The sequence below is a fragment of the Mesoplodon mirus genome, assembly GCF_964341445.2.
Source record: "Mesoplodon mirus genome assembly, chromosome: 7".
In the NCBI taxonomy this organism is placed as follows: Eukaryota; Metazoa; Chordata; class Mammalia; order Artiodactyla; family Ziphiidae; genus Mesoplodon; species Mesoplodon mirus.
Window position 1 is genome coordinate 127,878,510 of NC_138983.1, and position 141,270 is coordinate 128,019,779.

General features: G+C 55.1%; 1 protein-coding gene across 1 annotated transcript; it reads right to left on the reverse strand.

The window, feature by feature from the left end:
* Nucleotides 1-40,611: 40,611 nt before the first annotated feature.
* NECTIN1 (nectin cell adhesion molecule 1) lies at nucleotides 40,612-109,444 on the reverse strand. Its single transcript, XM_082628732.1, has 6 exons — nucleotides 108,640-109,444; nucleotides 57,512-57,862; nucleotides 56,672-56,974; nucleotides 56,129-56,246; nucleotides 54,487-54,638; nucleotides 40,612-44,934 (listed from the first exon to the last, which is right to left on the reverse strand). The coding sequence occupies exons 1-6, from the start codon at nucleotides 108,716-108,718 to the stop codon at nucleotides 44,387-44,389; spliced, it is 1,551 nt and encodes a 516-aa protein (XP_082484858.1). The 5' UTR covers nucleotides 108,719-109,444; the 3' UTR covers nucleotides 40,612-44,386.
* Nucleotides 109,445-141,270: the final 31,826 nt, after the last annotated feature.

The window sequence follows — 141,270 nt, forward strand, 5'->3', positions numbered from 1 at the left end:
CCCAGTCTCCCTGGTGGGGATGCACAGCTGCTGGTCACAGTCTCTAGGCAAGGGACGGTCTTACCACATTTGGAAATGTCTATTGTTGTTTTTATCGTTGGCTACTATTATTTTTGATAACACTGTTCTTCATCCTCTGTGTTCCCAGAGCATTTACTGTCTGTCGCCATCCTCTGTCGCTGAGTACTAATCTTAGCTGACTATTTTTCTCTTTAGATATAAGAAACCTGGCTGGTTTTCACGTGTGGTGTATGAAAATAGAATGATTATTTTTTGGTTCCACAGTGTATTCTGTCTCCTGCCTCCAATTATACTGCAAGCTCTTTGAGTCAGAAATCGAAGGGACAGTTTTCCTTTGGTTCCTTTTGTCTTACACACAAGAGTGGCTCCACAGGTGTGTTGCTACTGTGGGTGTTAATTCCCTCCCTGGCTGGGCCCTGAGAGCCCGCACCTGGGCGGAAGGCTGGGATCAGCCCCTGTTCTGTTTTTGTCTGTTTCTTTACTCCAGTCTCTTGAGATATTCTGAGGTGCCCAGATGTGGTCATGGAGAGAAGGAGACAAAGAAGGGGGTCTTTGAGAGAGAAGAGTGAGCAGTGTGAAGTGAGGGACACCCCTAGGGCGTGGAGCTTGTCTTCAGTCACAAAGTCTACTTCATGAGATCTCAACCAGAGACATGGTCCTTGGTTGAGGAAGTGTGTACACTTGTGAGCCATGTATAGTTATTGAATTATAGAAGACTGACATCTTCTAGGCTGGAAAGGACCTCAAGGTCATCACATCCAACTCCGACCCACTACCAGAACCTCCTCTTATATCTCTGGCATGTTTTATTCAGTCTTGAGCATCTCTAATGATAGAAAGTTCACTGCCATCAGAGCAGGAACTTTTTGGTTACCTCTTCTCTCTGTCACCCCATTTCCCTTCCCAAATGAATGATTTTGACAAGGGCATGGGTACATGACATAATTCTAGCTAATGAGGTGGAGGAGAAGCCTGCTAGGGGCTTCTGGTAAAGATTTCCTCCCTTTTTAAAAAGACACAAGAAGAGCTGGTCTCTTCTTCTAGTAGAAATTTGAGCCTAGATGTGATGCCTGGAACTGTGGCCGCTATTCTGTGACCATGAGGGAAGCTATGTTGAAGGCAAGGTGGAAAGACTGAGGCTCACAGAGCAAAAACATGTAAAAATAAAACAAATAAACAAGCAAGCAAGTGAACAAACAAACAATGGTGGAATTGGTGTAGTCATTGAACAGCTATGTTAAACAGCACTGGGTTGTATCTACCAATTTAAGCAAACCTCAAAAGCTGCTGACTCATTTTAAACATGTAGTCAATGAAATTTACATGAACTACAAATAAACCAGGACTCTCTCAACCTAAATGTATGCGACTGAATTCTGAACCTAAATAAAGGACTTTACATTTGTCTCTGTTAAAATTTTTTTTCATTTCTGTTAAATTTTATTTTTTGGTTTCAATCTAATTGATCTAAGCTCTTATCTTTTACAGACCTTTTCAATGACCAATTTCATGATACAGAATATTCCTAATTCCTTTCAACTCTACCTCTTTTACCCATAAGGTTTCAATAAGCACACTTTCTTCACCCAAAGAAATGATGAGAGCTGAAGCAAAGCAAAAGAGAGTCTGTAAAACTACACTGGAACCTCCGGGCACCAATGTACAGACATTTTGAACCTACCTTGCTGTCCCAGGTAGCCCATATTTCTCTATCTTGTCCACATTTGGAAAAATGCCTTGCTGAAATCAGGATGTAGTGACTATGATATACTGATTCACCCCGCTTTATAGAAATGGAACTCAAATTAGCAGACCTACGCTGGGTCAGTGTGCTCCCGGGGTTATGACCTTCTCTGTACAAGTTTGTATGTGGTGGGGGGATGGTAGGTCCTCTCTGCAAACATAGCTGGGTCCACAGTCCTAGTTTGGGGATGAGGACTGAGGTCAGGGTGGGTGGGGGGAAGGCGGGCAGGGCTAGAGGCTGGGCAGCTGGCTGGAAATGTAGAATGATAGCCTAAGTTTTTTCTTGTCAAAGGCCAGAAAGGTTATCTCAGGCCTCTCAGACAAGCTACACACACTTCGGCTGCCTTCTGCTGGACCTTTCTCCTCTTGAGCTTCCTGACCCTCTGCCAGGGTAGGGCTCAATCTGATTGATCCCAGAAATAGATCCCCAGGGGGCTCTTGAGAAGGGAAGACTTGGTGGGGGAGATGGAGGCCCCCTGAAGCCTCTTCAGCCCATGGGGGGCCTAGATGAAACTGGGAATTCTGGGAGAAAAGATTTATCCTATCCAGGAGATAGGGACATTCCTGAGCTGCCTTGGCAGTGACCCGCTCTTGCTCTCCACCCATGATTGTATACAAGAGCCAGCCTGGTCCCCTCCTTGCATTCTTTGGCCCAGGAGCAAGAAGAAGGTTGACTCTGAGATGACCACATACCGGCCCAGTGATCTGGGGACTGGGACAGCCAGGCCCCGCTGCCCCCTCCCGGCTCTCCAGGGCCTGCTAGCTTGTGGGCAGATGTGAGTAGGAGGGACAGATGGCACCTTTATAATGTCCAGCCCAGATACCCCCAGGGCCTTCTCAATCAATGGCACTTGACACTCTGGAGATGCACTCTGCTCCAGGCCCGAGGGTTGGAGGTTGCTGGAAGATGGGAGTCTCTCCATGGCCTCCTGGGTTGGCTCTTTCCCAGTCAGAGGAGAGCCCGGTTGGAACAGAAGCTGTGTAGCTCCTGCAGGAGGAGGATCTCATAATTTGGGAGCCCCCAGGTTTCCTGGATCTCTTCCCCTGATGGTGAACAAGGGGACTTGGCCCGATAGATATCCCAAGCTCTGAGCGGCCAGCAGAGTGCGTGGCTTGACCTTTTTTGGTGACCTGCCTACAATGCCTGAGCTGGTGGGTAGTGGGAAGAAGGAACTTGCTATTTGAGTTTGGGGGTGATTTGTGGGGTGCTGGAGACCTGGGGGAGCCGCCTCATGGGGTCAGCTCTATTGTCCTCTTCCTGTGACCCTAACTCATGGGTCAGCTCCCCAGCAGGAGAGGAGAGGAAGCAGTCTTGGCCCTAGCTTCAGGGAGGTGGGAGGTGGAGAGTAGTCAGGGCTGGGGTTCTGTCTGGAAGCATCAGAGAGAGGGTGGGGAGTGTGTGGTGGGGGGGAGAGGTACACACTCGGGCAGCCTGCTCACTCTCAGCCAGATTCCATGCATTCAACCAACGGTTGACTCACAAAAAAGTCCCGTGTGTGCCGGACGGAAGTGGAGCCTGAGGGTTTGTAGGTCTGGGTGGAGGGGACTGGCGTACAGGATGAGGCTTCTGTCCTGGGCTGGCCCAGAGCAGCAGCTGGGGGCTGGGATGAGTATGGGAGAGGGGACAGTGTCCTCTACATGGAAGGCCATTAGAGGCAGGTACAGAGCCTAGGGAGGTCAGTGAAAAGAGGCTTGGGGAAGTGGTCAGGTAGGTGGCCAGCTCCAGGTAGCAGTCTTCCCAGAGGAAAGGGTAGCTCTGGAGGGCTAGGGGCCCAGCAGGTCTCATCCTGGAGCTCCAGGGAAAGACAGGAGGGGAAGAGGGAGGGCAGGGAAAAGAACTGGTGATAACGGGGTCTGCCGCCCACTGGGCACCTCCCAGTCCATCCTCTCCTCCCTGCAAGGTGGGAGGGGGTCGTTATTCTCCCTGTTCACCCATGGCCACACGCAAGTAAGTGGCAGAGCGGGGCCTGAACTCAGGTCTGTCCAGGGCTGACCTCCCCATGCTGCAGAGGAGGGTTTAGAGGAATGGAGGGGGGTAAGGAGGAGAAGGGGGTTCTCTCTGGGGCGAGAAGTGAGTAGCAGTGGGGTGACTGGGATCCTGAACTGATCTTCACTTGGCTCCCCGTGACCCTGAGCCCTGGCCAGTATGTCTCGGGGTCCCCAGTCACTCCATCCTGTTCCCACTCCCACCTGAAGTCCTCCAGTGGCTTCCCTGGGGGAGCTCACCTTGGGGCTGAGGACTCCCTGGCTGCAGTGGCCTGGGGGCAGGGGCACGCTTCCAGGGCTGCCCAGCAGGGGGAGCTCTGCCCCACCAGCCCACTTTCCTAGGGTCTGACGGCTGGAGGGGCCCAGGCAGCAGCTTCCATTCCGCCCTCTGAAGACAGCTGAGGCCAATGAGTGGAGGAGCCTGGCCGGCTCTGGGGGAGGCTCCCCGGCCCTCTTCTCCCTGGCCTGCCCGGCCTGCACAACTCCTGGCCTCCCAAGAGGTTGGACATAAGACTTGGGTCGGGCTTCCCTGGTGGCACGGTGGTTGAGTCCACCTGCCAATGCAGGGGACACGGGTTCGAGCCCTGGTCCAGGAAGATCCCACATGCCACGGAGCAACTAAGCCCGTGCGCCACAACTACTGAGCCTGCGCTCTAGAGCCCGCGATCCACAACTACTGAGCCCACGTGCCACAACTACTGAAGCCCGCGTGCCTAGAGCCCGTGCTCCGCAACAAGAGAAGCCACCGCAGTGAGAAGCCCGCGCACCGCAACGAAGAGTGGCCCCCGCTCGCTGCCACTTGAGAAAGCCCGTGCTCAGCAACAAAGACCCAACGCAGCCAAAAATAAATAAATAAATTTATATTAAAAAAAAAAAAGACTTTGGCCATTCGGCTCCCAAGCCCCTTCCAGGGGTGAGCCTGGGCCTCCCACCTCCTCCAGGCCTAGAGGGGCGGAAGAACATGTGAGATTGCGAGGGGTCCTGGGAGGGAAGGCCGTCCTCAGGAAGGGGTGGAAAGAGCAACCAGGGCCTGGGAGGTTGCTCAGGCTGCACACCCCCTGCAGGGATTTGCGGGGGTGGGGTGTGTCTGGGGGTGGCGGGTAAGGTGGTCATTTCCCCTCCGGGCATCACTCCACCTTCCACCTCCCACCGTGCCCCGTGCCTGGCCGCATCTGGGCCATGGCCACTCAGGGCTCAACCGAGGAGGCTGGTCTGGTGTGGGGAGCCTGGGGGCAGGAACTTCCCTTGTCCACCTCGTCACTGCAAACATTCCACAGACACACTTCAAAAGTCTCCACTGCCGAATGCGCCTGCGGAGGAGAGGGGCAGAGGCCAGGCATTTTGGTGGCACCTCTATCTGTGCCGTCCAGTATGGCAGACCCTAGCCGTGTGTGTCAGTTTAAATTAAAATGAAAAATAAGATTACACTGACATCCAAGTCCGAGGCTGGTGGCTGTGTACCGGAGAGCTTAGATACAGAGCTGATGGAGGCATCAGCGCGGACAGTCCTATGGGGGCCCTGGGGTGTGTGGGGGGCACTGAGCCAGGAAGCAGGTAGGAGCAGGTTGCTTTCCTCACAGTGTGTTCGGGGGGGGCAGGTGATCTGGAGGGTGGGGTGCTGCCATTTGAAGCCCTGGGACTAGGGAGTCAGGGATGGGCTTTGTTGGATGGGGGGCGGACAGCCAAGGGAGGGTCCAGTGGGTCCCAGCGGGTGGGGCAGGCCAGCAACGTTGAGCCCGGCCTGTGTACCTAGGCTCTGAGCCCCCATGTGCGCATTTACAACCTGAGAAGAATAATTCCCATCAGATGGTGTGGGGATGGGGGCCTGAGAGAGGCCAGGGCTGGCTGTGTGGCCTGGGGGCAGGTCCCGTCACCTCCGGAGCCTCAGTCACTCCCTGGAAAAGCAGGACCAGTGGAGGCTCCGGTGAGCTGAGAGCTCAGGGCTGTTGGCTGTGGGAAGCGGTGCAGACTGAAGATCTGTGCCGTGTCTCCCGTCCGGAGGGGGCCTCAGAGGGCCTTGAGTTCTACTTCCTCGGTTCGTTAAAATTATAATGCATGCAGCGCCTGCTGCCAAAGGAGGATTTGAGGCCGCTAACCCCTTATTTTACAAATGAGAAAACAAGCTTCGGGAGGTTTAGGGACTTACTCAAGTCACGTCTTCCTGAAGTTTGATGTTTGGAGCCAAGAAAAGTTTCATAAATGCAGCCTCGGCCTTCCAGCTCCACCTCCCACCCCATGTAGACGCCATCATCCCCTTGAGGGATGTGGGGCCGGGCCGAAGCTGAGGGTGAGGACTTGGGCCAGAGGCTTGGCGAGAAGCGGCCGCCAGGGCAGGAGAGCCCAGTCTGGAGATAGAGCTGAGTGTCTGGTGGGGGTGATGGGAGGGGGCTTTCAAGTGGCCACTGCATCCTGGTGAGGACGAGGCCCAGAGGTCTGGGTTCAGGTGGAGCCTGTGTGCCGAGTGACCCCTTGGGGGTGTTAGGACTCCTGTCCTACAGGGCAGCAGTAGGCCTTACTCCCTGGACACCTCTGCCCTGGTCTCTACACACTTCCAGCCCTGGGAGTACTATGTAGTAGCAGTAGTATTAAGAGCATCAACTGGGCTTCCCTGGTGGCGCAGAGGTTGAGAGTCCGCCTGCCAATGCAGGGGACGCGGGTTCGTGCCCCGGTCCAGGAAGATCCCACATGCCGCGGAGCGGCTGGGCCCGTGAGCCATGGCCGCTGAGACTGCGCATCCGGAGCCTGTGCTCCGCAACGGGAGAGGCCACAGCAGTGAGAGGCCCACGTACCGCAAAAAAAAAAAAAAAAAAAAAAAAGAGCATCCATTTACTGACCACCAGCTGTAAGACAGGCATCGTACTAGATATTTCACCTGCATTCTCTCCTTTAATCCACTCAACAATCCTATAAAGTAGATTATAGTCCCGTTTAACATGTAATGTGGCTATGTGTCAGAGAGGTTCAGTGACTCGCCCAAGGTCACACAGCCAGTAAGCGGTTGGCTGTTATAGTTTTCCAGCTTGTTGTTTGAATCCCAAGTGCTGGGAGCTTTCCATCAAACACAATGGCCTTTCCAGAACCAGGCTCTGGCTGAGAATGTGCTTCCCGGGGTGCTGGGATGCAGGACTTTGGCCTGTCAGGGAGAGTTACAGTCTATTGGCGGGGGGGTGCGGTCCTGGAGAGTCTGGTCTTTGATGGGGGAGCCCAGCTTTGATCTTCTTCTGAAGTTACGGCCTCTGGAACTGGCAACTTCAGTGGGGAGGGCCCAGGGAAGGGCGAGATGAAAGGGCAGAGGCAGCCGGGGTGGGAGAGAGGAGGGAGGGCGTGGGGGCCGTGGAGAGACATGAGAGAGAAACAGATGTGAACCGAGAAAGGGGGTGAGGCAGCTGGTGAAAGGGAGAGTGAGAGGCCGGTGGGGAAGAGGGACTGGGGGACAGGAAATGCTGCGGGCAGACAGAGGGACTGGCCAGTCCCGGGGCGGAGAAAGGAGACAGGGCCGAGTGGGATGTGTGGGGCAGGAAGGAGGCGTGGGAGAGGGTGGCCTGGGGCCAGAGGCGGATCCCAGGGCCCCAGCTTCCAGCCTCTTCTGCCCGGGGAATCTGGGCTATGGGGTGAGCCTGTGCCACGGGTCCCTCACCTGCCATCCTCCGTCTCCTTCCAGGGGAGGCACCTCTCTCTCAGACTAGTTCGCCAGTTGTTGGTGTCTAATGGTCTGGAGGTTTCAAGAAGTTTCTGGCCAAGGCCTCATCGATGGCATCAGATGGCCCAAGGGATGGGGTGAGGGGGAGGGGAGGAGCTCCCATCCTGGATCTCCCTGGGCTTTATGGCTCAGGCCTGCGCCCAGGCAAGGGGGTGGGGAGAGACCGGCGGGGGGGGCGCTTCTGCCCGCGGCCCGTGCACCTGTTCCTGTCTGACATCTTCCTTCCTCCAGCCGGGAGGGGAAGTGAGAACACATGGTAGGAGGGGGCCGGGGCGGGGGGCCAGCTAATTCCCGGCTGGCAGCCTCCTTCCGCTCCACCAAGCCACCAGCTCGGAGCCCCCTGCCCGCCCCGACCCTGGCCCTAGCTCTGTGCTCCTGCCCCGCCACACTGCCCAGCCTCCCTGGAAGCTGTCAATTCGTCACAGCTTCTCCCCTGTCCTGGGCACGCTGGTCTAGCACCTTTCAGATCCTGGACCCAAACAGAGGGCCTCCCCGAGGCCCAGGATGTGGCACCCGTAGCTCTGCTGACGGTGGGAATGTGGGTGAGGTGGGGTGGGCAGTGGGGGAGGGGAAAGGCAGCAGAACCCGTCCCTTTCCTGGGTTTCCGCCAGCCGCGCCCAGGATTACACCCACCCCAACTCCCTGTACTTCAGAGGGGCCGGGAGGGCTTCCAAATTAGGATTTATGGGATTAATGGCTTTTTTCTGCCTCCCCCTGCCTGTCTCCCTCACTGCAAACCTCATGCCCTCCTCCCGGGCGGTGGTGGGGGCCCTCCCAGGGGCCCAGACCTCACAAGAAGGCTCTGCAATAGCTGAGCTGCTTCCCTTGGTTAGTGAGGGCGGGGTGGGGGGGAGGCCAGAAACCCCGCCTGGCTCCCAGCCCCTTCCTCACGCCAGCCCGCAGCACCCTTTCCTTGGCGACAGGGAGGACCTTTCAGAGTAGGGAGATAGCCGATCCCAGGGGCAGGTTCTCCAACGGTGGCTGTGCAGGGGCCTGGGTGAGGTCCCTGCATCCCTTTGGGTCTTCACTCCTCCATACCCACTGTGGGGGGGTTTGAGGCTCAAGGAAATTGACCTGCAGAGGCGGCTGGGGGATGAGGTGTTGCAGGAACACAGAGCTTGAGAGGCAGCGGGGTGGAGATGGGTGGCATGGGGTAGGAGCAGAGTCCTGGCCCTTCCTGGGTCCCAGGACCCAACTGGCTCCTAGTCCGTGGGGAACGGTCTGCAGGGGCCGCCAGCAACTTCCTCCTGGGTCCTCCCCCCATGCCAGCTCTCGCAGGTCTTGTGGGACTTTTCTCACACTCAGCACTGCCATGTCTCTCCTGGCTGATCCTTCCCTTCTCCATCCTGCCCCTCTCTTTATCCTCTTCCACCCTGCTCATCCCCCAACCATCTCAAGTACAGGGCCCTGAGGTCAGCTTTCCTCATCTGTAGCTGGGGTGTGTGTGTGGACCCTCTGACCCAAGTCTCCAGCCCTATGATTCTACTTTCTCAGTTTGAGGGGCCTTCAGCTTACTTTAATCCCTCAAGAAGGCTCACATGTTTGCTGAAACGCCTCTGACCTCACCATCTCCCCAGGTCAATATCTGAGTTCTCAACCCTGTGGCCTCTAAGTGACTCAGGATCCATGCTGCAGAGAGAGGCCTGCTCACCACACCCTGCAGAGCCCAGCTGGTCCCTTTTCAGCTCAGGGGCCCTGGGTGGTCACTTTGCTGGGAGCCCCTCAGGGGATAGGCACTTTGCCTCAAACCGTTCAGCTAAGCCGAGAGGTCAAGGTCAGGAGGAAATGTGGGTGTGCAGCCTTGAGCCATGGTAAGAAAATAAAATGTGGCACCCAGGTGCCCATGACGGCTAAGGGGCGTCAGTGTTGCAGGGAATGAGGCCACTTCTGGGAGAGGTGTGTGCCCATTGGACCCATAGAAGGATAAATGGGGGCCGCTGGAGCAGGAAGGAGCCCTAGAGATTATTTCCAACCTCTCTGTTTCACAGGTGGAGAAACTGAGGTTCCAAAAGGGGAAATGAAGGTAACACAGTACATTGGCGGCAGAAGGGGACTACATTCCAGACCTCTGGGCTCCTGGTCCACGTTCCTTCTCCTGCACCTGTCTGGCTCCCCCCGCACTCCCCTTTATCCATTGCTGGAGCCCCCAGCTCTGCATCACTCCAGGCCTCTGTGCAGCTGGGCATTTGCACTGCTGGGAAGTGTAGTGGGCAGAGTGTACCTGTGGTCCAGAGGCAGGGTGGGCCGCTAGGGGTCATGTGCTAGGGTGGGTTCAGCTGGATGGTGGCATATTCCACAACCTCTTCAGACCTTAGCATGGTGCTCCGTGGCCCTGGCATGAGTTCCAGGGCGGATGTGTCCAGCTCTGCATAGTGGATGTCAGTGTTCTTTGGACCAGAGCCCTAGGAATGAGGCAGAAGGGAGAGATGGCAGGAGGGGTGGGGGAGGGGAGTAAGGACCAGATGAAGCGCCCCAGAGCCAGGAGTTGGGATGAGATGGGGAGGTACGGGAGTGAGGTGGGTGCGTGAGGAGAAAAGGGAACCAGGAAGGATTGTACAGTATGGAGGGAAGGAGAGAGAACCAGAGAAAATCAATCACCACAAGCATTTGTATGCTCCACTACGCTGTGTCCCCTTGGACTGATGTGGGGATGGGCAGAGGAGGGTGGGTCCCGCTCCTGGCCCCACTGCACTTGCCTCCCAGAGACTATTTGGGCCACCCTTCTCATTGTCCAGAGGGAAGAGAGCAAGGCCAAGAGAGGGGAAGTGATGTGACCTTCCAAGGTCACATGGAAGTAGCTGGCAGAGCAGTGGTGGCATAAAGTCAAACTTGGAGTCAGAAGACCTGGTTTTGAATTGTAGCGGGACCACTTGCTGTGGCTGGTCAGATTATTCAACCCACCTGAGCCTAGTTTTTCATCTGTAAAACGGGGGAATAAAATAATTCATTACATGAATCACTGTTGTTAGAACCCAGAGCTCCAACTTCCACCCTGAGCTCTTCGGTGGCTGTGTACTACTTGACTCTTAACTTGATTTGGAAATTACTAGATAAGAGGGCTTGGAGGGCAGGGGCTGCCATGAAGTTGAAAGGGCAGAGACACTCCCGGCCTCACATGGGCATTAGCTCTACTGACGGCCCCTGCTATGGCTGTGCCTGTCCCCTCTCCCTCACAGGGCCTCGGTTTCCCCTTTGGCAAAATGATCCATGATCTCTGAGGAGCTTCCAGCTCTCAGCCCTGGACCGTTCCTCACAAGCTTCTCCTCAGCTCACTGCCGACGTTTAGGCAGGCAGACGGAGGGACCTGTCCGCAGAGCAGGGGCCGAGGGAGAGAGGGCTGTCCCCAGGTTGGAGGGCAGGGAGGAGGGCTCCACGTCACGCGAGGCAGGCTCCTGTGACCCAGGCTGGTGCCCACTCTCTGCCTCTTGGCGGGGCTGCCTGCATGGCAGGAAGGTCAAGTGTCCTGATTTCAGCAGCGCCCGTCTGGTGCCCATCAGTGACTGCAGTCGGGAACACGTGGCTGGGCTAAGATTAGAGCAATCAGCTCCTGACTCCTCAGAACTGAACGTCACGCCCTGATGCCTTTCCTTCCTCAGCCCCCTGTGCTTCCAGAGCCTGCCTGGAGGTGAGGGTGGAGGAAACACCTCTTTTCCAGGAGGAAGGGGTCTGGGGGAGGAGGTTGGAGGTACAAGAGGCCAGAGGTAGAAGGAAGGGGAAGGGGGCTGAACAGATGGGAGGTCTGGCTCCCAAGCCATGAATTGGAGCGCCGGCGAGGGTGGCCCAGGGCTGGGAACGTGGGCTCAAGGCAAGCAGGGCGGCATGTGAGTAGGAGCTGCTGAGGGCGAAAGCCCCCGACTCCCTTTGTCCCCGCGGGGCCCTGGAGGCAGGCGGAGCGTGGACACCAGAAGTCAGCACTCCCCTAAGGTGGGTGGGAGGGTGGCTGGCACTCTGGGATGGTGTGAAGACCATCCTGCGGAGGCTGGGGACGGATGCACTAACCCTGTTCTCGTTCCACACACCCAAGGTGTGGCAGGATGAACGGACCCCACCTCTCGACCTTCCCATCATCATGAGGATGCCTGTGGACAGGTGCTTCAGGGGGATGTGAGGCCGGGGGTGTCCTGGGGCTGCCAGACTCAGGCAGGGACCCCTCAGTGGGATTCCCACTGAGGCTGTCTGCTGAGAGACCACCAGCAGTGGGCCCAGTAACTTCTCTACGTGGGTCCTTCCCAACTGAGGGCCATCTGTATGGAGCAGACTTGGCTCTGATCCCCACAGAGGCCTGGGAGATTATGGGGTGATGGCAAAGGTGGTTTGGGACCATCTCATGCAGATGGGTGGAGGGGAGTTCTCCAGGGCAGGTGGGGCTGCCCTGGAAGCCCTGGCACTTTGCCTTCTGTCTTAACAGAATCCATCTCAAAGAGGCAAGGGAGGAGTGCCCTGAGACTCCTGCTTGGACTGGGGGAAACTTCGGCGACAGGTCAGGGAGTCAGCACCCTGTAGGCCAGGCGTGTCCCTTTCTCAGGCTCTGCCCTCATCTCACCCCAGAAGGTACACACCTCTTGGTATAAGTCTGGGGAACTGGTAGAAGTCTCACCCTGAGTTGGCCCCTGGCAAACTCAACCATCAATTCCATCCCAAGGTCATTCCTGCCCTGGAGTTCCCATACTCCCTGCTTTGTCGTTGAGCAGCCATGGAAACGCAACGGTCATATCTGCCGTGGGGAGCGTGGCTGAACAACAACCCAGCTGCCGCCCGGCTGGATCCACCATGGCATTTGCAGAGGCCACATGTCCCCTGGCTTCTCCCTCCAGTGACTGATCATGGCTGGTCCTAGTGGAGACCCATTCCTGAGGGGCAGGCCTCCTCTGAAGCTCACCTGAGGACTCCCCTTTGGCCCGGGGCAAGCTTCCCAGAGCTGAGCTGAAGTCTGAGGCCCCTCCTTCCTTCCCCTCTCCTTTCTGAGGGCCCGACCTGTGTGGAGGTCAGAAGCCTGCCCCGCCTCCTCCTGTCCCCGCCCCATTATCTGTCACAGGTGTTTCCCCCAATGAAGCTCTTGTTCATCAAATCTTGTCTCGCTGTCTCTTCTTGGAGGCCTCGGATGATCAAAAGTGGTACCCGGAGTGGTCTGAGAAAATAGATGCAAAAGGGAAAGTGGAGGTTTGGGCCTGGCTCACTCACTGCCTGGCAGCAAGGAGGCCCCACCTTGAGTGCAAAGTAGGGCCCAGAGAGTCCCTGGCACAGTGTGGCAGCCCAGTGGTGAAGCTTACACCAGCGGGGGCCTGGGAGGACATCACAGTGGAGGGGAACGCTCTCTCAGGCACCGTGAATCAGGCTTTGAGATGCCCGGGATGTGACGCCGGAGGGGCAGCAGAATCGGCTGGTTATTATTTAGTGACGTTGGCACTTACAGAGGGTTCATGAGAAACTGAGGGCCATTGACCGTTAAAGGCTCAATGTGAGAGCTAGAGACCCTCTCAGGTAGCTTGCACAGAGGCCCCATCTCCTCCTGCCGTGGAGCAGTGGACACAGCGGAGGAGCAGATGTAGCATTTGAGAGTGGGAATCACAGGGCTCCAGAGATGCTCAGGCACGCCAGCTTTGTTATGCTAAGTGCGAGTTCAGGCTGGAAAAATCTGCAACTCTGAAACTGTGTTGATGATACATGGATAGAAGCCCCCCACCCTGCCGGAGGATGTGTCCCTCAGAGCACATGGAGGTGCCCAGCCTTCCCCTATAAGAGCTAACACCATTCCAGGCTTGCCCTGCAAGGCGAGAAGTGTCCCCGTTGAGAGCTGCCTCTACCTGTGTTCCTGGCTGCCAGGCTAATAACTAAGCTGGGGACAGCGGGACCTGATGAGGGAGGAGAGATTACACCCAGGGAGCAAGGAGTGGCACACACTTCTAGCACGTTCCAGCAGAAGCCAGGCGAGCATTCCTGGGTGGGATGTGGGGGGATAAGCAAGACTGCACTGACCTGCAGGGGACTTTCTCAGGACATGGGATTCAACAGCCTGGCAAGGACCGCGGAGAACAGGGCAAATTCACTGCTAGGGGATGTGGCATTCCCCAGTGCAGAACTGGAATTGACATGCTGACACCACAATAAGCCCATGGTCTGCGGGACAAGGGCCAAGTGGAGACTTCTGAGACTGCTCCCTGCAGCCAAGAGAGTAGATCAAAAGTGATATTGTACCCGAGGTCAGGGAGAGCTCGGTGTCGTCGTAGAGCCCTAAAGGACGCAGGGATGGGGGTCCCTGTCTCATCCCCATTTACTTCCTCAGTCTGGCCGCACAGGATGCTAGGGGATCACTGTCGACCACCACAGGCTCCATCAAGCGGCAACCCCACTGTAGCTCCCAATGCCAGCTGAAATGCAAGCTCGCTGGCAATACTCTGAAAGGCCTCTACATGGCGCTGTGGCCCGAACAGGAAGAATACAAGGGATGAAAACAGGTGTGACCCCACTCACCATCACTCCCAGTGACCCAGTGTGGGGACTGTGTGCTTCCCATCCTTGCCCCTCTGGGTTCTGCTGGGCACACTTGGACTCCTCGTGTTCCAGGCCAGCAGGCAAGGAGTCACACCTTGGCAGGTGTAACTGGCCCTGACCGGCAGGAGGAGGTCAGGCTGCTGTTACACGTGAGGCGGGGAGGGGGCTATGTGACAGGCACGGGTGACAACTCGGGCCTCTTCTGCTTTAGCCGTGAACGGACACGTGCAACAGCCCTGGCCTGCGAAGGGTGTCATTATCAAGGGCTCAGACGCCTCAGGAATGAAGGCAGGTGACAGCTGAGCGAGGGGAATTTAGAACGGTTTGGGGAAGGAGAGGCTGTGCACAGTTGTGGCCCTGAGATCTACTGGATCGATAGGGGCTACACCCTCAGGAAGAGAGGCCCCCGAATCATGGAGGTGGAGATCCCTGGGGTGCCAGGGTGACCTGTGGCAGCCGTGGACACACACGACTTAGATTTCTGCTGTGGGTAGCGAGCTGCCACCCCTCTGGATCCACCTCAGCGTTTATGCTGCACCCACACTTCCCCAGGCTGCTCCCACCAATGACCGAATGTGGTGGGGACCTTGTGGGGCTCATCCCTGCGGGACGTGGGGCTCCTCTAATGGCAGCGGTGGCTCGAGGGCTCTCTGTGGCCTGCCCAGAGCTTTTGTAGAGTGTGTGGCCATTCGAGATTCTTCCTACTCAACCTTCCTTCCTTTCCCCTCTCCCCGTCTACTTCTCCTCCCTCCTTGATCCTTCACCGGTGTCCTCCGCCAATGACTCTGTGTGTCTGATTCCATCATGGCGTCTCCTTCTTGGGGGACCTGAACCAACACAAAAGCTCCAGAACTCCATTCCTCCAAGTGTCGTTGCATCCAGTCTTCTGCTTCTAGCCTGGGCTGTCCATCCTCACAAGACTGAGGAGATGGAAGCCCCTCTCCTTAAAGTTGAGGCAGTGCTTCTTCCTCCCACCTCTTCGAGACATCTACTTTGGAGCCTCTGGAAGTCCTCCCTGGGATCTAGTCCTGAGCCAGCCAGCTCTTCAAATGGTACCTGCCACCAGAGTGGACTCTTAGCCCAGAAACCTCGACAGAAATTGAGGGGAGGGTCACGCCTTGCTTAGTGCCCTGGAGTGTGTAGGAAGCATGGGGCCTGGGCCACCCAGGCTGTGGCCACTGGGTTTGGACGAGCCTCTAGTTGCTGGCCCCGCAGACCCCTGCAGCCTCCCCTCTGGAGCCCTGACTCGGTGAATGGTGCTTGCTCTCTGCCTGCCTCCCTCTCTCTACTTGTTGGGAAGGAGAATTGATGACAACGTCAATGATGTGACTTGTATACAAGCTGCACTGCCAACAAAGCCGAGTGCTGGGGATAAATCCTCTCCTGGCCCAGTAATTGCTCTGTAAGCCCAAAGGAATTACACTTCTCTAGGCACAACACCAGCGCCTCGCCAGGATGCTGGAGTTGACCTCCGTACCCCACCCCACAGGCCATTCTCACAAGCGTTCATCCACCTTGATGCCCTAATCCCGTGGCCTCCGGGTTCAGGACACAGAGCGTGCCCATCACCTAGCCCCTCCTGCCCGTGGCGAGGTGGGTGGACACTAGCTCACTCTGCTCTTCGTCCCAAGTAGTCATCTTGTGTCTTGAATGTCTTCAACTCGTTTGGGGTTTCTGTCAATCCAATATGGCAGAACCTGGGGAGGCAAGGCTATCGGGGAAGGGACACGGTCAGAGCCATGTGCTGGGTCTGGGGCTTGTATGAAAGAGAAGAGGGGGAGGAGGGGTCATGGTGGTGGTGGGTGGGGGCTGTCCTGGAGCTGGAGCTGCCAGGCTTGGCCTGGTTCCTGCCGTGCCCCCGGGGAGGGCTGTGCATGCCAGGCTGAGAGGGCAGCAGTCAGACAGCAGGGCCGAGAAGTCGTTAGAGGGGATTAGGGCCAGCTGCAGCTGTCCCATTACATCACAGCGATTTTTATGCCGAGCCGGGGCCCACTCCTCAGGAGATCCCGCTGGAGTCTTCCATGACTTTCCAAATCACTCCCTTCCATCATCTTCCCTCTCCCCCAGGCCTCAGGCCCCCTGCCTGCCCTTTCCTGTTTTTTTCTCCTCTCCCCGGCTTTCTCCTTTCACCCAGGGCTCTGACAAGGTTACTGACTCCTAACTCGGGGCTGAGCTGAGCAAGGGGAAGGCTGGTTTGGAGAATCCTGAGGGGGAATGGCTTTCTCTTTTCTGGAAACATTGGGGTCTCCGCACTCCCTCCTACCTTACCCACTTTCAGGCCTGGGGATAATGTGCTTTCTCACTGTCCTGAGGCAGGGGTGGGTCAGATGAGGCTCTCCAGGTGGGAGATCCCACCCTGCCAGGTGCTGGTTGTGTGGCCCAAAGTGACACCCGATCTCCCACTCAGGACTCTAAACCCAACCTCTCAGGGCTGCCTTGAGGCTCTCAAGGCCCCTAGAGCTGAGGGGCAGCCAGGCAGCAGAGCTGGGCGTTCTGCTGTGCGCAGGAAGCCTGGGGCCTTGCAGGGCTCTGCACGAGATGGCGCCCGCTCTGAGGCTCTTCAAGCCTCTCCAGGTAAACTCCCCACAGGTCTGGCCATCACCCTGACTGCTGTGTGGTAGGGCCTGGACTTGGGAGCCAGAGGACTAGGGGTTTGAATGATGCTTTCCACAATTACTTGCTGGATGATCTTGGGCAAACCTCTTCATTTCACTGAGCCTCAGTTTCCTCATCCATAAAATGGGGGCAATAATAGGCTTTATCACACTGATTGCTGTGAGGGCTAAACAGAGTCATGTTTGAAAAGTCTCAGCAAAGTGTCTGGCACGCAGTCCGTGCTCAGAACTGTCACTAGACTCCCTTTGCTGGAACTGGCAGGGCCAGGCAGTACAACCGGGGACACGGGGGTGTGGGCTCCCTCACAGGGGAAGGGGTTGTCCAGCCGCTGTCTGAGGAATGGACTTTGTGTCCACTGTGAGTTCTAACTCACTTCCCAGCCTCGAGGTTGACTGAGGAATTACAAACGGCTGGTAGTCTTCTTACCACCTGCATAGAATCATAACGGGGGCGGGGGTGTTGGGTTGGTCCTCTGGGCTTGGCACCCTGGGATAGGAATGCTACCTCCCTGGGGGCAGGATTTGGCATCTCAAGACGGGCTCACTTTGGCACCTCCAACCGAGAGGGAGGATGGCTAAGCTGTGGAGACCATGACCTGGCTCTCCCCCTGGTGCCAGGAGAGAAGTGTTATCTTTGGGCCCAGGCGGTCTGGCCTGGGTCTCTGGGCTGGCACTGTATGGGTACTGCCCTGGCCCCAAGTCTGCTGAAAGGAGTGGGCTCTGGGCAGAGGTGGCAGCCATTCAAGTGGACGCTGGCCCTCTGAACGGCTGGGAGTGGGACCGTGAGGAGGGGCTGGGGCTGGCTTTCTGGTGGTCGTTGGCAGGTCCAGGGACTGAGGGGCAGGGTACCGAGCCAGGGGGCGGGGCTGGGGGAGGGAGAGCTGCGCATCAGGTTGGGGCTCTGCCCTCGCTGGAAACCCCACCCTCCTGCCCTGGTCGTCACGGTGCCTGCGGTGGTGCCCTCCTGGGGGGGCTGTCCTGTGCCCTCCCTGCCCAGTCTCCTCAGCCTCCTCTGTCCCCTTCTCTCTCAGGCAGCTGGGCTTGTGGCCAGGGTGGGTGGAGCTGGGTTGGGGACAGCATCCTCAAGGTTCAGCGGTCCTTACCAAGGGGCAGTAGAGAGGGGAGGCCCCCAGATCATAGTAGGGGGGCTGGGCGGGGAGCTTCTGCAGTTCTTCCTCTTCCTGCTGTGGATGCTGCTTCCCAGGCTCCAGGCGAAGGATCTGGAAGAGAAGGGGCTGAGCAGCTGCACGGACTCTTGCACGGGCCTGCTCCAGACGGCCCTCCTGGAGGGACGTGGATTCCCCTCCTAGGTTCCCAGGCGCCCCCATCCTGCATTCACCGCTTTGGCGGCATCTGGGAGGCACAGGGCAGCCTGAGCCGTTGGCTTTGCAGGCTCTCTCTGACCAGCCTGGGGCCACGCATCAATGGTTATTTTTAAATGAATGATCTGAGAGGTGGAGAAAGAGGTTCCCCTCGGTGGGGGGCGGGGCCTGGGTAGGAAGGGTCCTAGTTTGTCATTTCTCAGGGTAGAGGAGGGGAAAGCCCCGACCACGGTCTCTAGTCTGGAGCTGGCCTTGTTGGAACTGTCCAGGGCTAGTGGTGTGCTGGAGACTGTCTAGGATTTCATGGAGCTGCGAGGGCTCTGCCTTCAGGTTGGGCCCCCGCCCTGAGCCCATCTCCCATTTTTTTGACCCCCTCCCTCACTCGAGCGACCCAGGCCCACCTGGATGTCCTCAGGTGCAAGGTGGCTCTGCCTGTTGGGAGAAGGCTCCAGCTTCTGGGCGAAGGGCAGGGTAGTCCTGGGGGAACAGAATGAGGCTCACATGGGGGTCTCTGCCCCAGTCAGGCCACCTGACAGTTACTGGTTCCGGAGGCCCCCTCGCAAGGATGGGCCCGGGCTCAGGAGGCCCAGGTGGCCTCCTGAGTGGCCAGAGCTTGGGAGCATAGTGGGATAGAGGCTAAGAGAGCCTCTTCCATCTTCCCCGCCTGTCCCTCCCTCCAGCCTGGGCCCAGGAGCCAAGTAAGTCAGGTGTCCTAGCTTGAAGGACAGTGGGAAATCCACATGGGCCCTCAGCAGGGCCAGGACCAAGGCGCGGGGACTGAGGCCTCAGGTGCAAAGCCTATGGGGGCGCTGTAAGTCTCAACCATGGCAATAAAGAATGTTTTAATGCAATATTTAACAAACAAAAATGAATGCAAAAATCCATGATGAACAAAATATCAACATTTTAAGTAAAGACAAGGTAAGTAATAGGGCCATGCCAAGCCATATCAGAGCCTGAGGCAAAAAGAAAAATCAATATTACTGATCCTGTCTTTATTTAAAGTGTTGATATTTTGTTCATTGTGTATTTTGGGTATTCATTTGGATTTTTTAAAAATATTGCATTAGAGTATTATTTCTCACGATGATGGAGGTTTTTTGTGCCTCACTGAACTTGGTGTCAGAGGCGAGTGTGCCACTCAGCTCACCCTGGTCCAGCTGGGAGAAGGTGAGCTTGTGTGAGGCATTTCACCTCTATGCCTCAGTTTCCTCACCATAAACCGTGGATTATAATCGCACACGTACTTCTCAGGGTTGCTGAGAGGATAAAATGCATCTTCGGAAGCCAGCGTAAACTTTGGGAGGTGCCTGCGCGCAGTGAACTCTCTGAAGGCTTCAGCTCTACTGCAGGAGGGTTAGGGTCCCCCTCCCATCTCTCAGGTGGCAGGAGGAGGAGACAGGGCCTTGTGGGGCGGGGTAGCCCTGAGCCCCTTACAAGTCCGGCTGCTTCAGCAGGAGCCCATGGAGGTGGGCAGCGGGTGGGGTGGGGTAAGTTTGGGGGGACAGAGGATGGGCTGGTTCGCACTCACCCGCCCCCGTCTACCTCCAGCCTGCTCTTCTGCTGCCGGTGATACAGAAAGAAGACGGTAAGAACCACACCGAGGATGAGGACCACGGCCACGGTGCACCCCAGGAACCTGGCCATACTTCCTGGGCCCTCCTGGGGGAGGGGCTTTTCTGGAACCAAGAGACCAAGGCAGAGAATGAGAGAGAAGGACAGAGGGAGACATAGAGAGAAGAGAGGGAGAGAAGGAAACTTCTGGAGTCAGAGATGCAGGCAAAAAGTAAGAATCAGAGGCTGAGGCGGTGTCCTGCCCTAAGCCCTTCACCTGCAGCTCCCCTCTCCCATCATGCTCCAGTTCTGGGGTGGCTGTCCCAGTTAGGGCAGGACAGACCTCATATGCTGGCTCCCCAGGGCCCTGTAATCCCAGCCTCTGCTCTGATCTTGGGATCTGGGGCATGGAGGTGGGAATGGGGGCTGGGGAACACAGGCCAGGCTCAGGGGTGCTCAGGGGTGGGGGTCCCCACGCCCTCATTCCATCTCTGGCCCTGCAGGGAAGATCTCTATTGAGGGGTTTGATTTCCTTTCCCTTCCTACCCAATTAAACAGGCAAATGAACTAATTGGTGCTTTGCCCTCCCAGCTCTGGGGAAAGTGTGAGGATCTGGAGAGGGGAAGATGGGAGCTTGAGGATGAATGCGGATCCTTGGGGGGAAACCTAGTCCGTCCAGTGCCCGAGAAGCTGAAAAACCCATAGGGCCGGAGTCTAAGGGGAGGGGACTAAGCCTCCCGCCCGCTGTCTGGACCCGCCCGGCCGTTGCCCCGGGAGCCCTGGCTCCATGGGTGGGAAGTGGGGCTGGGGTAGGTGGCAGCCCCTCTCAGCTTGCTCTCTGATGACCTGGGCAAGTCACCCAGTCTCTCTGGGCCTTGGAAAGAAAAGGGCCTGGGAAGTTGTGAAGTTTTGTCGAATGATTTCTCAGCCTGAGGGGTGGCCACTGGGGGAGGTCCCTGAAGACAAGAACACCAGAGCTGTTGGAACTGAATCTGTGGCCAGGGGCACGTGCTGCTTTTGGGCCAGCCCTGCCGGCCCAGGCTTGGAATGGGAAGCCATGGATGGCGCCAGGCCTTTCCCTTCCTCCCTCTGCTGGGCTCCATTTCTCACCTCTGACCTTCCCAACACCCAGGGAGGAAGGGACTGAGGAGAAAATCATATGCACTCCCTTCCCTCCTTCCTCCCCACAGGGTATTATACGTAATTAAATAGGAGAGCGCCTGAATAGAGATGTTAAATTGCAGTTTGCAATAAATATCATGGAGTCAATTTCCTAAAGCGGGGTTGACAAGCACCTGCCTCTCTCTCTGTCTCTCTGCTCCATTCTAATGCCCTGAGGAAGGGGGTGTCTGGCAGAGTCCTCCGTAACAGATTGGCTCCCTTTGAATCTGCAACCCCTCTGGCCGGGCTCCTGACCATGGCTGGAAGGAGGACTCTGCAAAGGCTCTGGGCCCAGCATCTATCCATCCACAGCAGGTGGGCTATGGTCCCGCTGGGAGGGCAGTGTCTGCGTGTGTGTATCACAGGGACTTAGGAACCTCAGACTCCTCCATGGACCCTTAGCCTCCCCCATCTCTCCTCTCCTTTCACAGACCTCTTGGGCTGGGATACTGCAATCAATTAAACAAACTTCGTCCTCTTTTCTCTAAACCTTAGCTTCTTAGCACCCACCATCATCTCCTTCCTGGTCCCTCTTTTTTTTTTTTTTTTTTGCTGTACGCGGGCCTCTCACTGTTGTGGCCTCTCCCGTTGCGGAGCACAGGCTCTGGACGCACAGGCTCAGCGGCCATGGCTTACGGGCCCAGCCGCTCTGCGGCATATGGGATCTTCCCGGACCGGGGCATGAACCCGTGTCCCCTGCATCGGCAGGCGGACTCTCAACGACTGCGCCACCAGGGAAGCCCCTGGTCCCTCTTCTTTATCCTCAAGCCTTCCTGCTTCCACTCCTGCAGCCTCTGACTCTGCCTTTCCTTTCGTTTAGCAAGCATTTATTGAGGACCTACTGTATTCCAAGGCACTAGTCTGACCCTGAGCAGCAGAGATGCATAAGTGCACATACCCTGCCTAGCTCATGAAGTTCACGTTTCTCTCCTGCCATAGCCAGCTCAGCTGGGTGAGCCAGCCCTGTGTGGGATCCAGGAAGGGGGGAGAGACAGCTTCACGTCAGCCCTGGCCCTCAGCTCCCTGCTTCCAGGTGCCCTCTGCCACGCTCTCTCACACATCACCCCCTCAGTGACTCTGGGGCCACTTCAGCAAGACAGGGAAGCAGCCGTCCTTCTAAGGGGCCCTATAGCATGCTTACGGTGCAAACAATAATATACGCAAATGAGTTTGTAAAGGCACTAACGTGGTCATTAAAGAAATCAAGGGCCAAAAAGGGTGGGATGCTGCGGGCAGGGCCTCAAAGGTGCCAGGGCCAGAGTGGATAACTCCGATTTTGTTCCCTCAAATTGTCCTCTCTCCATGTCCCTCTCAAATTATAAGAGCAAATTCCCTTGGAGGCCCTGGGCCCTACCTTCTCCACACGGAGGGCCCCACCCTGGTGGAAGAAATACTAGTGGAGGGAAAATGAGAGATGGGGAAGAGAAAAGGGGAAGGCAAAGAGGAGAATCAGTCTGAAGTCTCCAACATGTCAGGCACTACCCGGCGCCTTGGCTGATTTGGGGTTGGATCCTCACATCAAGCCTGCAAAATTAGATAATGCTTTTCCCAGTGAGCAAAATGAGGTTCGGAGAGGTTAAGCGCTTCGCCCAAGGTCACCCAGCTTGTCAGTGGCTGAGCGGCCCTGGAACCTGCATCTGCGTAACATTCCCCAATCAGGCCATGGGGTCTTCTTAGCAGTCCTGGTCCCTCACGTGCATGGAACTGCCACCCCCTCTCCCTTACCAGACACAGCCCTGCCTATCCCCTCACTCCCAGTTGCTTTGTCTCCGGGCCTCCTCCCCTTGACAGCTGTGAGGTGGGGGCCTGGCACTGACCCCAGCTGGAGCCCTGGAACTGAGCCCCCAGACACTCTCTGGTTACACCGGGACAAATCCGTTCCCCTAGCCCCAGATCCACAGGCTTTAGGGCAGGACCAGTCACCTGCAGGCAGCCAGGGCTGGCCAGGGCTGGAGCATAGGGCCTGGGAGAGCTGGGAATCAGGGTGTGAGGGAGAGGTGGGCAAGGGGCCTCCTGGGAGCATCTCCTGTGAGCCAGGCTGGGTGCTGGGCTGAGGTTGGTCACATTGACTTTATTCTACTAAAAAGGCTCAGAGAGGTTAAGTTAGTTGTCTGGAGTCCCACAGCCAGGAACTTCACAGCTGAAGTCCCTTTTTTCCCTACTCTGTCAGCAGGGGCTGGTCGCTTTGCATCCCAGATGCAGAGTCTGCATCTGTCCTGGCTCAGGCTTCAAGGATGGCCCCCAACCAACTCCTTCTTACCTGTCTCTGGGGTCACACCGGTGATATCCCCTATGCCTCAGTGCTCTCACCTGTCACTTGGGGACAGCCTGCCTGGTTTTTGTGCCCCTCAGACTGAGAAACTGAAATCCCCAGTTGGGAAGTAAACACAGACCTGGGTTTTGTCAAGGGGGCTGCAGGCCAGTGACAGTCAGGAGCTTCTTGGCTCTTCCTGGAACCAGACAAGCCTGCTGCCCTGAGACCCCATGGTGGGGTGGGAGGAGCTTTAGGTCCCACACAAGGGTCCAACAGTCTCAGTCTGCTTCTCCCTACCACCCGCCTTCTCAGCCATACCTCGTTGGTCCTGAGTGCCAGCCTTTGTTCAGTGATGGAAAGCGGACCCAGACATCCTGCTTCACAGCCTGTTCACTTGCCTACCTACCTGTTGCCCCCCCTCTCAGTTCCATAAACACATCCCAGCACCTTCCATTTGCCGCGCACTGTGCCAGCTGCTGGGGGTTCTACCCCCTGGCGAATGGGGAAATCTGACATGTATACAAATAAACACTCTATTTTATGATTCCTACCTCAAGAGAAGTCTGTCCAAGGTCCAGGACAGGTGTAGAGAAGAGAGTGATTAGTTTTGGGAGTTCTTGGCTTCATAGATGAGGGGCCTTCTGAACAGGGTTTTGAAAGCATAATAAGAGTTCTCCAGGAGAATAAATGGAGAACATTGTAGGCAAGATAAGGAGTGTTGCAGGGACATGTGTGTGAGATGTGGGGTGTATAAGGGAAATTCCAGGCATTGGCTATGTCTAGGAAATTGGTTTCAAAAGAGGATAGACAGGGCATGAATCTGGGGAGAGGTATGTAGGGAGTGGACCCGGCTCAGAGGTTAGGTTTTATCCATAGGTAATGTAACCCCTCTCTCCTGCTGTCCCTGCCTGGGGACAGAGATGCTGCTTTCTCAGGAGCTGGACTGACCCAGGCTCTCCTGTGGGCTGAACTTCCAGGGCTCCTTGGGGAGCACTTGGCCCACGAAGCTGTCCTGGGTCGGTCCGCCATCTGCTCACCTTCTGTGGCACAGGCCAAAGAGGTGTTTCTGGGGAACCAGGAGCTCAGAGGAAGCTGGGTGTCTGGACTTGGCGCGGATGCTGGTAGGTAGGATTGGCTGGGGGTGGGGCTGACTTCACTGCCAAGGGCCCGCCCACCCACCGGGTCAGAGCCCCTCTGGCCGTTTCTCCAGCCCAGGGGTGCGGGAGTGGCTCCTTCCTGCTGGCCAGAGGTGGGCAGCCAGGACTCGAGTCCTTGTGTTCAGCTTGCTCCAGCTCCCTGTCTCCCTGTCTCTTTCTCATTTCAATGCTTTCTTACCATGACTCCAAGTGGGGCGGCTGCTGCACCATCACACTGGGGGATTGTAGGAATATCCTCTCTCCTTGCCCAGGAGGGGATACATCCCTCTCCTCCCCTGCTCAGTCCATACAGAAGAGCACCCTTTCATGTGCTTTCTTGTGACCCACGTGGTGAGGGAGCCCACTCAGAGGCCTGGAACTGAGTGAGTCACAGAGCGCTTTCCTCATCCCGATGCAACCAGCACGACTACCTGGCCAGCACGACTCAGACTCAGCCAGGCCTCTGCCTTCTCCTTGCCCTGGGCTACGTAGGCCGAAGGGGCTGACCTTAGGAGCTGCTGGGAGACCCTGCCTCCTTCTTGCCTGAGGTGGGCTCCTGCTCATTCCCCCTGCCCTGGGCTGGGTTGCCCTTCGGCTTTGCATCTGCCCTGGTGGGTTAGTATTAGTGCAGAAAGCCTTTGGCCGCAGAATTTTCTCTGGTTCTGCACTCAGGTGGAGGTCAGTTTGCAATCACCTTCTCCGGCCCCTCCGGATGGAGACTGGGGGCTCTGGGCTCCGCAGCCCCACCCTCGTTTCTCCCTCACCTCTGACTTCCATGTCATCTGTCTGGAGCACACGTGAATTATGGAGAGTGTTTACCACTGTGCCTGGCACATAGTCACTATGTAATACATGGCTGCTACTTGATGTTACTGGTGATGATGTTGGGGATGATGATGTTGATGGTGGTGATGTTGCTGGTGATGATGTTGGTGATGATGATGTTGATGGTGGTGATGTTGCTGGTGATGATGCTGGGGATGATGATGTTGATGGTGGTGATGTTGCTGGTGATGATGTTGGGGATGATGATGTTGATGGTGGTGATGTTGCTGGTGATGATGTTGGGGATGATGAGGATGGGGGTGGTGATGTTGCTGGTGATGATGTTGGGGATGATGATGTTGATGGTGGTGATGTTGAGGATGATGATGTTGATGGTGGTGATGTTGCTGGTGATGATGTTGGGGATGATGAGGATGGTGGTGATGTTGCTGGTGATGATGTTGGGGATGATGATGTTGATGGTGGTGATGTTGCTGGTGATGATGTTGGGGATGATGATGTTGATGGTGGTGATGTTGCTGGTGATGATGTTGGGGATGATGATGTTGATGGTGGTGATGTTGCTGGTGATGATGTTGGGGATGATGATGTTGATGGTGGTGATGTTGCTGGTGATGATGTTGGGGATGATGATGTTGATGGTGGTGATGTTGCTGGTGATGATGTTGGGGATGATGATGTTGATGGTGGTGATGTTGCTGGTGATGATGTTGGGGATGATGAGGAGGGTGGTGGTGATGTTGCTGGTGATGATGTTGGGGATGATGATGTTGATGGTGGTGATGTTGCTGGTGATGATGTTGGGGATGATGATGTTGATGGTGGTGATGTTGCTGGTGATGATGTTGGGGATGATGATGTTGATGGTGGTGATGTTGCTGGTGATGATGTTGGTGATGATGAGGATGGTGGTGGTGATGTTGGTGCTTCTCCCCTCCCTGGAGTCCTGGCTTCTTCCCTAAGCTAGCATGCTGGGCCAGATTACACCTGTGGCCACCTTAGCTTACTATCATATATATGATACCATACATGTATTCCATGTGCTTTTACTTAAATTACCTCATTTGATGCCCCCACCCCATTGCCTCTGTTGACAGATGGCTAACTGAAGGCTCAGAAAAATTTAATAAAATGCTCAAGGTCACACATCTCACTGATGATGGAAGTGAGATAGGAACCCAGGTGTCCGGGTCCTCAGTGCAGAGCTCCGAGCGGCCTTGATGAGGATCTTCTCCCTGTTCATCTGCGGGGGAAGACAGGCCAGCTCCTTCTTGAGTTTGCCACTTACTTAGCTGTAGAATCTTGGGCAAGTCACTCAAATTCTCTGAGCCTCAGTATCCTCACCTGTAAACTGGGAATCACAACAGGGTTGTTGTCAGCTGTAAATGAGGTTGTGCATGTTGGAGCCCTCAGCACAGTGCCTGTGCCACTCAGTGCTTGATAAGCATTGGTTCAAGGAGGGCAGGGGACGTGTCTGCTCCTTGGGCAACTCCCAGGCAGCTCGGGCTGGGACCCCTCCTCTAATCTTGCCTGTGGCCCGCTCTCATCCCTGCCCTCAGCTTTCCCTAGTCCCTTGCTGTCACAATCTGCAAAGCCAACTTGTCTAGGCCTGTGCGGGCCTTACGACATCCAAGTGTGTGTGAGTGTATGTGTGTGTGAATCTATGTGTGTATGGGTGTATGTGTGTATATGTGTATGGGTGTATACGTGTGTATGTGGGTGTATGTGTATATGTACATGTGCGTGTGTGTGACAGAGAGAGACTGTGACACTCCTTGGGGAGGGCTGAGGGCAGTCACTTCCCGCTCTGCACACAGCATTCCCGCCATCTGGAATGCTCTCCCCAGTGTCACCAGGGTCCCAGCCCCTCCCACCCAGCCCTTCACACCTTGAGTTGTCCTTAGGGGGAAAAAGAACACGAGGGAGGCTAACTTTCCCAGAAGCCCGCCCCCCACCACAGGGTTTGCTCCCAGAGCCCTCTGCAAAGTTGGGGCCAGCTGGAGAGAGTTATTGGGATTTCACGCACATTCCTGGGGGGAGAGGGACTATCTCCCCATTGGGGACCCTGCCAGGCAGGACCCTGAGCCCCAGCCCTCTCAGAGGGAGGAAGATGAGCGAGCCTATTGCCCAGCGATCTGGGGAGGGTGAGGGGGCACAGGGAAGCCATTTGTCTGTCATGCACCCTGTGGGCTGGGCACTCCCTCCCGCCCCCCTGGGTGCCCTCTCCCCTCACCTGTCAGCTCCTAACTCCTTCCTCCCTCTCCCACAAAGGGCTGCTTTGAAGGGGGAAGGAGGACCAAGTCTGAGAAGACACACAGAGCAGCGGGGAAAATAATGGCCTGGATGCTCCAGTGTTTCTAGTGCTGTGACCTTAGCTGCTCTGAGCCTCAGTTTTCTCCTCTGTGAAGTAGAGAAATGGCAGAAATAAGTGAGGTAGCGCACACGGAGCTCCTGGGGTAGAACGGCCTCTATGAACTGTAGCAGCAGCGATGGTAGTCTTCTAGCAGCGGTGGTGTTCTCGGCGGTTCCGACTTTGAAGCACAGTGTTGGTTCCCTCCTTTGCCTGGATTGCGGGGGAGGAACTGACCACCTCTGGTGAGCTCCAGATTCTTCCAGCCCCAGCAGGTGTTCCTTCATTAGCCCTCACTGCTGCCCTGGGGAGCCACGGTCCAGCACCCAGCTGCAGGAAGCCTGGGCAGAGCAAGGGGCCCCGGGCTCTGTCCTCACAGAAACCAGACCTCACTGGGCTGGGGTCGGTGTCACCTGACGTCTCAGGCAGGCTCCCCAGCCCCCTTCCCACTCTCAGCTGCTGGGCACTGCACAGCGACTTCCTGCACTGTTGGAGCCTCCACTGTCCCTTGCGGAGGGGGAGCGACCAGGGGGCCAGGGTGGCCCTGCGGGAGCCTCCTCTCTCTTCTAGTCCGGTTGGAGCTCTTACAGCCGTGGCCTGCCTCCCTGGGGTTGGGATGAGACGTCGTGAGTGGCAGCATTAAAGCAGTCACGTCTGACCCTGCCCCACTGTGGCGTGATGGTATCAGCTCTGTGCGCGGAGCAGAAAGATGTGAGGTCCAGGGCAGCTGAGACGATTCCTAGGCGTGGTCTGGGGGTTGGACTGAAGGCTACGATAGCCGGTGGATTCCAGAGCAGGCTCAGCCACAGGGCACGGTCTGGAGCTGGTTCAGGGTGCCAGTGGTGGGTGGGAGGAGGGGACAGTAGACTGACTGCCCCTCCCCCACCCCGACATGCACGCTGCCCGGGGTCTCGGAGACAGCCTATCGTCCAAGCCCCTGCTCCCTGTTTTGGGCACCCATCACTCGTCCCAGTCTTGGTGAGTGCCCAGGGGGACCCTCACCACCCACAAAGCCCAGGACGTCCCCTGCACGGTTTGAGGGATGGCCGGGGAAAGGGCTGCATCTCCAGCTCTTTCAGGCTCTTCCCCCGCTGCTCCCCCTCTGAACAGGCTCTGGCTTTTGGGGAGGGGTCCCATGGGTCTCATTATGGACCCATAATGGTCCCCACACCCCCCCTCACCCACTGCCTGAACTTCCTGCTACAACAGTCACTGCCTATGAGGATAAACTTCTTCCATTTTATTTTATCTGGGACAAGATGAGCCATTTCCAAAAGGAGTGTTACTAGGAAAATAAGAAGAATAGGAAATAAAAACATACAGGGGTGGCCAAGTTCATGGAGGACCTACTTCTTCTCCTAAGGTAATTTACCATCTAGCCACAGACCCACTAGAAATCTCTGAAGGTCAGTGCTGCTGGCAGAAGGCTTGGGCAGAAAGCCCTGGGAGGAAGTGAGGTCTGTCACTGGAGGTGTTCTAGCAGGGCCTTGATGCTTCCTTGGTGGGGAATGACCTTGACAGCTCACTACGTAATGATGGTCCTTCACTTCCGCATAGAACTTCACGGTTTACAAAAGGGCTTTCACTGGGGTTCTCTTACAAAAGGGCTTTCACTGGGGTTCTCGAGCCTTTGGTGTAATCCTAGGAATTAGGCAGAGCAAGGATTAACACCACTGTTTTGCAGATGAGAAAACTGAGGGACAAGAGAGAGGTGGCTTTTCCCAAAGTCACAGGGAGGTGGTGGCCACACTTTCTGGGATCCACATGTTGAGCCACCAGGGCAAAGCTGCTCCGCCCTCAGGGCGCCCGTGGTTCTTTCCTGACTCAGTCTCTCGTGGACGCCCATCCCACCTACCTGCCCCTTGCTCCAGGGTTGGACCACATTTGCAGGGTACTTAGGAGGTGGCTGGAGGTGATTCTGGAGTTAATGGGGCCTCAGCAGGGAGAGTGGAAACATCTCTACAGGGACACATGAGCCAGATAAACTGGGGGCTCTTGAGGCTTCTGGGAGGGGCTGGGTGGGGAAGGGGACCTGAAAAGGCTAGGATTCTGGAAGTAAAGAGCCAGAAGCTGAGGGGCTATATCTGTCTCCCTGCGAGTCATGGGTGTTGATGTTTGAGCTGTCTGTCCATCCTGGGCAGGGGTCCTCTGCAGCACCCCTCTCCTTGTAACCTCTCCGTGTGGCAAATCTCCCAAATCTAGTGTATATTGAGAGTAGTACTCGAAATGAGGAGATTTAGATATGGAAATTCTATGTTAAAATGCTGTGAAATTCAATGATGCTTCTCTGGGCCTTGCCAAGGTGGGGAATGTACCGCTCACAGGACGAGCTCTGGTTCTTAGAGGGGGTGCGTTGGGCTTGGTGGGGGATGAGCTCCAATGCCCTGGAGTCTCTGGGGGCCAGGGGTTCGGAAGACGCAGGAAATCTGGAGGACTTCAGGGTCTGGACACTTCTGGGGAGGTGAGGAGGAAAGGAGCAGCTTAGTTCTGGCAAGTTCTCTGAGTGGCACCATGGCAAGCCCGAGAGATTTGATTAAATTTGTTCACCCCTCTCAAGCTGAGGGGAAAACAATCTCAAGAAAAGAAACAGGGGACACCTGGACTCTGGGTCCTTCTTGGGAAAAACACTGGAAGAGGTCAGACTTGGATTGGGGGTGGGGGTCTGGGTAGGGGAGGTGTGGGATGGTATTGACTGTTCACAGGCCACATGCATCCTAACACCTGCCCCTCACTGCAGCCCGTGAAGCAGGCCTTATTGTCTCTATTTTACCCCACTTGCCCCAAATCATCAAGCTAATAAGAGACAGATCTGGTGACTGAACATAGGTCTGTATGACTCCCAAACTGGGCCTGCCCACCTATGTTTGCATGCGCCTAGGCTGTGCTTCGGGATTCTGGAGTACTACCTCAAAGGGGCCTGTGTGTGTTCCACACATTTCATAAGTTATAAGCTGGTGTAAAACTGTGACCATGGTGGCATTTTATTTCTTTTCAGTGGGAGGAGGTTCAGTAGGGGGCAAAGAGCACTTGGCTTGGAGTCAGAAGGCCTGGGTCCAAGTTACGAGTCTACCACCCACCACCTGTGTGCCTTTGGGCCAGACCCTTAACATCCCTGAGCCCCGGGTTAATCATCAGCTAAATGAGGTTCCTTGCTGACTTCCTCAGCTGGCTGTGAGGATCCTGGGGTGCCGAGTGCCCTCCGGCTCCCCAAAGCGCCTGGTCTAGTCTAGTTGATTCCTGATGCAAACATGTACCTGGAGGTCCTCCCCGCGCTGGGTATTCTACATCGTCTCCAGATCCCTTTCGTTTTCCAAGGTCATCTCTGATACCATCTCTTCCAGGAAGCTTTTCCTATGAGCCCCACCTGCCCCTGATGATTCCATCTGATACAAAATGTGGTTCCCACAGGCTCAGTCTATCCCCGCCTGGGATACTTGCTGCGTTGTGTACTGAAACTTGTGTCAGGCCCAGGATCCCCCCAGGAGTTAGGTTCGTGTGGCCCCCTCTCCTGGCTCTTCTCCCACTCTGTTGTCAGGACATGACTCTGCCCTTTAAGAGGGCTGCAGTCAGTGGGCAGGGTGGTACAATGGTTAGAGCATGGCCTCTGAGGCCAGACTGCCTGGGTTCGAAGCCCAGCTCCCCACCAGCAAACTCTGTGACTTTGGACAGCTCTCTTCATTTCTCTGGTAATGATGGTAATAGTAATTCTAAGTCTGAGGTAAGGATTTAATATCATAGAGTAATTTGAACAGTGCCTGACACTTAGTGAGTGATATTCTAAGTCTTAGCTATTAGTAAAAGCTCTTGATTCACTGTGTAATTTCCAAATGTTATATAAATGTAAGGAATTCTTACTGTTGTTAGCCTTCTGGGACTCGATTTCCCCATTTGTGGGTTGGGGCAAATGATCTTTGACCCCCAAAGTCCAAAGATAACCACCACGACTGAGCCCCTCTGTGTTCCATACCATCACCACGAGGTCAGCTGTGTTGGCCATGCCACAGAGTAAGAGACAGTACACCAGGTTCAGGGAAGACATGCAGATAGTCTCCCACCCCTCCACCCCCATTGCCTGCTGGTCCCATCAGTTCCTGGAAACAGCATGTATTCCCTGGCCCTCAGAATGGGAGGGAGCTGGTAATGGGTTTTTTTCAGGAACAGCTGGAGTAATGGGATTTTTTTTTAAAGACTTTTGTTTTCTTAGAGCTGTTTTAGGTTTACAGCAAAATTGAAAGACACAGAGATTCCCATATACCCCCCTGCCCCCAAATATTCACAGCCAGAATTACAGAGTCTGTAATTCTAAAATACGTAGGAAATACGTAGATAGATGTCTACGTAAAATACGTAGATAGATGTCTACGTAAAATACGTAGATAGATGTCTACGTAAAATACGTAGATAGATGTCTACGTAAAATACGCAGATAGATGTCTACGTAAAATACGTAGATAGATGTCTACGTAAAATACGTAGATAGATGTCTCGCTTGGGACCTGCACGTGTTGTGCCGTAGGGGCAAAAGGATAGGGCAAAGGGCGGGGCACCCCAGGACCCAGGCTCAGGAAGGGAGAGGATGATCGCGGGGAGCTGATGGCAGAAAACACCCAGAAGGAGGCAGCAGGTGTTGGAGGGTGAGTCTTCCCAATCAGGGGGGTCCTGTGTGCTGTTTTCACCCAGAGCCTGCGGGAAGGCCAGTACCAACCAGCTTTGGGCCCCAGTTCCCTTGTGAGCCTGTGATGTCTCCTGAAAGAGCTGCATGTAAGGGACCTACACTTTTCATTGATCGAAACCCCAAGTCTTTCTAAGGTGAACTCCGGAGGAAAACCCTGGAGACACATAGCAGCTGGCACCCCCTAAGTAAGCTGTCAGAGGAGACATGGGGAGCCCACTCCCACTGTGGTTTTCCCAGTGGGGACCGCTTCTCTGCTCAGCCCTTGTAAAGGCTTGGATCTCTGCGCTAGCAGAGCAGATCCGTCACTTCTCTGCAGAGGAGGGTGGCGTGGGGTGTTCTCACCAGCGAGGGGGCTGCTGCCCACCCTCCCCTATACCCCCCCCACCCCCCGGTGCAGCAAGCCAGACTCCTCAGCTCACTGTCACCCCAGACACCTGGCCTCAGGATAACTACAGTAGATAGAGGCAATGGAATGGGGCGTGGTGATTCATCACTGTCAGGGCTGCGGGGGACCTGTCACCCCAGCCCTGCTTTGTCTCCAGGGGTAGCCCAGAAGAGGCCACCAAGCTCCCATCTCCCCGGTTCTTTGTTCCACACGTAGAAAGTCATGAAATCAGAGAGGCGAAGGGTTTTGCTCAGTCACTGGGTGAGACGTGGCAGAGAGGAAGCAGAGCTCAGCCTCCTGATTCCCAGTCCAGGCATCTTTCCAGCACATTACCTTGCCTCCTGCCTTCGGTCCAGCCCTGACCACTTGCACTTCCCTGCCAACCCATTATCATCATCAGCGAAAAGCCCATCTGGGTGTAGCTCACCATCCCCTGCCCTTTTTTTGGTGAAACTCCAGGAAAACTGCATTGCTTAGGAATCGATCGTGGGGAGCAGATGAAGGTTTCCCAGCTAATTCCACCCAGTGTCATCATCGTGACCCTTCGACAGCTCATTTCAGCCATAGGGCATTGCTTTGTGTCTTGTGTCAGAATTCCGGATTGCCGATGGCTGGCCCTTCCTTCCTGCTACTCTGGGACTCTTCCAGAGCACACACCATCCTCCCTCCTCCTCTGGCGCTACCTGTCCTGTCCCCGCCTCCCCAGGGCCTCCTAGGTACCTAGAACAGGGACCTGTCCCCAGAAGACCACAGAGTGGCTAGCTGGACACTAACCCATCCTCCAGGGAATGCATGACAATGGATTTTCAAAAAAACATTTTGTTAAGTCTAGGACCCTTTCAGAACTCCAAATCTCTGATAGTCATATGCAAGTGTTGACATCCTTAGTCATCAGGGAAATGCAAATTAAATCACGAGATACCCCTATGCCCTTGCCAGATGGCTAAACCTAGAAGGATAGATGATACCAAGTGTGGGCAAGGAAGTGGAGGCATCAGAACCCTCTTACACTGGGGCATAAACTGGAAAACTGTTTGGCTGTATCTATCAATCCTAATTCCGTTCTAAACAGAAATGAGTGTTAAGTGCTCCAAAGTTACATACAAAACTGTTTGCATCAACTTTATTCATAATTGCCCCAAACTGGAAACCACATACATATTCACTAGTGACAGAATAGAGGACTACATTGTGGCAAATTCACACGATAGACTATTACACAGCAAGGAGAAGCACAGATACATCTCATAGACATCGTATTGGGTGAAAGAAGCCAGACACACAAGTAAGTGCGCACTTTGCATGATTCCATTTATGTGAAGTTCCAGAATGGGGGTGTTTGCCTGAGAGGGAGCTTGAGCGAGCCTCTGTGACTTGATCTGGGGCTGATGACGTGGGTGTATATATATAACATGGTTATAAAAATATGGAGCTGTTCCCTTAAGATTTGACACTTTACTGTTTGTAGTCCTCAATACAATTTTCCTTTTTTTTTTTTTTTTTTGCGGTACGCGGGCCTCTCACTGTTGTGGCCTCTCCCGTTGCGGAGCACAGGCTCCGGACGCGCAGGCTCAGCGGCCATGGCTCATGGGCCCAGCCGCCCCGCGGCATGTGGGATCTTCCCGGACCGGGTCACGAACCCGTGTCCCCTGCATCGGCAGGCGGACTCTCAACCACTGCGCCACCAGGGAAGCACAATACAATTTTCTTTTAAGTTAAAAATAACAAAGGGTTAAAACCTGACACAGAATCCTGGACAGTAAAACAATGGAAAGTTGAGACCCATCCTCTTGCCTCCCACCTCAGGAGGCTCTGGGGCATTCCTGAAGATGAAACTTTGGAGGGCATGCTGGAAGCCTTTGCTCTGGAGTAACTGTGGCCTCATGTTCCCACAGCTGACCCCAGTCCCCCACCCCCCGGCAGTGGCCTAGCATCGGAATCCCCACCAAGGCCATGCCCTTGAGGGACACATCGCAGCCCCTCGTTGCCTATGTCCCTCCCACTAACTGGTGGGTCTTTGCGTGGGATGATGCAAATCAGGGAGAAAGGAACTAAGGGGGTGGTCACCCCACAGCCAGGAAGGCACAGAGCTGGGATTCTACTTGGACTTGGCAAGAGTCCTAGCGCCTGATGTGGTTTCTATGACAGGTTCTGTTTCCATGCTGCAATTTGCTGCTGCTAAGGGCAGTTGCACAGTGGTGAAAATAATAGTAAGAGCTAATATTATCCTAGCTTAACCGAGCACTTACTCTGTTCCAGGCATTGTGTTAAGTACTTTATAAAGGGATGATTCTCCTTTAATCCCCACAGCAGCCCTCTGCGGTAGGTGTCACTGTTATCTGCTTTACAACTAACTTTCTCTCTCTATAACTATCTTTATTCATCCCAGCAGTCTGTTCACATGGATTGAGAAATAAAGCTGAGGGAAAGCAAGCAACTTGCCTAAGGTTCACACAGCGGACAAGTGGTAGGACTAGGGATTGAATCGAGATCAATGGACCCTAAGGCCCTGCCTCTTTCCTTTTACCAGGTTTTCAATAGATGTCGAGTGTGAACTTAACTGATGATAGAACCAGCATCTGAAAGGATCCCAACAGGCTGAAATGCTGACTTTGTCATTAAGATAAAACAGAGCAGAGATACATGAAAAGCACCGCATTTAGGAGAAAAATAGGCAGCCCAAGTGCAGTTGAGAGAGATCTGCTCAGAGGCAGCACACGTGAAAAAGACTCAAAGGTTTATTCATCCACCCATCCATCCACCCATGCATCCAGAAATTTAACCACCACGACTGAGCCCCTCTGTGTTCCATACCATCACCACGAGGTCAGCTGTGTTGGCCGTGCCACAGAGTAAGAGACAGTACACCAGGTTCAGGGAAGACATGCAGATAGTCTCCCACCCCTCCACCCCCATTGCCTGCTGGTCCCATCAGTTCCTGGAAACAGCATGTATTCCCTGGCCCTCAGAATGGGAGGGAGCTGGTAATGGGTTTTTTTCAGGAACAGCTGGAGTAATGGGATTTTTTTTTAAAGACTTTTGTTTTCTTAGAGCTGTTTTAGGTTCACAGCAAAACTGAAAGACACGGAGATTCCCATATACCCCGCTGCCCCCAAATATTCACAGCCACCACTACCAGAATCTCTCACCAAAGCTGTGCATTTGTTACAATCAGTGAACCTCCAGAGATACATTATGACCCCCCAAAGTCCAAAGATAACGGGGATTTTTGATGTGAGTCAACTCACATCAAGTCAACTCCGCCAAGGCTTGAACCCAGGTTTGCCGGACTCCTAAGTCCAGGTTCCTAACAGATGTGTTGGTAAGTGGCCTGATGACTAGAGCAGAGGGAGAATCATATGAAAAAGAGGTTGGGCCAGGAGTAATCATCTCCAAATACCTGAAGGACCGTCCTAGGAAGGCCAGATCATGTAGCTTCTCAGGGAAATACCTAGACCAATGGGTGAAACTTAGGGGAGGGCAATTTTGTCTGAATAGAGAAATTGCCCTTTGATGCTAGGGCTTAGCTCTAGAGGTAGTGCGGTGCCCCTCTCCAGAGGCACCTGGGATGCTTGGAGGACAGCCCTGCCTTGGGGAGGTTGGGCCATACCACCTGCAAGATCTCTTGACTCTCACTTGGATGAGTTCAGTTTGGTTCAATCTTTATTGACCACCCACTCTGTCCACCCTGGGCTGGGTGCTGAGGATGAATAAGATGGGATCCCAGCCCTCCAGGGGCTTACACCCTGGTAGGAAGGCAGCTTGTGTGGTTCTATCACTTGCTGACTCTTTTCTCATCCATGGAGGCTCTCTCGAGGCTGAGGGTCCCATGGAGATGAGCTGGCCACTAACTGAGGGGACAGTGGGTGGGAGGAGTTCAGGCTGAGGGCACCCCAGCCTGCCGGTCTGTGAGTCAGTTATTCCCCCAAAGGTCTTTGCTCCCTGTGGAATGGAATACCTTCCTCAGAGAAGGCTCTGGAGGGGCCCTCTGGCTAGTCCTTGGGCAAGGAGGAAAGGGCATACGGGGCCCGGGTGTGCCACCTTCCCTCTCTGTCTCTCTCCGAGGGTCCCCCCTCCTCTTCCTAACTGGACTCTAAGGGGACTATCGCTGTCCTTCATAAACCCCACTTGCTTCTTCTAAGGTGGTCTCACTATGGAGCAACATCCCCATTCGGGGTGGGCCTGTGAGACTGCCTGCCTGAGCTTTTAACTCAGGATCCCACTTTCCCTCTGACAGGTGCCCAGAGGCCAAGCGCTCAGGAATGTTCTAAACCCAGAAAACCTGCTTCATTAGTGTTACAAGCACGGTTCCATCCTGGCCCCCTACTTGCCTCCAGGGACTGGCCTCCATTGCAGTCACTGTCATCCAGGATCCCGTCTCAGAGGGGATGAGGATGGCGATGATGAAGATGATTGATGGTGGTGACAATACAGGGCATATTTGGCACCCAAACTCTTATGTGCATTAACTCACCGAATCACCTGACTACCCACCCCTCAGTCCCTGTTTCCCATCTCATGACATGCCTCTTCCTCATGATTGACACCTTGGATGGCCTCTGCCTCCACCCCGGGGGCTCTGACTCTGGCTGTTCAATGGAACCTCCTAGGTAGCTTGTTGAAAATATAGCTGTCTGGGTCCCAACCCTAGAGCTCTGACCCTATTGGCCTGGGGGTGGGGCCTGGATATTTGATTTTTTAAATCCCCAGGTGATTTGGGTTGTGTGTCCAGGGTTTAGTTCCCTGGCTCAATGGAGCCTGCGGTGTGTGTTGATGATGCCCTGGGGCTGGTTCTTGAGCCAAGCAAGGCCATTCCTATACCTTTCCTAGCTCAGGATGAGTTTGGGTGCAGCAGGGCCAGAACGGCCAGCTTAGATATGGCCCAAGGCCATGAAGCGAGGGTGCCCTCCAGCTAGGGGAGGCGTGGCTGGCAGAGAGGAGGGAGGGAAGTGGGCAATGCTTCCAGCTTCTCATCTGGAAGTTGATGCTGGGGTTGGGGACTGGGATTTGGCCTGGCTCTGCCATCCGGCCTGTAAGCCAAGGCAGAAAATAGGGTTTGGGGGCCCTATACGCCAGTACCAAGCTGGAGCCCAAGAATTGCTCCCCAGAAGTGTCTGGCTGTGGGGAGAGGACAGAGGGGGTCTCGGAGCAGGTCTGGCTGCTGCTCCGCTCCAGCTTTCACAGAGCCCTTTCCTCTTCCATTTTCCCACCAACCTATGTGCCTGTCATTCCTCAAAGCCATTGCAGATACCACCTGTGATATTATGACTTCTATCAGGAAGTGTGTATTTGGCCTTCGTCTTGTTCCTGGCACAAATCCTAAAGCCCTTGGAATTTCCTAAGGAATAAGAGTGAGAGAGGTGTCTTGTCATTCTTAGGATATCCCTTTCAACCACGCCTGAGTTTATCTTAATGAGCTGGCTTTTGGAAAGCACCTAAAGATGGGGGTTGGGTGCCAGGCGAACGAACCAAGTTTGGAACTTTCGACCCCACCCCTGACCTCTGAGGAGGGGAGAGGGGCTGGAAATTGAGTTCAGTCACTAATGGCCAATAATTTAATGGATCACGCCTATGTGAGGAAGCCTCCATAAAACCCGGAAGGACAGGTTTGGAGAGCTTCCAGGTTGGTGCTGGGAGAGGCTAGTTCCCTGAGAGGGCATGGAAGCCCCACGCCCCTTCCCATATACCTCGCCCTCTGCATCTCTTCCATTTAACTGTTCCTGAGTGGGATCCTTTTACACTAAACCAGTAATCTAGCCAGTAAACTGGTTTCCTAAGTTCTACGAGCTGCTCTAGTAAATTAATTGAACGCAGGGAGGGGGTCGTGGGGACCTCTGATTTATAGCCAGCCAGTCAGAAGCACAGGTAACAACCTGGACTCGTGATTAGCAGCTGAAGTGGGAGAGGTCTTGTGCGACTGAGCCCTTAACTGTGAGATCGGATGCTACCTCCAGGTAAATACTGTTAGAATTGAGTTGATTGCTCGGTGGTGTGGGAAAAAACTACATCAGCACTGGGACCAGAATCACACTGTCTTTTCCAGGAAGTCTTCCCCATGGCTCCTGTCTGACCGATGGCTCCACTCAACACCAAGTGCAGCTCCCAAAAGCCCAGTTTACACTCCATGGGTGTTTGTCCTATTCTGGGGCCGGGGGGTGGGGGACTGAGCCTTGGGTCACATCTAGTATACCCCCAAGGGAGTCAGGCTGGTGCCACCCCTTCCCCTGGATTCCTCCTCCTCCTACTGCTCTCAGGACATGGTCTTGTCCTTGAGCATGTTTAGCACATGCTTTCTGATGGTCTGGTTACCAAACCTTAGTTTTCTTTCTAGGCTCCAGTTCTCCACGTGCTAAATGAGTGTGTTGGACTAGAACGATCTCTTTTATTAGAAGAATTAATATAAGATGCTAAATTCCAAGTCGTCCTGGAATACTCTTAACACACCTTTGGTCTGGGGAACTTCTACACATCCTTCAAGGCCCAGGGGAAAATTCACGTCTTCTGTCAAGCCTTTCAGACCTTCCCAGACAAAATTAGTCATTCCCGTTCTGTGCTACCATGACACTTTACACACAGCTCTGCTTCGGTCCATGGCCAGCATGGCACTGTTTTGGGGTTTAGGACCCTGGAGGCTCTGAATTCTTTGAGACCAGGGACCCTGGGTGGGACTATCACAGGGTCGCACAGTGCCTGGCCCAGGGTGGCCAAATGAAGGAATGCATGAGTGGATAAATGAATCCCTCAATTCATCAAGTTCATTCCCTTAACCATCTGCAGAGGGTAAGGTAAGGAGGATGGGAGAGAGGACTCCTGGGTATCCAGAGAGGAGCTTTGGCTGCCCAGCTATCTCAGTTCTGGGCCCACAGTCGAGGTAAGGCAATGGTGGGCACACCCCAGGGGGACCTTGGCCTCTCAGGTGGATCCTGTCTCCAAGCCATCCAGCGTTTGGTCCTCTGCTCTGCTGAGGGTGTGGCTGGAGCACAGGGGCAAGGGCTGACGTTTGGGCAGAAGTAGCCTAACTAGCAGAAGGTTCTTCCAAAGCCTAGCTCAACTAGAAAGCTACGTGTGTCCCGGCCTCCTGGTATCTTGGAGGATGGGGCTGGGTCTGGCTTCTCCAGCCCGGAGAGGCTGTGCCTGGGACTAATTGGCTTGCCCTCCTTCGGCTGCTGGAGAAAGTCTTGGCTAATTTGCCGGAACGCTCTAGTTAAATGCCAATTAGGACATTCTGTCCATCGCTCTCTTCCAATCTATTAATAATGTAATTAAGCATTTATTGCCTGTGCAAATTAAAAATTAACTTAAACGGACAGCCTGGAGAACTGAGGAAGTGACCACTTAAACAACCAATTTGCATCTCACTCGAGTGTCGACATCCAAACACAGTCTAAGGTGCTGGGTTTGACCTTCCAGTGAGGGACCCAGCCAGCTGCCAACAGCTGCTGGCTTCTCATGCTCCGCCCCAGTCCTATGTATGGAGGGCGTGGTCTTGCCCCAGATGGGCGGGAGGGCTTGCTGCTGGGCAGCCACCTAGGCTTCCAGCGTCCCCATCCCCTTTTCTCAGGGGTGTATGGTGTGGATTTCAGTGAAAGAAGATGCTGCTGGGGGTGGCTGGGAGGGGGCAGTCACTGAAGCCCCTGCCACTGCCACCCCTGGATCGATTTGTCCTGCATTCCAGCCCAGGAGATGGGAAGCAGATGGTGCTAGAGTGGGGAGGGGCGAGGTATCCAAGGAACTAGGAGACCTTCCTTCCAACCAGCCCCCTGGGCGGTGGGGCGGGGTCTCTGAGAGCTTGCAGGGGATGCAGTATCCTCCAAAAAGATGAGAGGATAAAGCTCCTGTCTCTGCCCTGTCCCCAGGGATCTGTCTAACATGACAGGTGTGACATTGCTGGTTTTCTTCTCCAAACCGCCACAGAAGGGGACTTGGCAGGAAGGAACTGGACAGTGGGGGGGGTGGGGGGGTGGGGGGGGTGAGGAGGGGAATTGGAGGGGCCTGAGTAGGAGCTCTGGGGCAGGAGGGCCGGGGACTCTAGCCAGCACAGGGCCCTCCCTCTGCACCATTGGTCCCCAGACTCTCAGGCCGCATGTTGAAGGGCTCCCTGCTTGTGTCTGAGCGGCCAACCCCTCCCGATGCTGCTGTCCACGGTGGTGCCACTTGTGTGGAAGGCGGTTCAGTGGCAGCCCGGGAGCTGTGCTGAGGACTCAGGCAGGACCCTCACGTTTGCCCTTGGGGCTCCAGCGAGAGGGCGGGTTGGGGCTCCTTTGGCCTGGGCAGGGGGCTCCTTCGGGGTCCGAGTCAGTGTTCCAGAGCCATGGGAACGGGGCCCAGGGTGGAGGCTGCCTTCCTTGCACTAGGGCGCTGGCTCATCCCCACCGTACCCTGTCCTGCCCCCAGGTCTGTGGGGAAGGGCCCAGCTCCCAAGGGACACGAAGCAACCGGGGTTGTTTTAAAGACTTTATTTATAAAAAAGTACATTTTTTTTTCCTCAGTACATTTTTCAACCCATCATTTTTTTTTTATACAAGTAAAAGGGGGTGATGCAAACACCCCCTGGGTTAGAACCAGGAGAATCTGCTGGGCCGTCCCTGGGACCAAAGACAAAAACAGTGACTAAGAAATTGAAGCAAAGGTTGTGCATCACACTCCGGGGGGAGGGGAGGGGGCAGCTTCTCCTGGATTTTGTTTCCATTTATACAAAAAAAGAAAACCCTTTTTTTTGTTTGTTTGTTTCCGGCCAAGAATCCCATTCCTCACAGCAGGAGTCAGAGAAGCAGCAGCACCGGCGGGGCAGAGGCTCCTCTGGCCTCACAATCGGGCGGCAGCAGCGAGGTCCCAGAAGCCCTCGCCGCCTGGGCCACGGCACAGGGGCCTGGGCACGTCTCCCCGTGGGCCTGGGGCCTGGTGGGGCCCACCTGAGGGTTCCCGGTGGCAGTCAGGCCTAGAAGGTCTCCGTCTGGCCCCCGGGAGGCCTGGCAGCTCTCCCCTCCTCCCACGTGAGCTGCCCACACCACCTGACACAATCCCCGATTCCTCTGCTTGGAGGACGGCAGAAAAATTATTGCACCAGTGACTCGGGCACATGGGAGGGGGTTGGCATGGGGGCACATGCCTGGGAAACAGGGCCCCCGTGAGTCTCTCTTATGGCCCGAGCGCTGGGAAATCAGTTTTTCCTGAAGGGTTTTCAGCAGGACCAGCCCAGCCCCTTGGCATGTCTGTGGGGCTGGGGCACCTGTGCTTGGGTCTGTCGGGGGGTGTGCGCCCCCGTGCACGCACGGGCCAGGCCTGACGCGGCTGCACGTGCATGCCTGTGTTCCCTGATTCCACGCTGCTGCTCTTCAGATACTTCTGATCCAAGGGGACTCAGAGGGTTGTTACACATTAGAACAATATCAAAATCTTAAGGAAAGAGGGGTATTGGTGGAGTGGGGGGGCCGGCAAGGACGGGGAGGGCAACAAGAGGCAGGATGACAAGTGGGGAGGCCTTGGCACAATGCAGACCAAGTTTATTTCATTTCCAGCAAAGGCAGAAGCTCAGCTCATGTTGGGGGCACGGAGAAACAAGACGTCCTCGTCTCTCTGCTGGGCCAGACCTCCCCTGTGCCAGCGGCTGTGGCTATGGGCCCAGCAGTAGTACCCACCGCCCCACAAACTTGGGGCACAGAAAACCCTGTCACCCCAGGCCCAAGTGCCGACCCCGGCCTCGTGCCGACTCTTGGCCCCGGGTAGCAGCTGCCCTGCTGGGCGTGCTGCTGATGGGTCCCTGCCAAGGCAGGAGCCTTCTACGTGGCCCACACATCTGGCATGGACCCCACAATTTGTGCTTTGCTGGAGGGGAGGGCTTGGAGGTGCCTTAAGGGGGACTCAGTGCTTTGGCTAGGCCTGGGGGCCTCCTAAGTCCATCATATAAGGAGGAAGAGGGGTGGCAGTGCAGATAAGGGAGACACAAGAGGAAGAGTCCTTTCAGTCTTGTGATTTCAAGGGGACAGAGAATGCCTCTATCAGGCAGGCCCCTGGGATTTCCTCCTGCCTGGGGGCAGTGGGACCAAGCAGTGGGGCCAGGGTGGTGTGAGGTGGGATGGGGTAGTGATATAACATGGAAAAGGTCCTCTGCCCTGGGGGGGGCGGACACTAATACTGCTGGGAGATGCAGCCCAGCTCCTCCACCCCCTCTGCCCTGTGGCTAGAAAGACCCCAGAAGTTTCTCCCAACTCCACCCCATCCAGTACTCCCAATGCCAAGAGAGGGGAGTACTGCCCCAGGGCTGGCATGGCTTCAGACTTCTGCTACGTGGCTACTGGGTGGTCTGGGCTGGGGCTAGGGCAGTGGGGGCTGGGGGAGGAGCATGACCCAGCTGGCCCACTGGGTCCAGGGTTGCCAGGGCAGAGATGGAGCTGGCTGGGGGTTCCATAGCAGCACCAGGGAGGGGAGGAGTAGGGCGGGAGGCTGGGGGCTCCCTTGGGAAGCCTATGGCAGAGTAGGCTGGTGCCCGTGGGGCACGGAGTGGTCTGCCTTCCTCCCCCCCCAACACTTGTCATCCCACAGAGCCCCTGCACCCTGGGCTGAGTTCACTGGAATCCTCATGGGCAGGTATGAACCTGCCTCTCCCATCCCAGGGTCTTTCCCATCTAGAGTGCTGGGGGGATGGGGTAGGCAAATGGAGGAACTGAGGCACTTGGAGCTGGGGGGGCAAAGAAGGGGCTGGGAGGGGCCTTCCTCCATGGTATCCTGGGGAAGACCATCAGTCTCGAGTGACTGACAGGAACCCAGAGCCCCATTCATGAAGGGAATCCACAACTCAAAGGGAAAGCTTCTCCAGGGTTCCCCACCTCATCCAGAATGGAGACCAGGGATAGCTGAAGCAGGACGGGGAGGGTGGCGAGCGGGAGCTTCAGACTCAGGATCCCTGGCTCCCCATTCCCCTCGCACTTTCTGGCAGGCCCGGAGCAGGTACATTGGCCTTTGTGGGCCAGGAGCTACCTGTGCTCTGCAGAGTCTTATCAGCCTGTGTTTGCAGAGCTCCTATTGTGCGGGCTTCCTTCTCCGGTGCCCTCTGCATTGATCCTCCTTCACCTGTAGCTCCTGGATCTAATTCCCTTCTGGGATCCCAGCTCTGACTCCCCAAGAAAATCAAGAGTTGCTAGTACTTGATAGATAGGGAGAAATTCAAGAAACTTCCATGCTGTAAGGAGCAGTTCAGAGCCAGCCTGAGATGCTAGGGTGGAGGCACCGAAGGGCCTAGTCTCAGCTCTCCCTGGAAGCTTCTGAAGGCTGCCCCCATCCTCAGCTTGAAGGAAGGGGGAGAGGTGGAGCAGAGAGGCGGGCCTTGGGCAGTGTCCAGCCTGGGTAAGGCATGTGACCCCTGGGGGAGCACAGGGGTAGACACGAGTGGCGTGTGTGTGTGTGTGTGTGTGTATGAAGTGTGCGTATGTGTTGGTAGAAGTGTATGGGAAGTGTGGGCCAGAGTCTACCTGGAGTCCTGCTATGTGGGGAGCAGACTGGGGTAAAGAGGAGGGACACACCAGAGCTGGGCCACCTTAACTCCTTGGAGGCCAATGAGGAAAAAAACTGTAAAACTAAACTTGCCTGGAAAATACACTGCCCAAGGCCTCAGGTGGAGACCTCAGCTTGATTCACTTAACAAAGACAACCCTGGGTGCTTCGGAAAAGCCACCCCCCCTCCCCTACCCCTTGGGCGCAATGGCTGCCTAGACCGGGGGTCCGAACTCCAGCTGGTCAGCTCATGGTGGGATGGGGGAGGGGGTGCCGGGTTCCCTCTTCCAGGGAAAAAGGAGCAGCATCTGGGGTTGGTGGCAGGGGGCTTCTCCTCTTGGAGCCCCTTCGGCCCTCCACCCGCAGAGAGAGGACACGGACAAATTCCAGTGTTGGGGGCAGGGGAGGGCTGGCTCCCCAAACCCCGGAGGGACATCTAGGTACACAAGACGGGACTAGGGCTCCCTGCGGAGGGAGGCAGGTGGGGTCAGGGGAGGAAAGGTACCAGCAACACCAAAGCCACAGTGAACACACACCATGGGGGAGGGCGGGGGGGGCAGGGAGGAAGTCAAAACAAAGCCAGGTCACGTGCCCTGGGCTCCCAGGTACCCCGAGCAGCTGGGTGAGTCTCTGCCGAGCTCCTGGGGCAGTGGACGGTGGGGGGCGGGCAGGGGGCGTGCGGGTGTGGGCTTGGGGCAGGGGCTCTGCAGACGGGGCTACACGTACCACTCCTTCTTGGAAATGAAAGACCCGTCGTTCTGAGAAACCATGTTTTCCGCCAAGTCCAGCTGCTCAGGGTCGTACTGGTAGCCCAGAGTCCGGTCCCCGTAGCAGCCGTCCTGACGGGCCTCCGCCTCATCCACCGTGAAGTAGGGCCGCTTGGCGTCCTCGTCGTATTTGGGGTGAGGGCCGCCCACCTTGCGCTCGCCCCCTCCGCCGTCCTCCTCCTCTTCCTCCTCGTAGCTGCTGCCGCCCAGGGGGCCGGCTTTCTTCTCGTCGTCCGAGTCCTCAGGGTACTGCAGGTTCTGGGCCATGGGCGGGTGGTGCTGGGGGATGCCGGCCTTGCTGTAGCCATTGCCGTACACGTGCTTCTTGGTGCTGTAGTCACCCTTGAAGGTGTGACGGCGCCGGCGCAGGGCCAGCACGATCCCGCCGACCACAATGAGCACCAGCAGGATGCTCCCCACCACGCCCCCAATGATGGCCGTGGGCACTGGCCCGGCGCGCCGCCCGTGTTCGGGAGGAGACGGGGTGTAGGGGAACTCTGGGTGAGGAAGAGAGATGGAGGGGGACAGTGTCAGTGTCTGTTCCTGGGGAGTCAGCAGGGGTGGCAGGGGAGGGAAAGCCAGGAAGTGGGCCCAAGGCCAGCTCCAGTTCCAAAGGCCCCCCTAGCACCCCACCCATCCAGGAGCCCAACACGCTGCAGCGTGGGTAGCTGGGGCCAGGGAGAGGCAGAGACAGCCTCGTAGCCCCAGAGCCCCCATGCTGACTTTCTCCTCGGATGTGGAGCCAGCCCACCCATGACCCAGGGTCCAGTAGACGCCAGTCACCGCCATGACACCCCGTGAAGTAAGTATGCTATTAATTTCCCTCCAGCACATGAAGAGACGGGGCTTAGAGAGGTCAAATAACTTGTCCGAGGCCATCAGCCAATGACGCATCGTTGATTCTCTTGCACCGAAAGCCTGTGCAAATGTCACTGCGCCCCAGCACCACACATTGGCTTCTGAGACTCGGAGCCTGGAGCAGACCGGGTGCCCCACGCCTGATTTCATCTGCTCCAAGGTGCTGGCCCCGTAGATGCCCTGTGAGTGCCAGACGCCCGGGCTGTGGTTCTTGGCTGCAGTCTGGCCCTGCAGGGCAGGGTGGGGGCCAGGGTGCAGCCAAGTTGGGCTATGAGCATAAGATGCTCAGCATGGCTGTGCAGAAAGGGAGTGTGAGAGTACGTGAGTAGCAAAGATGACAAGTATACACAAGCGAGCACGCGTGCCGGCATACACCCTTGTTGCCACGACCGGCCCACACACGTGCTGACGTGATGAACGCGTGTGTACAAATATGTACACACTGAGGACACAGCAGAAACAAGGAGGCAGAAAAGGTGAAAAGAGAAAGGAAGTGGGTGGGCGGGGAGAGAAGGCTGGGCGGGTGTCTGTCTGCCAGTGGGGCCGGGCCAGAGGCCCAAGGGGTCCCCAGGTGAGGCTGAGGGAGGCGGTTCCCAGCACCACCACAGGGTGGCACCGGAGACCACGGCTGGCCCTGGACAGGAGGAGCCGGTGGGCAGGTCCAGGGCAGGCCTGGAGGGCTGACCTCGGCTGCTCTCAGCCCTCCTCTCTTCAGGCCAAGAGAGGCGGTCAATCTGGGCATATGTTCTGGCCTTTGGGAATCTGTTTCTGCCAGCTCACTCCCCGATTCAGCATCACTCACTCCGTGGGAATCCTGTTCCTCCTATGAGACCAGTCCCTCCTCCCAGAGGTGGAGCCGGTCTGGTGTGTGAGCCTGTGGGGTGCTGTCTGCAGCGGGAGCAGGGCAAGGATTCTAGAAGAGAAGAGGAGGGGCCTTCCACGAGTTCGGGTTGGAAGGGCTAATGAAAACGCGGGGGCCGAAGAAGGGAGGCGATTTGCCTGCGTCGCATGGCTGAGCTGGGACCACCCAGAGGCTCCTGCTCGGGCCTCTCCACGGGCGGGAGTTGGCAGAGAGAAGCACAACCACTGGGGACTCAGCTTCCCACTTGTCACCACTGTGTACTCAGTGCAGGTCACCGAGTGGCTGCCCAATAAATATTTATTGAATATTTGTCCTCACCGCCCACTTCCAGAACAGTCTTCCTGAACCTCAAGCGTCTTCTCCTGGTTCACCAGGTCCCATCTGTTTACCGCCCTGAAAAGGGCTGCACACTTGCTCCCCGCGAGGTGGGAGATGTTGCCACAAGAAATGCCCAAGAGGCAGCTGGCAGGAACGTAGCCGCCTCTGTACTTTCAACCTGCCGGCTCCCTCTTCAGTTCTTACCCCGTACCTGCGTGCTCTCTCCTCTTGCCACCTGCCTCCTCACTGCTCCATCCACCCACCCACCCATCCACTCAGCAAACATGTACCGAGCATCTATTTCGCTAGTCACAGGATACAAGGAACTCACAGCCCAGCTGAGGAACCAAATGACACTCTTAGGCAAAGCAGCATGTGGACATCAAGGGCGCTGGCTGATAAGGGCTTCAGGAGTGCAGTGCAGCAAAGTCCTGTGGCCTGGAGTTTGAAAAGGCTTCTTGGAGGAGAGAAGACTTAGGCCAAGCCTTGAAGGATGACTAAGACTTGGAGAGGCCAGCAGAATAAGAAAGGCGTCAGGTGGAGGAACCTGCCCTTCCTCTCTGACGTTTCCTTTGCCTTCCAATAAATACAAGGAGTCCTTGACCCTCAGCTTTCTTTTTGGAGCCTTCTGTCCACAGACTGCACTGCTGGGCCTTCTCTCTGCTCCAGCCGCCTGGCTGGGGTCTCCATCTTTGGACCTTACCCTCTGCTTTCTGTCCTAGGGACAGACCTGGCCTCAGTGTCATGAGTTACCTTGATCCTGCCGGCTCTCCAAACCATCTCGGGTAGCTAGCTCTCCCCCAGCTCTGGGGCTTTATCTCCAAAGGCCTCTGGGACCGCAGTTCCCAAGCTGTGGCCATGGAACCTCAAGCCATTGGCTCAGAGGGCTGGCAAAAATACTGGGGTCAAACGCTTTGGGAAACGTCGGTGGAGACAAAGCATCAGAGCCCTTTCATCTTCTCATGCACGCTGTGAGCTGTAAGAGGAAGACACAGTGTTTCCCAGCCTACTGGAACACAAACCCCACCCTCCTGACTCAAGGACCATTCACAGGAGAAGTATTTGGGGACACACTTTGAACACTCTTCTATCTGGCACAACCTCACTTGGAATTCTCTCCACCCACTCAAGGCCCATCCCTCCCACCATGTTTCACCGTCTTCCCTCCAGACCCACTCCACTCAACACCACAGCTCCACCACCATTTGTCTGCTCTTCCAGTTTAGAATCTTATTTATCTTTGACTCTTCCTTCTCCATCTCTTGGGTCAAAATCTGCCACCAAATCTTGTTGGCTTTTCCTATTCAATAGCTTCTCACTTGACACCAGATTTTACTTTTATAGTAGATCCGTGAATCTCCCACCTTCATTTGGTCTCTGCCCCACCTTTAGTCACTCCATCCACAGCCACCAGGTTAATTTTCACTGTGTAGACACTACCACTCCCTATCTCAAAAGACTAGCAATGACTTCCCCATTGCCTGTTGGACCACGTCAGTCTGGTCTTCAAAGCTTCCATCACGCAGCTTGGTCTTGGGTCTGGCCAACTCACCGTTCTTGCCGTCCAAGTAGATTCTTTTTCTTTAAATTTATTTATTTACTTATTTATTTTTGGCTGTGTTGGGTCTTCGTTTCTGTGCGAGGGCTTTCTCTGGTTGTGGCGAGCGGGGGCCACTCTTCATCGCGGTGCGCGGGCCTCTCACTATCGCGGCCTCTCTTGTTGCAGAGCACAGGCTCCAGACGTGCAAGCTCAGTAGTTGTGGCTCACGGGCCCAGTTGCTCTGCGGCACGTTGGATCTTCCCAGACCAGGGCTTGAACCCGTGTCCCCTGCATTGGCAGGCGGATTCTCAACCACTGCGCCCCCAGGGAAGCCCCCAAGTAGATTCTTTACTGCAGACCTTTGCTCATGCTGTTTCCCCTGCCAGGAATGCCCTTCCTCGTCTCCTTCTGCCTATTTCAGTGCTTCGGCTCCTTCTTTGTGCAGCCTTCTCTTCTCCAGCTCACACTTCTCTTTCTCTTTAGAATGTTTACATACCAGTGGTCTGCAGCTTTTATTCTGGTATAAACAATAGCTTACTCCATTTCGTTAATCATATACTGACATATTACAGTAAGGCCTGATAGAACAACCTGCAGTAAATGCAAATTAGGATCTACCATGATTGGCTCTGGTCCTCCTGCCAGTGTTCAAGTGGCTAAAGTTCTTTTCTTCTGCAGGAACAGGGAGAGGGGTTGAGGAAGTGGCAGTGTCATGATAATTTGGGACCGACTCAATTCAGTGTGTTCCAGTTGTGTACAACATTAGTTCAACTATATTTACTTTTATGCTTTCTGTAGCAACAGAGACCCAAGGAGAAGTAAATCCCTCCTACATTTCACTTGACTAGACTGAATTTTTTGGGCCCCACTAATCACAGTATGGTAGAGTTTACCGTATTGCCTGTTTCACGAGAGTGGCTGTTGTCCCAACTAGTCTGTAAATTCGAATTCAAAGTAAATCTCGAACCTGACCTCTTCTCACCATCTCCATCACTACTACCCTGATCCCAGCCACTGTCCTCTCTCCCCTGGATTGCTGCAATAGCTGCCTAACTGGCTTCCCCAAATCCACTCCTTTCCTGTACAGGCTATTCTCAACATGGCAGCCACAAAGATCCTGCTAAATCTGAGAGCTGAAAATGCTCTACATGATCTGTGCCTCTGCCTTCATCTCTTGCTTTCCTCTCAGCTCGCTCCACTCCCAGCTTCCTCAGGGCCTTTGCACTGGCGGCTCTGCGCCCTGGAAAGCTCCTCCCCCCCAGTGTCCCATGCTCACTGCCTCAACGCCTTCGGGGCTTGGCTCCAACTTCTCATGGAGGTCACCTTCTCACCAAGGCCTCCCCTGACTACCTTATCGAAAATCACAGCTCACGAACTCCCACCCCCAGCACTGTGAACCTCTCACCTTGCTTTTCTTTTTTCCTTATCACCTTCAAAATGACCACATAATTTTTCAAACGTATTTTATCTGTTATTTGTTGTCTGTCCTCCTGTGCTAAAGCGTAAGCTCCACGGGGACAGGGACTTTGGCTCATTGACGTACCCCCCGCCACCTAGACGGCCTGGCACGTGGCCAGAGTTCAAGAACATTTGGTGAATGAATTCTACAAAGGCAAGGCCATGTCTCAGAGGTGAGCCTCTGGGTCTCTTTCCTCTCTAGGGCCTTCTGTTTACCTTTTCCCCACCTGAGTCCTAAGTATGTTTACTCTTCCCTGGAGATTTTTGGGACCAAAGGGAACCCTGGTTATTTTGTCTACTTTAGGGCCAGCCTGCCTAGAGGCAGAAGACCGGTTAAGATGACCTTCCAGCAACACAGACTTGTGTGGAGATGCCAAGTGAGGGTGCAGGAGGAGTGCACGTGGGGACCTAACTCATTTGTAAGCAGAGGTGGCTGTCTGGTGTGGAACGGAGCGCCCTCCCCTTCCACCCCTCCAGCTGTCACATTCAGCCAGTAGCTCCTGTCTTTGTGCCAGTAGCAGAGCCTCAAAGGCCGCAGCTGGTGGGAGAGAAGAGCTGGGCCGTGGGGTCATCTGCGCTTCCTGGTGGGGGACCAGCCGGCTCCCCTCACTTCCTCTTACGAAGCGGGCAGCCCAGCCCCATTGCTGAAGGCTTGCAGCCTCCCCTCGGGGATGGCAGGCTGGCTGGGACCCTGGGGCAGTGGAGGCTCCGCATTCCTTTGGGGTCGGGGGTCTCCTGACTGAGGTGGGTGGGCTAGTACGGGGGCTTTGGATGGATCGGAGGTGGAGTGAGGGTTAGGGTTTAGTCTGGCTCTAGGATCCAGAGGAGGTTTGGGGTCAAAGAGAATGTTCGGGCGTCACAAACTAACGCCTGCTGCTTCCGCAGGCAGGCAGGCAGTGCTCTGGCACCAGAAGCCTAGGCCGGGAAGCTGTGAGAACTACACCTCCCAGTGTGCAGTGCTGCGGGCCCAGGGAGGGGGGAAGGCCTGAGGTCAAGCTCTGGGAAGCCCTTCTCCTGCTCCTGCAGCTGCAGCAGCCGTGCACTGCGCAGACCAGCGGGCAGGGCCTCATCGCGGTGGAGGGGAACTGAATCCTCCCAGGGGTGTGGACGCAGCTGCCTCCCCACAGGCTCCTCAGTGCTGCCGCGGGCGGCCCGGAGGCGGCCACATTTGCCCACAGCACAGCTGCGGGCCCCTTCTGCACACTCAGCACGCAGACATCGCTCGCCTGCTTGCCTGTGCACGTTGACACGCTCAGAGGCACACGCCCACACTCACTCCCGGGCACGCACGCTCGCAGGCTCACACAGCCCTCCCTTCCAGATGGACCTCCAAGCCCCACCAACCCTTGGTCTGAAGGACTCCCGGCCTAAAGCGCAGACCCTGTTGCCTTCACCCCCGATGGCTGAGCCGGCTCAGCGCTGGAAATGGAAACCGGGGACACCCTGCACCCCGGTGGCCTTCCTGCCCGGCTCCTGGGAGTGCCCTGGACACTCTTCTCCGGACAAACCCATCCCAGGGGCAGATGCTGCCTTCTCTGGCCTCTTTAGTCTGGTCAAGGCCATACCCTCGCAGCCCTCCCCGCCCTCAGCGTTGCCCCCAGGGGGAGGACGGAGGGCAGCTCACAGGTCTGTTTTGTGACTAGGGGCCAACCCCATGAAACCGCCCCTGGGAAATGGGCTTCTCTGCGGGCCCGGGCCCCGGGAAGTGTATCTGCAAATGCCGGTGGGTTTGTCTCTTCTGCTGTCAGTCGCACGGCCATAGCCTGGACCCGTCGTTTCCCTCTAGAAAAACACTCATTGTATATACAGCCCCTTACTGGTCCCCCAGGTGCCATCCACACAGCCTCCCAGGCGCTCAGTCTCAACCACCCTCCTTGCCACGCTGCTGCTTTCGGAGGCCGCCCGCGGCCAAGAGAGAGGAAGTTCCCGCCCCCTCGGCCCCAGCCATTCTCCTCCCACACACTTCCTCCATCGCCGCTCACCCACCACTCATCCTTGGAGGAACAACTCAAAGGCCACCTCCTCTGGGATCTGCGATCCCAAGAAGCCTGTGCCAAAGTGTGTCCGTGCAGGTGGTGCAGCGGGCCTGTGCACGCGTGCCCTGCACACACGTGTGTCTCTGGCACGCACCCTGCTGCACGCCTTCCTCTGCCCTGCTCTTCATTTCCCTCACCAGATGCGCCCAGGACAAAGCTATTACCTGTACGATGGCCAGAATGAAAAATTAAATTTCCACTTATCCATCTCGTTCATGCATTCCCTCCAGACCAGCGGGGCTTGGAGCACAGGGCATGGCTGTGCCCCCCGGAGACCAGCCGATGCGGGAGGAAGGCTGGTGGGGTCGGTGGCTGCGCGGAAATTGCCCATGAGTACGAGAGCGAACAGAGCGAACAGCTCTGAAAAGGCTCAGGCCGCCTGGCTGAGTCTTCCTAAGGGGGCCGAGAGACCTTCCCTCGGGACGGCCAGTGAAACAGCTCCTGGGCCCATCAGTGATTCAGGGAGCATCACACTTCCCTGGCTCCTGCCTAACTGGGCTGTCAACGACAGAGTGCCCTTACACAAGGCCCTTCTCACCACCCATGTGTGTGGCTTTGGTGACCACCCCCATCCCGCTCTGTATTTGGGGAGCACGCGAGGACACACCGCATGCCTCTTCCAGCTGGAGCCATGGGCGGCCCCGGCCCACCTTCCCCCCAGGGCCACCTAGGCCTGACCACAGATCCCACTGAGGGCACCACTGGAGCAAACACGCCCAAGGAGGTGGCTCACCTCCACGCTGGTTTCCCTTCCTTCCTTCCCTCTCTTTTCCCAGCCTGGGCCTGGGAAGTTGCTCCCTTTCCTTCCTCCCTGCTCCTGGACCTGCTGTGTCCGCCTGATGAGCAGTCCTGCACTCAAGGTGGACCTGCATTCTCCTGGGCTTTGGGGGAAGGGAGGCCCTGACTTTCCTGTCCCGGCCCTGCCTGTGGGGTAGGGCAGTACCACTTAGCCCCGTAAGCTTAGTGGGCCTCTGGCCGGTCCGCTCATGCCGGGCAGTAGGATCAATGGGAGGTCATTGCTCCCGGGTTTCTTGGCCTCCGCCCCTGATTTCCCAATCAGCAGTTTCCCCAGAGAGCCTGAGTGGTGGAGGGGCGTTGGTGCTCCACTGCTGGGTGAAGGTATTCCCATGCACGAAGTCCACGCTGTGTGCTAGGCCGTGGTATACGGATTTGGCGTGATCAAAAGAAGCCTGAGATAAGTATGATGATCTCTGTATTATAGACTAGGAAGCTGAGGCTCAGAGGGGTGAAGGCCACACAGCCAGGAAGAGCCAGTATGTGAACACATTCAGGCCAAGTCTATGCTCACATGACCTGCATCCCCTCAGGTGGTCATGCTCCCTTATGACATGGTTCACCCTCCTGTGCCACGCGGCCAGAGCTCAGGCGCCTAGGAGGCTCTTATCGAGCTTTGCTCAGACTTTCTCCAGGGGGTGAGAAGTGTGTGACAGTGGCCTTACCATCCTTGCCAACTTGTGGGAACCCCCAGACCCTAGCGTGGGGGAGGGGCTGTCTCAGCTTTCCCCAGGCTCCACCTCTGACACTTCTTTTTTTTTGGGGGGGGGTGTTAAGTAGAAAATAATAGCTCTATCACTTTGCCAAGCAAAGGGGGACAAAGCGGGCTCATGCCTTGAAAACTGTGTGTTCCCTCTGACATTTCTACCACCTTAACCAGTCCGAGAGCCAAGAGTAGGGAGTTGAAGAAAAGAGCAAGTGACAAGTGACCCCACTCTCCTCCCAACTCTGGTGACAGAGGTGACAGAACAGCCCCGAGGACAGATAGGTGCAGCCCTTGGACAGCTTTGGGCTGTTTTATCAGCAGCTGTGCCTTGAATGTACCCACAGGTGAGGTCTCCCACTTATGAGAAACAGGCTCAGAGCTAATGAATCCTCAGGACTTGCCCAAGCTCTGTGCCTGGAGCCAGGAACCACTGCCCAACTTCCAATATCCTTGAACCTAGCTCAACATCTCCCTGAGGTCACTTCCTGTTCAGCTCAGTAGCAGCATGATGTCACTTCCTGTCCTAGGAGGGTCTTTCTGTCACTTTCTCACCTTGGAACTAGCTCAGATACAGGGTTAAAGACACCCTGGTTGCAAAGTTGTGATGGTAGTTTACCCCTCTATTGGCTTGTTTTGATTTTTCCATTAATAATGATAATGACAGAGACAAGATAGTAACCATAGAACATGAGCCATTTATTGACACACTGGTCTGTGCTAGGTACTTGGCCTACGTTATATAAATTCTGACAACAAGCCTTCAAGGCATGTCATATTGTGCCCGTTTTACAGATGAGGGCTTGTCCAGCTGTCTGACACGGAAGCCCATGCTCCTTTCACGTTCCATGTGATGTTTCCCCCAGAACATCCCAGCCCCTGTGTTCCCTTTGCTCTAAGAGGTCAGGAGGCTGAGTCTCCCTCCCATCTGCCCTGAGAGAGAAAAATGCAGGGAAAATAGCAATTCAGTTGCAGGGCACACAAACCACCATGGCTTTGGGCTCTATCCTGGCTTTCCCTCTGTATCTTTGCTTGAGGTAAGCCTCGCCCTCCAGCCCACACAGGTTTCCTGAACTGCAGGAGCAAAGCTCGGAGGCGATGAGCTCCTTCCACAAGCCTACCCCACCAAGGCAGCATCACAGGTGTGTTGTCAGCGACCCATGGGCAGGCTCTAACCACGCCCACCCCCAAAACAGCATTGCTGTAAACAGCACTTCCTTCCTCCATCCTGGAGCCTCCCTCCTGCCCCTCTCTGACTGGAGGTGGTGGGGGTCACCCTGTCTCACACAGAACCTTCACAGAGGAAATAGAAAAGCAAAGCAAGACCAATGGCCAGAGCTCAAGGGAGAACCAGAGAAGCAGGGAGAGGAGACGCAAATTTCCTACAGTGACACAGCCCATAGGTGGCAGATGCTGGCAGTGGAGGAGGCAGTGGGCGCAGAGAGGCGGGGAGTGGCAGGGAAGGCTGCAGCTTCCTACCTGTGATATTGACCTCCACCTGGCCTGAGCGGGTGCCAATGGGGTTGGTGGCCTCACAGACGTAGGTTCCTGCCAGGCTGTAGTTGATAGGTCCCCTGAAGAAGAGAGTTCTGTTCTGGGCCTCCACACCCTTGGGGAGGGAGCCATTCAGCCTGCAGGGATTGGGAGACAAGGCAGAGGGTTATGACCCTCCAGCCCCAAGAAGCTGCCCCTGTGTCACCCACCTGACTTCAACACCATCAGCCCTTTGGCTGAGTTAATAGGCAGCATCTGTCTCGGAAGGGGTAAAAACAATAAAAAACAACAATCATCTCTTGCATTTGGCAGTTTTGTATCATTCAGTGTTTCACATTTGCTCATCACAGCACTGACATGCAGACAGGACAGGGAGATACTGGTTCCACTTAACAGTAGAGAAACAAGGTTCAAGGTCAAGGAAACATAGCTAGAAAGTGACAGCTGGAGTTCTAGCCAGAGCTTTGGACTCTTGGCACAGTGCTCTTTCCACCACACTGGTTCCTGGTAGTTGGTCCTCGGTTTCCTGGGTAGCTGGTTAATAGTCTGGGGTCCTCACCCCAAATCTACTAAAGCTGCACCACTGGGGTCTTGGCCTAGAATTTTAACAAGCTACTCAGGTAATGAGATGTGACCCATGTTTAGGAATTATGTTCCATTTCGCCATCTCATTTTCTTGCTGGGCATGTCACAGGTCTTTTTCACAGGGGGAGAGTCCTAGAAGGTTCCTGAACACAGGAGACCTTTTCCTTCCTCCTGATCCTCCATGCCACAAAACTGTTATTCTGTTGGACCCGGAGCTGAAATTGGCAAGCAGGCCCTGCCCACTCGCACCTTCAGAACTACTTCTGGTTCCAGGAAGTGGATGGTAACAAACAGCTAAGGTATGTCAGTGCCTTCTACTCACTAGAAAAAGAATGTAGACACGATCTGGGCAGCCGTATTCTGGCCACCCATGTCAACCTGCTTCTTAGCTTCCCCACGCCCCTGTCTTTCTGCTTTCTGTGTGTTCCATCCAGCTCTTCTCTGGGAGGAGCCTTGGCTCAGGCCATCAGAGCTGGCTGTTGGGGGGGTGATGAGACTAGACCGTTTGAGGTCCAGGCCCAAAGACCACGAAGCCAAGAATGGGAGGATGGGCCTTGGGACGAGCACACTATGAACACAGGCATCCTGGGCTGACGGCTGCCTCTTCCCTGAGAACCTGGGGGTGCTGGAGAGAAGGAAAAGGAACAAAGAAAGATCTGGGATGCTCCAGAAAGCCAGCTTCCCTGGGGACACCTCGATAAAAATAAATAGTGGGGGCTGGGGTGGGAGTGACTCCAACTGAATCACCACAACATTCTTTATTAGGGAGCAGAAGGAAGGCAGATCACGAGGGAAGCCCCCCTGGCAGAATGGTTTGTCCCACAGACCCTGATGCTGTCAAACAAGGCGGTGTATGTGTGTGTGTGTGTGTGTGTGTGTGTGTGTGTGTGTCTCTCATGGCCCCTCTCCCCTTCTCACCGAGCAACCTGAGCCTAGACCTTCATTTCCTCTCTGCCCAAGGTTTCTGGAGGTGGGGTGGGTGGGCCTCCCTGTGACCAGCAAGGTTCCTGGCAAAGCGACCAGCCAGCCCCGCAGCACTTACGTGGTCCAGTGGTACTCGGTGGCTGGGGGGTTGGCATCAGCTTTGCACTTGAGCTTCACATCCATCCGCTGCAGGTACCAGTTCCCATCAAACCCCTCGATGGTCACCTCGGGCTCGTCTGTGGGACAAGAGGTGATGTTTGAAAAGGGTGAGGTCAGGAGAGCAGAACTTGGGTGAGGGAGGCTCTGATGGGGAAGGGATGGAAGGGGAAGTGACATGGAAACAGCAGGAAGAGGGGGGAGAATGACAGGGAGGGTGGAGGTCACGGACCCTCGCAGCAGAAGTAGCAGGGGAACGAGGAAGGGGGAAAGAGAGGGTGGGCAAAGGGGGAAGAGGAGGGGAGGACAAAGCACCCCCAGAAAGAGAGAGGGAGGAGGAAGGAAAAGAGGAAGGATAAGGGGGTGAGGGAAGGAGGGGTGGGGAGAGTGATGAGAGGTGAGAAGCAAAGGAGGGAGGGCTGGCGAGGGCGGGGGTGGTGTGAGGGGACCGCGGCGCCTGCCCCACCCTGGGAGACCCAGCCCTCCGACACTCCGCCCCGCTCACACTGCACATTGAGGGTGAGGCTTTCCCGGAAGCGGTCCATGTGGTAGTTGACGATGCAGGCCAGGGACTGCTGGTGGGCTTCCCGGCTGGGCACCAGGCGGTAGCGGCTGATGACGGTCACCGTGCCGTTGGGGTTCCGGATCTCCTGGTACTCCGCCTCACCCTTCAGCCGTGTTTCCCAGGACACCACACTGGGAGGCTTCCCATTGGCCGAGGTGCAGGTGGCCACCAGGACCTTGTCATCCTGCCCCTTCCTGGCTCGAAGCACTGCCTGGGTGCCCTCTATCCAGTTGGTGGGTTTGGCTGCGGGGAACCAGAGAGAGCCGTGAGTCTGGCTCTGTTGCCTCATCAAGGACACACAGGCCAGGAGGGCAGGTACCTGCCAGGCTTGCTTCAGGTCACCCTGGCCATCCATGCCTCTCAGCTATGCTTCACCAAAGCCCCTCCCAGCACTTCTCACAGGGACCTCTTCGGGTCTAACCCACAGCCTTCCTGCTCTAGTCTTTGTATCCCCTTTTGTCAAGTGGAAGTCTTCTTGGAGTCCTGCTGTGCTCAAGAGGCTCTCTCCCTTACCATGGCGTCTGCCTGCTTCCTGGCCACCTGGAAAGTGCCCCACGGTGGGGCTCCAACCTGAATACTGATCCTCAGCTCTGTCCAGAGCGAAGGCCCAGCCCCCATCCCTAGTGAACTGAGACAGCCTGGTTCGAAGGGACCAGAAGTGCCACGTCCAGAGCATGGGAGCATGCCGACCCAAGGAGAGCATCTGGGGTCACTGAAGATGGCCAAGCCCCCAGGCCACAGGCCCCACCCAAGCAGAGAGGAGTGGTCAGGTCAGCTTACCCATCACAGTGAGATTGAGCTGGCTCTCTCGATTGCCGGCAGGGAAGGTGGCAAACTCGCAGATGTAGACGCCCTCATCCTCCAGCTCCAGGCGGGAGAGGCGAATGGTGCCATCTGTGAAGGAGGGCCGTAGGAACTCCACGCGCTCGCGGTAGGGGGCCAGCACCGAGACGCCCATGGCTGGGTTGTAGATGGCCACGTTCTGCTTGGAGCCATTGGTGGCCTTCTGCCACGTGACCTGGGTGATCTTCACGCCGGGCAGCGGGTTGGCGAAGCTGCAGTGCAGCACCACGTCCGTGCCGATGAAACCGTACATGGAGTCGTTCACCTGGACCACCTGGGTGTGGGCGCCTGGTCGAGGGAGATGGCAGAGGGCGGTCAGGGACAGCCACAGCCCCCGCCCCAACTCCCTGTGCGCTGGTCTTCTATTTTCCAGTAGTCATTATTTTAAAAATTCTGACTCTAAAATAATAATTGCTTGTTATAGAAACACTGTTGTGGGCAATACTTAAAATTCTGAGAGGAAAATGACAACAACCCATGGTCCCACGACTCAGACATATCACTGATCATCTGATAGGAAGTGTTCTCTTTTACATCCTTCTCTATATATCCAGGTAACCATCTGTTGTTTTTTTTTTAAACAAAATCAGAACCATACCGTAATCTGTTCCATAAACTGTCTTTTCACTTAGTGATATATCATCAGTGTTGCTCCATGGCAGTAAATATCCGTCCACACCCTTATTTTTGATGAGGGTTGAATGTGCTGCTTTTTGAGCAGGGGCTCAGCAGAGGAACCACCAGCTGCTTCACCTTCCTGGGCCTCGGTTCCCTCGTCTGATAAATGGGGCGGATAATCCAGTCCTCTCTAGCTCACAGGTTGCTAGGAGAACCAAATGGTATGACGGATGAGGAAGTGCCGGGAGAGCACCGGGGCCCACAGTGGCCATCCTTATGGCCACCTCCACTGTCTTCTCCCTCAGGAAGGGCTGAGGGCCCGGGCCCTGCGGTGCACTGGCTTGGCCCCTCTTACGCAGCAAGGCAGCTGCACAAGGCTCAGCCTCTCTGGCTCTAACTTGCCTTCACAATCAAGTCTGGATGTCTTAACTTGGCATCTGACGTCCTCATCACCTGGGTCCTGCCTTTCTGTCCACGTCTCTCCATACATGAGGCCTTCCAACCAGGTCAGGCTGGACCCCTCCTCAGAACGTGCCAGATTTCTGTTTCCTTCTCCCTCTTCCCATTTATGTATCAATTTCTGAGTCTATTATCAGCCCTAGAGTCACGTCAATGAGCGATTCAGTCCCAGCCTCCAAGGAGCACAGAGCCGTAGATGCTACATGTCTAGGCGCCTGTTCCTCTGGTTCCCTGGAAGGCCCTGCCCCTTTTCCACCTATGGATGGATATCCCACTCAGGCCGCCTCCTTTGGGAAGCTTCCCTGATCCTCCCAACCCTATTACGGCTCTTTTCTGCCTGGGGATGTGGTTGTTCACACCTCTGGCTTCTCCTCTGCCAGACGGTGAGCTCCTCCAGAGCAGCGTCTGTGTCTTTTCCATCCCTGTAGCCCCAGCGCCTAGCCCATTATCCAGCACACAGTAGGTGCTCAGTCAATATTTGTGGCCAGACAAATGGCACTGGAAGCCGTGAGAGGAGAGATTTGCAAGAGGGAGGGAGTGATCAGTGGCATCGAATGAATGAATAAATTCCCTCTAGTCCCCCTACCGATTTTGCTTTATTCCATCTCAAGTGGCTTCTGTTTGAGCTTTTCCTTAACTCTGAACTTGGCTCAGTCCTTCACTCCAGTGGGCTCGCCCCTGAGCTCTGTCATCAGCCGTCCTTCCATTCTTATTTCACTCAGTTACTTGCCATCAATAACATCAGTGTCAGGCCCTGGACTGACCCAGAGCCCGAGGGATGGCCTAAACGCGCCCCCCACTAAGGGAGTCTGCTGCTCCAGACTGGGAACTCAGGGCTTATGCTTGCCTCTGCGTGGTGGAGGTGTGAGCAGGCCACACTCTTCTGGAGGGTCCCGAGACCATGGTCAGTGAAGTATGCTGGCCCTCACGCCTCCCCTCAAGAAGGTACAGGCCAGGTCTCTCCAGGCACTGCGGTATCCCCTGTGCTTGGCACACAGTAGGCGCTCAAGACAGGCCTGCTGAAGAAGTATATCTTTGGCCCTCCAAGCTAGGCCCTCGCCATGCTCTGAAAGCTTCCCTAACGGTCCCCTTCTCTATGCCCGCTCACGTCCACACAGGCCTTCAAGGTCCGCCTGGGGTACCACCACCCCACCCCTCCAGCCGTCCCCTTGGCCGGTCTGGGGGGTTCTGACATGGCCCCGGCAGAGAACACTGTGGGCTGGTGGGAGAACCATGCAGGAGACACCCAGCAGGGCGTCAGGAGGGCTGGCTTCTAGCCCGGCTCCATCTTGAGCTCGTCTTGGCACCTTGGCAGGTCACTTCCCCTTCCCGAGCCCTCTTTTCCTCCCCTGTAAGGGAGCAGGCGGGACTCCACGATGTCAGTGGTCCCTTCTGGCCAGTCTGATTCCCTGAACTGCAGCCCAGCCCAGCTGTGGCCTCACCCCAGACACAGTCCCACAGTGAGGTCAGTGGGCCAGTAAGCCCAGTACTCCTGCTGACTGGCCAGTTGGCAAGCAGCTAAGCCCTAACCCTTCCAGCAGGGTAAGTGGGTGCTCCCTCCCACACGCCCCAGCCTCTACTCACCAAGCCTGCTGGAGGCTGCCCAGCAGCTGAGAAAATGTGGGTATGATTGGGGAACTTTCACCACACAAAGCCGAGAACAGGAAAAGCCAGTTGGGAAGGCTCGGGCCACGGTGGGGGTGGGTAAGGGTGTGGGCACCAGGATCAACCTTGGGATTGGTACCAGGGCACAGTGGGGCCTACAGTGGGACACAGCCCACCAAGCCCGCCGCCAACCCATCTCCTTTCACCCGCTGGGGATGTAGAGACAGGCAGGGTTCAGTGCCTGGAGCACAGGCTGACATTCATTCGCCGCGTCCTCAGCAGTGACCTCACTCTGCAGGAGGGGAGACGGCTGACTGCGGCCTGGGCGTGGGGAGGAAAGGCTTCTGCAAGGGGCTCAGGTGTCCCAGAAGCCCCCTCTCACCCATCAGCGTCTCACCAGGCTGAGGTGGCCCTCCCCATCCCACGTCTGTTTGGGGGTTGAGGCTGCTTGTCTCCTCTCCTGTGTGACTCTCCCAGAAGCAACCCCATGGCAGGCGGGGCAGCGAGGAAGGGGCCTGGGTGCCCGCTCACTGCGTACTAAGTGGGTTCCCTGGGCTCCTGCCCCTCTGCCCCCGTGATGAGCGGGCAGGCGGGCGGCAGGACCTCTAAGGAGCAGGCAGGTGCATCCTGACACGGGCCTCTCTGCCTACAGCTTACTGTTAGCCTTGTCTGCTATTTCCACTGTAAGCATCTTTGCCACAGATGACTTTGCCACATTTCTTGCCACATAACTAATTGTCCATAAGGCAATTTTGCCAAAAAAGATAAAATAATAAAATATAAATGAGGGACATTAAAAAGGCCATAATGAAACAGGAGAAATGAGTAACAAAATTAAAAAGACCTTATTGCAAAATACAAAATATTTGAATTTAAAATGTGTGTAGGGCCTTCCCTGGTGGTGCAGTGCTTAGGAATCTGCCTGCCGATGCTGGAGACGTGGGTTTGATCCCTGGTCCAGGAAGATCCCACATGCTGCGGGGCAACTTAGCCCGTGTGCCACAACTACTGAGCCCACGCGCCACAACTACTAAAGCCCGTGTGCCCTAGGGCCCGTGTGCCGCAACTACTGAGCCTGTGTGCTGCAACTACTGAAGCCCGTGCGCCTAGAGCTTGTGCTCTGCAACAAGAGAAGCCACCGCAGTGAGAAGCCCACACACTGCAATGGAGAGTAGCCCCAGCTCACTGCAACCAGAGAAAGCCTGCGCACAGCAATGAAGACCCAGTGCAGCCAAAAATAATAAATAAACAAACAAATAAATAAAATGTGTGTAGATGCATGGCAATACCGTGCAAACAACTGATTTTCTTTTGTGGGTTGTACTTGTCTAAGCAGTAAGCACTTGTCTTCCAAGTCTTTCGTTCATATTATTTTATACATTTGTTGATTCGTCTCCTCATTTGATATCGAACTTTTTCTTTTCTGCTAAAATTTCTTCCTTCATTAAGAGAGGTATCAGTTTCCAAACACTAGGGTGCATGTTTGTAACTGAACTTTGTGTTGCGTTGGGAAAGCCTCTGCACTGCTGTGTGTTCTCAGCACATTGTCTTATGTCCATTGATAGACTTTCCAAAAAGTTCTATGGGAAATGTAGGCTCAACTCTGTGCCTTTGAGGCCCTTGGCCTCTTTCTCCTCCAACGTAGTGTGTTTCAAAATACAAAACCAACTCTTGGGGAAAACCATCATCTTGATAAAGCCATCAGTAACGTCACTAACTGGAAGAAACGCTAGTGCATCTCAACTAGTTGAAACCAAACTGTCAAACCAAACTGTCAACCAGATATTTTCTCTTTCATGGCAAAATTGCCTCATGGCCAATTAGTTATGTGGCAAAATGTTTGCAGTAAAAATGCTTTTGGTGAAAGCACCTAGAACTGCTGCTGTTAGCAGGGCCGGTGAGGGGACCCTGGCGGGTAGGCATAAGGGAACGCTTGGAGTATGGGGTTTGGGGTCACTGAGGGTGGGGATCCTAGAGTTGTGGAACTGGGGGGGTGCTGGGAAGACTGGTAAGGGCTGAAGACCCTCCCTTACCTTTCCCCCCACTTTAGGCTTAGGGACCCGGAACCCAATCCACGTGTCTTGGTTGGGGGATGCGGGGGTGAGGGGAGTATGTCCCTCATTGTTTAGATTGGGCAGATTGGGAGGCTTTCAGAGAGCGGGGCACACTCTACCCCAGTGACTCTGACAGCCAGGGTCAGACTGCTGTAGGCACCACCGAAAAGTGAGAAAGGGCTAGTTGAGGGTGGGGACCCAGGAGAAGGGCCCTCCTCTGTGCAGGATGAGGTGGATTGTAAGCCTTCTCTGGAAGGCCTGAGAGAAGGGGTGCACTGCAGGGGAGTCCCCTTGGAGACCACACAGTCCCTCTCCTCAGCTGGTCCATGCCTCTCCACCAAGCACTCCAGCCCTGACAGCCCGAAAACTGATGCTTATGTCTCCCCTACCTTGCCCAAGCTCCTCCCACCCTCTGAAGAGAAGGTCACCATCCCCATCAGGCAGTATGGTGGGTTGTGAAGAGCCAGACAGCGTGGGTTTGCATGCCCCCTCTGTCACCTACGAGCTGTGAAAATTTGGGCAGATGACTTAACTTCTCTGTGTCTCAGTTTGCACTGAGGATGCACATCTGTAACATGGGGATTATAATAATACCTATAATAAAAGTTGTTGTAATGATTAAATGAGTAAATGTGAAACTCGAGGACAGCACTGAGCACAAAATTAAATGCTCAGTAAATGTTAGTTGCTATCATCATCATCACCACCATCAACATCACCATCAACACCACCATCATCACCATCACCATCATCACAATCACCATCATCATCATCATCATTTCTCATTCATGAAGCAGGAGGCCTCCCTTCCCGGCACTTCATTCAACAAATATTTATCGAGCACCTATCCAGTACTAGGCACTGCACTGTGTGCTTCTAGTCCCCCTCTTCCAGGAAGTCCTTCTGGACTCCTCCTACTTAGCTGACACCTCTATTCATTGCCCAACTGCATATAACATGAATCTGTACCCTTTTTTGTTTCCTGGCATGTGTGTTTAGCATGTTTTCTACTATATCCTCCTGTCTCCAAATAGACTACAAGTCCCTGTGGGAGAGGGTAGGAGCAGGTTTGACATTGGGTTGAGCTGATCATGTCACGGCTGATGCTGGCAGGGTCCAGGGCTTGGAGAGTACTCTACAGACTCTCTCTGGTTCCCCAAGCAGCTAGGGCTGGTCCACAGAAGGTATCATCTCTTCTTCCCCACAGACTCCCTCTTACATGAGAAGCAGAGGCTGTCCCAGATGTGGGAACCAGGACCACCAAAATGGTAGCGCAGTGGAGCTCAATGGACCACGCAGCTCATCAGTTTACAAAGGAGGAGACAAGGGTCCAGAGCAGTTGGGTCACTTGCTCAGGAACACAGAACAGCAGGACTCAGCCCAGTGCTCTTCCTAACCTGCCATAAAAATAGACTCACGGGGGCTTCCCTGGTGGCACAGTGGTTAAGAGTCTGCCTGCCAATGCAGGGGACACAGGTTCGAGCCCTGGTCCGGGAAGATCCCACATGCCGCGGAGCAATTAAGCCCGTGCGCCACAACTACTGAGCCTTAGCTCTAAAGCCCGCGAGCCACAACTACTGAGCCCATGTGCCACAACTACTGAAGCCTGTGTGCCTGGAGCCCGTGCTCTGCAACAAGAGAAGCCACAACAGTGAGAAGCCCGCGCACCGCAACGAAGAGTGGCCCCCACTCGCTACAACTAGAGAAAGCCCGCACACGGCAACAAAGACCCAACGCAGCCAAAAATAAATAAATAAATAAATAAATAAATAAATAAACAAATAGACTCAGATTCTCAATCTAACGCTCCAGGGCCTCATTCTGGGTGGTGTCCCTCCTGTGTAATCTCAGTGCCTCCATTGCTCCTTTGGAGAAATGGCACAAAAATACCAGTTAAAATACTGCATCCACAGTGCCTGCGGGCTACCTGCGCTGGGCTTGGCGGGCAGGGGGGGTCAAGGGGCTGGGGGCCAGGGATGGAGCCCCCATTGGAGTCCAGTGACTACGTGTCAGGTGCAAGGTCAGAAACAGGGACTTTTGGGAGCCCAGGTGGAGGGCACCTGCAGGAGGCTGCTATGTACAGAGCAGGAAAAAGCCAGGGCGGTGGGGAGTGAGGGTGAAGAGATACACTGGGACCTGTGTCCTTGGCAGAGGGGTTCTTTTTTTTTTTCTCTCCAGTTTTCTTATTCTTTTTTTAAATGCTATTCTAATTAATTAATTAATTAATTAATTAATTATTTTTGTCTGTGTCTGGTCTTAGTTGTGGCACGCAGGATCTTCGCTTGGGCTCTTCATTGCGGCATGCAGGCTTCTCTCTAGTTGTAGCGTGTGAGCTCCAGAGTGTGTGGGCTCTGTAGTTTGCGGCACGTGGGCTCTCTAGTTGAGGCACGTGAGCTCAGTAGTTGTGGCATGCAGGCTTAGTTGTCCCATGGCATGTGGGATCTTAGCATCCCCTGCATTGGAAGGCAGATTCTTTACCACTGGGCCACCAAGGAGGTCCCAGCAGAGGGGTTCTTGCATCCTAAGGATACCAAAGAATGAGTCTGTTTCTTTTCCTGACCTCATGCCCTGCCTATTTTCTCCCTGGCCACCCTATAAGCTCCAGGGTCTGGGACCCAGGTCCCGGGGACCTGTGCATACGTGCCTCAGTTTCCCCACTGGCGCTGGGGTCGGGCAGTTTGGGCTGCCTCCGTGGCTTCTCAGAAGCGCTGAGCCAACAAGGCAGGCATCAGGCCGGCCCCCGAGACGTCACAGACCTGCAAAAGCCCCAGCTCAGCAACAAAACACAAAGGCTCCTCAGCTGTGGCCGACAAACCTGCTCCCCAGGGCCCTGCCCGCCTGCCCTGCCTGCCATTGAGCTAATCCAAGGCTGGGGCCATGGGTTCCCACGCAGCGGGGTGTGGCCCAGAGCGGGGGCTGCTCTCCTCCCCGTACCCACCTCGACCAGTTTGTCCCCACCTTTGAAACCTCAGACCCCTCTCTCCTTAGCTGGGCAGGCTGGGACTGGGCCCGGGTGGTGTGTGAAGGGGAGGGCCGGGGCCGGGGGATTCAGAGATTTCTGGCACAGGCTCCCTCTTCTTCGGTGCCCCATTCCTTTCCTGAGACTCTGCCCGGGTGCCCTCAGTTGGGTGGGCAGAAGTGGCAGGCCTGGCCTGGGTGGGAGGCACTGGGCCCTGCAGAAGGGGCCTCTCTGAAATCGGCATCCTTTGGGATCCATCTCTAGGGCCTTCCAGGGATGATCCCCTGCTCCCTGCCCTGGAACTGGTAGAAAGGAACAGGACATCCGGTGAGAAAACAGCTAAGTGGTAAGTGGGAATGACTCACCCATTGGAGTGGGGGGAGCCTCCAGACGAAACCCTGCTGAGTCAGCACAGTGACCTAAAGGTTATAGGTCCCCTCCTGCCAGTGAGGCGACTTCTCCAAATGTCAACTCCCAGGGCTGCCTAGCTCCTCACTTTCTGGTGTCACGGCCTAACCTCATGGGGGAGGGGCTAGTGAGGTAGAGGGTGAGATTCGGAAGGAATCCCCTTCCTAGGGTCCCCTCCTCTGGGAAGATTTTCCCAATCAGTGTCGCCTAGACCCAATCGTTCTGCCCGCAAGAACCCACATGAGCAGGGCTCTCACTGAAGTCCTTTGAACTTGTCCTGTCTTGTATCTATGCCCTGGGCATGTTTCCCTATTAGTTCTGGAGCTCCCCAAGTGCCCAGGCTGCATCTCCAGCCTCCAGCCTCTCCTCTACATCCAGGATGGGGTCCGGGGTGAGCCAGAGCAGAGGGCTTGGTGAGGAAACAGAGAAGTGGCAGCTGGCCCAGCTCTCGTCCCTGCACCCCTAGCCCCCCCTCACTGGGTCTGGACATGGCAAGAAGGCGTGAGGGCCGAGCCTAGGCCGAGCAGCCCGGCCCGGTGCCACTGGAGGAGGAGGCTCCCCCTGCCTCCTGCAGCGCAGGGGCTTTGCCTGGTGGGATTCTCTCTGGGAGCAGCGCCTACTGGGACGGCCCCAGGTGTCCTGGAGCCTTGCATCCCCTCCACATCCACCTTACCAGCAGAGGTGATAACATCCCATGATCCCACAGCCAGGGGCTAATTGCTACTCTCCGAACCCAGGCGTCTCCACCCCTCATTTGGGGTCACAGAAACTGCCAATGTTTTCCTCTTGGCTGATGCACACCCTCCTCAACTCCCCACATGGAGCTGGTTAATGATGGGCTGTGGGGCTGGCGCCCGGCGCCTGGGGCGGGTGAGCACAGTGCATGGGAGAGGAGGGGGCGTGGCAGCCTGGGAAAAGCCCCAGAAGGAGCCAGAGTGGAAGCCCGGGATCTTCCAGAAGGGCTGGGCGGGCCCTGCTCTCTGGCAGTGCGGAAGCCCCCGGGGAGCGGTGGCGGTGGGGCCTGCTCTGGTCCCATCTCTCCCTGAACCCTAGGAGGATAGGCTGGGGGTTGCGGATGAATCAGGGAGCTGGGTTTTGCCTTCTCCCGCTGAGGAGCAAGTGGCCAGGGACACCTGGACGGCTCTCCTCCAAGCCTGTTTTCACGCTGGCTGCCCATCCCCAAAGCCCAGGGTAGGCTGGTCTTGAGCAGCTCCTGATCCCACTCCTGACATCCCAGAAACAGGGAGCCTCTCTCGGCTCTGACCCTAGCCTTCAGGCTCCACCTCTCGGCCCTCTCTGTACTGCTCATCCCGTACCTGTCACCTTGCCTCTGGCCGGATGGTGGGAAGGGAGGGTACTTACTGGAAACTGGGAGAGGCGGGCTCTGGCCCCCACTACTTGGTCACTTTTTTCTGTATGGCCTTAGGTAGGGCAGTTTGCTTCTCTGACCTTAGTTTCCTTTTCTGTAAAACGAGAGTGCTGGACCCCACGTCCCTGGAGGACCCCATGTCCCTGGAGGACCCCACGTCCCTGGAGGACCCCACGTCCCTGGAGGACTCCACTGTGGACGTCACCTGTCCGGCTCTCTCTCTGCCCCTGCCCTGCACCGTCCCTGGATCAGCCTCTGGAACTTCTCGACCAAGCGGGTGCTCTTCCTCTGTATACTGCCCATCTCCTCCAAGAAGACCTCCCAGATTAAGTGGAATGCCAGGGAAATCCAGGCTGCACGACGGCCGAGCCGGGGCACACAGGGCTCTTCCACGGCCACGTAATCACCAAGCGCGGCTGGTGCTAGCTCCTAAATGCTTTTGAATCCACCTTTGTTCTCCATCCCCACGGGCCCCAATCCAGACTCCTCCTAAGTCCCCTCCCTCCAGCTCAGCCCCTTTCCTACCCACCCGCACCTCCAGCAGAGGCTCACTTCCTTATTTTCTCAACACTCCTGGGCTGGGAACCCCCAGTGAAGTAAATCCCAACCCCTTTCCTTTGAACCCAGTACCTACCATCTCATCCCTGCCGCCCTGTGCCCTTCTTCTCCCCAAGCCTTGCCCCTGGTGCAGGCCCCCATCATCTCTCGCCCAGTCTACTGTACTATAATGCCAAGGATACATACCTGCCTCCAGGCTTCCCCCTCTAATCCATTTTCTGCTCTCTAAAATACAAATCATTCTCGATTTAAAGTCCTTCCATGGCTTCCTACAGCCCTCAGGATCAAGTCCAAAGTCCTTTTGGGCTCTGGACCTCATCTTGGGCATCCGAGACTCCAGCTGCCTCTCCCCTGCCTGCTCTCTCTCTCCCGCCACATGGGACAAGACCACCAGTTCCCTGCCACATTCTTCCTTCCGTTAAAAACACATACCCCGGGGCTTCCCTGGTGACGCAGTCGTTGAGAATCTGCCTGCCAATGCAGGGGACACGGGTTCGGGCCCTGGTCTGGGAGGATCCCACATGCCGCGGAGCAACTAGGCCCGTGAGCCACAACTACTGAGCCTGCGTGTCTGGAGCTTGTGCTCCGCAACAAGAGAGGCCGGGACAGTGAGAGGCCCACGCACCGCGATGAAGAGGGGCCCCCGCTCGTCACAACTAGAGAAAGCCCTCGCACAGAAACAAAGACCCAACGCAGCCAAAAAAAAAATATATAATAATAATAATTAAAAACAAAACAAACAAACAAAAAAGACAAAAGTCCCCACACACCCTGCTACCTGCCCACACCGCTTCATGCTTCCTGAATGACCTTAGCCTTGGCTTTTGGGGAGCCTTTTCCCCCTTCCCCCATGAGTGAGGTGTTCCTACACCCTGAGGGTCCCAGGACCTCAGCATACACCTGTCATAGCATTTCCCCTACTGAGCGGAAAGATCAGGACTTCAGCCCAGTGCCTGGCATCTAGTAAGCATAAGGGGGCCTCAAGTGGTTGGAGAAGGCTGTGAGCCAGCTGGGGTGCCAGGCCAGGGTTAGCCATTTCTCAGGTCCAACTGCAGCTTCCTGGAAATTGCACATTAGCCAAGGAGGGGGGCCTGTACAGCAGGACACAGCATGGTGTGGCCAGGTAGGGCCGGAGGACAGACAGAAGGTGAGGCCTCACATCTGCACGGAAGGGAAGCAGGTCAGGGCCTGAATCTCCTCCTTCCTAATGGAAACCAGGGAGCTACACCCCCAAAGGGTGGAGGTCTGCCTGACCTCTTGTCTGCCCCCCAACCCCATATCCTCCGCTTGCTTCCCACTTGCCACCTCCCGATTCTCTCCTCTGGCCTCTGCCCCAGTTCCTAGCACCCGGCCCCACTTCCTTCCTCACTCCAGACCATAAGGTGAAAAATATTCTTCTCACCCAAGCGAGCTGTGGCCCTGAGGCCCTGCTCCTGAGGTCTCAGCCCTGCAAAGCCTGCACGCTCTCCAGCTCCACGCCCCTCACTACACAGCCTGGATTTCTCCCGACCTGGTCAGGCTTTTGAGGCTTCAAAGACCTGGAACCACCTGGCTCACAGGCCAGGATTCAGACAGGTCCCCTCTCTGTGGCCAATGCCGGCCGTCTCCACCCCGGCTGCAGCAGACAATATATCTCGCAGCAGACACATGGCAGCCCGGATTCCCCTCAGCAAATGTGTGTTTTTAATGACACATTTTGGGGAGTGTAGGCAGCAGCCTCCTCGGAAGGCTAGTGTGGGGTGGGAGAGGCTGGGAGCTGCCGAGAAAACAGGGAGAATTCCCCAAGCCTCTCAAGGCTCAGGGGTGACAGATGCATTGTCCCAGCCCTGTGGGTTCCATGCCGATGGTCACCACCTGTTTAGAAGTGGAGGTCTCTTGATCTGCCTCTTACCAGGAGGGGCCTGTCGGACTACCCCAGTGCCCAGCTCCAGACGCCCAGGCAGCTGCCTTCCCCAATGGCAGGGGGCTGGGCCTGTACAGGGAAGGGAAGGCAGTCAGGTGGGTATATGGTGCCAGCTTCAGGGAGGGCTCAATCTAAAAGGGCAGGGTTGGGGTGGGAGACTGATGGGGAAGGGGTTAAGAGGAATAGGGTGGCAGGCGGGGGGATGTAAGTAATTCATTCGTCCATGAGCACTGACTTTGGATTCAGATAGACCCAGGCTTCTATCAGCTCCTTATTCGCTGGGTGACTGAGCAAGTTGCATCAACCTCTCTGTGCTTCAGTTTTCTCATGTATAAAAGGGGAACGCTTATAGGACCGTCTCCTGGGGTGGATGTGAAAATTAAATAATTCACATCACTCCTTAGCACAGTGCTTGGCACAGTTATGCTACACAAGTTGTTGTATTATTGTCACTATAGTCTTGGGGAAAGGAGCTACCTAGGAGTCAGGTAAGCTGGTTTCCATCCCAGCTCTACCAACCCGCCATGGGATCTTGAGCAAGTCCCTGTTGTGATAAGGCCACTCTCCCAGAGCAGGGGCCCTCGACCTCAGCATGGCTGACACTTGGGGCCTGATAACCCCTTGTTGTGGGGACCGTTCTGTGCACCGTGGGGCATTTAGCAGCATCGCTGGCCTCTACCCGCTCCACGCGGTAGCAGCCTCCCTCAGGTGTGACAGCCAGAAACATCTCTAGACATTGCCAAGTGTTCCCCGGGAGACAAAACTGCCTCCAGTTAAGACCACTGGCCTAGAGGAAAGGGCATGAAGCTCAGGCAGGGGTGTTGGAGTGTGGGATGGGTGCGCAGGGCAGAGCTGAGTCAGCTGGGTGAGGAGGGGAGTGGGGAAGAGGGTTGGGGGCACTCCGGAGGGGAAGTGTCCTGATCTCTCTCTTGGGGCGGAGGAGCTGCAGGCTCCTGTCTGGAGAGCCTGCTCCCGACCCGGTAGGAGGAGGTGCGTGTTTGGGGGGAACAGGTGGAGAGAACAGGAGGCCTAGGGAGTTTGCACCTGACTGCTGTTTGCTGTCAGAACATGGGTGACAGAGTGGCGTGCAGTCCTCAGAGGACAGAAGAGCACGGGGGAGGGGGAGTCGGGGACAGAGGCGCAGACAGGAAGACACTCAGTGCCAGGAGGCCACAAAGACAAGAGGGCTGTGTTTCTAAGAGCAGAAATGAGGTCGGCAGCATCTTCCTTCGGCTGGTAAACTGCTATCATTTCGGAAGGATTGTCACGTCATTTGGTTCCTGCTTAAGTGAAATCCACAACATGTGTTCTCTGCATTAGTGCAGTGCTTGTACTCACTTAGTGGCAAATTCTTTCATATTAAAGTCATTAAGTTTTGCCGTTTGCTCTTCTCACCCCCGGCCTGGCTCGCCTGTCTTTCCTTTTAAGGCAGGTGGCCTGATTGCTGCTGTGCAGGTTGTTCCGCCTCGAGGTCTCAGGAGATGAGCGGGCATGCGTGCGCGCGTGCACGCGCACGCACACACACACACGCACACGCACGCACACACGCACACACACCCACACACCCCCGCCCTGTGGCATCTACAACACCAGCCCTTGTGTCCATCCCACCCCGGGCTGGCATTTTTGGCTCCCAGCACCTCCGTCCACACCCCAGCCTCCTCCACATGGGCTGGCAGCTCTGTGTCCTGTCGCCCCCGCCCACCCCGCCTCTGGGGGCTCCTCCTGGGCAAGGCTTTAGGGTCAGAATTCTTCCTGCCGGGAGGGACTCTAGGGCTGGAGTGGGAGGGATCGTCCAGGCTGAAGGGTGTGGGCGGGGCCCCTGCTGCTCAGAGGACAATGACAGGGCGGCAGGACGACACTGGACTTGCCCTGCTGGTGCAGCAGTGAGGGTCTCAGGAGGGATGCTGGGGTTCGGAGGGGAGACGGGCTCTTGACCCCGCCCCACAGGAAGGCCTCGGTCTCACTGGTCCCTAGTGCCGAAATGCAGTGGCCTCTGCGAAGACGCTCTGTAGCCACAGCACAGAGGCAACCCTGGACTCTTGGACAGGGTGTGGGGGTCAGTGATTAGGGCCCAGGACAACCTCTTCCCCTCGACCTGCTTCTGAAGAGGCTTAAGAAGGAGAAGGGGCCTGAGAGGGAGAAGGTGGCTGCTGCAGGCACCAAACTTGCTATTTCATCTCTGGACAGGACACGTGGGTCCATCCGGACCAAATGAGCAATACTGTAGCCACGTTGCAGCCCAAGGCTTAGCTCAGACATAATATTCCCAGGCAGGGCAGGAGGGGCCGGGTCTCTGCTGGGCCCCCTCACTGTACAGATGGTACAAGGACAGACACAGGCCTTGGGCGTTGGCTCCTGGGACGCTTTCTGTTGACTGTGGGGATGGGGGATGGGAAGAGGGTGCTCCCGGGCCTGCAGACGGGGCCTCCTCTGGATCTGGACTCGGGTGCAGGGGAAGCGTCTCGGGTGCGGCAGAAGGGCCCTTCCCTGAACAGCCCGTCCTTGGTGAAGCCCCTCCTGAATGTCTGGGTTGCCACAACCTGGCCCCAGACGTCAGCAGGTCAGCCTCCCTCTCCACATCTCCCAGTTCAGGACTGTCTCCATCCCCCTAAAGCCTTCCCTGCCACCCCATGAGCTCCGCTCCTGGGCTTCAGGCGGGCGGGGAGCAGTCTTGACCTGACACACACTGGGCAGCATTAAACCTCCGTACTGGGCAGGGTCTAGGGTGCAGACAAGAGGCGAGGGCAGGAAGCAGGGAACCGTCAAATGCTCGGGTCACAGTTTCTCTCTGATTGACCTTCTTCAGCTAGCGTTGCCCTAGGGGCCTCCCCTAAAGGGTCTCCAGCCGGGGGCTGGAGGTGGGCCAGGAAGGCAGGCCGCTAGGGTCCCTCAGGTCAGGGCCGAGGGCCTGCTGGGGTAGACAGGAGGAGGCGAACCTCAGTCCTTATGCTCCCTTGGCCGATGGGAGAACCCAAACCCCACAGAGGAGACACTTCCCGATGCCTCAGAAATTCAGGCTTAGGTCTGGGTAGCATTTGAATGAGGCCTGGGGTGGCCTGGGTCACGGGATGCAACAGGTGAGCAGAACTTTGGGAAAAGTGAAGAGAGAGTCTTTTAATGGTCCTTCCGTCACATCCAGAACACCCTCCCCTTTCACAACCCCATGCTCAACCCACTCTGGCTCAGCTGCAACCCCCAGCCCTGCTTCTCTCCCCAGTCCACGGCTCAAGTGAAAATGACCATTTCTCCTCCAAACATAAGCAGGAGATGCTGGATCCCCAACCTCTCTAACACCCCTTAGCTGTGACACCCCCAACTCACAGTTACCCCAACGGCAACCCAGAATAGCATCCTCCTCAAGCCCCAGTATGAACCCCCAAACCAGCCCCAGCCAAGTCGCCATGTCAGTGCCAACCTAGACCACAGACCTGGGTCACGACCCTAACACTTCCGCTAACCTCTTCCTGGTTTTAACCACAGAATGAAGCACAGTCCTACACGTGGTTCTAACCTCAACTCACTCCAGATCTGAACTCAGCCTCAGCTCTGTGGTACCCCGGAAGGAAGGCAGTCACAGCTCACAGTTTTTTTCCTACTCAGTAATCCCCGACTGGGGTGGCCAGAGAAAGCAGGGTCTTCAAAGGGTCCTGACATCAAGTTGCAGGGATAGGCTGGCTGAGCTTGAAGGCCTCCCTCTGTGGGTGGATCTGCCTGACGGGGGGCTCATCCTGCTCTCTCCCCACGCCACCCCATGGCCCAGGACCTTGTAGACATGTCTAGTCCCTGGGCTGTCCCTTGCCCAGCGCCCAGGAGGCTGAAAGGCTGAAGGCAGTCACAGCTCACAGTTTTTTTCCTACTCAGTAATCCCCGACTGGGGTGGCCAGAGAAAGCAGGGTCTTCAAAGGGTCCTGACATCAAGTTGCAGGGATAGGCTGGCTGAGCTTGAAGGCCTCCCTCTGTGGGTGGATCTGCCTGACGGGGGGCTCATCCTGCTCTCTCCCCACGCCACCCCATGGCCCAGGACCTTGTAGACATGTCTAGTCCCTGGGCTGTCCCTTGCCCAGCGCCCAGGAGGCTGAAAGGGGTGGTGATGGGGTACACGCTACCCAGTTTGTCCTGCTGTGATTTCAGCATCAGCAATCACTAGCAGTGGGACCCATGATCACGTCCCACACTTCCCCCGAAGCCCAGCCTGTTTCACCTGCTAAACGGGCCTAACCACATCCACCTCTTTGGCCTGGGAAAGGATGGAGTGAGGGCATCTGTGTCAAATGACCCCTCCTGCCTGGTCCCACGGGGCTGCCATCTTCCCTCCCCCTCATTTCTCCTCCACTTCCTTTCTCAGCGGCGCTGAAATCATCACCCTCTTCTTGGCAAAATGCTGAAAGGAGAACGTCCCTGCCGTTGTCACAGCCTGTCTTCCCAACCTGTCGGGCCAGGGCAGGTGGGGTGAGAGGGAACCCAAGAGGCAGGAGGCGAAAACCCCAAGCCCCGGTCACTTCCCCCCAGCCCTGCCCACTCTCCCCCGACACAGGCAGTACCGTTGTTTCGACTGGGGGGGTCTTTCCCGCTCTCCCCACCCTCTCTTCCCCGCCATCCCTCTGCCCAACGTGAATCTATCGGGAACCTCGCCCAGTCCCACTTCCAGCTCAGACTTGTTAGGGTTTCAGGAGTCACTGGGTAGGGGCCCGGCATGCCAGGACCTGCTTCTCGTCTTGCCTTGCAGAGAGAGCTAGCACGTAGTCAGCAGGGCACAGTACCCAGCGGCGGGGATGCAGCCCAGCCCCTGCGGCCACCTGCTTCCCTTCCCTCCCCCGCCCTCCTTCTCCTTCCCATGCCCATGCCCTCCTCGCCCAGCCCACCACATTGCCAGGAGTGGCCCCCAAAGGCCAGGAGTGGCCCCTGGCGGGAATGCGTACGTGTGTGGTGGGGAGCAGACCCCCATGTTCTACTAAGTCTGGGAAGGGTGTTGCCTGCTACCCACAGCTGCCCCAAGACTGAGCCCATCCCCTTAGCAGCAGAAGCCAGGGGTCTCACAGGCTCCCCTCCCTCCCTAGCACAGAAAGTACCAAAGGATGATGTTCCCTGCCGGGCCCCTGCCAGCCTCCTGCCAGTGGACGGTACGAACAGTTAACACATGTATATTACCTGTCTGTGCCAGGCCGAGGTCTGAATGTTTACAGATATTAACTCACTTAATCCTCACAACAACTCCGGGAGCTACGTACCATGATTGTCTCTATCTTAGAGATGAGGAAACAGAGAGGTCAAGTAACCTGTCCAAAGTCACACAGTCGGTGAAGCCTATTTGACACGGCAGCCTGGCTGCAGAGGCTATGCCCCTCAACACAACACCGGCTGCCCGTGGCCTCCCCCTCCCCACCTCATGAGGAGATGAGTGGCCAGCACACACCTACCGAGCCCCAGAATCGTGGGTGAGGGTGCACGTGATACCTGGGACCCTTGTCTGTTGGCAGCCATGCTGATGGGGCTGGGAAGGGCTCTTCGTTGGGAAGGCAGACACCATCCCCCCTCTCATCCAGGCTCTGGGTGAGGCTGAGCCCCCCAACCCCACTCCTAGCGGGACTACTGGGCCGGCTGGGCCCAGGGCAGCCCTGGCCAAAGGGATAATTCTGGGCACTCCAAAAGCATTCTTCCTCTGCTCTCTTTCCCTCCCAGTCCAGGAGCTAAGAAACTTGACTTCCAGTCCGATCTCTGGCTGTGGATCTTCTTCTTTCTGTCCCTGGGATTCCCCACCTGTGAAGGCTGGTGTTCACATCTTCCCCCAGGGCCTCCGGGGATGTGGGGCTAGGACCAGGCGTGCAAAGGGCTAACGCTTGGCCACCGTCAATTAAGCACCTGTGATGTGTCAGGCATTGACATATATAATAACCTCACTTACTCTTCATCGCCATCCCCGGGTCCGGGGAGTCCCCTCAGCCTCGGGCCCAGACAGGAGAGTGACTGCCAACCTCTGCCTTTCCCAAGGCCCCAGAAATGTTGGGTTTTTCTTTTCCTTCTCTTTCTCATCCCTGTTCCTCCCACCTGGCCTGTACCACACTTCCACCACCATGTCGTCCCCCCCACAAGCTCCGCCCCGTCCACTCTGGGTTATTAGCTATCCTGAAGCCCCCGGAAGTGGGCAGCCAGTGCTAATGAAAAATGGGCAGACTCTTCATGTCCTTCCCTGAGCAGGGGGCTGGAGGGGGTACTTGGGGGCCCAGCTCAGCCCACAAGGTGAGCAGGAAGCTTGGACACCTCTCCCAGCCAGCTCCACCAGCGGGCTTCCCATCAGAGGCTGCTGGGTGGGATGGCATGTCAAATTAGCTTAATGAGTGAGGCCCCAGCTTTAATTGGGGCCCTCTGCTTTGCAGTGCTGTCTCGGGCTTTCATTTTTAATGCTGGGAAAGGGTGGGTTTTCTTTCTCTCTCCTTCCCATGCATTTTCACCCTGGCTAATGGTTCCTCACTCAGAAAGGCCCCTACAACTGCTAATTGGGTTTAATTACTGGGGTAATTAATGATGCTATTGGAAAACTGAAATGTTGTGGGTGAATTCTGTGTATAAATAGATAGGAGAGTCAAAGGGACAGACCACACAGACCCAGGGAGGAAGGACCAGGCTGAGAGTCCTTCAGCTGGGGTGCATTCCCTTAGATGGGGACCATCTGGCCTAAGCTACCACTGACAGGGGAGGAAACAGAGTTGCGGAGAAAAGCAACTCATCCAAAGTTGCCAAGAAGTCGGTGGGGATGGGGAAAGGAGGAGCTGGCAAAGCTGGACCCTGGAAGAAGAGCAGTGGGAAGGTGTGACTTTAGCCACCTGGGCTCAATACTGTGATAGGGGATGTGAGAGTACCTGGGGACGGTTATCAGCCAGACACCGGCCCATAGCAATATACTGTGGTTGTTTCTCTTGTTGTGGTTACAAAGGCCCTGTCTCTGGGTCATTAGATAAGCAAATAGCCCATCAAGCCGGGAGGCAGTCAGGTGTAGACAGAAAGAGAGGGGGGCCGGCAGTGGAAGGCTACGGACCTCTACACCTCCTCTAGCTGCGATTCTCTCTCCCCTCTGGTCTGTATGGAAAGGGCTGGATGGGCGTCTCTTAAGGCATCTCCTGTATCTTTCTTGCTTGGTTCACACTCACCAGCCTCATCCTGAAGTGATGAAGACATTTATCCCTGGAACCTCATGGTGACCTAGAGATTTTGTACTGTTCTGGGGAGGGAGGAGACTGGAGCAAGGAGCATGAGATGAAGGGAGGGGAGAGGACCGGCTGCCTGGCTGTGGCTGTTTGGTCAACTCTAGGTGGGTCCACGTGCCCCTAAGGCCTTGATGATGCCTCCACGCTGAGGGCCCCCAGCGTGCACCTGCCAACTGGGCAGCTCCGCACTGAACTCTTCTCTCCAGCTGCTCCCTCACCACCCCCGTCCATCCCAGGGCCCCATCACATCAGTCGCCTCATAATATCCATTTGATTCTCCTTCCTCTGAATTTCTAGAATACAGCCCTTGACCTCCTGATCCTTACTGCAGCTCAACTGGGAATTTAGGCCTCCACCATTTCTAATCTGGAATCCTGGTATCCATTACACTAAAAACAGTGAACTTTTAGTAAGTGCTCACTATCTAAGAGGTATTGTCAGGCGCAGAATCTCATTTCCCCCTCACAAAATTCCTCCCAGTGAAGTCTTCCTGTTCATGTTGGGAAGCTGAGGCTCAGGCTGGTGAAGTGGCCTGTCTAAGCCACAAGTGGATTTGAACACAAAGCAGACCTTGTCACACCAGTGCCCTCCCCACCCCCACTTTCCACTGCCTGGGGCGACATCTAAGGCAAATCTGAGCTGCTTAGCAGCCTTCACAATCTGTCCCTGCTTGTACTCCCAGCTCCTTCTCTGGGCCCTCCCATGTCCCCACCCGCCACACCAGCCCCTGTAGAAAGCTCCCACCCAACTCAACACTCAGGTCCCCTGGCCACTAGCTCTGTGCTCAAGCGCCCACAGCACAAGCTTTCCCCGGGTGCCCAGCATGAGTTGTCTCTTACTCTGAAGCTCCAGTACCCACACAAGGCAGGACTCCGATCTGTGTTTGCTCAATGAACTGTGAGCCCAGCTAGAGTCACATCTCAGAGGACAGACTCAGGGACGGGTGCTCTGTTGACTGCTCCAGTCATTAAGATCTTTTAATCAAGACTTCTTAGAAAGCTCATGATCGAAGACTCCCTGGAGAATGCCATGATTATGTATAAAAAGGAAGGATTCTCTATAAGAGAAAGACTGAGAAGCCCCATATGTGAGAGATGCATCCAATTCCAGGCCCCAACGTGAGGTGGGAAGACCCCCCCCCAACCCTTCCTTTGCAGTCCAGTCCAAGGTGCCAGGGCTAATCCCATCAGTCTGCTCTTCCAGCCCCATTTATCCTGATGATCCTGGATCCTGGAACGAGCCAGAGGAAGGTGCCACCCATGTGGTAGATGTTGAAATTGAGACCCAGAAGGGTGAGGTGATTACTAGAGGCTATATAATAAATTAACTGAGAGCAGAGAGTGAATGCAAGTCTCTTGACGCTTTTTTTACTCTTCTGGTCCCAAAGGGATGAGGAAGAGGAATGGTGTAGACACAGCGCCTGGCTGAGTGAAGGCCTCTGGATAGGAGTCATTGGTGGGCAGGCTGGCGTCCCACGTCCTGTTTTCAGAGACCCAAGCTGGCCCAGATCAAGGCGAAGATGGCCAGGCACCCCGTTCCCCTACTGCCCTCAGTGGCCCCAGGCTGGGGCCCTTAAGGGTGAATCAGGAGGTGCTCTGGAGCTCACCACCAGCCTGTCCCCTCGGGGTTGGGGGTGGAGGAGGGAGGAAGCTTGAAGAAGCAGGTCAAAGCAGATCCTCCCCACGTGCCCCACCCCCACTGAGAGTGGGCCGAGCCAGAGCCTGGAGGACCAGAACCCAGGCGCCCTGTCCCGACACGTCCCAGAGTGGGAAGTGAGTCAGGGCTCGGGGGCCAGGGGTGGGCGGGGAGAACGAAGGGGAGAACAGAGAGCGACAGGCAGGTGGCTGGGAGGCCTGTCCCACCTCAGAGGACGTGGGGACCAGGGCTGGCAGGAACCAGGGAAAGGGTGGGTTCCCAGGGTGGGAAGGAAGCAGAGTTGGCTCAGCGGGCTTTGGCCCAAGGCCCTGGCTTCCCAGGTTACAGGCTCAGACACGCCCTGGGAGTAGGACTGCTGGCTGTACATAGGGCAAGGTAGGAAGCAGCACCTAGCCTCCATTGTCTGGGGAAAAGTCCTGCGAGGCCTAATAATAGTGACCTAGCTGTGCCATTTCACCCGGACAATAAGCTACCATCAACAGGAGGCCCGGCAGGCAGAGGTGGGGGGAGCTGCCTTTAACTCCTATCTCCCATACCGCCCCCCCCCATCTCCCCATCTCCCATCAGGCCTGACAACTCTAGGTGCTGCCCACCACAGCAGGCAGGGGCTGGCCTGGGGAGGGGCAGTGCCCCCGTTGCCCAGGGGAAGGCCCCTCTCACTCACAGTGGATGTAGGGGGTGGGCAGGTCGGGGTGAGGACTAGGGCAGGCAGACGCTTTGAACCCAAGACAGGCCGGTGGGAACTGGTTCTTGGCTCATGGCAGAGAAAGAGGGGGATGGCCAAGGCTTGTGCTTTAGTTTTTTTCCTTTTATGAGATGTGAACTCAAGTAATTAAAAATATGCACTTTAGTTGACACAATCTGCCCTGTGTGTCTCTTCATCTTTGCTCCAGCCCTGTTCCCATGAGACAGGTTGGCATTTCCCAGCAACTTTTCATTTTCAAAGTGATTAGACAGAGTGTGTGTGTCCCTGTTTTATATGAGGCTCAGTCCTCCCTCCTGTGTGGGCTCCCTCACCCCTAAAAGTAAGTACTGGTATTTGTGCTTCCTACCTCCCAGAATTCTAACAGCAAACTGTTTTATTTCCTCCAATACTGACCGAACCACTCCTACGTTCCAGGCACTGGGAAGTGCTTCCCATTTAGGATCTCACCTCATTCTTACTTCCATCTTTTGGAGCAAGTACTGACGTTCCCATTTTACAGAGGAGGAAACTGAGGCCCAGTGGTTGAGAAATATGCCAACTTGCAATGCTAAAAAGTGGTGAGTCTGGCTTCTGTGCACTTTCAGAATGAGACTGCCCTCTGTTTTTCTGTCTGTTCAGTTAGAACCTAAGACCAGATTTCAGCTTTCTAGGCAGGCAGTGCCCAACTCATTGGCTGACATTCGTAGGTTCTCTGCGGATTTGCTCAAGTGAATAAGATGGACTTCCCCAAAGGACAGGGCGGGCATCAGAGGCTGAAGCCCTCGGTGACCTGCCCAGTCTGGGTCTCCTCCCAGCCCAGTTCTGGGAGCAAGGGAGGGAGAAGGAACAGAGTCTGGGGCTTTGGAGTGGCTGAGCCCTCCCCACAGAGCCAACTGGTGCCCGGACAGGTAGCTGGGCACCACACCTACCCAGGCCCTGCCTTGCCCCACATGCCGCCCCAGGCATCAGTTGGCGAGGGCTCCAAGTGGACTTGGGCAAGAAAGCATGTCCTTAGAAAGGCGACATCCATACCTGACCCTCTGGGCCAGGTAGCAGCAGCAGAGGGCGGTCATGCCCAGCCAGAGGTGGAGCCTCTGAACTGCCCAACCAGAGGTTAGAGAGAGGGGCTGTCATATACTACCCTCTGCCTCTGACAAGGCTTTACCCCCCAAAACGCTACCTAGGTGACGGAATAAATCTCTTCCCCTTCTTTCAAGGTCTTCATAGTAGGAGATCCTACCATTTTCCCTGGGAAACTGCTAAAATGTTCTAGATACTTTATTGACAGACAAGTCCTTCCTAAAGTCTGTTCTCAATTCCTCTTAATGCAGTGGAAGCACACTCTATCCTGTGGTGTGCTGGGGCCTGTTGGAGCAGGTGCCAGAGCTGGAGATCAGGCAGGTCCTCCTCTTAAGGAGAGAACGGGAGAGGTAGAGAGGGGACGTGGGTGGTAACAGACAGACCTGGGCTGAGCTCTTCCACTCACTGGCAGTGAGTGCTCATGAGATAAGTTTCCTTATCTGTAAAATGGACTTCATGTTTGATCACTATATGGCTATAAGGATTCAATAAAATAACGTATGTTCATGGAGAGTGTGACATAGAGTAATTGCTCAGGAGGTGGCAGCTGGTATGTAGGTCCTTTGGGGTCATGGACAGAGCCAATAAGCTGAGACCATCCCTCAGGGCTGGAGTAGGCCCTTCCTAGCATCCCAAAGTAGGCTCCGGACCCTCCCCAAAGACTAAGGCTACCCCCATTTGTCTGGATTCTAGAAGCAGCCCTGTGCAGAAGAATGGACAGCCTCAAAGCTCCATGATAGATCTCAGACAGCTCAATCGTTTTCCCCCCAAATCAGCATCCTCAATCTGGTGCGTGGCCTGGTCCTGGAGTCCTATGGTAAGTGGTTGGGGACCTAGGAGAGCTTGAAGTGTGCTCCCCGCAGAGGGTAAGGGGCCTCCGGGGTGGGTGCCAGCACAGCCCTGTATTCATACTGTGGGCCCTGAAGAAGCAGAAGAAAGAAGGACCAGAGGGGCCGGAGGGGTGACGAGGGCCGAGGGGCTTCTCCCGACCTCCTTTCCCAGTGCCTCTAAGGAAGTTCTGAGTGTCCTCGCGGGAACTCTGGGACTGTCCCACATCCAGCCAGCTGACGCCAAGTCGGCCAGCTCCACCCTCTCCCTGGGTCCTTCTCCCACCACCCCAGCCGGCCACATCCAGCGCTGTCAGGGCCCGGCCCCGAGTCCTGGACAGCAGAGGCCCCCATCCCAGCTGCCTGCCACACCCCTGCGCTCTGGCACCTCGGGCTTCTGGGCCTGGCTGGAGTCACAGGACGGCGGGGAGGGCTCCTTCCTGACATCTCTCCCGGCTCCCTCATCGCTCACAGACGTGTGAGGGACGGCGGCAGGAGCCTGGGGTGTGGCCTTTTGAAAGACACTGGTGGACTCACTGGGCATGGGCACTGCCTTCCAGAGCAGGCGTTAGGAGACAGCTGAGGAAACCGTGGCTCAGAGGTGCTCGGACCACCACAGTCCGTGAGCGGAGGAGCACGGATGAAAACCCCCTCCTCTCTAAGGCCTCCAGAACGAGGACACTGCTTTTCAGGCCCACGAAGATCGGGAAACTCAGAGCCTCTCCCGGTCTCCGTTCCCCATCGGTACAATGGGAATTCTAACCCCTACCCCGCCGGCAGTAGTGGGTCTGCTGAGGGCATTTGCAAATGAGGCAAGCTCTGAAGAGAACGGTGCTGCTGCCGATGAGGTGCCTGGCTACTACCGGTCCATGATTTGAGGGCATGGAGCAGGGCCGTGTGCCCTGTAGGGGTGAGGCCCCTCCTGAGAGCTCTGCCAGGAGGTCCAGAGGGCATGGGGGTAGTTATCTTGCCCCTGGACCTGGGCCTTGTGGTCTGGCCCCACTAGGCAGATGTCCCACCTCCCCTCCCCTAGCAGGGACGCTGCCCTGTCCGGCTGCCACCAGCCCTCAGCCTGTTCTTGGCTCTGAGGGCCCCTGATGTAACACATTCATCTTGTGATGCCATTCACCAAGTGCTAACACCTAGTTCATGAAAGGGCCGGGGCTGGGAGTCAGGAGACCCAGGTGCTGACCCTGGTGGTGCCATGAGCCAGCAAAACATGTGACTTTCTCTTTTGAGGCCTCAGTTTCCTCGTTTCAAATACAGGAGCTGGACAGTCCACGCTTCCTTCAGGTTCCCCCCGGCCTGGCCAGTCCGGGAGTCTCTGCTCTGCAGGCAGCCCCCAACTGGCTCCACAAGCAGAAGGCAATAAGCTCTCGGGCTGATGCTACCGGCTGGGCAGTGTTCACCTCCACGTGTTCCCAGGGTCCCCCGGGAGCAGCCAGTTGGTAGGAATGGAACCTCTAGGATGCTACCACAGCACGGCAGGCAAGAGAACAGACTGGATTTTGCAACCAAGGCGTGGCTGGTTCTCAAGGGCTTCTCCTCTGCCTGGCGTGGAGAGGCGTTTCTCAGAGCTGGTTATTCTCCAAAATGGCGGGGCTGGGCCCGGTTCTGGGAAGGGGGCGGGTGGTGAGGGAAGGCACCCACTCTGCACGACGAATCCGCACTCTCGCCCACGTCAAGGGCCAGCCTGAAAGAGTACCCGGTAGCGCGGGCAGGCTCCTGGGCTGAAGACCTTGAGCTCAAACCCAGGAAGTGAGGCATCTGTTAGTAAGTGAGACTCTGGCCATGAGTCAGGTCTCTGCAGAGCCCAGGGGTGGGGGTGGGATGGGCCGGGCCGGGGAGCGGAGCATTTGCCCAGCTGAGTTCTGGTCTTGCCTCTACAGCGATTTGCTGTGTGGTTTCCATAAGGACCTTAACCACTCTGTGCTCCCTTTGGGTCATCTGTGAAATGGGAACACCAATGACTGTTTCTTAATACCTCCTGAGGTTACTGCTAGGGTCAAACCAAAATGACCTTGTGAATACGAAGGTACTGTGAGATCTTTCCAGTGCTTTACTTATGTTCCATCTCCCAGAGTAACATCAAGAGCTGAGTTTGCACCCAGAAGGTATCAATACTTGCTGCTTCACATTCTCCCAACACCCCTGGTGGAGAGGCAGACCCTGACTCGGTTTCTCGGTAGAAGCTCAGAGAGGTGAAGTAGCTGAGACCTGGTGCTGGGGTTTTCTGGGGCTTTACCCCTGAGCTGTGTCACCCACAACGGGACTCAGCACCCCAGGTAAGTGGACAAGAGAACTTGGTGGGGTCCCTCTCAGCCTGCAGTCCCTAGAATGGGACCCCGAAGCCCAGATCCGGCCTCTTCCAGACTCCTCCCTTCCTCCTGCTCAGGGGGGCAGCTGGAGAGGAGATGAATTTGGTAGAGATGTTAATTAGTTCTGACAAATTAATAAAGAAAGCCTCATTTATTCTCCAGATCTAATTTCCTTCCCCGTGTTTATTTTCCTGCCCAACAAGCTGCTGATAAGGAAATGAAGGGAAAGGTGTTGGGGGTGGGGTCAATCTGGATGGACGCAGCCCCCGTCACCCTGCCTCCTCCGTGCTGGCTGCCTGCGGCCACCCTGCCCCACCCCTCCACTGCTCTGGGAAGCCAACCCCAGACATTAAGCTGTCAAACCACTCCCTATTATCTCCCTCCATGCCCGCCGGCTCCAGGGGCGACAGTTGTAGCAAGCTGGCGTTGACTCCTTCTGTCATTGGCCTGCCCTGCTCTGGGAAAATGCAATTTAATGAAGTCCGATGGCAGGGCTGGGGCAGACAGGGTCCCAGGAAAAGGGTGGCACCAGCTTGGGGACAGCGGATGTCTCTTTCTGTGGGACAGTGCCCTGCGATCTGTCTGACTGTATCTCACCTTCGGAGCTGAGCCGAGGGGTCATCCCATACCTCCCCAGCCTCCACTCCCCTCTTCTGCAGCTCTGAGCAACCAAGACATTGACCTTCTCCATGAGGGGCCTCCACCTCCCTCGGCTGCCTGTCTTAATAGCGTATGGTCATGACAGCTGGGAAGTTCTTCCTGCTGTTTCATCTTGATCCCTTTCACTGAAAAGCAAGTGCATTTCCCCATGCCTTTTGATTCAGAGCCCGGGAGAGGGTCAGCCACCACCAGATGCCATCCAGGCCAGGCCCAGATTGGGGAAAGAGGCTGTGTGTATACTGCCAAGCCAGCTCTGTGCTGCAAGAAAGCGTGTCTTCCCTTTTGATTTTGGCTGGGCCAGGCCTGGCCCTGCCACTTGCTCCTGTCCTGGTCCTACCTCATCAGGGGCGTCTGCTGGAGATCCCAGTTCTCTCGAGTTGGACAGCAGAGAGGCTCTGTCATCAGGCTCCTGGGTTCAAATCCCAGCTCTGCCACTGGCTAGCTGTGTGGCTATACACTTTCTGTATTGTACTTGTTTCCTCATCTATAAAAATGGAGAAAATGCCAGTAAACTCCTTATAGGTTGTTGGGAAGATTAAGTGAATTTCTACAAGCGAAGCACTGAGAGTGGAGCCTGGCGCGGTAAACGTTTAGCTCAAGGTGCTGCTGTCCGTCACGCCTGCCAGCACCCAGGAGTACCACGCCTTCTGCAGATGCAGGGCCCCCATGTGTGCTCTCCCCTTTTCCTTCTCCTCTTTCTCCAGTGTCCCTTCATCCTTTAGGTCCCTCCAGACCGGGTTAAGCCTCCTTGCTGTGTGCTCCCGCCAGGCCATCTCTTTGGCTACTGCCGCACCTGTAGTAACCTGTTCACTGTTCCCTGCTAGACCATAAGCTCCATGAGAACACAGATGGTGCCCACCTGCTCAAGGCTAGATCCCAGCACCCTGCCAGGGCCTGCACGCAAGCCTTAGGGATCAGTCACCGAGAACTGATTGATGCCTGGCACGACTGGAGGGGCCAAGGTGCTGAGCTTCCCCCACCCCAGTGGAAAGGGCCTGGGACCCTGGCGGGTTTGAGAATCGATCCTGGCAGAGACAGAGGGGGCCAGGTCCTGCCTGGCTCCGCTCTGAGGCCCAAAGGTAGTCAGGAAGGGCCTTCACGCTGGCTGCCAAAGGGACAGAGAGATGTCTGACAGCAAAGGCATTTGAACATCCCCAGGGCTCAGGGACCAGCTGGCCCCTGCCAAGTCCCAGCACCACACTCTCCTGTGCCCTTCTTGGTCTCTGAGTGCCCTGGACTTTCCCGAGTGGTGAAGTCTAGTCACTGGTCCCACGCACATCACTGTACACCGAGGATGGGTCGGCAGGCACTGCACAGGGACAACTAGTCTAACACTCTTGCTGTACAGATGCGAAAACCGGGGCCAGAGAGTGCCCAGGGTGACTCAGCGACAAGTGGCTGAGCAGGACTCCTAACCCCGAGGCTGGTGCTCTTTCCCCGAAAGCACACTTGGCCCACGTCAGCAATCCCGCCTCCTGTGTGACTTCCACATGTGATTCCTGTCACCCTGCATTACTGCTAAGGTAACTCCCCCCAACTTCCACGCTCCAAGCGAGATCCCCAAAAGGTCAATCACATACGACGCAAGGTAGCTCACTGCCAGGTTAATTTAACGCGTGCTCAGCCCTTCCCGATTATCTACTCCCCCGCATCACGCCTCTTCTCCAGGACCAGTCACCACCCTTCCCAACCCACTGGGTTCAGCTCCTTCAGAAACCTGCTCCCGTGAGCCCCTCCAGCTCCAGGCTTGGGGACCCCACCTTAGCACCAGGGACGTGGACCTGGGGTGGAAGGAGCGCCTCACCCAAGGCCACGTAGCTGGTGTCCCTGGTTGCCATTGTGTTCCTGCTGGTGCACCGAGGGCAGGGCTGTCTTCCTTCTCCCTCTGGGTCTTTCCAGGGGCTACCCTAGAGTTTCTTGAGATGGAGAAAGCCCAGAGCTGCGAGAGAAGGGCTTCCGGAGGCAGAGAGCCGACCCAAGCATCGGAGGGGTCCTCCCGGGCCCTCCCAGTGTCCACCTCTCCATCTGTAACTTGGAGTACTAAGCGTTGCAAGGGCTCAGAGGGGGTCTGACTCTCCTCGCTAGGGTAAAGACAGGCCACCCTGCCCCCTCCCAGGAGGGTCTCTCCAGCCAGGTGGACAGATGCAGAAAAAGGGCTGAAAGATCAGCTGGGCCTGTGTGCACGCCAGGAAGTGAGGGGAGGAGGTGGGAGGGGACCTAGATGAGCTGGGACACGGGGCAGCAGGTGGTGAGCCGCTCCCAGGACAGGACAGCCTGCATCCCAGGCCACGGTGACAGACCCAAGGCTGGCGGAGGACTCGGACATTCTTCCACTCAGCCCTGCAGAAGCTTCTAGAAAAAATGTGCATGGCTCCGGCTAAGAGCCTGCTGCTCACATGTGGAATTCTCCAGCAAGTCCTGGACCTCTCAGAACCTTCCTCAAGTGTAAATCAGGGATGCCCACCCTGACCTGCCGAGGATGCTAGGAGGATGAGGCGAGACAACCTGTAGACGCTATAAAACCCTGCAGGAAGCGGGGCACCGTCGGAGGGATTGGGATGCACAGGTCAGGGACAGCTCCTGGAGCAGGGTGTGGCGAGCAGGACTTTCAAGGGGACTGTGTGGTTGTGTCTGTGTGGGTATGTGCGAGGGCTGCTTAACTTCAGACCAAGGGTCACCAGACAAGGCCTCACTGAGAGAAGGACATTTGAGGAAAGGACCGAGGACGCAAGCGCCGCCTGGGACAAGGGCATGGCAGGCAGAAGGAGCACAGGTGCAAAGGCCCTGAGGTGGGCGTGTGCCTGGTAAGTTTGGTGGGTGTGGTTGGAGGGGAGAGGTGCAGGGGCCAGGTGATGGAGGGCCCAGGCTTCCCCTCTGAGCGAGATGGGAGCCGCTGGGGAGTGTGAGCAAGCAGGGAGCACAGGTTAGGTTTGGACAAGACTGCGGACACAGTGGGGAGTGGAGGCAGAGGCACTGGTCAGGAGGCTCTTGTAATCACGTGGGACATCTCAGCAGCCTCTGCAAAGATGGGGAAGGAGAGCCGAGGCCAGAGGTAGAGCAGGGCGGGAGCAGACACTCAGGTCTTGGGAGCCCACCTCTCCCACCTCTCCAGGTAAGACAGCTGGCAGCCCACTCCCTCTCCCTGCAGACAATCTGTCTTCCCCATCCTGGGCCTGAAAGGGAGTTTGGGAGGGGCGGGGGTGAGGAGGAAGCCTGCACCAAACAATGGCCTTGAGCCAAGACAAGCACGATGCTTGCTCCCCTTTATTTATGATTGTTATGGGGAGAAATAAAGCCTCAGCTCAGCCAGGAGCCAGGCCCTCGCTCCTCTCCTTCCACCTTTCCTTCCGTCCCACCTCTTCCCTGGGCTGCACAGGCCTTCCTCTGACACACAGAGATCAAATAACGTTTCACTCAAAGGGAAAGATATTATCTCCCCTTACAATTCAGCACCAACACCATCGGACTGACATCCCCAGATTAAAAGGCAATTAGGCAGCTTTGTTTCTGCAGGGCAGAAGGTCTGCCAGGCACCCTCCTTGGGAACCGGATCGCACCGTGGGGAGGGCCAGTGGCTCCGGTGACTCCCCATGGAGAAGGCTGCCGGCCTCACTTGGTCCTGCCCCACCCTGGCCACCAGCCCCTCACTGCTCCGCCGGCAGCAGGAAGGACCCGATTCCCACTGCTCCAGAACTGCTGGTATCTGTGAAGAGGGAGGGGCCTCCCGACGCCCCCAACCCAGCACCACTCTCTTTTTTCCACATCCCCAGCCCTCAGAGTAGGCGTGGAGGCTTCATTGGTCCCCCTCATCACCGTCCTCCCAGGAAAATACAATTCTGTTTGCTTTCCAGCCTATTTCAAATAAACAGTATGGAATTGCCCCATCAGGGTTTCTAATCTCTTGGAAATGACATAAAAGACAAGAAAAGAGAAGGAGTGATTCCTTCAAGCCAGAGACCCCGGGCCTCCACTTCCTTCCCTCAGTTAATCTGTGCTGATAGCACATGTGAGAATAAGTGCCCTCCCGGCCCTTTCAGAGCATTTGTGGGCCCCCTCTCATTTACGCCTCAAGGAAATCCCAAAGTACGTGGTATTATCATCCCGCTTTTATACTCAGTTGGCCAATGTCTATAGGAGGAGAGAGGGTCATAGAGGACCCTCCATTCTTCCCCATGGGGCTGGGTGAAGAGGGAGAGGGTTTTAGAATCCATTGTTTGCCTTCTAGTAGTTTCCATCTGGCAAGGACACTAGGACCCCTGATATCCCTGCAGGCTGGGGTGGTCAGGGAGAGTCCATTCATCCTGAAGGGACCCTTGAAGGACGGGGAGGTTTGCATCAGACACAGGTGTAAAGGCCACCACCCTTACCTTGTCATAAAGCTCCCTGGGCAACGGGGCTCCTGCTCACCTCACCGGCCTAAGCCTCACGCCTCCCTCGCCGTCCCCTGCATGGGGCTCTCTCCTCCAGGGTATTTTGGACACTGGCTCTTCCGAGTCTGTGAAGCATTACTGAACACAGACTGTGCGCCAAGCACAGTGCCAGTTCATTTGGGTAGAGGCGATGGTGAAGGTGGCAAGAGGTAGGAAGGTCGAGGAATAAGAGAGAATAAGACAGTTTCTTTCTCTGTGCAAGCTCAGTCTAGCAGAGGACCACACACGAAAACAAATAATTACTGAGTGATAAGTGCTGTGTTTTGTTTGTTTGTTTTTTAAAGGATGAACCAAAATCCATGGGAGTTCAGATGAGGAGTGATTCTGAGGGTGATGGAGGAGCACAGAAGAGGTGAGATTTTTAGCTGGGTCTTGCCGGATAAGCAGGCGTCCCTCAGAGGCAGAAGAGGGAGCAGGAAGAGGGAAGACGGTCTTTAAAAGCCTGGCTGTGGCTAACGTGCTGGCTGCGTGGTGCGGAGGTGACACGAAAGGGAACTGGCCGCCAGTTTAAAGAGGGCTCTGTACCAGACAAGGGTCTGCACTTCACCCCCTTCCCCCTGCTGGCAACTGGGAGCCACTGGTGCTGTTGAATCAGGGTGGTGACATGGAAAGAGGCACATGGGACGCTCAGTGAAAGACACCAGCCACAAAAGGCCACTCTGGGTATGATTCCACTTATATGAACTGTGCAGAACCGGCAAATCCAGAGACACAGAAGTAGACAGTGTCTGCCAGGAGTTGGAGGGGGTGGGATAATGGCGAATGATGGCAAATGGGTACAGGGTTTCTTTTTGGGGTGACGAAAATGTTCCATATGAGGGAGTGGTGATGGCAGCACAACTTTGTGAATATACTAAACCCCACTGCGTTGTCCACTTGAAGAGGGTGAATTTTATGGTAGGTGAATTATTTCTCAATAATAAAAGAAGAGGCACATGAAGAAGGATGGGTGGCAGGGAGCTAGATCCCACCCCGACACAGGCAGGCCGGCCACTAGGAGACCGCTGCAAGGTTGCAGAGCCCCCAGATTTGGGTGTCCCCTGCTCAGCACAGCTGCTCTGAGCATCGACGTTCTGAGGTCTTCTTCCCTCCTCTGCCCCGGACTGATTCTGCTGGGGTGGGGGGCACTGGGGAGATCCTGGGACCCCCACCTCTGGGCAGGCTCCCCGCCCCACATCCAGGAGGTGTGGTGGCACCTTATGCCTGGGACCAGAGCGACAGACGGGTCACCTGACAAGCCACACCACTTATTTTTGAAGACAGGCAGGTCCCCTGGTAATAGAGCAGGCACAGAAGAGGCTTTGCCATAGATGGGGAAATTAGGGCAGAAAATAACACTATGAAAACAGAACTGCCTGTCCAGAAATAGGAGAGAAAAAGCCTCACACTCATCCCAGTGTGTCCGAGTCTGTCTGAGCCCCTGGGAATCCAGGGACCATCCAGCTGCAGAGCTGCCCACCACCCCCCAGGCTCAGAGTTCTTCTATCTGCCACGCACTTGCCGGGGCCACCCTGCTCACTAGGGCCAGGGGGTGGGGTGGGTGGGAGAGCCCTGGGTACAGGGGGTCCTGAGTGTTTCTAAGGCGGCTCAGGGAGCGCTCACAAACTTGGGAGGGAAGTAAGGGACCTCACTCTCAAAGTCCTGTCATGTGGAAGGTCTGTGGGGACTGAGGTTCCCTGGACACTGGCTAGGGAGGGGAAATGCATCAACCATCAAAGTGGGTTGAAAGTTCTGATGCTTGTAAAGTGAGGGGTGTGCATGTGTGTCATCCCTGGCTGAAGGAGATCTTAAGATGCCTGGATGGGGCGAGGAAGTGGTTTGGAGGCACGGGTGGCTGAGGCTCAAAAGTGCAGGCAGAAACTGCAGGGCTTTGTGCCCCCAGATTTCCCTTCTAGTCCCAGGTGTGGGTAGAAGGACAGGGCTAGCTCCCCAGTCTGCTGGTGGCAAGAGCTTATGAATGGAAGCCGGAGGGAGCCGTGTATAGGAAACCCAAAGGAGCCTGGGAGAGAGCAGGGCTGGGCTGAGCTGGGAGAGGGGGTGCTGGGGGACTTCACGCCCTGGCAGGCAATAGCTTTATTTTTGCTCTGGGCTTGGGGGTGAGGGCAGGGCAGAAAGGAAAGGGCAAGGCGGAGCTAGTCTGAGGGGGAGGACATCACTGATTTTTCCCAGCATCCCCCAGGCCACTTCTCTCACCACAAACCTCAGTCTCAAGCCACTTGGTTGTCATGGAAACAGGACGGAATGGAACAGATGGTCTCCACTAGACAAATTCCAATTAAACAGGGCAGAGATGGATCGGGAAGGGGGTATGATGTGACTAGGCCACAGAAGGCTCTGCCCTCCAACCTAACCTGCCTACCCTAGGCTGCCCCAGGATGGACAGGAAGCCCCTGGTCACTTCCAACAGACCATGGGCTGGGGTCAGAAGGAAATTCTGGGAGGAAGATCTCAGGTGGCTGGAGAAAGCTGCCTGGGGGGAGTCACTACCCAGTCCCCCTCACCCTCACTCCTTCAATTCTCAAAGGTGAGGGGCTTGCAGAGGGGCTGCACTGGGGGGGGAGCCACATTTAAATCTACAGAAACACTGAAACAGAGACCCACGCACGCATGCACGTCCAACCAAGCACACGTGTGCAGTTAAATAGTGCTGTATACATATAGACGTGTATGTATGTGCACGGTTGCAGGCACAGAAACACATGGGGGCACGTGCAGAATGATTAAGCAAAGTCATTAATCAGAGACACATTCTTAGAACAGTACAAAGAAAATGCTTTAGGAAAATAAGCAATTTACTTCAATTTACTTAATAAACATATATTAAGAATCTATCAAGGGCCTCCCTGGTGGCGCAGTGGTTGAGAGTCCGCCTGCCCATGCAGGTGACACGGGATCGTGTCCCGGTCTGGGAAGATCCCACATGCCGTGGAGTGGCTGGGCCCGTGAGCCATGGGCGCTGAGCCTGCGCGTCCGGAGCCTGTGCTCTGCAACGGGAGAGGCCACAACAGTGAGAGGTCTGCGCACAGCAAAAAAAAAAAAAAAAAAGAATCTATCAAGTGCCTGAAAATAAGGATTATAAACACACACACACACACTCACTCACACACACATACACACACACACACACACACACACACATGAATGATATCGTCCCGGGCTTAAGGACACGGAATCCATGAACTAATACTGTGATCATGTGCTATGGTAGGAATGTTCACAAGTGCCATGACGGTTCCAGGGAGAAAATGATGAACTTGGGGAGAGGGATTAGAGAAGAAAGGGCCTTGCAGGATGACCGGGACTTTACCGGGCAGTGAAATCGGGCTCACCAAGCAGAGGGGACAGCGCGAGCAAAGGAATGAAAAGTGAGGGAGGGCGTGTAGAGGGGACAAGCACAGGGTGCCTGGCCAGTGGAGGAGCTAGTGGAGGAGCAGATGCCCAACAAACCCTGGCGTGGATGGCACAAGTTCTAAGTCAGACACAAACACCTGCACCTAGCAATGCACCAACACACACCCTGGGAAACCACACATCCACACACACCTTCACACATGCGCGACTACAGAGCCCCCTGCTCCCTAGGGGTCAAGGCATGGGAGGTAGATACTTAGTAAATGTTGACTAAATGGCAAAAAGATGCTTTTGTTTGCCACAAACAACACGACGTGAGTATGGGAGGCGTCAGGAGAGAGGGAAGCAGGGCAGTTTTCACACCTTGGCTATGGGGTTAAACGAAGTGCCAGGAAAACAGGGAGGTGCGCGGGGGTGGGAAGGAAACCTCAGAGCTTACTGGGCTTGAGAAGGAGGGCAAGCCAGCAGCTCCCATCGGTGTACTGTACATTTACGGGGCACCTACTGTGTACAGGGCACTGAGCTAGAGCCTGCAGAGATTGTAAGGCTGAGACCTCTCCTGCAAAGACCTCAGCGTCTAGGGTGAGGGGAAGAAAGAAAGACAGTACCAGACAACGTAGTACCAGGAGACTGGGGAAGGGGCCATTTGGGAACCAGGTATTTCACAGGAATTTTCACATGTTGGGGCTTTGGGCTCAGCCAGCAGCAGAAGCCAAGGCCCAGGGGCAGGAGTGCAGGAGCCAGGAGCAGTTAACTCTGGCTGCAAACTTGAATGTGCCCAAGTCAGGCAGGGGGAGGTATCTTTGGAAAAGTAGGTTCTGGCTACAGCAAGACCCTAGACCAGTGGTTCCCAACTGGGGGTAACTTGGCCCCCAGGGGATGTTCAGCAATGTGTAAAGACATTTTTTCTTGTCACATGGTGGGGGGTGGGGTGGGAGGATGCTACTGGCATCCACCTGATAGAGGCCAGGGAGGGTGCTAAGCACCCTACAGTGCACAGAATTACTTGGCTCAGGATGTCAGCAGTGCTAGTTGGGGGGGTGAGAGCCCTGGCCTCGATCACGGAGACTGTGTTTAAGACAGCAGCACCAGGGAGCCCAGGAGGGCTTCAGGCAGAGCAGGAGCATGACATACCCCAACTTCTCCTTGCTCTCAGTGTGCGCAGGCCACACAGGAATGGGGAGAGGCCCCCGGATGGCTCAGAGGGTCATGGTGTCGGGACTGGCACGGGGTGGGGGTCTGACAGAAATGGGACCAATAAGAACTGGCAACAAATCAGATGCAGAGGATGGAGAAGAATTGGTCAGAGCTCCACTGAATGCAAAACTGGGGTTCCAAGCACAGAAATGGGGAGAGTCCAGCAAGGGCTGTGTCCTGGGAAGAGGAGGATTGTACATGGGGCCTGAAGCGGGACTGTCCATCTGGCAGTCAGACCAGCTGGTCTGGGGTGCAGGTCAGGCTGAAACTGGACAGAGCAGATAGAGGGGATCGTTCTCTGAGGGCCAAAATCCTCCACACGGCCTTCCCAGCCCCCTCCATGGCTACAAGCTCTCGGCTCCCCCATCCTGAAGACATTCCAGAAGACTCTAGTCTTCTTTCATGTGTGTCTGCATCTGGCCTCCCTCAGACTGCCCCGGTCATTCTCCTCTGCCGCTTCCCCCAGCCACTCCTACTCAGACTCCAGGTCTCAGCATCAAGGTCACTTCCCCGCGGGAAGCCTCCCCCAAGTTAGGGCCCAGGTGTCTCCTTCGCAGCCCAGTGCAGCACTGTGCAGACTTTAATCACTCGAGTAATTCCCTAGACCGGCTCTGTGTGCCATCCCAGAGCCCAGAGCGGGAGGACACCTGTTTTCAGACGGTACATCACAACTGGGCTCAGCCCCAACTCTTGCCAAGGACTGAAACAGGCAGGAGAGGCTCCCAGGGCCCTCGCTTCAGCCCTTGTCTCCTTTCCCTTTTCCCTTTTCTGCCCTTCCTTTGCCACCTCCCCGTCCCCTGACCACACGGCTTACAAAAACAGTTCTAGAAAGAACTGTTCTGATAGCCACCAGGATGGGATTGCACCAAGGAGCCAGGAAAAGGCATGGAAACCAGGACAACTGCCAATGGGAAGTGTTCCAGTAGTTACAGATGAAAAATGCCACCCAAAGGCCAAACCTCAAGGACATGTGCCGCATCCCCCCCCCATGAGCCTTTGAATAAAGGCTTTAATGTCAACTTGAATGGCTTAAAGTACTTTTTCTTGACATACGGTACCTGGCACTTAACAGATGCTCAAAGAACATCTATAGACTAACTGACCTCACCTAAAGGATTAGGGAAGAGTCACCCACAGGATCACCCCAGGACCCCATCTGGCCAGCAGAAAGGGCCCAACCAAGTCAGTCAATGGGGGCCAAGGAGAGTGAGTACTGAGATGCTCTCTGGGCTGGTCAAAGGGCCTGCCCTCCCAGCAGGCAATATCTAGGTGCATCCAAAGAGCCCGTGGGAGCAGGCCTGCAGGTCGCTAATTACTCTTGGAGATTAAACACCATGCTGGCTCTAGAGACCAGAAAGCAGCTGGGAGAGAGGGTGGGCAGAGCCTAGAAGGATCTCCAGGGCTGGAGGTGGGGGAGCCGAAATTGGGGAGAAAACACTAATGATTTACTAACCAGAGTTACTAATTATTAACCAGCTAGACTCCTGGACTTGAGGGCCCACTTGGCGCCTTCACCCCTACACCAGTGTTGAATCCGGAGCACCTCTGGAACTCCCCAGCCCCGCTCTGGAGGCTGCCCCACCCCCACCCCACCCACCACAGACTGTCCCCAGCCCCGCCTCGATCTTTATCTTGCCCCGCCCTTCCCGGTGGCTGCTACCATTGAATATCGACCCCTTCTCCCCACCCTGGTGGGGTGTCAGGAGACAGAGGGATGACAGCGATAGAAAATATTATTTGGAGGCGTGTCTGGGTGAGCCAGAGGCGGCCAAGGGAGGAGCCATCCCCTCTTCACTGCTCCCCTCGACGCCTCCTCCCTCTGAGCACAGCTCAGCTCCTTATCTCTCCCTGCTCAGCCTCAGGGTTTGGCAGGTTTGGCAAAAGGACCACCGTCTAAGGCGGGGTGGGGTGGGGAGTTGGCAAGGAGCAGCGAGCCTGCGGGACAGGGCATAAGGGGCTCCAAGCCACGCCTCCTGGGTTTTGGGGGCGGGGTGCTGGGGCTCAGGAGGGTGGAGACGTGTTGGGGGGCGGAGCCTGTCTAACCTCCTCTCGGGTTCAGGAAGGAGGCTTCTGGTTTACTCTCAGGATAAAGAGAAGGCCAGACTCTCCAGAGGCCAAAGACTCATTTCACCGATGGCCATGGGAATCCACGGCTAAGAAGACGGCAAGGGTCTTCTGGGGCGGGGAGGGGACGCGCTTTTAGTGCCTGGACGGTACTGATAAACTGCCTGCAGCGGTGGTGGTCGCGGGGGGATGGACATGAGGCTGCAGAAGCTGTATCACAGTCTGTGTATCACAAGGTCAGATGGTGAGGTGCCTCACCCCACCACATGCCGTGGCTCGCTCTCCCAGTGCTGTGACATGCCACAGAGCCGCTGCACCATGGCGTGAGGCACCAACGGGCGACAGGAGAGGCTGCCAGGAGACCCCTCCCCCGGAGGCATCCCTGTGGGCACCGCCTCCCACCGGTGACCACATCCATTCCAACCGGTCCCCACCCGTGCCAATTAGGGCACAGGCTGCTGGGAGAACTAGGGGGCTGCCTCCAGCGCCTCACAGTGAGGTGACTGCAGGCAGAGGGTCCCCCGCCCTCCCCACTGTCCTCTCTATGTCCTGAATCTCTGCAATATGCTCCCTCTCTCAGGCCCCTCACCAGCTTAATTCCTTAATTCCCACTGGAGATAAACGGATCTTTCACTGCAATTTATTGTTAATCCAAAGGAAAACAGGGGTTGGGAAGGGGTGAGGTGGAGGTGGGGAAGGGTGAAGGCAGCTAACCCACTCCCTCCTCCTGGCCCCTGGGACAGTGGTTGCAGCTGAGGACGCCTAGGCTGAAATCCCTGGGCCAGTCAGCCGGCGTTTGGAGCATCACACCTGTTACCGGGGATCTAGACAACTTGGTTCCCAGGAAAGCATCTGAGACGGAGGGGGTGTCAGACTTGGCTGGCTGAGCTCATGGGAGAGAAGACTCCAGGTGCCAGAGGCCATCTTTAAATGCCTGGAGGACCCCCATGTGCAGAATCAGATGTGTTCTACAGGATTCCAAGGGGGTAGAAACAGGACTAAGAGGTGGGGGCTTCAGGGATACAGACTTCAGCTCAGTACAAGGAAGAATTTGGGGCAGTCAGAGCTGTATGGGCTTCCATGTAGGGTACCATCACTGCAGGTATTCATGCTGAAGCTGCATGATCAACCAACAGGTAGGGATGTGGTTGGGGGGTTTTAAGAAGTGAATGGATGTTACATTATTTGACTCCCCTTCCAACCCTGAGACTCTAGGGTTCTGTGACTTACTCTTCTCCCCACCTTCACCTGCAGGGCAGGAGGTATCCTCAGCTGAGGGCCCAGCTGGGAGGCTCTTCCCAGCCCAGGTGGGCTCAGATGGATAACCCGCCTTTAAGGATGAAGGAGCACGCAGCCCCTGCCTAGTCACCCGCGCCCCTCCATGTCCCAGCAGGGAGGGTTTAGGGAGAGTGACGGGCTTAGGTAATTAACTCGTGAGGCCCCAGCTCCTCCTCTCCGTCTCCCAGCCAGGCCACTGTCCTACAGGCATGCAGAGGTGGCACTCTGAGGTGTCACCTGCTGTGTGTGAGGTCAGAGGGCTGGTGCTGTCCCATGCTGTACTGGAGGCATCAGTGCACACGGGGTTGAGTGGGTGCAGGAATGGGCCTGCCACCCCTCTCCCACCACACACCCAGGGCAGTGGGAGTCCCATAAGTGCTGGCATCGGGCTCTGGGGGCAGCCGGACTCCTGCACCTGGGGTACCTTGGTCGAGGGCGCGTAACTCTTGCTTCTAACTACCCCTCAAGAAGGGAGCACAGGATGGTTCCAAGGGTCACCAGGCACCTTTCCAGGTGACCATCTGGGCAGGGTGTGGTTTTCCAGGAGCCCAGGGGCCTGAGTGCCTGACTCTTCCTGAGTTGATCACCATGGAGAGGTCACAGGAGCCCTGCTGAGGGATACCCCACCCAGCGGGTCATGAACTGCTGGGAGGGCTCCTGGGCCTGGCTTCCCAGCCCCTGGGAAGTGACCTTCCTCTAGACCCGGGGTCTCTAGGCAGGCAGTAGCTAATAGCCAAGTGGTGTGAAGACTCGCTCTGTACCAGGCACCGTGCTGATCACACCACGTGGCCACATGCATTCTTTACCACTTCTAAACCTCCCAGTATCACTTCCCCATTTTCCAGTGACGGGAACTCAAGTCTGGAGAAGACAAGACATAGATATATACACGGCCACATGTAAGTAATAAAAGGCAGAGACCGCTTGGCTCCAAAACAACCAGTGGGTTCAGTCAATTTGCTGGGAAAAATATAGTCACACCAGTTGTTTGTGATCCTATAGACAAAACAGTTATCTAAGATTGACCTTCTGCATTCTCTAACTGGTGGCTGGGGGACAGTGCAGACCCTGCCTCGACAGCCATCATTTTTGATTGCCTACCTCTCCCTGCTCTTCCCCTCACCCCCCAGGATCCAGACTCTACCCTCCCCACAGGGAGCTGGGTGAGAGCGCCCCGCCTCCGTGGGGGAGAAGATGGCAATCAGAGTCTGATCAGGAGCAGACACACACACACAGAGCACGTGACCTCACGTGTGGGCACACACATACACACACAAACCATAAACCTCTCTCATACACACACAGAGGACATAAAAACATTTGTAAAGAAACACATAAACCAGCACAAATTATCATTACAGTGTAAACTGTGTACACAAGTGCCGAGGGGGGAGGAGTAATGGAGTGATGGGAGATGGGAGAGGATAATGGAGCTGTTTCCTGGGAAGGGGGCTTCTGAGCAGAGCTGGGCTGTGTGTGTGTGTGTGGGGGGGTGACTTGCAGAGAAGCTAGCTGGTGGCACTGTCTGCCCGCTGTCCCAGGCTCCCTGGAGGGAAGGGGGAGCCACAGAGACCCTTTCCAGTTACCCCACAGCAGTGCTGAGAGGTGGGGGCCAAAGACTGTCACCTCTCCTCCTCCATGACTACCCCCTCCTTCGGTTCCAGCCCAGAGGCCCATTATCTGACTCCTGGGAGGCGTCGAAGGTTGGGAAGGGTGCTGAGGCCCAGGCAGGGGCGGGCACAGGGGAGCAGGGGCAGGGGGTTGTCATCTAAGTTCCCCAAAGGTTCATCCATCAACTGAGCGGAGATAATCAGAGTGCGCAGCCGGCCCAGGACACTGATTACTCTCTGGGCACTGTAAACACAGGGAATAAATCTGGGAAGGGGCTGGGGAGGAGGTGTCTCGGTAGCGGGGCCGGCCACCCTGCCTGGGAAGGGAGAGGCAGCCCATCCATCATTCTGAGATATGCAGCAATCTAGGCCAATGAGATCAGGATGGTTTGGGGATGGGGGAGGTGGGCAATCATAATAAAATTATCCAGTGCAGTGTGGCTGCTCCACTCCGGATCTTATTCATACTCAAGGAGAAGCCCGTCCCTGCCTCTGCTCCAAGTTTTACCCAGGAGCCGCTGTAGAGGCTTCTGCCATTGACTTAAAACCCTCAAAGGAGGCCTGGCCCAGAGGGCACGAAAGTGGCTTGACTCAAAAGCACCCATGGGCATCGCAGGCCCTGGGGCAGGCAGGCTCTGGGCAGAGCTGGCTCCTTTGTGCTGACAAGGCAATCCTTAGGTTTGCATGGAGGTCAGATGGGTCTTAAGCCCTCCTTCCTCCTATGCTTCCAAGTACTTCCCGGGTGCCGGGAGGATTCCAGCTCCAGGAACCGATCGCATAGCTCTGGCCTGTGTCTGGGCCACAGAAGTTGCACCGTAATTCAAACTAACGGAGCATGGATAATCTAGAACAGCAGAGGGTCTAAGAGGAATTTCTCTTTGGCGTCGAAACATATCAGATGACTGTTTTGCAGCTGAGTTACCCTCCTAATTAAGCAAGGGAGTTTGTGAGGCCTGAGCACACGTGGTAATCTGCAGGGTCAGGGGGTGCTGGAGGAACACTGGCCCCAGGTGACCCTCGAGAGGACAATCACACGTGGGCCATCTGGCGTCCACTCTTGGTCCTTGACCACAACACTGGGAAAGGGTTTTGATCTTTCTGCTCCCACGATCCCCCTTCTTGGGACAGTTCGATACCTCAGCTGCAAGGCGGCCAATGCCTCGGTCTGCGGCTCCCTGTCTTGAACCTGCCTGTGGTACAGGAAGCACCAGGCCCTTTCATCCCAGGAGATCAAAGCAGCTGGCACATGTGAACACCCTAAATCCTCTCCCTGCCCCTCTCCCCAGGTAGGGGCCACCTCCCTTGCCATCTTTTGGGATCTCTGAGTGAGGGCAAGAGGGACGGGAACCTTCCAGAAGCTTAGGACAGGCCCTGGCATAGGATCAGTTTGCTGAGCTGTGGACCCACCCAGGATCTGGGGCCAGCCTGGGAACACCTTCTGGGGGCAGTTCCAGGCAGATTCTCTGAGAGGAGCTATTATACCTGCCTCTAGTCCCACAGTGAAACATGGTGGGAGGCCCCCAAACGGCATCAGTGATGCTCAAAGGCTCAGGGGATGAAAGAGCAATAATGTCAAGACATTTCCCTGTAGCACAGGCACATTAATACTCCCAAGACACAACGGTGACGGTGGCAGGATATACCAGGAATGTAACAACTGTACTTTTAGTACTTGTAAGGTATCCAAAGGATAAGTAGTAACAACTACTGAAACTCCCTGATGATAAGGACTAATAACCCCCCAATGCTCCAGGGAGGCCCCAGGTCATTCCTGCACCGTCAAAGGGAGCAGGAGGGTAGGCTATAAGATGCTATGCAGGGGGGATGTGCATTCTTGAGGCAAGGTCCTGTGTTACTCCAGGCTTAGTAAGCTGTCTTCTTCCATCACCCAGAGGAGAGGCAGCTTAGCCAAGTGGTAGGATCATGGACACTGGACCTGATTTCCTGGATCTGAATCCTGCCTCCGCCACTTACTAGCTATGTGACCAGAGGCGAGTTACCTGACCTCTGCTCAGGTCTCCTTTGTTCATATGTTAAAGACGGGGGGGGAAGGATCCTCCACAAGAAGGAGGTATTGTTATGAAGACCGACTAAGTTATTACACGTAAGATGTTTACAACAGTGTCTGAGTGTCTAAAAACTCTTGATAACAGTTTGCTGTTGTTATCATCATGACTGTCCAAACAAGCAACGACACATCCACTTAGCATGTACTATGCAATGATGTATCCACCTACTACACTGCTATCAGCCCATGGTGTGGCCAACCCTGTGCAAGGCCCTACGGATTCCAAGCTCTGTCAACGACGGACCCTGTCCTTTTGGAGCTCTCAGTCTTATGAAGATAAATCCCAGGCCCAAATAACTATAGCAAGATGCACAGTGGTTATTGCCATGGGTGGCATGGGTGAGGTGCTGGGAATGGGAGGTGGGGGCTTTGAGTGAGAGAGGTTATCTCCAGCTGGGGGCTTCATGATAAAAGTAGCTCTCAACCTCAGTTTTTGGATATGGGAAATAAGGGCGATTTGGGGGGAATGGCACGTGCAAAGGCACTGAGGTGGGAAAGCATGGGGTGTGTGGCTGGCTGGGCCTGCCATGCAGGGAGGGGTGGTGGGAGCTGAGCCAGGGAGGGGGCAGCCATCAAATGCTTCTGGGCTTGTGAGTATCCTTCTCAGGCGCGCTTTAGGTATATTCATCCAAGAAGCAGTGTAGGCAGTTTGGAGCCAGAGCCAGGAGTTGGGGATGGAGGTGAGCCAGGGGCTGCTGCAGGAGTCCCCGAATGAGGACACTGCTACCAGCCCCTCCTGCAGTGGGATCCACGTCAAGTGGGTCAAGTGGCGGCAAGGCTGGCTCGGCTCTGAGGCACCTCGTCTACTTCCTTTGTCCCAGCGGCTGACAGCATTTGCCCAGGAGAGACTAGGAGTGACAGAGGGGATACCTGGGGCGCTGCTCAGGGGTGAGGGAATGGAGCCCATGGAGTCAGCCCACCAATCCCACTTGGGGCTCGAATTCCAGACAAGCCGCAGGGCCTTACAGGGGAACATCTGGGGCTGGCATAGATCTCCAGCCCCCGTTTCTCCAGAGCAGGGCTGACTTGCCGATGTCTTCCCAAACAGCTTGGCGCTCCCACCTCCGCTGACTGATTTGGCGGGCTCTCACGTGCTGAAGTGTGGGCTGGCCTGTGTGACCCCCGCGTGGAGCACACCAAGTGAGCCCGTGTGCGCTAAGGACCAATTACTCCGGCCTGGCACTCTCTTTCCTCTACAAGACTGAGGCTCCAAGAAGGGGCAAGGTTTTCTTTGCCCTTGTCTTGTTTTTCATGGCTACATCCACTGAGCCCTGGTGGTATGGTGGTGACTGGCTGGTCTGTGGGGGAAGAAAGATAAAGCAGAGGGGGAGGGCACAGGCAGAGGGGCTGCCTATCAACAGACACCAGAATCTGCTAAGAAAGAAATAATCCCGTCTTTGGTGGGAAGAACCCCAAGATGGAACCAGGGCTCCATCACAGCGACTGTGGGCAAGTCACTCCACCTTGGGGAGAGGAGAGGGGCCAGGAAGCCCCTGTGGAGGCTGCCAGCTGGTGAAACTGCATCTATAGGGAATGAAAAATGCTTCTCACATGGGGTCTCCAGGTTCTACCCCCACCTTTTGGACAGAAAGATGGGCTAAGATTCAGGCCAAGGCCGTGTGGAAGGCTCCAGACTCTACCTCTGCTGCTAGGACGTGTCTCTCAGATCTGTGTGTGGGGGTGGGCGTGCTGTCCCCTGTGCCCTCTTCTATGGAATGACAGTGATCTGCTGAGCTTCTCAGAGAAGGCGGACTCCTGTGCGTAGCCCTGGAGGGAGCTGTGTCCTTGCCTCCTTAAGGTGGGGAGCAGAACTGAGGGTCCAAGTGGGCAGGAGGGACTCCGTGTTTCCAGCTTTGGGGAACATGCATTCCAGGAATGTGCGGGTGTGGGTGGGGAAGGAGGACCCTGCTTAGGCCCACAGATCAAACTCGAACTCCCAATGGGACATGCTTGTGCCCATGGCCATTGGCCTGTTTTGCTGCCTGGGCCACGCCTGCAGCTGTGTCCCAACGGAGCCACCAAGCCAGCGGAACTAATGTCCTCTAATGAGATCCGGGCCAGAGTGGCTAGGCGGGTTTTATTGTCTGTGGCTTGGTAATGAGACTCCTCATAAACTGGGAATGAAATTGGGGTCTGCGTGGACCAGAGAGGGGTGGGGGATAGCCTAGGAGAGGGAATCGACTCTGCCTACCAAATCCCCGCGCCCCCCTCCACTGTTCCAGTTAAGTCCACAATGCTGTCTGAGCACCGCTCTGCCCTGGGCCAGGCCCACACGCTGGCTGTGTGCCTGCCTGTGCCCGGAGGCTCTGTGCTCACACCTCAGGGGCCGTGCCCACGTCTCAGGTCAGATCCCCGGGAGTGGTGCTCTAGCATCTGAAAGGACATGCTCCCCTTGACACGCCCCCTCCCCCAAGCTGTTCTGTTGTTGGGCATCTTGTACTCTGTGCCAACCTGGGCTCTGTGGTCAGCTCCAGCTGGGCCACCCTCCAACCTATATCCTTAACTTATCCCTCACTTCTCCAGGGAGCCGCCGTGCTCTGCTTGTTGTGGGGGAGAGTGTAAGCTGGTGGTTGCTGGCAAAGTGAATGACCGCCTCACCAGACACATTCTCTCGTGGCCTGGCTCATACTCTTCTGCATCTGTCCAGCCCAGCCCATCTCATCTTCCTCATCTACTGAATTTGGAGTCAAAAGACCTGAAATCTAATTTGGCTACACTGGCATGAAATGGTCAGCAAGGTACTAAACCTACACCTCACTTTTCTCATCTGTAAAATGGGAGAACTACTGATACCCTTCACATGGGGTCACTGAGAGGATCAGCTGAAACTATGAACTGAAAAGACTGTCACAAACATCTTTATTATTATTGGTGAAAGGACTGAGCCTTCAGCTGGAGAAACCAAAAGGACTTTCTGCCAGTGAGAAGGGCATGACCCCAGGACAGATTCTCTACCTCTCGGACTGTACCATCTCGCCTGAAGTGCCGGTACCGTGGACTGCTGGGAAAGGGTCCTGTGGCCCACCCTTCTCCCAAGTGTGGAAGTTTGCAGGGGCTGAGTCCCAGGCCCTCCATGCCAGCCTCAGGCTGCTGCCCTAGCCAGCACTCCAGACGGGCCATGGTGCCCAGCTGGGCCCCAGCCAGGGAGTGAGGCAGGTGCAGGGGAGAGCGCTCGGTGACAGGCTGCAGAACAAAGGTGCACAGCACCTGCTGCTCGTGCCATACGTGATGACCAGGGCTGGGCTCAGGTAGGTGCCTGCAGCCAACCAGGCCACCTGAGTCCCCCAGGGCTGCTGCAGCCTTTGCCATCATTTCCAGGTGGGGAAGAGAGGTCAGCAGTGGGCAGGCAGCTGAGTGGTTCTTTCTCAAGGGATTGTGAAGTTGGCACTGCCCAGCTGGCAGACACAGTGGGGGCCAGGACCACTCAGAGGAAAGGTGTAGGGAATAAAAGCAGCTACCACTACTGAACATTTATCACATGCCTGGTAATGCACTAAGCGCTTTCCATACATTACTGTCGATCTAATCTTCACAAACCTCCTTTGAAAGCTGTATTAGAAGAAACCCATTTTACAGACGGGAAAACTGAGGCCTACAAAGCAACTTAACCAAGTCCACTCAGCTGGCAATTGGTGGAGATGGGATTCAAATCCAGTCCAGCTGGCCTTGCTTTGCTCTCTCACTCTGCTGGGTGGCCAAGATGGGGTGATCTCCAGGTTGTGGGAAGAGGAACTGAGCTATCTGCAGCTCCCTGTTGACTGGGGCCTGGGACCACGGCTACTCTGCCCCAGAAGACTGTGAAAGGCACAGATCCCATGAGTTCCTGAGAATACATAAGCACTGCCCCTCCCCTACCGCAGAATAAACCTTGGGATTATCCACTGCCCTGAAGAGCCCACAGTCTGCTGTCAGGAAGACTTTCTTTGTGTCCTTCTTGTCTCTCCTGTTGCACTGAGTTCATCTCTCCTTGTCAGTGTTCAGATATTACGTTTGATGTGTTTTCTCCTATCTTTTCCCTCTCCCCATTTCCCAGTTCCAAACAGCACAAGAGAATCCAGAGCTTAAAGGGTTAACCGGACTAAGGGGTGTTATCTCCAGCTCAGGGCTTTCCCTGTGCAAGGTGATCCCTGCTCAGATCTTAAGTTACCTCCTTCCCCAGCCAGCACATCTGCTGCTGGCTCTGCGGACCTGGTCTCTATGGAGAGGGGCGGGCATCATGGGGCAGAAACATTTGCCAGCTGGACTCGGGCACAGGGTCCTGGGATCCCGGGACTGCCCTCTTCCCCACTCCTTGCCCCTCATCCCCACTTGTCTTTTCAACAAGGGGGCTCCTGCTTTCTGCTGAGTGAACTGGGATGCTTCCAGGTACATGTATGTTGCCAGTCTGGGCACACATATGGTTCAGCAGGGCTTTTCACAGCCCACGACTCGAGAGCTCCTTTTTAAATGCCCAGAGTACATCACCTTTCTCCAGCTGGTCCTTTTCCCCAAATATTCACGCAGGAAGCAAAGATGCCAAAATAGTAGCTGAAACTCTATTTCTTGTGGCCCCTCCCAGCCGTTCAGGAATCCTGAGAAGCAGCGGAAAAGTCTCTCCAGGTGAGCATCTCCCTGTGAGGATGCAGAGGCCAGTCTAAGGCCAAGGGCGGAGCAGAAAAATAAGGCAGTGTCCAGGCTTCCCAACCCCAAAGGAAATGGCAGCGCATCTTGGAAGGAGCTGGCTAAGGGCAAATCCTAGGTCTCCTCCAAAGTCAACCTCACTGACACTCTGACATAAACACAGGTGTTACCAAGGCTCACAGCCACTCACAAAATCCTAGTTGGAAAGCCATAAGAAATCAATTGCATGTGAATATACATTTGATGTATATTTATGGCCCCTGCACCATGGTGACCCACAGATCCCAGCGCACACACCTCCTTGTCCTAGTCCCCATGGGTCTGCATGTGCACAGTAAATTGTAGATGACCAACACATGCACACACAGTCTTGCACATGTGTGTGTGCACCCACTCTATACTGAAGGTGAGGCCATATGCAGATTGTCAAAAATGTTATAGCCTAAGTCCCATAGCTGGCTAATGTCCATTCTAGCCTGGCCCACTGGCTAACATTCAAAGTTAAAAAAAAAAAAAAAAAAACCAGCAAAACAGGTGACTATACAGACACCCTCACTGTCTCCCCCAGCAGGTAGGAGCCATTCACTTTACCAGGTTAACCAGGAAAGACACAATCAGGAAAATTGAAGGTATATTCACACCTCCCTTGGGTATTTTCTGTTTGTGCTGAACAATGAACATTAGTCAGCTGCTAAACAATGGCAGTATCATAGGCACAGTAACTGGGGCTGCCCCCCTGCCCCCCACCCTCCCCAGCCTGGCCCACTCGCTCAGCCGTCAGCACTAGGGTTCTGGCTGGAGACCATCCTGGCAGTGTACAACTGGGTCCCGGGTCAGGCCGTCGAGGTGGATTCATTGTGCAAAGCTGAGCAGCCGAGAAGGGAATGGATATCAGAGTCTAGGCCAGTATCAGGCGACGAGGGGCGGCCTGTCCCATAAACACAGAGAGTCAGGCTCAGACATACTTTCTAGACCACTCAGCCCAGGGTGCTGGGCCCAGGCTCTGCCATATCTCCTCCTCCCCTCCAACCTTGACTATTCGGCCTTGAAGCTGAGTCTGAGACATTCCACAGCACTGCCTCCCAAATGGGCACTGGGATGCCTGCTTACCCGCGCTGAAAACCCCAGGCCAGCAGGATTGCGTTTGCCATAACGTCCTGCCCAGCAAGCCAGAGCACACCACTGTCTGTGAGCAATGGGGAGAGAGGAGAATGACCCAACAGTCCCGACACCCCAGGTTTCGAAGGACGCCACCATGACAGCGAGCTCTGCACAGGCTGCAGAGAAGGGGGTGCTGCGGCCCAACAGGTCTTCCGAGGGTGTGCGCTCGACACCTGGGGCGTGTGTTCTCTTTCCAGACAAAAGGTTTGGGGAAGCCAATTAGGGAGGGTGTGGTGTAGGTGGGACACCAGCTCAGCGCACCTGCTTCTAAGACAGGTTCTCTGCCTCCTCTCCCGGGCTCCTCCTGTCCCTCTGGGATGCAGCCCCCGTGCCCCACTGGCCCTGTCCTCTGAGTGAACAGATTCATCTCAGAGGCTTGTGGGGCTTCACCACCCTGCCTGGTAAAGTCTGTGTTGTTGAAAACATACTTCTGTGCTTACACATCAATAGCCGGATTTGGAGTGTTTTGAAGTCCGTGGGCCACCACACACAGCCCGGGGGGGCTCCCCTCCCCCACCCTCCACGCCCCCTGCCATAGCCTAGGAGAACCCAGAAAGGAGCATCAGGCTGCCAAGTCCCCAGAGAGAAGCACAGCGGGCAATCAGAAGGGTGCCTGAGGGTGATGGTAAATGGGGTGTGGGAGGGTGACTTCTGGGCCCACCAGCCTCTGTCCACGTGTCGTGTGGGCACTACCACATCCACCTCCCTCCCTTCACAGAGGCACCAGGGCCACAGGCACCGGGTAGAGGAGGCTGGCGGGTCGGGGAACTCTGGCTGCCCCGCTGACTGACGCTACCCAGCCAGGACAATTACGATCAATCAAGGAGGCTTATTAACTGCCTGTCTGAGCTGTGTGGTTCCTTCTCTGCGTCCCACCCCCTCAATCTGGATTTTTGGTGGGGGGGAGTGTCTCCACTTGAGCCAGGTGACAGTGTCACCTCCCTGCCCCCACTTCCTGAGTGGGAGGAAGCAGGGCAGGCCTCCAGCCCCCAAAGAAGGAACGAACTACCAAGCACAGCACCACAAAGCTGGGGAAGAGAGTAACAAAAGGAGGGGAGAAATGGGGGGGGGAGTGAACTTCCCCTCCCCAAACCTTCCCGCTCTTTGTCTGACCCAGGATTGGGTTAACCCCTAGTATGCTGGTCCACACAGGCCTCAGGAAAGCTGTCCTTTTGCTGGGTTCTGGGTGTGGGCAATATGGGATTGAAGGGTTCCCAGAAGCCCAAACCCCGGTGTCGGACAAGTGCTAGAGCCTGCGCTTCTAGCATCTCCTGCTGGCTTCCCAGGAGGTCCAGGGAAAGATGAAGACCTCTCATTGTCACCACCACCCTGCTTCGAGGAGGGACTCAACCATGCCTCTTTGAAACGGGCAGTGACACCTGTGTGCCCAGGAACTTACCCTCACCCCGCACACCTAGCAGGGCAGCGCCCCCCAGGCTGCAGGGCCGGGGGCACCGTGGTGCGGGCTTTCACAAACCACTTTCTCCGCCATCGGCCACTCCGAGGCATTTTCGGAGCCCTGGCAGTGAGCTGGTGGTGGACGGGGTACAAAAGTGAATGCGGCCAGGTTCCTCCCTTCCAGAAGTGCAGGCCAGCCCCGCAAAACACACAACGTGTTTGGCCCTCAGATAACAGACAGCCCTCCGAGTCTGCAACATCGCACGTACCTCCTCCGCGGAGCGGCCGGCACAGCCGAGACCCAACATTCTCGCCCCACGCGGAGCCGGTCTCTCTGTACTTCGACCCCTTATTTTGCCACCTAAGGCCGGGGCCACGTGCTCCAGCCAAGCCCCCACCCTGCCCAGCCTCCTCCCCAAGCCCCCCATCTAGCTAGTGCGGGAGGTAGTCTCAGGTTTCCTTCACGAAGGCTGGAGGAACTCCCCCAAACCCCTCCCCCACTCCACCCGCCAGCCCCGACTGGCGCGCGGTGTCCCGAGCCACCGTGGGAGCCAGGCAGCTTCCCCAGGGACACAAAGGGTTAAATCCAGGCGAGGGGACTCGGTCGGATTTGCCTCCTAAACGCATTTTCCAGTTCATTCCCCAGCACAAAACGCCCGGGCCAGTCCCAGCCTCCGCCCCCACCCATCCGTCAGAGGGGCCACCGCGGGCCACCCCCGGGGTCGGGCGTCGCGTTAACCCCTCGGCCGCCAGCATCTCAAGGAAGGACACGCGGGGCACCCTCGGAAAAGTGGGTCATGCAGCTACCTGGCTGGCAAGAAGCCCGCGGTGCCTCCTGCGGGGAGAGCCCCCCAAACTGCGATTGCAGTTCCGAGGCGAAGCCCAGCCCTGCGCAAGGCGGGGAGGTTGCGATCTCGCGCCGCCGGGGCCTCACCCTCCGGGTAAAGGAGCCGCAGGTGAGCCCTGCCGCAGGAGCGGGCCCTCCGCGTCGGTGGTGGGGCGACGCGGTGCGGCAGCGCCCGAAACCATCTGGCAAAGGGGCTGGTAGAAGAAACGAAGTCCCCCTGCTATCCGCCAAGCCCTGCAGCCCACCAGATCCGAGACTGACGCCCTCCCCCTGGGGCTGTTGTCTCGTACCCCGAGACGGTGAATACGGTGATTATTTTGCATTTATGTAACATGAAGTGTTTGCAAACGGCTTCCGGAGCCGATTATTAAATAAATAGAACGTTATTACATATTATTATTTTTGTGTGAAAAACTGCGCGGAGAAAGTGCTTTCTTGCTACACAGAGACGTGCATCCTACTGCTTCCCTGCAGGGCAGGCTGTTCGGCTGCTCAACCTCTCTTTCTCCGCCGTGCCACCCGGTACCCCCTTACCTAAGCCGTGACCCAACTTTTCTGGCTCCTTTCAACTCCCTACAACCCAGACGTGCCTGCCATCCAGCTCCCAGCCCCGGGGGAGGCACTGGATGGGGGTATGTGTGTGTGGGAGGGGAAAGGCAGAGGCGGAACGCGCTTACCTGGGAGGAAGAAGGCGGTCAAGCCGAGAGCGAGTCCCCACCAGCGTCCAGCGGCGCCCGCAAGCCCCATCCGAGCCATCGGGGGCCGGGGGTCCGGCGAGAGGGGCCGCGAGGAGAGCGCTCCTCGCGCTCCAGAAAGCAGCCCGGAAGACGAAGGCGATCCCTGCAGGCCGGCGGGCGCTCTGAAGATCCAGGTCAACCTCAGCCGTCGGCCGGGGAGGGGTGGGCTGGGTGGGATCGGTGCGGACGCAATCCGGGCCCCGGGCGGCCGCCGGCTCAGAGGCTCGGCAGATGCCCGCCGCAAGTTGCACGAGTCATGCCCCCTTCTCCTCCTCCGCTCTCCTCCCCGCGCCGGTCCCCGCCCTCTTCTTCCACGCAGAGCCGGGCTGGGGAGAGGGACCCACCCCCGGCGCGCCCGGCTGCCCGGCGCGGGCTCCCGGCCCCCGGCGCGCTCACACCCTCCCGCTCGGCTCCAACTTGAAGGCGTCCATGGGCGGCCGTCCTCCGAGGGCGGCGGGACGAGCGAGGGCGGCGGGCGGGCGGCGCGGTGGGCTCGGGGCCCAGGCGGAGGGCGCGCGGCTCGGCGGCCCAGCCGATCGGGCGGTGCGGCTCCAGGCGAGGAGAGCGACCCAGGGCGCCGCGTCCCCGCAGCGCCGCAGCTGCTCGCTCTGCCGGGTCCCGGCGATCCGCAACAATGTGGAGCTGCCCGGGCACCGAGTCGAGCCGCGCTCGCTCCTCTCCCTCTCTTTCTCTCACTCGCCGAGCTCCAGCCTCTCAGCCGCTCTCCCCGTGATGTCAGCCCGAGGGGGAGGGGTTAGCGTTAACCCCCTCCTGGCTCCCACGCGCGGCCCGCGCTCGGCCCCGGCCTCCGCCCCGCCGCGCACACCTTCCGGTCCCAGGCAGAGGCGGATCCCTAGCAAGGGCCGTGGGGTCGCGCTCAGGCCCACTGCTCGGGAGATACCCCTTCGGTCGCCTTTCCGCCGGGGAGAGGGCCGAAGGGCTAGCCGCCCTCCTCCGTCGCTGACAAAGGGAGGCAGTGACCCCTAGCGGCCGGCGTCAGGGGAGAAGCCGCTCGGTGGGGGTGGAGTTAGGACGGGGTGGAGGCGGGGCTGTGGAGGAGCGGGCGTGCAGTACGGAGAACCCAGGATCCAGCAGTGTCCGAGGCGGAAGGTCTTCTCCAGGCCCTCTCCTCCAACCCTGGCCCCACTTTACAGACGAGGAGACAAAGGCCCAAAGAAGGGCAAGGCGGCTCGCCCAGGGGCATGAGCAGAAAGTGGCAGGGTTCGGATTAGAATCCAGTAGCTCCTGCTTCTCTCATCACCTGAACGCTAAATGGAGAGGCAGCTATGGGGGGGTATCCTCCGGAAGCTGCCAGGGAAGTCGGTGGTGGGCATTCGTGGGTGAGATGGGGCCACTGAGGTTTCTGATCTTTTCTAATACACGCTCCCTTCAGGAGTTCCTTTTCCAAAAACTGAAGCCCCCTCCCCTCCCTAAATAGAGCAAGAAATCTTGCTCTGCCCCCTTTGCGGAACCTCTGTTCTGAGCGATCTGCAGGATACCCGCGAAAGGGACCCATCCAGTGTCCGCGGCAAGGCAGGGGTTCTCCGCCCCATCCCATTCGCCACCCACCACATCCGGGTGTGGTTGGCTTCCTGCCAAGGCGGCTGGGCCCTCTGGACCCTTGGCAGCCCGGCGCCTGCTCTCTGTTCCTTCCCTCTGGACCCCATCCTCTCCCTCAAGAGGAGACAGACAGAGTTTCCCACTAAGGAGAAGCAAGTTCTTCTCGGACGCCTGACCGGACAATGCTCCCTTTGCCCATTGCTGCCCTTTGCCCAGCAGGCAGGAGCAGATGGGAAGTGGCCCATTCCTGATAAAACGTAAATTCTAGTTCCTGGGAGTAGGCGGAGCAGAAAGAGGATGGGCAAGGAGGACACCGCTTTCCCACTATTTGGGATCTGGCCCTGGAGTGTCTCTTGGTTTCCTGCTGAAGCCTGTAGACTAAAGCGCTCACGTAAACATTCACACTCATACATCCATCTTTTACACTTAACAAATGTAATTGGGCTTTCTTTGTACCAAGCACCATACCAGGCTTGGGGATACAGAGACATCGTCATTGCCCTAAGCGCACTCAGTCTAGTTAGGGGGCAGAGGGGGAAGACAAACAGAAACAGATGTTATAAACAAGCATTTAATGTGTGTGGTGTGGTGTGTCCCGGAGATGTGCACACATGATATAATGGGTCTCAGAGAAAGTGTCCAGTTCAGTCTGGGGTGGGGTGGGGATCAGGGAAGGCTTCTGTGGGGAAGGCACACAGGGGCTGAGTGAGTTATCTATCAGACAGAGGCAAGTGCTGGAGGAGAGAGGCATTAAGCCGTACCTGAGCCTAAGACTTGGGGAAAGGAGAGACCTGCAGTGAATACCAGGTAGCCACCAGGAGGGTTTTACCTGGAGAATGCCTTATCAATTTGGTTTGTGGTAGTCCAGTCTGGCCCTATACTTTAAGGACCAGTGCTGGACTGAGTTCACTGCAGTGGTCTCAGACTCTGCTTCTGAATACTTACTCACTCACCATTGGGCTGTCACCTCCTCCAGGACAGGACCACTTGTAGGAGCTGTACTGGATAGGTTGAAGGGGCAATTCCAGATGCACCAATGCCTGCTAGTTCCCCGCTTATGTTCTCCCATCTCTCCATCCTTGGGTAAGGCTTCTTTGATCTTCTGCTTTTAAATGGGCTTCCACTGAGAGTGTGCCTGGGGGTTGGCATGGCTGCCTGGGGATGGGTTGGGTGGAGAAGATGGAGGCGAATTAAACCAGTCCCTGAAACACGCAAAGCACCAACATGGGTGCCAGCTTGTATGTGTTGTGTGTGTGTGTGCGTGTGCGCGTGTGCGGTGGGTTGCAGTAGACAGAAAAGGGAGCCAGGAAGGGACAAAAAGAAATAAGATAGAGCTTGTTTACTCAGATAGATGATTCACTGAACAAATATCTTTTTGAGCATCTACTATGCTATGTACTGAGGTCACCAAAGTGAGCAAGAGCCGAGACCTTACTCAAATAACTATATTATAGGATGGAAGTTGTTTGCTGCCAAAGAGAGCCAACAAAATACTGGCGTCCAGAGGAGAGACTGAGTGCTTCTCATTGTGGAGAGCAGGGAAGGCTTCTGGAAGAGGTGGCCTTGAAGTGTTGATCAGATTTGGACCAAGGGAGATGGAGGGGACACTTTCAGAGGAGGGAAACACTTGTACAAGGACATGAAAGTTGGAGAGGTTGGGGCCTGTTTGGGAGCAGCAGGTGGTCCAGCTTGTTTTGCATTTTGAAGATCATAAGAGAAAGGGTCAAGTAGGTGCAACTAGATTGTGAAAGGTCTGGAATGTTTCCCTCAGTGACGGGAAGAAACATAGGACCAAGCATCAGGAGACTAAGTTCTGGTCCCTACTCTTATGCCGGAAGGAAGCCCAGGAGTCATTCTTGCTTCTTCCCTCTTCTTTGACCATCATATTCCAATTCAAAAGCAAATGTCGAGTATGCCTCCAATAGATGTCTTAAGTCTAGTGACATGGCTCCATTTCTACTGTTATCACCCTAGTCCGTGCGCTCATGATTTCTGCCTGATCCTCGCAATATCCTTGCAGTAGAGCCAGTGCACACTGAGGGGAGGGAGTACGATGTAGTGCTCAAGCACACAGGACCCTGGAGCTAGACTGCCTAGATTTGAATCCTCAAACTCCAGTTCTGTCAGTCAGTAGCTGTGTGTCCTTGGGCCACTGACTTAACCTCTCTGTCCTCACCTTCCTCATGTGTAAAATGAGGGGGAATAAAATACTTACTCATGGACTTGCAAGGATTAAATGAGTTAAACACATTAAGTACTTGAAACAATGCCTGGTGTACAGGAAGAACGGTTTAAGTGTTAGTCATCGTTATTACTGTAATCTCTCTCCCTGCATCCAGTTTTGCTCCTCTCTGCCACGGTGCCAGAGGGATATATGTATTTTTAAAACTTTTTATTTTGAAATAGTTTTGGGCTTACAGAAGAGATGTAAAAATGGTACAGAGTTTTCATGTGTCCTTCATCCAGCTTCCCCTAATATTAATGTTTTACATAACCATGGTACCTTTGTTAAACCTAAGAAATAAGTATTGGTATAATACTATTAACTCAACTACAGAATTTATTCAGATGTCTTTTTCTTCTGCTAATGTCTACTTTATGTTCCGGGATCCAATACACAATACCCCATTGATTTAGCAGTGGATTGTCTTCCAAAGCAAATGATTAGGTCCCAATGCCTGAGAAGCCTTCCTTGGCCAGCCAGCCTCTGAGGCCAGTGTCAAGTTCTCAGTAAGGCCGTTGAGGCTGCCTGCTTCTGCAGCCCTTTCTCAGCCTGCTCCAGGGCTTTGAGTAGGAGCCGCTGGGCTTTCCGGAGGTTCCGGCTACCAAACTTGCTTCCTTGGGCTTCACCGAAGCTGTTCCATCTGCCTCAATGCCCTTCTACTTCTTTTGACCAGCTACTTATCTATCCTTCAGGGCTCAGTTTACATGTGTCACTTCCCCAGGGTGGCCCACTTTGCCCTTCAGACCAGGCCAGTCCCTTCCTATACGCTCCCACAGTTTCCTTCGCAAACTTGTGACCACTTTCAGTAGTGGTTTATAATACTCGGTTCACTCCCTGCTGGGCTGTCAGCCCCTCCAGGGCAGGACCTCTTGTGTCTTGTCCTCTGCTTTATTGCTGGCACCTAGAACGTGTCTGGCACTCAGTAGGCACTTTATGAAAATGTGTTGATTGACTAAATACATCTTGTGCAACTTTCTACCAGTCACTTCTCCTCTCTGGGCCTGTTTTCTCACCCGCAGACTGATGAATTTAATTTTTTCAGTGGTTTTCTAACTGTGGTTTGAAAGCCCTAGAATTTCCTGGGATCCCTATTCCCTGCTTCAATAGGGACCATGTTTAAAGAGAGTACTGTCTTCATGCTCTTCAAACATTGGGCTTCTGAGAAAGAGTCTTCAGAGTCTGCTGCTTAAAAAGTTTGAACCCCCTGGCATATTATTACACTGTATATTATGCATTGCATATAGTTGCATCATTTTATGACTCCATGATTTTTGTTTTATTTCCTGCAGGCAATGGTGAGCCATTGAAGGTTTCTGAACAGAGCAGTGCTTATTGGGAGCTGTCAGAGCTGGGCTTCCAGGAGATGAATCTGGCAATAACGTGGGTAGGACAGACAGATGAGGACTGGTCAGTGAGGGGGGAGGGGGGGCGAGGAGAGAGGGTTGTCATGGAAGCCAAGCGAGGAGAGAATTTAATGGAGGAGGAGGAGGTTTCCAATAGTGGCTGATGCTGCAGAGAGCAGGTGGGAATCAGAGGAGGCCTCTGGATACAGTGGCAAAAACGCCAGTGACCTTTGAGAGGGTGGTGTTGGGGGCAGAACCCAGATCAAAGTGGCAGCAGAAGACTGTGGAAGGTGAGAAAGCAGAGGCAGCTGGTGTCCACCCCGCTCTTGAGGAATTTGGTGGTGAACAGAATGAGTAAAATGGATGGGAATCTTGAAGAGGATTAGCACGACGGAGACCAAGGGGCTTGTTTGCCCCTTTGTGATGGGAAATCAAAAGCTCCTGAGCATCCTGAGGCAGAAGGAAGAGAGCTAGTGGACGGTGAAGATTGGCCAAACAAGTGTAAGAAGTGAAAGGGGGTGTACTTCGTGGGGCAGGACCTGGAGGAAGCGTGGCTGGTGGGACTAGGGTGGAGGAGGGGTTAGCCTTGGAAAAGAGAAGACTCATTTTTCTCTGAGCCTGGAGGGAAGGTGAAGAGAGCAGTGAAGATGGAAGTTTTGGGGGTGGAAAGCAGGGAAGTTAATAATAAGGTCATTGCAGTAAAGTAGGAGTTGGAGTTAACTGCAGAGAGAGGCTGGAAGGTGGCCTCAGACCTCATAAGGGAGAAGGCCAAAGGAGGTGGAAGTGAGGTGTGATTAGCAAGCTCCCAAAACCCTGACGGGAAAAGGAACAAGCCTAGCCTCTGTGCTTTCACAGAGAAGAATCAAGACCAATGGGCATATACGTTGGGGAAGTCGATTTCAACTTAGCCTAAGGAAGACTGTTCAGGGAACCGACAATGGAATGAACCCCCTGTCCCTTTTCAGACTGAAGCCCCAGGTCCATTTATCAGGGATGCCCTGGATGGGATTCTTGCTCTGACCTGGAGAGTATACCAGACGAATTCCACGTTCCCTCCTGGCTCTGAGACTCAATGACTACAGGAATGACAGTCTGCTCAAAGGACAGGCCCTTGGGCTCACCTTTCTTACCTTCTCCACAGCTGAGGGCAGTGACTAGACAGAGACCAGCCCTGAGGAAGGTGCCCTACCCAGGAAACTGTCCCCACTGTCCCCCCTCGGCTTCCACAGGCTCTTCCAGAGAGGCAGCTGTTGGGCTTGGGGAAGGCCCAAAGTCAATACAATAAAGACTTCCCCTCCTGGCCATCTCCCAGGCCCCTCTGTGTCATTCACTAATTGGCTAATAAAACTCACTTTGATGTGAGGGGAGTCTTGTTAAGAAGTCCCCAAGATTCCCCAATCCCCTGAAATCTGTTGATAGGACGAGATGAACTTGAACCTACATTAGAGTGATATGCTGAATGGGAGTCACCCTCTCCTGTGTCCCCAGTCCCCAATCTGGGGTCAGTGGAGGCTGAGGGCAAGGCGAGAGAAGAGAAGGAATCTCATGGAGGAAGTGTGGCCAAAGCCCTAGCCAGCCCCAGAGAGGACTGGCTGGCATTGGTGCCCACTTCATTAACCTGACAGGCCAGCCTCACCCCAGGCAGTGCTCCCCGGGGGTAGTCGGGAAACCACAGCATCTAATTACTGTTATCATCGCCCTGGTAGCTGTGGTGATTATGATGGTGCCTCCGTATCCCGTATCCCACAGTGCTTAGAAACGTTTAATTATTGTTATTCTTACAGAGATTCCTGCAGAGCCTCCCTATTGCCACGGCTGCCATTGCTCTTGAAGATGACAGATCAGTGGAACGCAGCTGCCCCCCAGGTCCGATGATCTACTATGTCAAAGTGGTACCTCAGTGGCTAATAGGCAGCTAGCCTCTCCCTTGTGGGCCATGGTTTCCTAGGGATCTCTGTGGCTCTGAGGGCTGGAGCTCTGAGCGGTGATTGAAAGGCCCCAGTTCCCTCTTGAACCACCCAATTCTCCAGAAAGAAGGGATTCCAGAAGGTAAATCAGTCTACACCCTGCCTCTGCTTGGAAGACCCTCAACACGTTCCTGTGAATCACCACATCCAAAACCCTAGGGAATTCTGGATATGATAGGGGGAGCATTCCTCATTTGGGGTGGGAATACTTAAAATTCAACAGTGGTGCCAAGAAGAGGGTTTCAGTGAGGATACCCATGGACCAGGGAGCTTAGACCAAGAGATGGGAAGAGGATGGGTCAAATTCCAGCCTGGAGCATACCCAATGCAGAAAGAGGTGAAAGGGAAAAAGACTTAGAGAAAGAAAGAAGACACTCAACCTCCCACCCGCACTCTCTCCCCTTCCATGTTGCCTTTAGATTCAGGCTGGAGGGGGGCGTTGTGGTCAGGATAATTATCAGGATCATGGAGAGGAAACGGATTTTTTTTGAGAGCCATATGGAAGCCAAGAAATGGAATTTATTGTAAGGGAGGAACAGAGTTCCTGGGTCAGCCCAGCCCTGCAGAGAAAGTGCATGGTGGATGCTCGCCCTGGGAGTGGACGTGAGGCTAAGTGTCCTTCTCTAGGGCGCTGATCTTTTCAGGATCTGATGAAAGCTGTGTCCCTCTGCCCTGCAAACAGCACACATGCCAAGGACAGTGTTTACATGGCAACCCGCAGGAGCCCAGCTGGAGCCCTGAGTTAGCAATCCCTGCTGAGAAAGGGGTCTTTCAGGAAGGAGACAGCCCTGAGCCCAAACTCCCTGTGATCTAAGCTAATGGGTGTTAGTGACATGGAGGATTCAGAATGAGGCAAATCTAAACGAGAGTTCTGTAATGTGAAGTGAAGAAGAGAACAAGCATGATACTTAGACTTCATCGCGGTTCTGTAAAAAATCCGCACTTAGAAAGAGAAAAATACAAAGGCAACGTGGAGAAATGAAAATGTTTTGTGAGTGAAGTTTTTTTTTTATTTTTAAAATTTGCTTTAATATCATTATGAAGTTATTTTAATAGTAGACTTAGTTTTCTTCTATATTATGTAAAGTGCTTTCCCTCCAGAAATGAGCATCTTTTTGAATTCTATTTGATTGAGGTTAGTATTAATGCCCTGTACTCCTGGACACATGCTTCTGGAGAGAGTTGCTCCAGGGCAGTGCCAAGTGGTCTGGAGAGGCCATCCAAAGGGTGGGTCACTGAATTTTTAGGACCCTCAGGAGGCAGTTGAGCAGGGAGCGGACACTTGATTTGGAGTCAGGAGTCCTAGGTTTGCATCCCAGACAAGAAGGGTGGTCAACTGTCCCATTTTGCCTGGGGCTGAGGGGGTTCCCGGGACATGGAACTTTCAGCGCTAAAACTAGGAAAGCTCTGGGCAAACAGTGAGCTGGCCCCCTATGAACGAGACACTTTAACCTCTCTGTGCCTCAGTTTCCTCATTTGTAAAGGGATGCTGATGACTTCCAAGACCTTTGTAAAAGCACTTTGTAAACTCTACCATCTTCAGCCCTGTTGGGATGATGATGATGACTGGTGGGGTAGGATGGGGGGGTGGAGTGGGGAAAGGAGTGGTTCTCCCCAGCCTTGAGATCTGAGAACTCAAGTGCCTGTTCAAATGCACACTGTGATGTAGATACGTGGAGAGCTTGAGACAGCCACTCTCTCTCAACAGGCTTTTAAAAATAATTCATTCAACAAATATTTATGCACCACCTATGACCTGGTACCATGCTAGGCATTGGAATAAAGCCATGTACTACTGAGACATGCTCCGTTTGTGGCTGGGGCCAAAGTCTAATGAGGAAGAAAGGTTCTATTAGGAAGTGGGATGATAAGGAAATCTAGAGGCCTATGGGCGTGTCAGGTGAGTGGGGACCCCTCCCTAATCTGGGGTCAGGAAGCTTTCCTGCAGAGGTGAGCTGATCCCCGAGGGGTGAGAACTGGCTAGCCAGGGATGTCGCATGGAAAAATCAGGCAGAAGGAAAGGCAGTGAGAAGGCCCAGGGGGCTGGGTGCCGCAAAGGACTGAGAGTTCAGTCTGGTGGGTGCGGTGCAAGAGGAGTGGGAAGCGGGGGGCCTGGGAGGCGCATGCCCAGGTTGTGTGGGCCTTGTACACTGGAGTTTGGACTTAATCCTGAGGGCAGTGAGGAGCCGTGATGGTGTGGCAGAGACAGAAAGGATGTTTCACACCTGGCCAGTGGGCAGCCCCAGCCCCTATTAGGCTAAGATGGTGTTCCTGGGCCAGGCACTGGGTTTGGCCTGTCACAGCCACGTCCTCTGGACCTGAAGGTGCCAGTTGTCTTTTCTGCTCCCAAGGCCCCCGAGCCTGGCCCATCTGCTGGGCACTCCTGCGGCTTCAAGGGTGGGGTAGTCAATCGGTACCTTCCCCTGGCAGGGGCCCTGCTGCCTGGCACAGACTGGGGCTCCAGAGGGTAGAGCGGCACCTCCCCTCCCAGGCACACTGCTGTCGCCACAATGGGTGTGTGGTGGCTGATGGCTGCTTGGCAATGAGTTCAGGGTATGCCAGGGGCTCCCACAGCCCAGGCAGCTGACAAATAATGAACAATTACACCATCGCCCCAGGTACAGGGAGGTGGGTGTGTGCCCACATGCATGTACGTGCACACACATGCTTGCGTGCACACACTCAGATTCACTGCAACTCAGGTGAGCACATGGAGAGATTCCCTGCTATGTGCATGAGATGAATAGGCACACATCACGTTACATTCGCCCAACACTGACACACAGATGGTCCAGATGCTCCACAACTAGCCTCCCATAGATGCCTGCATACCTACACTGGCCCAACCTCCATATCAAGTGTTTAGCAAAATACCTGGCATGTAGGATTATTATACTGCTGTATTTTGGTATGATATTATACTAAGATAACTTGAATGTGTGCCCATGAACCAATATACTCATAGCCACACACATCCCCTGTACGCACCGTTAAAGGCAGGTGCCTACACAAGAGCTCCGTCCTTCCACAAATCTGGTACATATACCCCTGTGCCCACAAACGAGCTCACTCTCAGAGACACACGATTGCCATAATCGGCTTTCCCAGTTGCACCTACACACAATCAGAACAGCAATGATAATAATAACAAAAGCAGGCCGGGTGATTGTTTTATGTTTTTTTTTTTTTTTTTTTTTTTTTTTTTTTGCTGTACGCGGGCCTCTCACTGCTGTGGCCTCTCCCGTTGCGGAGCACAGGCTCCGGACACACAGGCTCCGCGGCCATGGCTCGCGGGCCCAGCCGCTCCGCGGCATGTGGGATCTTCCGGGATCGGGGCACGAACCCGTGTCCCCTGCATCGGCAGGCGGACTCTCAACCACTGCGCCACCAGGGAAGCCCTGTTTTATGTTTTTCAAAGGCTTCTGAGGCCTGTAATCTCACTTGATCCTCACAGCAGCCCGCTGAGGTAGGTGGGTGGAGCAGGCATTATTACCCCAGGTTTACGGTTGAAAAAGCAAAAGCCAGAGAGGTTAAATACACCATCTGGGAGGCGGCCTGGAACCCAGATCTGACCTCTCCGTCGTGAGCTTCTCCTGGCCTCCGATGCCTGTTTGACAACTGCTAGCTGTCGCTATGGAAAGCAGCAACCAGGGTGGGGGCCTGGTGCTACATTCTGGATTCCTGGTCAAAACATTTCTTGGAGTCAACTGGGCTGAGAAGTGGGAATTGGAGGCTGATAAAGGGAAACCGCCATCATTAGAAATCCCATAAAGTCTCATTTACAACTCCTGTCAGATGAAAAGAGCAAATTGACTGCGTTGGAGGGAAAAGCAAATACGGATTTCCTTGAGGATTGCCCAGCCTCAGACAGCTGATCCCAGAGGGTCCAGAGGTCCTGAGTTGGGGGGGGGGTCCTGTCCCATCAGGGCTCTCCCCATCTCTGTGCCCTTCGTCTCCTCTCTGTCTGGGCTGGCCTCTGGGTCCTTAAGCTCTAGTAGTAGAAGAAGGGAAGAGAAAAGATCAAAGAAGGCACCTCCCCCTTCCCCAGACCCTTCTCTCCTCGCACTGCATCTGAAGCCTCCCGATTTTGCTCGGTCCTGAGCCTTCAGGACCCATTCTGTCCCCAACCTGGTTGGGGCAGAAATGGGGGACAGGCTGCCAGCCCGACTTGACCTGGCCTGTCAAGTCCATAGAAGCCAGACCCTGAGGCGTCAGATCCAACAACTTTAAAAGTGATGAGACAGCTTTCTTCAAAGGCCTGTGCTCCACAGGGGAGGTGGCCTCCTAGTGAAGGAACAGGCAGAGTGATCATCCCTTCTTTTGCTTCTGATGGTGCCGTTGCTTCACTTTGGTTTCATCATCACTGTGTGCCTTAGTTCCTGCATCTGCAAAATGGGCATCCTAAGAATAGCCTTACAGTGCAGGCATGAGGATGCGGTGAGATGTGTGAGCTCCCAGAACTGTGCCCCGCACACTGTTGGGCTACGGAGGAAGGGGGGCCTCCCCTGCTGGGGCTGGAAGGGTGGAGTGGCAAGAGGTGCTCCCCAGCATCCTGGGTGTGCCGGCTCTGGCTGGGAGGGAGGGAGGGACAGGGAGGGGACATCTGTTTGACACTCTTGTCAGCATCTGTTACCTAGTGTGTATTTTCCCAGGAGCTGATTACATTACAGCATGTGTTGATAAACATTTGGAGTCGGAAGGAGTGAAAACTGAGCGGAATGTTAAGTGGGTGGTGGTTTGGTCAGGATGCTGAGAAAGGGCTGGCTATGCCAACAGGAGGTGGTGACAAGGGCCCTGACCTGGTGGCTTCTTAGCCTGCCAGGCTCCTTTTGCTTTCTCTCTCTCCCCTCCCCTACGCTCCCTGTGTTGGCCCCCAGCAGTGTATCCAGAGATGGTCCCAGACGCAGCGTGTTACAGCAGAAGAGGGGTGGGATTAGGACTCAGGCAGTTATGGGTTCCAGTCTAGGGCCAGTTCCTTCCTCAACCTCCCTGAGCGTCAGTCTCCTCTTCTGTCAGGTGGGCTTAACATCCACTCCACAGAGTGAAGTGAGGGTTAAATGAGAAGACATCGACCATGCCGGTACATGGAACTAAGCACTCAGTAAACATTGGTTCTTTTCCCAGTTTACCCGGAGGAAAAATGTCGCCCTAGTCTTAATTATGCTTTGGATGTTAGGCAACCGTTTCTTATGTCTACTAAGAGGAAGTGGGCTCATGTTCTGTATAATGCAAACTTCCTCACTTCCAACCCTGGTTGGGCCTGCAGCAGGCAACCCAGGGTGAGTGTGAAATCTTCCTCCCGAAGTCTTTATATTCACCTGTTCACATATGACAGTAGCAGTCAGTTAATTATTTGTGTAGTTATCTGCCTGGTGTCTTTCTCGCTCACTCGTCCACACACTTTCTGAGGACAGCGACTGTGTTATCTGGTCATAATCAAACGCTCAGGGCCTAGTCCAGTGCCTGGCACCGGAAGGGATGGATGACTCTCACCCATTCTGCTCTGATTGGTCCAGAGCAGATTGGTCAAGATAACCCCTATCAGAGCTCTGTGGTGTCTTATCCCATGGCTGTTTCTGAACTCAGAGCACTGGCTGTACTTCCTACTTGGCCTTTGGCATAGATTACCTCGGATTAACTTTTCCTGGATCTCTTGTCTCTCAGAGGTTGTGGGCTTCTGGAGGACTGCGGTATTTAGACCTTCAAGAGAAGGACATGCAATGTCGACAGATGAATGGATAAAGAAGATGTGGGAGATATCTATCTATCTATCTATCTCACACACACACAACGGAGTATTACTCAGTCATAAAAAATAATGAAATGATGCTATTTGCAGCAACGTGGATGGACCTAGAGATGATCATACTAAGTGACATAAGTCAGACAGAGAAAGACAAATATCACATGATATCACTTATATGTGAAATCTGAAAAAATGATACAAAGGAACTTATTTACAAAACAGAAACAGACTCACAGACATAGAAAACAAACTTATGGTTACCAGAAGGGAAAGGGGGGGAGGGATAAATTAGGAGCTTGGGGTTAACAGATACACAATGCTATGTATAAAATAGACAAACAACAAGGGCCTACTGTATAGCACAGGGAACTATATTCAATACCTTGTAATAACCTATAAAGGAAAAGAATCTGAAAAAGAATATATATATGTATAACTGAATCACTTGGTTGTACACCTGAAGCTAACACTTCTAAAAGCATTGTAAATCAACTATATTTCAATAAAAAGAGAGAGAATGGCGCCATCGATGCAAGGACAAAAGTAAAACGGACTCTCCAGCTTCTCTGGTCCTTGGCCACCTTTAATGCAACTGAGGGCTGAGGCCTTAGAAATTCCATGGACATGAATCAATGAAGGAGGGAATGCTGCTCCTATCTCCCTCCCCCACCTCGGTGCACCTGCCATCCCCCGCCCACCTCCAAGCCTGTGTCCAGGGGCCTCTCAGGCTGCTGGGACGCCGCGGGTGGGAGGAGCATGACTGCCGAGCGCCACCTAGCGGGCGCGGGCCGGGGGAGAGCGCTTCTTCCCGGGACGGGGGGACGAACGACTGCCTCACGGAGTCGGAGAGGCTCCAGCCACTGCCCCTGGCAGCCCCGTGCTACCAGAGGTGTGGAGTCCCTTTTTGGGAGCCCTGGCCCCGACGGCAATAAGTTGGGATCGTGCGCGCCTGGATGCTTACGAGGTGGCCTCCTCCCAACCCCCAATTCTTGTAGTGGTTCCCGTACCTTCTCAGCCACAAAGAGGTCATTGATTGGGAAGAGTAGCCGGGCTGTGGCAGGGAAGCTGGAGGGGGTTTGCGGCGGATACACACGCGCGCGCGCGCACACACGCGCGCACACACACACACACACACACACACGCCCTGCCTCCTGCAGAGTGGGGCTGGGTGTACTGGTCCTCGGGAAAGCTCTGCCTCCTGGGCGGGCTCCTTGTCCCCCTCCTGTTCCGTCTGCCTCCTCCTCCTCCTCCCCTTCCCCCACCTAATTTTTGCATCCACATTTGGACTAATCCGCAGCAAAATGTTCATCCCAGGGTGGTCCACCTCCCCATTCTCCCCAGTGTGTGATCTCCTCTCCTAGCAAAGGTGTTCGTGGCACTTAGGGGCCCCTTTTAATACCAGGCGAAGCCATATTGTTAGGAAGGAAGAAGCGCGTCACAGCTGCTGCAGACAAATAATATGCAGTAATGCATCCCGGGCTGATAGGAAGGTTTGAGTGTGCTGCTGCTCTGGTTTATCAGCACTTTGCCCTCTCCAAAGAATGGCTAATGGATGGCACACAACACCCAGGACAAGTGTTGGGGGACTGCGTGAGGTGGGGTGCCAGTCAGGACAAGGCAGGGGTAGGAATAGGTTTGGCTGGAGGGGGCTGCTTCTGACCCTCCTACAAATTCTCGCTTCATTCCTTTTGCAATGGGGAAGCCCTTACCTCTCACAGCATCCGAATTCTGGGCACTGCGGCCCTTTAGAGGCCAGAGCTGCCAGGACTACCCCAGGTGCACTATCAGTCAACCTCCATCAGAGGTAGAACCAACACCCAATTACCTTGTCCCATTCCTGGTCACCTGCCCCACGCTGTCTTGGACCTGGCCTGTAATGGGGGCACGGAGGCTGGCAGTTGGCGCCTGTAAAAAGACAACCGGGAGTGGTAGGAAACAGGCTCCTTGAAATCCCAATCGGTGCCTCCCTGAAAGCTCCTGCTTGCCACCTGGTGCCTGTGTGTACACAGGAATAGGCTGTGTGCTGGGGGAGGGGCTGGCTGGGGATGTTGGCTTACCTGGCTTAAAATACTTCTCCCTGGTCCCCAAAGCCAGTGTGGAGACTGCACCCTTGTATGTGTGTCCCCATTTGTGGGCAAGGTTATGCCCATGTGGGTGCCAGGAGATGTGTGTTTATTCATATATTCATAGTGTATTGGGCTCAGAAGGGACTTTGGAAGAGATCCCTCACCCCCACCCTGCTTCTGCCACATCCATGCCAAGTGCTCATCTGGATTCCACTTGATTGCTCCTAGTGACAGGAAGCTCACTACTTCTTAAGGCAGTCCCTCTCTGCTCCAACAATTGGAATACTGAGTTGGAAATTGTTCCAGGCAGCCTGGACAATTCCCCCAACACCATAGGAAAATAGGGCCAGGACAAAATGTCAAGAAACAGTGCCCCAATATAGTTACAGACAATGTTTACTGCATACCTGCTATCAGCCAGACACTGCATTAAGTGTTGCCCATATATTCACTCTCATAATCTTCAGAAAATTCTATGAGGTCATGTTTGTTGTTGTCCCATTTTATTGAAGAGGAAACTGAGGCACAGAGAAGCCAAGGCCCTTGCCTGAAATTTCACAGCCAAGTAGTGGCAAAGCCAGGATTCAAAACCAGGAGGTCTGGCTCTGCCTGAGCTTAATCACCACATTATATTGCAGGCACCACCGAGAGAGTGAGAGAGAGAGAGAGAGAGAGAGAGAGAGAGAGAGAGAGAGAGATACACGTGTGTGTATCTTCACCACCATTTCCGTGAAGCACAGCTCAGTGATGTTATAGGCAACTAGATCCCAGGATAAGAAATTAATATAATACATTAGGAATTGCCCTTCTTCTTCTTTCTCTTTCTCTCCTTCTCACAACCCCCTTCCTCCCCCCCCCTCCTCCTTCTTCATCACCATTGCCCTCACCTTCATCTAAATTAAAAGTCATCTTCTGAGCACTTGTGCGTGTTCAGGGGTTCTCCGGAAGCAAGAAATTCATCTGGGAGTTTCCAGGCCAAGACAGATGCACTGGCCTAGACAGACATTGGGGACATCCTCACAGTGAAGTAGCCTTGGATAGATGAGGTTGTAGATGAGGAATAACCGGGGAAGAGCTATATTCATGTTCCACATCAGCCAAGGGTTAGGTGGTACACGGTTCAGAGAGTTTTATGTTCAATTTTATGTGTAGTTTGGGATCAGGTTATCACTTCTCCTCTAATTAGTGCAAGAAGGCTTCCCCAGGCGCTGCTTTTGGGAGCTCTCCTGCTGTCTTGGGTTTGCCATCTGTCCCCACGTGTGAGAACTGGATAGAGCAGCGGGAGGGGAAAGTGCTAGATTGGGAGTCGGGATGCCTGGATCTTTGGCCTTGGGTCTGCCTCCAGCTTGGTGTGTGACCTTCAATAAATTACATTTCCTTCCTGGGTCTCCACTTCCTCACTTGTAAAATGAGAGGTTAGGACTTATTGGTCTAATAGGCTCCTTCAGTGGGTGTACTCCCTGAAGTCTAACAGTTGTGTGCAGGTGGGCAGGTTGTGCACCGTGCAAGCATATTCAGGCAAGAGGTGGACAGGGGCTGAAACCCAGCCTATGCCCTTCTCACCAGCCCATGCACCATGACGGGGCCTGAATTCATCTGGAGAAAAAGGCATCTTTTTCTAATTTGCACAGAGGAATCACATGGATCAGCAGTGACCCTGCAAGCAGGGTCCCCACGCAGATCGGCTCCCCGTGGCGTGAGTCGGAGTTGGGGTGTTGGTAAGGGGAGTTCTTTTAATCAGAAAGTGAGATTGTAGATTGGGGGATAGGGGAAGGAACAAGGAGAGATTCCATGGTCCATGAACGTCCAGGGAGTGCTGGGTGAGCAGGGAGCAGTGGGGAAACGCCAGCTCAGAGCTAAACTTTGCATAGAAAGGGAGGTGACAGTGGGTGACCCACATGGGATGGGCCCTTGGACTGAGGTCAGGGTATCCCTGGGAGCAGTGGTTCTCCCTGTCCCCCCCACCCCACCACAGCCTAGCTCTTTCCTGTCTCCTGTCACCCTAAAGCAGTCAGTCCCTTTGGGGTGGCTCTTTTGGCCGAGCTCCCCTTTAGAGGGAGATGGGAAGGGGTTGGGTTTTGTCCAGGGCCCTCCGAGAGGGCTGCTGACTTTTAGAGGGTGTTCCTTACCCAACAAATGGCTTTGGAGGGCCTCTCTGGGCCAGGCCTGGTGGTGAATGGACAGGCGTGGACCCTGCCCTCAGGGAGCTTACAGTCTAACAGTGCTTTTGTCCACGGGTCTAAAAGGAAATGACCCTTGTCCCTGAGATGGCGAGGTCTGTGGACATTGTTGGACAGTCTGGTCCCTACTCTGGGCTCAGTTCAGTCTTAGGCAAAGGGTCTTACCCTACATCTGGGGACTCTGAGAGGCTACTCCTCTGGGCCTCAGTGGCTCTTGAGAAGTAGGAGATCAAGTGGGGACAGGTTTCTGAGGCCCCCAGCACCCGCGGGGAATGTAGGGGTCACTTTGGAGATGGGGATGGGGATGAAGGGCTTCCAGAGGGGAGGAGGGGAGGTGTGCAGCCTGGGGGACTCTGCTGGGGGAGCAAAGCCTCACTTTCACTTGGCGGGGGCTGACTGAGAAGGCGGGGACGTGGGAGTGGGCCCTGAGGGGGGCTTGTTTTGTGAGGTGACCCGTGGCTGACCACAGCCTGGCTTCTGGAGACCACTTCCTGTCCCTCCCCCTTCCTGAGTAAATCTGAAATCCCGATCACGTGCTATTCGATCCTGTTTCACCAGAGAAAGTACCCCCTTCTGTCTAACTTGAAGTTGTTTGCACTGCAGGTCCTGCTCGTTCTCACACAGCCCAGCAGTTACAAGTTTTGGGCGCCAAGGCTGTCTCCTCAGCAGTCCCAGGTGGGTGGGTGTGGAATGGGGCGCATTTAGGCCCCAGAGCTGTCGTCTCTGCAGTGGCGACTACAGACAGGCCTTATGCCCGGATCAGACAGGCCCATGCTACTCTCCCGGGTGCCCCTACTCCTGTTCTTCACAAGAACGGGGCTGCAGGGAGTCTGGTCATGTGTCTCTCACTCACACGGTGGCTGTACCAAGTGCCATTTTGTTTTCAGGATGTCCTCCACCCCCTGGCTGACTTGCACGCCGTCTGTGATACCCAGTGAAGTGGGACATGGGCTCGGAGCAGCTCATGCTGGAGAGGCAGCTGCCCTGGGATGGGAGCAGCAGTGGGTCCTCTACCCTGTATTATAACAACAGAAACAGTGATGATGACGATGATGATACTTATGAAGATAATTGAGAGGTGACATTTATTGAGCTCTTACTATGTGCCAGACCCCATTCTAAGTGCTTACACACTAATATGTAAGCAACACAAAATTATCTTACAGTTCTGCAGGTTAGAAGTCTGACACAGGTCTCACTGGGCTAGAAATCAAGGTGTAGGAAGGGCTGCATTCCTTCCTGCTGATTCTAGAGGTGATGCCATTTCCTTTCCTTTTACAGCTTCCAGAGCCTGCAGCCCTTGGCTTGTGGCCCCCTCCTATGTCTTCAAAGCCAGCAATGTTGCATCTCTCTGATGCTTCTTCTGTCCTCACATCTCTCTCTCCCCAAAAAGCTTCTCTGCTTTTAAGTTCTCATGTGATTAGGTTGGGCCCACCTAGATAATCCAGACTAATCTATCTCCAGAGCCATACTTTAAACACATCTGCAAAGTTCCTTTACCACGTAAGGAAACATATTCACAGGTCCCAGGGATTAGCCATGGACATCTTTGGGGTCCACTATTCTGCTCCCACAATATACTTGAACTTTTTCATATGATGGACCAATGAGGTAGGTAGTGTTACTACCCGCATTTCAAAGATAAGGAAACTGAGACACAGAGAAGCTAGGTAACTTGCTTGAGATTCCCTTGCGAGTTGTAATATATTAGGGATTCAAATTAAGGCAGCCTGACTACAGAGTTGTACCTTAGTCACTGTGACAAAAGCCGAACCAGAGAGTGGGAGGCAGAAGACGTCCATGTTTCACTTGGTGAAAGGCAAGGTCCCCCTAGATCAGCCGAGCAGCGGTTCAATAAGTGTTTATTGAGTACCGACTAAGTGTCAGGTCCTGGGAGGGGTTTTGGGAAGGTTTGACGGAGCTCCAACCCAAGCCCCAGTACTAAGCTCATTCTCTTTCCACATCCTGTTGCTGTATGAAGGGATGGGGCCCTCTAGCTGGGAGGTTAGCTGGGAGAGAGGATTGTGCTCTAGTGGGCATAGTGCCTGGGGCTCAGGTGGAGAACTGGGTTGCCCCGCAACCCACAGGACCCTGCTGGACCGGCCCAGAGCCCTTGGGGGCCAGCTCACCGGACTATTCCTGCCCATCCGTCAGGATGGGGAATGTGCCCTCAGTGAGACTGGGACCTGCAAATCACGGAAATTAAGACCAGTTAGAGGGGGAACTGGCAGCTCCTTGGCAGGACTTCTGGCTACAGAGCCGGCTCGGGTACTTTATGGATGTTTCCTCCCATTTTGTGGTCCAGCTGGGAGGTAGAAGCAAGCCAGCTCAGCACAAGGCCTCATCTAGATGCTTCTGGGCCACTTAGAGGGAGAGCCCCACCTCAACAGGATCCACAGCTCCCGCCGCAACCCGCACAGGCCCTGCTTTCCTGTCCACGGGGACCGCTGAAGTCAGCACTTAGTCCAAGGAGCCCTCTCAGCCCCACACAGTTCCTTTCTCTTCATCTCTGCTCCGTCCTCCACACAAGACCTCTGGAGCCTCGAGCCGGGGAGCTGCAGGAGGGAGAAACAGCGGCAAGTCACCTTGCCGGGCTGCGGGCACCTCGCTGGGCTGCGGGCACCTCACCGCCCTGCCCCTCCTCCTCTGCCTCGGCGCTCCCACATCACCTGCCCCACCTGCTGGAAGGGCCCCCCCTTTCCTGCCGGGGTGACTCCTGATCAAACCCTTCCGCCTTCAGGAGGCTAAGCTCTTGGAAGGTGTGCAGACTGGAGTAGGAGGGCCCCATGGCCCTGGTGGTGCCGGCAGGATGGGGCCATTGATGCAAGGACAAAAGTAAATGAATCCTCCAGCTTCCCAGGTCCTTGCCTTTAGTCCTTGCCTCCTCCTCGCCCTTGTCCATCACCCCATGCTCTTCCTGTGAAGACGACAGAGATGGGCCTGTGCCCTATGGGGAGGGCTGGAGCCGAAGGGGCCTGAGAAGGGCAGAGACTTAGCTAGAATGAGGGGAGGGGTATCTGGGAAGAGGAAAGCTGGTTGTCTGAACCCTCCTCTGGGTGGAGCCTGTGACACTGCAGGGGGCACCCCTTGCCCCCACTCTGCCCTGGGGTCTGATTTTTTAGGTCAGGCCCACTGGGCTGGGTTGAGATCACCTTCTGGAGAAAGAGACCCAAGTGGAGTGGAGAGGCGACCCTGCCCTGAGGCCTCTGAGCCGGCCGTCAGCTGACCTTTGCTTCTTCCGTCACAGTGGCCCTGGACTCCCAGCCTCACCTGACTCAGCTGCAGGTGGAGCCTCGTGATGGAGACACCAGGGCCAGGTGGTGTGTCTGGCACAGAAAGGAGACAAAGCTGGACGGGATGGTGCCCACGCCCTGGCTCGCACAGGTGAACCTGGGGGAGGCGAGGAGATGGCCAGGTCAGAGGGAAGCCTGGACCTGGATGCTTGGAGACAGGTGGGTGAGAGAGGCCGCGTGGGGGAGAGGCACAGCCTCTGCCCAGGTACCGGCAGCTCCACCGCAGCCATGAGCCCATCTCTTCCTCTCTCAGCCTCCAGCTGAGGCTGCTAAGGTCGTTAAACTCCACCATTCTGTGACAAAGCATGGTCAACTCAACCTCCTGACTCATCTCACTGGCCCTGGGCACACGGCTTAACCTCTCTGTGCCTCGATTTCCTCGCCTGTAAAATGGGAATAACAATAGTATCTTCCTCATAGGATTATTATAGGGATTAAGTGATTGAATTACTTAAAATGTATAAAATGGTACCTGCCACATAGAAAGTGTTGTACAAGTATTAGCTATTATATTATTACTCACGTTATTAAAAAGACCATACTATGCTTTTTTTTTTTTTTTTTCGGTATGCGGGCCTTTCACTGCTGTGGCCTCTCCCGTTGCAGAGCACAGGCTCCGGATGTGCAGGCTCAGCGGCCATGGCTCACAGGCCCAGCTGCTCCGTGGCATGTGGGATCTTCCCGGACCGGGGCATGAACCTGTGTCCCCTGCATCAGCAGGTGGACTCTCAACCACCGCGCCACCAGGGAAGCCCCATACTATGCTTTTTAAGACTTTAGGGTCTGGAGTCAAGCAGACTTAGGTTGGGGTCCTAGCTGTTCCACAAATAAGCTGTGTGACCTTGGGAAAGTTATATAACCTTTCAGAGCCTCAGTTTCTTTTTCTGTAAAATAGGTCTAATAATAATATCAACTTCACAAAGTTGTTGTGATGATTAAATGAGACAATGGAATAAATTGGCTAAGTGAATTGTAACGTACCTAGCACAATACACTGCTTCATCTTCCTGGCTGGATATCAGATTTAGGACAGTCTCTAAGGAGCAGGTAGGACTCCTGACAAATAGTCATGACCTTCCAAGTGGCTGCTCTTGATTAGACACTGTGAGCACCCGGAGCAGGACTCTTCTGTTCAGAACCCGGTCCAGAAATGGAGTGGAGGTGGCGGCAGGTGAGGTGATGGGGACTTGGCCCTGCCTGGGCTTCTCACACCAAGAGTGCATGGATGCACGGCCGTGGCCAGACCCACGAAGGGCACAGATGGGCTTTGTCCTCAGTGGGTGCCTGTGGACAGAGATGGCGCACCCAAGGTGCTCAGACTCCGTGGGGAAGAGTGAGGGAAACATCACACCCCAGATAGCATTCCCTGGCCTGCAAATCTGTTAGTTATACGCTCTCACAGCTCTCTATTTTTTAATTTATTTATGGCTGCGTTGGGTCTTTGTTGCTGCACGAGGGCTTTTTCTAGTTGTGGTGAGCAGGGGCTACTCTTCGTTGCGGTGCGGATTCTTAACCACTGCGCCACCAGGGAAGTCCACCAGCTCTCTATTTTTGTCTTTAACAGCTCTTATCACAATTTGTAAATATGTAAATTTTTTAGTGATTATTGAATGTTTGTCTCCCCCACTGAAACGTAAGCTACTGAGAGTAGAGCCCACGTCTGGATGGCTCATCATGGGATCCTAAGGTTTAGACCAGCATCTAGCACCCAATCAGTGCTCAATAACTTTTTGATGATTGAATAAATAATAATAACAGTTAGCACTTATTTAGCTTTTATTATGTGTCAGCCATTGTCCTAGGCACTTGACATATATTGACCCATTTAAACCTCACAGTGCTCCTATGAGGTTGTTATTAATATTATCCCTATTTCAGAGATGAGCAAACTAAGGTACAGAGGGGTTGAATTACTTGCCCAAGATTACACAGCCATCATCTGGTGAAGCTGGGATTCAAGCCAGGCAGTTTGGCTCAAGAGTCCATGCTTTCAGCAGCAGTGTTAGGCTGCTTCTCTAAAGCAATGAATGAATGAAGCACATTAGTTATTTATAACATTTACTGCATTTGGATAAATGAATTTTGGTGGAGGGAGTGAATGGTGTGACTCTTGCAGATTAGGCTGCATGGTCCTGATGAGTAGAACACAAACGGCCTTTAAGGACCCTTTGGAGGAAGTCTGCTTCCCATTGCCCAGCCTCTCCCCAGTCAGCTGCTGAAGGGTAGGGGTGACTGTGTACTCAGGGGTCTCTAACTTACCCTGGTTTCTGGCTCCTTCTCTTTAGGATTAAGGAAGTGCAAGAACAGGCATGAGCTCAAGAACCTGAATTTCCTGTCCTGGCCTCTGTCTCCTCCCAGGCCTCCTGTGTCCCTAGAAGTACCTGCTGATGGGGTGGGGGTGGGGGGACTGCTTTGTCACTGCAGAAGGGGTGGGGAAGGTAAGTGATGCTCCTACTCTTTGGTTCCTGGTTCCTGCCACACAGGTCCCCCAGCTGTGCCCCCTTCCTGACTGATATCCCTGCACCACCTTCAGCATTTCTCTCCTCCCCACCCCCTCCCCTGCTTGGTTCCTGGCATGACGGCTCTTTCTTCTGGCCAGACTTCCCCCTGCTACACTCACCTCTTGCCCATGCACTGGTCTCTCCCAGGAACATTCCCATCCTGTGTGATGAGCAAACACAAGGTGCATGACCTCCGCTGTCCTCTCAGCAACCAGCCTTAGCTCCTCCCCTGGGACTCCCACCCTTCCAGGAGGGGACATGTTTCAGCACAGTCCTGTAGTCCTCAGCACTGTTGGTCTTTATCACAACTGAGGTGTGATAAGGAACAGAGCCCAGATAAAGAGCCAGATGTGGGGCCTGGTGAGACAGGCAGCTGCCTGGCACTGGTCTGTGCTACAGAAATATTAAGAGGTGGAGAAGCTTGCAATGACTTGAGATTCTCCTTTCAGGGAGGTGTGGGTAGAAGAAATCCTTTGATCATTTACAATGGATGGGGGGTTAACTCCCCAAAGGACCACCTGAGATGGACCACAAAACTGCCTTCTAAGTGGCAGTGGGATGGGGGGGTTAGGGGGAGGGAATCCAGTTCTCCTCAGAGCTTTGGCTTTGCTACTTGGGAATGCAAGTTTAGGGCCAGAGCTGAATTGCTCAGGACTCGAGGGGGCCATGACTCCTCCTTCTCTGCCTCTGCTCCAGCCTACACCTCAGAGCTCAGGCTCCACTCCAAACCAATGGAGAATAAACCTTCCAAGAACATTGCTGTGAACATCCTCTGGCTCTGGTTGAAGGGAGAAAGCTGAAAGGTGGTGGTTGCGAAGCAGAGGATCTGTATTCTGGTCTCGGCTCCATTATTAATACAAGTTATGTCTCTTCAAGCCTCATGTCTTTACTTATAATGTGGGGTGAGGCACTTAGACCACAGGACTTCTAAGGTTACTTCCAGCTTTAGGTTTCAGGGAGTTGGTGCTGCTTGGGAAGTCCCTGTGACTTTGAATAAGAAGCTACCCCCTGGGAGCATGAATTAAGAGGCTAGAAAGGGAAGGACCTGTTGGTGGTGGGCACAATGCCAGGGACTGCACATACATTACCTCATTTCATCCTCACAAGAGCACTATTCTTTTTTTTTTTTTCCCTAAACAGAAGAAACTACGACTTAGAAAGGCCCAAGTATTGCTCAAGGTCACCCAGTATGAGAGGCAGAAATACAATCTGAAGTTGAGGTTGTGTGACTCAAGGTCTGTGCTTGGTGCCCTGCTTGGAGACAGAAGTGGGTGTGGGGTGTGGGCTGGGTGCGGGCACAGATTTGGTGGTTGCTGTACCGAGAGCAGAGACTTGTCCCAGGCTGGAGACGATCGTATTCCTGGGATATCAGGCCCTGAGGAGGAAGGCGGGGTAGGGTGACAAGCATGGCAGGTGAAGTCAGGGGAGGACCTTCGCAGCAGCTGAGGGGGTCTGTCAGCAGGGTCCCAGGGAAGGGGACACTGGGGGCTGCCTGGCCCCCAGAAGTGTGAGAGCATATCCGTGAAGGGTGCCCGGTGCTGTGCGCTGCCTGCCCTCCCCACTCCCACTCAGGGTCCCTGGGGCAGGCCCCACGCCGCATACATGCACAGACGTGCTCTGACACCTTGTGTCACACGCCCCATTGCAGACACAAACAGCCTGCACGCTGGCTCACTCCGACAGCTCTTTACCTCCTGGCCTCACCTTGGGTCCCCTGTTCCCAGCCCCACCCACATCCAGTCTGCAGGTGCATGTGTGTATGTGTGTGTGTGTGTTTCTTCCTTCTTCCTCAGCCTGCAGAACGCTATGTTGTCTGTTGGTTTCTCTTGGATTTGCACAAACACATGCACAGTCTGATAATCTCTCTGTTGTGGGTTTCCTTTACACACACACACACACACCCCTCTCCTTCTAAACTGCTGCTTCTCAGCTGCTTGTCTGCTGGTCTTCCCTTCTCTCCAATCCACGCACAACTCTGGGTCCCAGAGAGCCCCAGGAATCTTGAAAGGGCCCAGGCGGTTTCTTCTCTTGTTTTCCTCCTCACTGCTCTCTCGCAGGCTCACCCAGCCTGGCTGCAGGGCTGGGCAGGTCCCCTCCTGGAAGTGGCATCCCTGGGAGCCGGGGAATGGCTATATGGGTGGGGGCAGGCAGGGCTGGGAAGGGATTTGTTTGCCTTGGATTCTTTTCTGTGAACATTTTTGTCCATTTGCCATGATGTTTCATTGGTTTCAGCTGATGTCATTCTGGTGCCTGGGAGAGGCTTGACATCCAAGCAGAGCATGAAAGTGGGGGTGGGGAGGGGCGCAGAGCCCCGACCCCGGAGTCGGGAAACCCTGCTTCTAGCTCTAGAACCTCGGTTTCTGCATCAGATACATAAGGGGTTCAGAGCTGATGATCTCCAGTGCAGTTCTGAAATGTTGAGATTCTGGGAGACCTCTGCTTTATTTAAAATCTGTCTTCACCCCGATCATTCCTGATCTCTCTCTGTAGCTCATTTGTATGCACAGGCATCATCCATGCAAACATGCAGATACACGCATGCACCACACTTACCCCATCTGAATGCAGCTACGCTCTTTTCCAGGAACTTTCTCAACTCAGCTGGGCCCCAGGCCCCTTTTCAGGATGGGGGTTGCAAGTAGAGGGATATGTGTGTGTGTGTGTGCGCATGTGTGTGCATGTGCACATGCATATAAATGCATGCACATGCACATGCACACGTGCACACACACACACCACTTTGAGGTGCATCTCTGGGTTGAAATGTCCCCCCCATGACAATGACCTGGGAAGTCACTAGCCTCTCCACCCATTCCCACACCCCCTCCCCTAAGAGTAAAGACCCGAATCCACAGTCTTGTTCTTGCTGTGCTCCCTGCCCCCCTTGACTGTAAAGAAGAAAAAGGAGGTGGGAGAAGCCCAGGAGGGGTGTGGAATGAGCACGGGGGCCTAGAACATCAGAGTTGGAAGGGGCCGCCTGGACCACTAGTCTAGTCGGCAGGTTCCAAACATTTTGCTTAAAGTGCGGAAACTTGGTTCTGACCAACTCTCACCTGGACGTGCAAACAAACAAAACTGGTTAAAGTCAAAAGAAACAAAACTGGAGGTAAGGTGGATGGGGGCTAGGGGCCAGCCTACTCAGCATCCCCCTGCCCCTGATCACCACTCCTACTGCCTCGTGAGCGAGCGAGCTTCCTGTGACCCCTTGGAGCTTTGACAAATACAGCTTAAAATCCAGCCATCTAGCCCATTGGTTGTCCAGAGTGGGCCTTGGACCAGAGGCAGCAGCCATCACCTGAAGACTTATTAGCAATGCAACTTCTCAGGAGACCCCACCCCAGTCCTGCTGAATCAGAAGTCTGGGGTGGGCCCAGTGATCTACACTTAAGCCCTCCTGGTGGCTCTGTTGCAGCTGCAGTTTGAGAAGCACTGGGCTAGCACAACCGTTTGTTTGTAGATGAGGAATGGAGGCCCAGAGAGGGGTCCGCCTTACCCAAGGTCTCAGAAAGTGCCGTGTGGTCAGGCTGTGACTCTAGGCCAGATGGCCTGTCTGTAGATGGCCGTGTGGTGACGCCCTGGAACGTTCTTGCCTTATTGCCCCTCCTTCCCCTGGGCTGGATTGGAGCCCTTTCCTTCAGGGGGGCTGCACTGAGTGGTGGGCAGTGAGGGCAGCCCCCGGGCCCGTGCACATGAAGAGGGGTGTGTATAAGGCCCCACTGTGGGCGAAGACTCAGGGCGTGGCTGGTCATCACACGTGCGGTACATCTATGGAGTCTTCTCAGAAGAGGCAGATTCCAGAAGACAAGACTCCAGGAAAGAGACTCTGGTTGACACAGGCCAGGGTGAGGGAGTGAGGAGGGCAAACCTGGCCACGGAGGAGGAGGAGACCCAGGAGGGCCCAGGCTGGCAGGGGAGGGGGTGGCCCCGGGTAGGAGGAGTGGAAGTACTCAGCTCGCCAGCCCTGCTACCAGTTCCCCAGAAGCCTGGGGATTTCTCCAATGAATTAGGGAGTGTTTAACATCTCCGGCTAATCAGCCACTGCCTGCTACCAAGGAAGGAGGAGAGGGGAGTTTGGAGCCAGGCAGCTTTGAAAGGCAATGCTGCTCCTTGACAAAGCCAGCCTGGGGAGGTTTCAAAGGCAACTTCTGAACGGCCCGCACGTCTCATGTTCATTAGATCCTCGCTTCCCAGGCTCCAAAGACGAACAGTGGGATTTAAGGGTTTTCTTTCCTTTTTGGTGACGTTTCGTTCTGAGCTGGGAACCTTCAGCTGGGGAGCAGGCAGAGACAGCTGAGATGCTCGCGCCTCCAGTCCGTAGCCTAAGCAGAGCCTGGCTCCAACCTCTCTGCACACCGGAAGCTCCCAGGGGTCCCGAAGCTCTGCACCAACCCCCATCCTGAAGGCTAGTTGAGCAGGTACCCATGGTTGTCTGGGCATGGGCTATAAGGGGCGCAGTCCAGCTGCTGCAGGATGCAGAGTTCTTGTTTGTCACTATCTCTCTGGCACCTACGTGCTCAATAAATATTTACTGAATGTGTGAGTGAGTGAAGGAATGAATGAGTGTGCTGGTCATTTCCCTGTTGCTCCAAGATCCATTTCCGGTCTTTCTCTGCCCTGTTTGGTGGCACAGGGAACTACATTTCCCAGGATCCCTTACCTACTGGCTTCGGGATGGGTTCATCCAATTGGAGGCACTAAAAGAGGTAGAGTGTAGGAGGAGGGGAAAAGCCAGGATACTTCTTCCCTTGCTCTGTTTCCAGCCAGGTCTCTGTAGCATCCGTGTCTCCTCTTTGGCTCCTTCAGAAGAGCCCCTTTCTGCACGGCCTGTCTCCCTCTGGCAGGCCCACAGCCAGTCCAGCTTCTGTCTGGGGACCTCAGCTCCTGGGCTTCTGGAACACTGCCTGCTCTGTCCAGCCCCAGGAATGTGGTGGCTTCTTGCTTTTGCTGATCTCTGGGTTTTCCTACCTCTTCTACCACTTTACAACCAAATCCCTGATTTAAATCCCTCTGCTTGAAAGGCCTGGGGTGGCTTCTATTTCCTCAGTGAGCTCAGCAGGTTGCACGAGGGACTGTGCTGAGTATTCCCTGCAGAGAGAAGCCTGTGTACCAGCAGCAGCTCTGAGCAGGTTTGATTGGCCTGGGACCTGGAGTCCTACAGACACGGCAGCCTTACTCTGGGCAGGACACCCCATCCCTCTGCGGAGGCACGTGCCCCTGTGCTGCCGGAGCCCCGGGGCCCCTCCCTCCTATCCCAGTATTGTGCATTCCCTCTGACTCTGCTGCAGAAGCGTAAGACATGGCAAAAAGGAACAGAGAGGTGCAAAAAGTAGAAAGCTGTCTACCACCCGCCAGACCCCGTGTGGGCCTTTAGTCTTTGCTCTGAGAAGGCTCACAGTAGCCCTGTTGGGTAGATCATCTTATCCTCATTTTATGGAGGAGGAGACTGAGACTCTAAGAGCTTAAGTGACCTCTTTCCTCAAATGGTCACTCAGTCTCTCCATTCAGTCTCACTTGTATGCCTTTTCACCTCCCCGCCCACCCTCACTGTTTCTGTCACTTTAAACACTCACAGTCTTTCGCCAGTCTCCTAACTGGGCTGCCTCGCCCAATGCTCACCTTCCAGCGCATCCTCCACACCCTGCCAGGGCCATTTTCTAAAACAGAAGTTGAACCACATATTCCACTGCTTAAACCCTGCCAGAATCCTTGCTGCTTAAGGAATAAGGTCCAATCTCTTTGGCCCAGCAGCAAGGCCCTCTGAGATCTGGTCCCAGCCCCCCCCCCCAGCTGTGTCTCTCGTCTCCCTCCCCACTCACACCCCACCCATAATTCAGTCTCATGGAGCCTCTGTTAGAGTCCTACCTCCGTGCCTTTTCCAGGCTGTGCTCTCAGCCACGAGGACCTCCTCACCTTTCCTCCCTCTCTCCCATCTCCCTGGGAAGCTCCGGCTCCTTCTTCAAGACCGGGCTTTGGCATCTCCCTCTGTGGAACACCTTGCTGGCTCCCCTGCTCCAGGTGGGTCCCTTCTCCCTGCTCCCATGTACCTTTGTCTTCTTCTTGTTCCTGCCTTGCATCCATCACCCTGCACTGCAACCATGGGTTCACGTCTCCACTTCCCCTGCTAGACTGAAAGTTCCTTGAGGGCAGGAACTGTGTTTCATTCATTCATTCATTTATTTAAAAATGCTTATTGAGTACTAACTTTATGCTAGGCACTGTGCCTGATGCTGGGATACTTGGCTTGTGTCACAGAGTACATGGTCTAGTGTGGAATAATTCATCACATCAGTAACAGTAATAATCAACGATCACACCAATACATGTATAATTATAGCTTATGAAGGAAAAGTAAAGGGTGTGATATCCTTGGAATAATCCCTGATTCCAGGGAGTCTTCAGTATATGCTACCTTTCTACCCCAGCCCTAGCCCCGTACACCGGGATGTATATTTATTGCTGTATGTGTAGCACTGCCCCCAGAGTGGGGACATTTCTCCCTGCAGGTCTGTGAACTTTCTGTAGGAGGTTCTCTTTTTCTTCAGCTCCTGTCTCCAGCGGCTGGCACATAGTAGGTATATGATAAATGTGGGTTGAGTTTAAAATGGAATTATAGAGACTTCCCTGGTGGCACAGTGGTTAAGAATCTGCCTGCCAGTGCAGGAGACACGGGTTTGAGCCCTGGTCCGGGAAGATCCCACATGCCGCGGAGCAACTAAGCCCATGCGCCACAGTTACTGAGCCAGCGCTCTAGAGCCCGTGGGCCGCAACTACTGAGCCTGTGCGCCTAGAGACCGTGCTCCGCCACAAGAAAAGCCAACGCAGTGAGAGGCCCGTGCACCGCAACCAAGAGTAGCCCCCACTCGCCACAACTAGAGAAAACCCATGCGCTAGCAATGAAGACCCAATGCAGTCAAAAATAAATAAATAAAATAAATAAATTTATTTAAAAAATAAAATAAAATGGAATTATATCCCTGTGTGTGTCAGGGTGGCCTTACTATCTGGAGGAGCCCAGGCCACTGCGCAGCGGGGTCAGGGCTCTGGACATGGCTGCCCTTCCTCCCCCTGAGCACTCTCCCCGCCATGGCCACGGGGATCAGGAAAAGGGGAGTCCTTTCAGCTCTGTTATTTACTAGTTGCATGATGGGCAAGTCACGGAGCCTCAATCTCTCTGAGCCTCGGTCTCCTCACCTGTAAAATGGAGATGATAATAGTACTGATGTCATAAGTTTGCTATGGGGAGGCTTAAGTTAACACACAGAAAGTATTAGAGCCGTGTCTGGTATGGAGTAGACAGTCCGTAGAGCTGCACTATTATTATTAATTTTTGTGACATGCGGACCTCTCACTGTTGTGGCCTCTTTCGTTGCGGAGTACAGGCTCCGGACGCGCAGGCTCAGCGGCCATGGCTCACGGGCCCAGCTGCTCCATGGCATGTGGGATCCTCCCGGACCGGGGCACGAACCCGTGTCCCCTGCATCGGCAGGCTGACTCTCAACCACTGTGCCACCAGGGAAGCCCTGCACTATTATTATTATCATTACCATTTCTACTGCAGGATCCCAGTGAATGTCTGACCATCACCCGCATGTGTCTCCCCACCAGATCCCACACACAGCCCAGCCCCCTCTGGCCTGGCACGCGACTGGAGTCCCATCCTTTCCTCTTGCTAGGAAGCTGTGGGTAACTGGGTCTTAATTAAGCATGCCTGACTGGGGTGTGATTAGCGGCTGCTGTGAGTCAGCAGCAGGCCAGGGTGGGGAGAAGACTGGGGGGTGGGCGGGGAGGAAAGCAGAGAGAGTGGAACAGAAGGCTGCTGGTGCCTGGTGCTGGATTTCCAGGCTCAAGCAACCCGCTTTCCTTAACAATTAAGGCGGACAGGGTGAACAATCCTCAGTCTCAGCAGCCACCCCATCCTGGCACCAGAGCTGTAGCTCTGCAGTTGCTACTGCTCATTCATTCATTCAGCAAATATTGCACGCTTACTACTTCCAGGCACTGTCCTAGGTGCTGGGCTGGAGGAGCGGACAACATGGACACAGATCATTGCCCCCATGTAACATACAGACTGGGGGGAGGGGCACAGAGAGGTAAATAGAGCTTACAATGCCCTGTGCTGACTGCCACCATGGGGGGACGGCACCCAGGAGACCCCAGGAAGAGCTGGCTGGCTTTTCCCTGCTCTGAGTATCTGGTCCTGCACAGCCTCCCATCATATCCTGAGGTGACCTTACTTCCATACCTGTCTACCTCCCCACCAACTGTAAGTGACCTGAGGGCACAGACCATGTGATATCATTCTCTGTACCTCCGGCTCTTGGCGTAGTTCTTGGAACATAGCAGGTGCTCAAAAAATTGTTTGGTTGGTTGAATGAACCCCAGCTCAGGAAGCAACTGGCTGTATGACACCCTAGAACAGGGATTGGCAAACTATAGCCTGCGGGCCCAGTCCTACCTCCAACCAGGCTATTTTATATAGCTCTCAAGCTAAGAATGCTTTCTACATTTTTTAAGGGGTGAATTGTTTAAAATAAAATCGAAGAATAATATGCTGCAGAGACATCGGTGGCTGCAGAGCCTAAAATATTTACTCTCCGGTGTTTTACAGAAAACGGTTGCTGCCCCTTGGTCTAGAAGCTTCTGTCTGCATCTCCCTTATTTATGAAATGAGGAGCTTGGGTTAGATACCACAAAGGTTCCTGATGTGAAGTCATGGGATCTTGAATTCCATAGTTCTTGTCTCTGTCATTGGAGGTCCCCTGTTACACTCCTGTCACCAGTCACCCTGCACACAGCAGGTGCTCAGGTGACGTCGGCTGGCTGGTGGTATGGTGGTGGGAGAGGGAATTAGCTCAGAGCCTGGTTCCGTTGCCACACCGCTGTGTGAGTTTAGGCAAGTTACTTAACTCCCAGAGCCTCAGTTTCCTCACCTGAAAAAATGAGGATAGTAACTTAGCACCTGTTTCCGAGGGTGGCAGTGAGGTTTGTTTGTTTTCTGGCCACACCACATGGCAGGTGGAACTTCCCTGACCAGGGGTTGAACCCCTGCCCCTGCGGTGAAAGTGTGGAGTCTTAACCACTGGACCACCAGGGAAGTCTGGCAGCGAGGCTTAAAGGAGATAATTAAAGGTGGAGGTGTTCTGTAAATTCTACTCTGCTGTTCAAATGCTAGAAGCTACTGCTACTGTGACTGTTGGACATATATTGTTACTTAGTCCTGCTTGATACAATTTAACTCATGGGGTGGTTTCTGGGAGAAGGATGGTTTGGTTCTTGAAGGTCAAGGTGGATTCTAAAGCTGCCCATCAGAAAGGCCCAGGGTGAGTGAGCTCAGTGGTGGGGTTATCTATGGTCTTGAGGGACCCCCTGCCTACTCCTTTCAGACTGTGGGAAAGGACAGTTGATTAAGACTTGGGGAGGGTGAACCCCCAGAGCCTTGATCCCTGAGGATTCCCTGGGGCAATGGATGGAGCCAGACCCGCACAGCAGTCTCACCTCTGGCCCTACAGTCGCCTCTGTTCCCTGGGAGCGAGAATTTGGCTTTCCTGCCTAGCCTGGCTCCCCTGACTCACTGCCATGGGATCTATCTTTGTCTCTCCATAACCTTGACTCATCTTTGTTTAGCATTTTCCTTTTGACGAGCTCGCCCGTATATATCCACTTGTTTCCTGCAAGAGCCCTATGTGGTAGG

Excerpts from the sequence above, each read along its gene's own strand:
- NECTIN1 (XM_082628732.1), bottom strand. The coding sequence starts at position 108,718 with ATGGCTCGGATGGGGCTTGCGGGCGCCGCTGGACGCTGGTGGGGACTC. Across the intron at positions 56,247-56,671 it reads CCTCACCCTCAATGTGCAGT|ACGAGCCCGAGGTGACCATC; the intron begins GTGAGCGGGGCG and ends CTTGTCCCACAG. Across the intron at positions 44,935-54,486 it reads GGTGGAGGTCAATATCACAG|AGTTCCCCTACACCCCGTCT; the intron begins GTAGGAAGCTGC and ends TTCCTCACCCAG.